Source organism: Prunus persica, chromosome G5 (genome assembly GCF_000346465.2).
Source record: "Prunus persica cultivar Lovell chromosome G5, Prunus_persica_NCBIv2, whole genome shotgun sequence".
NCBI classification, from domain to species: domain Eukaryota; kingdom Viridiplantae; phylum Streptophyta; class Magnoliopsida; order Rosales; family Rosaceae; genus Prunus; species Prunus persica.
The window spans coordinates 1926800-2048022 of NC_034013.1; the positions used below are offsets into that span (position 1 = coordinate 1926800).

At 38.6% G+C, this 121223-nt stretch overlaps 8 protein-coding genes and 1 long non-coding RNA gene across 11 annotated transcripts; 6 read left to right on the top strand and 3 right to left on the bottom strand.

Moving 5' to 3' along the window:
* LOC18777891 (methanol O-anthraniloyltransferase) lies at positions 9984-11230 on the top strand. The gene has a single exon (XM_020563505.1). It carries the CDS (start codon positions 10129-10131, stop codon positions 10927-10929), a length of 801 nt encoding a protein of 266 aa, XP_020419094.1. The 5' UTR covers positions 9984-10128; the 3' UTR covers positions 10930-11230.
* Positions 24855-28265, top strand: LOC18776970 (methanol O-anthraniloyltransferase). The gene is made up of 2 exons (XM_007209058.2): positions 24855-25379; positions 27118-28265. The coding sequence occupies exons 1-2, from the start codon at positions 24936-24938 to the stop codon at positions 28054-28056; spliced, it is 1383 nt and encodes a 460-aa protein (XP_007209120.1). The 5' UTR covers positions 24855-24935; the 3' UTR covers positions 28057-28265.
* LOC109949276 lies at positions 28810-30934 on the bottom strand. 2 transcript variants are annotated; one of them, XR_002271846.1, is made up of 3 exons: positions 30720-30930; positions 30439-30580; positions 28810-29484 (listed from the first exon to the last, which is right to left on the bottom strand). It is a non-coding gene; the product is annotated as an uncharacterized LOC109949276 (long non-coding RNA). The 2 variants fall into 2 exon arrangements; XR_002271845.1 differs by having other exon boundaries at positions 28810-30580; positions 30720-30934.
* LOC109949179 lies at positions 45295-47352 on the top strand. The gene has a single exon (XM_020563933.1). The coding sequence runs from the start codon at positions 45295-45297 to the stop codon at positions 47350-47352; it is 2058 nt and encodes a 685-aa protein (XP_020419522.1).
* On the top strand, positions 54771-60092 carry LOC18775995 (methanol O-anthraniloyltransferase). Its single transcript, XM_007209069.2, has 2 exons — positions 54771-55490; positions 58938-60092. The coding sequence occupies exons 1-2, from the start codon at positions 55047-55049 to the stop codon at positions 59844-59846; spliced, it is 1353 nt and encodes a 450-aa protein (XP_007209131.1). The 5' UTR covers positions 54771-55046; the 3' UTR covers positions 59847-60092.
* On the top strand, positions 62234-64953 carry LOC18776006 (ankyrin-1). Its single transcript, XM_007209652.2, has 3 exons — positions 62234-63002; positions 64019-64190; positions 64315-64953. Exons 1-3 carry the CDS (start codon positions 62886-62888, stop codon positions 64527-64529), a joined length of 504 nt encoding a protein of 167 aa, XP_007209714.1. The 5' UTR covers positions 62234-62885; the 3' UTR covers positions 64530-64953.
* On the bottom strand, positions 71245-72955 carry LOC18776552 (F-box/kelch-repeat protein SKIP25). The gene has a single exon (XM_007210959.2). It carries the CDS (start codon positions 72577-72579, stop codon positions 71449-71451), a length of 1131 nt encoding a protein of 376 aa, XP_007211021.1. The 5' UTR covers positions 72580-72955; the 3' UTR covers positions 71245-71448.
* On the bottom strand, positions 76653-101083 carry LOC18777829 (mediator of RNA polymerase II transcription subunit 34). Of its 2 annotated transcripts, XM_007208808.2 has the most exons (21): positions 100838-101083; positions 99934-100151; positions 98245-98391; positions 97945-98160; positions 96645-96749; positions 89905-90009; positions 89713-89835; positions 89154-89242; positions 86736-86772; positions 86611-86644; positions 83049-83101; positions 82900-82977; positions 82754-82819; positions 82133-82199; positions 81948-82001; positions 80531-80638; positions 80216-80280; positions 79058-79136; positions 77711-77928; positions 77305-77516; positions 76653-76876 (listed from the first exon to the last, which is right to left on the bottom strand). In XM_007208808.2, the coding sequence occupies exons 1-20, from the start codon at positions 100902-100904 to the stop codon at positions 77325-77327; spliced, it is 2121 nt and encodes a 706-aa protein (XP_007208870.2). In that variant the 5' UTR covers positions 100905-101083; the 3' UTR covers positions 76653-76876; positions 77305-77324. The 2 variants fall into 2 exon arrangements, with proteins under 2 accessions (XP_007208870.2, XP_020419745.1); XM_020564156.1 differs by lacking the exon at positions 76653-76876 and having other exon boundaries at positions 77099-77516.
* LOC18777958 (ubiquinol oxidase 2, mitochondrial) lies at positions 113897-116250 on the top strand. The gene is made up of 4 exons (XM_007209791.2): positions 113897-114609; positions 114826-114954; positions 115251-115739; positions 115831-116250. Exons 1-4 carry the CDS (start codon positions 114187-114189, stop codon positions 115888-115890), a joined length of 1101 nt encoding a protein of 366 aa, XP_007209853.2. The 5' UTR covers positions 113897-114186; the 3' UTR covers positions 115891-116250.

Here is a 121223-nt window from a genome sequence, read left to right on the forward strand (position 1 = left end):
CCGACTTACATATTAAAATGACGTCGTTTAAAGCGTAAACCATGTCGTATGATTTTCTGTACGACGTTAAAATATGTATTCCACGACAGCATCCGCCGTCGTTAAAAATTAATACCCTAAACCCATAAAACTAAATTATACAATTTAAAAAAGTAAGTTTATAAAAGGTTTTATAGTTTTAAAGCCTAACATATACCCTAGGACTACCCAAAAATTATACTTTAAAAATAAACCCCAATAAATAACAACCCTAATCTCTAAACCCTAGACTCTAAACCCTAAACCATAAAACTAGAAGTGATTTTATGACTCATCAAAACAATTTTGTTTTGGATGGTCATTTTAAATTTTTGTTATTCAAAATGAATTTTTTCAAGGTTTATGTGGAAGAAAATATATCAATGACTTCATAGGAGATGACTTTTCAATTTTCTGATTTATTTTAAATTTATTTTGAATATTTTGATATAAAAATAATAAAATATTCTTACCACAACAACAAACCACGTCGGTGTTAATAAATTGTAGACGTTGTAAATTGTAATAGACTACTAAGTCGTTAAAATGAGAAACCATGGCGGCTATTTAACTATACGACGTAAAATATATATTCCACGACTTAACCGCTGTCGTTACATAAACGTCGTCGATGATACCCTGAACCCTTAAGAAATTGAAGATGTTGTAAACCATAAACGACTCAATTGTTCAAAGAACGTCGTCTAACTATATTTTTACGTCGTATTTGTTTAAAACACGAAACAACAAAATACGACGGTTTTTGACTTTATTAGGTCGTTGGAAAAGTATTACACGTCGGTTAAGCAATTTGTATGTTTGTTTTTTTTTTAATTTAAGAAAACCTCAACAAATTTTTACATTACATATTATAGAGAAAATTTGTACATTATACATAAATATCAAGTGTTCAATAATTGCCCTGTTTAATAATTTGGAAAACAAACTCTGCCCATTCATTCCGGACTTCATCAATGGCTTCTTGGGGGTATGAAGCTTCCTGGTTTCCCTTGGCATACTGCATAAACAATGACTATTAGGGTTTATAAATAAAAAGAAATTCAATCACAGACGACGATATTTTTCATAACCGACGTAGTATATCCATTCAACGACGTTAATTTTACATGACCGTCGTTGATAATACAAAAAACGACGTGAAATGTATGAAGGTAATTTCTTCTTACCTTATTCTCAAACCCCAAGGAAGGATCCATGATGATGTCCCTCATGAAGCGCATCACATAATACCCGCATTCGACATTGCTGGGTTGCTTTGGTGTGCCTGAGAGAGTTTTCCAAATTACATTTTTACGTCCTGCTCGGGCTATGTGGGTATTATATATTTTTAAAGCACTGTTCACGATATTTTTCGCCTCTTCGTCGACCACACGATGACCTGGCAGAGGATCCAGAAAATAGACGGTCTCCTTCTTTGCTCTTACAATCAACAAGATCCAATGACGGCTGCACAAAATTAATATAAAAACGACGGTTATTTACAAAAACGACGTATTATAGTATTTCACACGACGAAATAAAGTAGATAACGACGACATTATATATTTATCACGACGATAAATAAATACCGACATGGTTAGTAGTTTCAAACGACTAAATAAAATAAAACACCGACGTGGTTAGTTTATAAGCTGTCATTTATTGAAAATCATAAAAACAAAATCCTAAGGAGACTAACCCTGGATTGTAAGGCATCATGAAAATCTGTTCACCGTCTGTCTTCTGAAGTCGAGCTGCTACCAGTTGTGATCTTTCAGTTATTGTGCCAGAGTTGGCACTAACTGTAGCAGGGTCGATAAAGCCAACCATGCTGCACATATTGGCTTGTTTCAAAACATCGTGTAAGTACCTAAATACATAAAATAATATAAACAAGTCAGCACAAACAAACACGACGGTTATGTATAAAAAAACGACGTATTATAATATTTCACACGAGGTACTGAAATAGATGAGGACGTTATAATATATTTATCACGACGGTAGTTAGTTAAGACGACGTGGTTAGTTAGTTAAGACGACGCAATATATAAACCAACGAGGTATTATTTTAGAAGTACAAACCTCATATATACAGCCAATACAGTAGCTCCAATTTCTTCCATGCCTGCAAATTGTGTAATATCTTCTGGCAGGAGGAAGGTATCGCGCTCACCACCAAACACCTCTTTATCAATTGTAAATTGGAGTGTCTTATCCTCAGGCAGGAGTGTCGTTTCCACAAAACGACAAAGGGTTTTTAAAGAAGATGGCGCCTCCATATTTGAATAAGCACCAACTTCAAAAATCTGTTTAAAGAAATAAAAAAAATGACGTGGTAATTCAATAAAGACGACGGTTTAAGGAATAAAACGTCGTCTTAAAAGTATTTAAACGACGGTAAAAAAACTGTCGTGGTAATTCAATAAAGACGACGGTTTTATGAATAAAGCGTCGTCTGAAACCATTTAAACGACGGTGCAAAAACCGTCGTTTAAATATTTTATTACGTCTTAAAAAAAGTCCGCCGTCTAAGTTTTAAACAAACGACGGATTAAATAAAAATATCGACGTCTGAAATTTTGAAAAACAAATAAAAAAGGCAAAGTTATGTAAACATACCTTGTCGTCATGCTTTTCTTCATCTTCTTTCTCCTTTTCTTCTTCCTTCTCTTCATCTTTTTTTTCTTCTTCCTTCTCTTCATCTGGCTGATGTTTCCCCATTTTGGCAGTATCATCCTCCAAATGTAGGGATCTCACATCACCTCCAGAGCAGCTAGCTTTGTCAGACATTGGATTTTTGGGGCTTTGGCTAATTCTTGGTTTAAGCATGCTTGGATCAAAATTGGGAATTAATTGGGAAAGCTGACTCAGGAAATGCTCCCTCTCAGCCTCTACCAATTGTTTTGTCCTAGCCTCCATCCTTAAGGCCTCTTCCCTTGCCTTAGCCTCCATCTTTTTAGTCTCTTCTTGAAGGAGAACTCTTAAACTGTCCTTCAAACGGTCGTCAAAGCTCACCCTCTGTGGTTTGGGCAAATTGAAATATTGCCTTGGGGAAACACCAGCACCAACTCCCCTCACTCTGCCAGGATGCTCGGGGCCCAAAGCCATGGTCAGCACATCATTGCTGCCATCTACTCTGACTTTGCCTTCCGAGATTGTTTCTGCAATTCATCCTAAAAAAAAATAAACAAAAAAACACACGACGGTTATTTATGTACAAACGACGTATTATATAATTTCACACGACGCAATAACGTATAAACCGACGTTATTATAACTTATCACGACGGTAGTTATACCGACGTGGTTATTTATTTAAAACGACGAAATGAATAAACAACCGACGTCTTATGCTATAATTAAAGAAAACAGAGTAGTGATTCCTATTTAGACCGTTAACGACGTTTTTAAAAAAGTTTCGACGTGGTAATATCATTCAAACGACGCCAAAATGAACCACCGACGTCTTATGCTATAATTACAGAAAACATAGTAGTGATTCCTATTTAGACCTTTAACGACGTTTTTAAAAACTTCTCGACGTGGTAATATCATTCACACGACGGAAAATATAACATACGACGTAATAAGAATAATTCACAGTTTAATAAAAATTTAAAACAGAGTGATAGTAGGCTTACAATTAATTTTGCTTTCTCTGCCACCTTTGGATCAGGGATGTTACCATGTTTGTCCTGTCTAGCTCTCTTCCATAAGGTAGATCGATCAATTTCTACCCCAGGCATGGTTTCCTCCAATTGATCCTCCAATCCAGCATATCCTTTTCGAGACAATCGATGATTGTACTCGAGTTTCTCCCTAATCTGTGCATGTTGAGAATGCACAGACTCAAAATCTTTGGATAGCCTTGAAGCTACAAAGGCATCCCATTGTGCTTTCTCTATGAATTTATATGTTTCAGGGGGTTGGCTTAATTTCTCCCTGTCATTGGTGTATGGAAGGATATAACGCCTCGTTAGTGTAGACTTGAAATCCTTCCATTTCTTGGAAGCAGAAGCTAAAACAGAGGTCTTGCCCCCTTGGCCTACGACAAAAGCCATGTCAACTGCTTCCCAAATCTGCTCCTTTATATCCTTGGGGATTTGGGACCATTTCTTGTCCACAAGTGGGATCCTGGAGCGTGCCAACACACCAATATACGACTGCATCTCAATATGTGCTTGGCCAACACCTTTCCCCCTTTTATTGTACTCAACAATTGGCCTCAGTTTCTGAAGCTTTCTCTTCACAACACAAGGCATTGTGCTCATACCTCGACCAGTCTTTGAATCATCAGAGATTGTTGTCTGGCTGGTTGGTTCTGTCTCAGCAGATGATGAAGCAAACTTCATCTTCTTCGAAGACTTCATCTCCTTCGAAGACTTGTCTTGAGGAGCTACCATTCCAAGCTTCTTGGAGCCAGAATCCTTAGTTTGTTGTTGAGAAACCATTTTAACAGACAAAACTGCAAGTGAAAATATTTCAGGAAAACATTAAGAACACAAACGACGGTATTAAAAAAATACGACGTATGATATGATTTTAGACGACGCAATGAAATAATCTCAGACGTAATAAATGTTTAAAACCATTATTTATATAACGTCGTGGTATATATGTTCACACGACGTCAATAGTAATACACCGTCGTGGTAAAACTATTATTTATATAACGTCGTGGTATTTATGTTCATACGACGTCAATAGTAATACACCGTCGTGGTATTAACATTCACACGACGTAAAACAATAAGATATTTTGTCGTCTATATTAGATACCAACCCTAGTTTCTTTTTCTTTATATTTTATCAAATAAGGGAAAAACAAAAACCATTGTTCAGAGAAATCAAACCTGCAATTAAACAAGCATATAAAAAAAGACTATTATTTTAAAAACAACTTTGTCAATTTTCAGACGACGCTAGAACAACTGACGAACCGTCGTGGTCTACCGTCGTCTTATTTAGTTGAGGTAGTTGTCTTCAAAGTTGGAAACTTTCCCTCTTTGTCTGTATATTTTATCAAACTTGGAAAGAAGTAAAATGATTTTGGCCAGAAAAAAGGTAAAAAGATTTTTCAAACAAAAAACGTATGAGCATGCAAAACAGTAACCAAAATAGTGAAAATGAAAGCTTACCTTTTGCGTGCAATGAAAGCAAGAGGAAGATGATCGATGTTTAAGTTCAGAGACGACGAAGAAGACGAGAGGAAGACGATGAGAAACTCTGACAATGCTCTGACAAGGAAAAAAGACGAAAAGGTTTCTCTAGGAGATTGAAATTTTTAATCGGGTTTGGAAACAGTGCATGTGTAAGTCGAAAAGTTGCTTACATATAAAACCATTTCAAAAAAAATAATACGGCGGTTACATTTAACTACGTCGTTTTTAACTAACACGACGCAATATTTTTCGTTCGACGTGGAATCATTTCATTTAACGTCGTTAGGTTTAATATAACCGACGTGGATTTTAATTTTTAAATTATGAATAGAATTTTTTTTCCCGTGACCTTTCAGTTTATTTTTCAATTACAGTGCGTTATAAATAGAGTTTTTTTTCCGGAGGAAATTTAAAACGAAGGAAATTAATATTCTTCAATATGTAAAATTTCTTTTTTGGATGACAGATTTAAATAAAATAAGAATATAAAAACAACTAATGTGTAAGTCAAGTAGACGAAAAGTTGCTTACATATAAAACCATTTCAAAAAAATAATACGGCGGTTACATATAACTACGACGTATAAATTACAAAATACGACGGTACATTTAACTTCGGACGTGGTAAATAAATACGACAGTAGTTTGTAGGTACCGTCGTAGTAAACTCAAAAATTAAAGTACATAAGTAATAACTCGCGTCATGGTAGATTATTTAACACGTCGTTTTTATTAATTTACCGACGTGGATTTCTGTAATATACGTCGATAATACCGACGCTGATTTTACAATTTAAACGGCGGTTTTTTTGTAAGGACCGCCGTTGGTTTTAAAAATTTATTCTATAAATTTGTCGCTTTCATTCATTTTCGGTTTACATTTAAGGTTCCAAGTTCTTCCTCTCTCAGTCTCTCATGTCTCAAAGACAATAATTTGGATGTTTTCTCAAAGAGAAATTGAGCTTACTCGCATCAAATATATGTCCACAAGAAGAAGCTTGTCAACTAGCCTTCTCACTTCCTTGATCAAGCCTGATAGGACACTTAGTGCTTCTGAATACTCCTTGCTTTCCATCAAAAGAGATGCAAGCCTGGCCTCCACTCGCTGTCGAAGGAAAGTTCGCTTCTCAGGGAAATCTGAAGATCAGATGTGCCTGATCCTCTGCTTGATTTTCTTGCCTAAGAAGATCCGTCGGATTTGTGATAGCCTCTTCCTTTATCCGTAGAGCTTCAGAAGAAGAAGATGGGTTTCAAGAATGCGATAAAGAATAGAAATGGCTTCAGATGGCCTCTAAAGCATGAGCAATTGAATCAGTAGTTTCTGGGAGATATGATGAAGACATTGTCAATGCTTTGAACTATACAAGTCCTGCAGAAAGATATGTTAAAGAAACTGAAACAACGGCGGTTTTCTGTTCTACCGTCGTCTTTTCTCGTCGTCTATATTAAGTTAAGATGGCGGTAGATTTATAATTACCGACGTAGATTATTTTGTTAAACGTCGTTAAGTGTACTACAACCGACGTGGATTTTATTTTTAAATTATAAATAGAGTTTTTTTTCCCGTATTCTTTCAGTTTTAGTTTTCAATTCCAAAGCGTGATAAATAGATTTTTCTTTCCCGAGGAAATTTAAAATCAGGGAAATTAATGTTCTAAAATTTGTAAACTAACACGACGCAATATTTGCAAATCTGTGTCATCTGTTAAGATTATGATGTGGAACAGAGTTCCATCTGGTAAGATTTCGTAACCCTTGGGATCTCAGACAAATCTGATTATGTCGGCGGTGTTCTATATAAACCGTCGTGGTTATTTCAATTCTTGTCATTAAGTAGATCTACCGCCGTAGGATAAGAAAATCAAAGAAAAAAATTGTTAACAAAAATTCTTATTAAGACGACCGTTAAAATTAAAGGTACGACGTATAAAATGAATAAATACGACGTTAAATTTTATTGTACGATTTAAAGATAACGTCGTAGAACTATACGAGAATGACGTCGATATATTTATATTTTCCGTCGTTGTAAATTAATTTAATACGGCGATATTTTGTATTTTAAAGCCGTGGATTTGTTTGTAATTATACGGCGTCTTATACGAAAACCTCGTCGTGTTATTTTATGAGTAAAAACGGCCGTTTTTATTGAAATCGTCGTCTTTACTTTCTACGTCGGTCGATTCATAACTTCTGCCGTTCTTTGTTGGCATTGATTTTACACTGCGGAAATCTGTTTCAAATAGACGTCGGTTGTTTAATTATGTACGTCGTTGTTTTTGAACAGCCATTTGAATCTCCATTTTTTAGTTGTCTAAGGTTGTATTACACGACGGTATTTTTAGAACCGTCGTCTTTTTATAAACCACGACGGTTTTCACTTAGACCGTCGTTGTTTTCTGGTCGTCTTTTTCACTTTTTGTAGTAGTGTTGTGAAGTGAAATAAGATCACTAATATGACATAAGGTTTTCTGGGAGAGACATGTGGTTTTAGTCTCCAATCTCATCGTAAATGCATCCACATTTCTATAAGTGCGGTTGTTACTTTAACGCAAAACTTATAGTATGTGTTAAATGCATATTTATTAAGACTATATGGTACATGGAAATCCTCAAAGCTCATGAAATATTTGAGATATATCGGATGAAGCAACCTCTTGAAAGATATAAAGTACCACACTATTCTTAATTAAGAGTTAACACTAAGAGTTTGAGTATTTTGAATTCAAATTTGATATTGTTGTAACATATTCTAACTACTAAATTAGTTGTTGATACTCCTAAAGATTTCAATCATTTGAAAAGTGAAAAGCAGGTTGAATAGTGTGATAGATGATCATGTATGAAGACAATGTTGCTTGTATTGCTCAAATCAGAGAAGGAGAGATATTAATCAGGGGGAGATATCAATCAGGGGGAGCATCCCAATTCTACTACATTCAAGGCAGATGCGCGTTGTACTCTTTTTCCCTTCGACTAGGTTTTTGTCCCACTAGGTTTTTCCTAGCAAGGTTTTAACGAGGCAATATAAGCTCATCCATCACCATATCAATGATTCAGAAGAAAGTTTCACTCTTTTTCCCTTCGCTTTGGTTTTGTCCCACTGGGTTTTCCAAGCAAGGTTTTTAATGAGGAAACAATGTCATTGTATGGTGGACATCCAAAGGGGAGTGTTGTAAATGCATGAGTTGGTGGATGACCACCATACCTCTTAATATTCCACCGTTGGATTTTATGTAACCTATGCACTAAGTATTTGTAATTAATGCTTGTAACCTATAGGTATATTGTAAATGATGGTATTCAATCTCCTATCTTGTAAGCCTATAAATAGGTGGTTTTACTAAAGATTTAGTGGGAATAAACATGATGAAACTTTGTCTTTAGCATATCACTTCTCTCTACATTTTCTCCCTCTAGTTTTATAACAAAAAAGTATATATTGATAATTTCTCATTTAATTAATAATTTTAAGTCTTAATATTTATAGTAACTAAGGGTATTTTCTGGTATTTTGACTGTTTCACCGTTATATATATAGATGACATACCCATTTTTTTATCTGAATAATAGCAGTGCATTAGGTAAAAATTCACGAACAGAGAGGCTTGTATACTTTGAATTAATTAACATTTGGATTGAGCCTATTATCATGGAAACAAAGTATAAAATCCTACAACTGTGGAAACAAATTCCAGTCTACTTTATTAACTCAAGTGGAAATTTGTAGGTCGTATATTAAATAATTTAGAGATTTTTTATTGATGGAAATTTTAGGGATTGAAAACGAACATTAAAGGGAGTGCCCAAATAAAAAGAGACGAGGAGCTATTGATATGCTAGAAATAGGGAGTATTAATTACAAATTAGGGAGAGTTAATGACACACTTAAAAATAATTATAATAAAATATGCAGATACATGGCATATGTTGTAATTAATTTATAATACTCGGACATATTTGTCATATAATATAGGTTTTGCAATATGTATTTAAGTTAAGGATTGGTTACATATTTCTTAGTTCGGCCGTTGGATTGCATTCATGATGTAGAACAGATGGCAGATTTTATCGCGGTTGAGCTAGAAAAAGGACGTAGTGGGAATATACAGTTTTGTCGTCCAAGCTCCGATTAGGACGCAAAATACCATTTTGGAAAGGGAACGACGCCACGAGTGTAACACACAGCTTGGCTGTGACATATGATGGATTTTGGCATTCTGAGGTCGTTTGGCCTTCCAAAACTGCAGTTAAAGTTTGGTAGTTAATTTTCCAATAAATTCTATTTTGGACAGTTTAGGAGTTACGTTATTAAGACTCCAAATTAATCCTGTTTTTCAGTTTTATGTAATAACTCCCCTAGTAGTTGAAGGGTTGAGGGTTGTTGAGAATTGTGTATTTAGACAGGTTTGTCTAACGTTTCTAGCAACTCAGTTTTTAATAACATTATTCCAAGAGAGCTTCTCTTAATTTTCTGGTGGAATCCAGTTTTTATTGTTACTCAAGGTTTCGCTTGAAACCTTTGTTGCTTGTGCTGCGTCAATTCATTAGATGTATTAGTAGATTAAATATGTAACATACATGCAATATTATCCAAATATATAATCAATCCTTCACATAAAATACTTATTCGAGAATCTCCCCTATCTTACATTGCAACATATTTTAAATTTGGGTTTTAAGTAAAATTTTAAAAATAGATGAGTTAATATCTAGGATCCAGGAGTTGCAAGGTCCTATATCTGAGGAACCCTTTTTTGTTTCTTCACAGAATGATTATATTCATTCTTGATGAAGATAGAATTAACTAAAAAAGTAGTTGCAATTATTAATGTAGGTAACGCGCCTAACATGTGGAGGCTTCATCCTTGGATTGCGGGTAAACCACACAATATGTGAATGTGACGCAGTAGGGTTGGCCCAATTCTTGAACGCAATTGGGGAGATGGCCAAAGGAGCAGATTCACCATCAATTCCACCACTGTGGGCACAAGAGCTCCTCAATGCCATAGATCCACCGACAATTACACTTCCGCATTACGAATATGAGCAATTGCTTGATTCACAAGGCTCCTTCATTATAGACCAATCAGACATGGCCCAACGATCCTTTTATTTCGGTCCACAGCAGATTACAGCCCTCAGGAAACATCTTCCACCCCACCTTTCCACTTGCTCCTCATTTGAGCTCATAACAGCCTGCATCTGGAAGTGTCGAACGCTTTCACTGAGACTGAATCCAAAAGACACTGTTCGCCTTTCCTGCATCATCAACGCCCGCGGGAAGCGCATGGATGACCTATGTCTCCCCTTGGGATTCTACGGCAATGCATTGGGTGTCCCGACTATCGTTTCAACGGTAGAACTTGTGTGTGCAAGTCCACTGGGATATGGTGTGGAGTTGGTGAGGAAGAACAAAGCTCAGATGGGTAAAGAATACATGCAATCACTGGCCCATTTTTTGGTGATCAGAGGACGGCCTCCGCCTCCAATGGCTTGGAATGTGTTTATAGTTTCTGATAATAGACACACTGGTTTGGGAGAGTTTGATGTTGGGTGGGGAAGACCAGTATATGCTGGACTTGCGAGGGCAGTCCATGTGATCAGCTTCTATGTCCGAGAAAACAACCAAGAAGAGGAATTTAGAATTTTGGTGCCCATATGCTTGCCAAGAATGTGTTTGGAGAGGTTTGAGCAGGAGCTCAAGAGGATGATATTGGAGCACGTCGATGATGTATCTAAATAAGACGCAAGGATTATGTGTGTGTGATTAAGTCTAGTTGTCTTGTGTTGTGTGGGCTATCATTTCTATGGTAGAGTGGGTTTGTTTTCCTCTATATGCCTCTTTGCATTTGGAGTCAGTTTTTTGTTTTTTTGTTTTTTTTGTTTTAAGAAAATTTCGCATCAGTCCAATTCTAATAAAAGACCAGCATCCTTTGTAACCTGTTGGCTTGGAATTACATTCAAAGCTCAACAGGTCTTGGGTTCGACTGGTATCGGATCGATGTCAAAATAAGAGATGTTGGGTGCAACCCACGCATAAGTTGTTGATCTAAGTCCTTTGACCACATGCCTTTTTTTATTTATGGATATTCAAATTTAATTTTTTTTAATTTTTTAAAAATCATTTTGTTGTTCCAATTATGCATTAAGAAGGTAAATTATGAATTTGTAGAACTGGTAAGTTATTGATTTGTAGGACATTAATTATTAGATTTGATTTAAATTTTATTGGATATGAGATTTAGAACATATCCTTTGAATAGAAATGTAATATACACCAGACACATCCCTTAAATCACATCTCCGCTTACAAATAACACAACACTATGCCAAAAATCATAAAGATGTCTCTTTCCCAAGTATACCAACCTAATTTTTTTAATCGGAGTTCATGGAAACTTCATACCTTAACAATAGGTAAGGTACCTATGCATACACCTCTTGTGCAGGTAACTAAACCCATAAACCAACTTTAGTCTAGGTCTAGTGTAGGTAATTAAACCGAAAAGCCAGCTCTTGTCCAAATAATTATACGCGTAAACTGCCTTTAGTCTAGGCAATTAAACTAATATAATACCTTTGGTATGCATCTTTAAACTCATACTTAAAGTAAAAAGTACCTATCTAAAAGGTTACAGAAAAAGGGAAAAGAAACTCACATCTCCACAACAAGTATACTCACACCTAAGTATATTGAAACTCCATAAAAATTGCTTTGGAAAACCCAAGAAAAAAAAAAACCTGGAAGACATCTATGCGTGTGTATTATATATAGAGAGAGAGAGAGAGATTCAATTAAAATCACTTGAATCCTATATGATTTGACCATTCAATTAAATTATTGAAATTTGAGGATTTCTTGAAGCATCGTGTTCATTGATTTTGTTGGTCTCAATCAGATGCCTTAATGATTTTCAAATTATCTGAATTTTTGCAAGAATGATCTATGAATTTTTTTTTCTTGCATTGTAGGTTTTTCATGGAGTAATCTTGTTCGTTTATGTCAGTCTTGAAGTTGGATCATCTGCTGTACTTTGGATTTAACATCTTTGGTGGTGTTCGTTTTGCAGTCATGGAACTTCACATTCAAGTGATCATGTTTGTAGTACTCCAACTTCTCATTCAATAACATCAGAGCGTTCTAGTATTCTCTTGAAATGTATTTTGAAATGTATAGGATAGCAGGTGGGGTTAAATTTGAAGAGTACTAAGAGCATCTCCAACAGAGTTGCTATACTCTGATTCTTAACCATTTTGGCTAGAATGAGGGAAAAACGCAACTTCAGTAGATTTGCTATTAAGCTCTCTATTGTGGACAACTCTCTATTTGAGTTTGGTGGCTCTCTACATATAGAGAGGAGGAGAGAGAAATTGAGGGTCCATAGAAGTAATTTTACAAAGGCATTAATTTGTATTTAAAATTTTAAAAATAAAATGAGTAGGAAAATAGGATAGGAAATGGAAATAATAGCACTTAATGAAAAAGGAATGAAGAACGTGAATCATTCAAAATGCATGAGAAATTGAAGAATAATTTGAATCACTAATCGAAACCACATTCACACGCGGTGGCATCCGTAAGACCAATAATTTTATGGTGTCTGTTGGTCCCAAATAAGACCAATAATTGTAGCATGTCTGTTTCTAGAGGTGGCATCCTTAAAATGGACCACATGTGGGTCTGCCTTCTTGAAAAGATTGTACAAATTAATTAGTGATGAGAAAAATCGGGTGAAATGTATACTTTTCTCTTCAGCAATGTGACACAATTAAATGTTGAAGGATTACAGAATTAAAAAAATTCATTTAACAAACAAATTGAAAACTGAGGAAGAAATAGGGGACTATAGATATAATCTTGTAATAATGGAATTCATTGTCTTTGAAAATGGTGAATCTCCATATTCATGCAGGTTTTAGCTTCAAGAAGTTAGAATATATGTATTCACAGGCCTGAGTGGCTTTGGCTCTTCTTCCTTTCTCAAATACAAAGATGAAAATGGGGTATTGGTACCAATATGCTTGCCATTATCGGACATGGAGAGATTTCAGCAGGAGCTCGAGAGGATGACTCTGGAGCCTCTGAAGGATATTTATGACAATAAATCAGCTAGGATCACGTCAAGGATGTAAAAAATTCATCAAATGTCAGATCGCTTAGTGTATGGTGTCAATGAATTTTGGAATGTAACATAAGAACTAGATGCAAGGTTTGTGTCAACATAAAAATAAATTGCAATCTAATTGGCAATGTGCTGTAATTCGGGGAAAAATAAAACATAATTTGGTGTTTGTGAACCATAATTGAAATCCACGCGTACAAATGAGTTCATATTATATGGGTAGACACTTACCTTCCTCAAACTAAACATAGAAGGATTGAATAATTGTGAATGATATTATACTTCTCTAAGAGGAGGATATATATACAAGTACAAGTTGACTTTTCTTACAAGGAAAAGTAATTAGCTAATTACAAGGAATCCTAACTAGGTAACTATTCGAATTATACAGGTAACATGAATTACTCCAAGAAATCAGGGATCACGGAATTCCTGAATTATGGCTCACGCCAATATTACCCCTCAAGTTGGTGCATGGATATCTCCTATGCCCAACTTGTCAAGTGATTTATGAAAAACCTTTGCTAACACCACGTGCGTAAAGACATCTGCCATCTACTCTTCTGACATTACAATGGTATATTGATTAGCTTATCTACCAGTTTCTCCTTGATATAATGCCTATCGACTTCAACATGCTTAGTTCTATCATGTTGAACTGGATTATTTGCTATCTCTCTCGCAGCTTGGTTGTCACAGTAAAGCTCAATGACTTTCTTTGGTGGAAAACAAATTTTGGACATGAGTATCCTTAGCCAATAAAGCTCGAAAACTCCATGTCCTATGCCCCTGTATTTTGCCTCAGTTGAAGATCGAGCCACTACATTCTGCTTTTTACTTCGCCATGTAACCATATTACCCCCAATGAAAGTGAAGTAACCTGATGTAGAACGTTTATCTGTTATATTACTTGCCCAATCTGCATTTGTATAACCCTTGACATCCAAATGTCCTAGTTTTCTGAATATCAAACCTCGGCCTGGTGCTTTCTTCAAATAACTGAAAATCCTCATAATTGCTGCTAAGTGATCCTCACTAGCAGAATGCATGAACTGGCTAGCAACACTAACTGCATATGTGATATCTGATATAGTGTGTGAAAGATAAATTAGTCTTCCCACTAACCTCTGGTATCTCTCCTTGTTGGTTGGCACTTTGATCATGATAGATTGCTAGTTGATGATTCCGCACAATAGGGGTTTCGGCTGATGCACATCCTAACATACCAGTTTCTGTTAATAGGTTTAGAACATACTTCCTTTGAAAGAGACAAATACTAGTAGTAGAGCGAGTTACTTCGATTCCCAAAATACTTCAAAGCCCCCAAGTCCTTCATCTCAAACTCTAAGGCTAAGTACTTCTGTAATTTACCTATTTCAACAATATCATCATCAGTAACTACTATATCATTGAATATGTTATCAACAAACTAATCTTACCATCCCTACGTTTGATCAATAAGGTATGATTTGAGTTACCTTGATGATATCCATACTTCTTCATTGCTTCAGTGAACCACCCAAACCATGCTCGCGGAAACTGCTTCAATCCATAAAGGGCCTTTTAAAGCCTACACACCTTCCAACTATTATTAGACAACCTATAGCTAGGTGGCATGTCTATGTACACTTCTTCTTCTAGATGTCCATGAAGAAAGGCATTCTTCACATTGAATTACTTGAGAGGCCAATCTAAATTAGCTGCTAAGGACAATAGAACTCGCACCATATTTATTTTTACCACCGGTGCAAACGTATCCTGATAATCGACTCTATATGTATGCGTAAACCCTTTGGCCATAAGTCTTGTTTTATATCTATCTATCGTGTCATCAGCTTCGTGTTTAACTGTATACACCCATCGACATCTAACAAGTTTCTTTCCTTCAGGTTGCAGAACTATCTCGCGTGTTCTATTCTTCTGTAAGGCCTCCATCTCCATATTCATTACTTCCACCTATTTTGGGTCTTGCAAAGCTTCTTCCATTCTATTAGGAATTTGAATTCCTTCCATCTGATTGAAAATTGTTTTAGCGTGAGGAGACAATCTGTGTGTGGAGACATAATCAACAATGGCATATTTCACCTTGCCTTCTGGTGAGAACTTGTGTGGTGGTATTCCTTTGTTTGCTCATGAAGGTAATTTTTCACAATTTGAACAGTATTTTAAGAAGCATTGGGATATGAAGGACTTACCTCATGGATGTTCAATGGAGCATGTGCAAGTATGTTAGAGAGAGGGGGGTTGTTGTTGTCCAATTCGAGATCGCTGATATCCAGTTTGGCTCGGCTGTTTAGCTTGGCTCGGCTGGACTGGTCAGTAGCCTGATTCTAGTAGCTGCTTGGCTAGACTTATGTGCTTTCCGTATTATATTATCCCCTTGAAAGACATGATTGGGCATGTCTGACACAAAAAACATACTTATTAAAACAAAAAGAGAGAATCCATACTTAAAAGCAAGTACAAAATAAGTGATGGAAAACAAGGAAATATATATATACACACACACAGACGATCCACATTTTGTAAACCTACGGTTGTCCACTTTGTAACTTATTTTTTTGTAGAAGAGGTGGATTTGATTCGTGCAATTCCAATTAGCACTAGAAAGCTATTGGATTCATTGATTAAAAATGGCAGTTTAGTACAAAGTGCTTAACACGTTGCAAGAGCGTTGAGAGCAACCAATGGTACTGCTTCTTCTTCTGCATCTCCATATTCCCATATTTGGGATACTTTTTGGGGGGCCCACACCTCTGCCAAGGTGAAAGTAATCTAGCAGCATGTAAGCTTTTACTTGCATATACATATATATTGGCAAATTTGTGGATAACCGTAGTTTAACAAAAGAACAGAGAGAGAAGGAGGAGAAATCACGCAGAAGAGAAGAGAAAGAAGATCAGGATCGAGTCTAGGCGACTGATACCATGTTAACAGTATAAGGAAGAAGAATTGAGGCTAAAGGAAGAAGATGAATATTGAAGAAGAACTCTTTTATTTTCAATCGTATGAACAATTACAGAGAGATTGTGTTTTATATCAGATCTTTAGCCTATAACTAATGCTTAACAGACTAACTAATTACAGCTGTGACATGTGAGCCACACGTGCCAACACTAACAAACTCTTAGCTAACTATTACTGTTATCACACATCAGCATTTTTAACAGGATTTTTGACGGACTTGACAGTACTGGGAATAGTGAAACACAAAACATCGGTTAAGGGAGTAAAGTAGGTCACTTTAAGTTTTATGGTGTAATGCGAGATTTTATCATAGTTTCAGCTTCAGGGATACTGTAATAATTAAGAAAAAGGAATGAAGAACGTGAACCATTTAAAACGCATTAGAAATTGAAGAATAATAAGATTCATGAATGGGAAGAATTATTAACTCAAGCCCACCATGTCAAGACAGAACGAACCTTTTACATGCGTTGTCCTCCTCATGTTGTGTATGTGTTGTACCTGTTGCTAATTGAACTGTGAAGTGTTCATCTTATCCACATATACGTTAACAAATATGAACCCGCAAATTTTGAACCGTCAGTAATAATCAGAGCTTATAATATAAACCAAGTATTTGTAGTGTAGGACCTTATATATTTGGTGTAAAATATAACCTGTAGTGTAGGACATGATCCAACGGCCTCAGAGCCTTGAGGTGTGGCTGGGAGGTGGAGGTTGACAAGGTGGTGGGTGGTTGTTGGAGAGAGAGCAGATAGAATGGTGGTGGCGGCTGGGATTGGATTGGATGGTGTTGTCTTGTTTTTTTTAATTTCTTTTTATTTTGAGGATCTCATTTTTATTTATGTAGTTTTTATATATTTATTTTTAAAATTGAATTCAATTATTTATATATTAGTTTTTTGAATTTTTTTAACCATAAATTAACGGATTGGACCACATTGCCTAACAGTACTAAACACAATGACTAATAAATTGGCCAAATTGTAAACATGGAGACTAAATTGGCCAACACTTTAAGACACAGAGACCATCTTGACATTTAAGTCTAAAATATATCTGACTCTTCATTATAACCATTAATAAAGAACATAAGAGGGTTTAGAACACCCAACTTTTAATGCTTTTGAAATTGATTTTGGATTTTTTTTTATAAAAATAAGCGATAGTTTAGTAGAATGGAAACAATGTTACAAAGAAATGAATTTGTCTTTAAAATTTTGAAGATAAGGTGGGTGAGAAACTAGAGTGTACATAGCAACACTCAATGAAAAAGGAATGAAGAACGTGATGCTAAAATATGAAAACTATGAGAGAATATTTGTTTCTGAGAATTTTCTGTGTATTCTTCTCCTTGTAAGAGGTCATATTTATAATACAACGAAACCTGAATGGGCAAGTAAATAATAAATTCCTAAATCTATTTACAGTAGGAAATCAGGAATTAAAGTAAATCAATTACAATTATAATAGGAATTCTTGGTGTGTAAGGAAAGTAAGTCAATATCCACAAGTCACGCCAACACTCCCCCTCACGTTGGTGCATAGATGTCGCCAATGCCCAACTGATCTAGTGAATTGTGAAATGCTTTACTGGAAATTGCCTTTGTCAAAATATCCGCTAATTGATCCTCGGATTTCACAAAAGGAAACTAAAACACTTTAGCCTCAAGATTCTGTTTGATGAAGTGTCGATCCACCTCAACATGTTTAGTACGATCATGTTGAACCGGATTCTGTGTAATGGCTATAGCAACCTTGTTGTCACAAAAGAGATTCATTGTAGATGTAGGTTTATACCCAAGTTCAGTAAGCAACTTTCTTAACCAAAGAAGTTCACAAATCCCTTTAGTCATGCCTCTGAACTCGGCTTCTGCACTGGATAAAGCTACTACATTCTGTTTCTTGCTTCTCCTTGTCACCAAATTACCTCCCACGAATGTGAAGTAACCTGATGTGAATTTTCTATCTGTTACATTACCTGCCCAATCTGCATCTGAATAACCATCGATATTTAGATGACCATGCTTTGAGAACATAAGTCCTTTTCTAGGTGCAGACTTCAAATATCTAAGTATCCGAAGAACTGCATTCATGTGGTCTTCGCTTGGAGAGTGCATAAATTGACTAACAAAGCTCACTGCATAAGCAATGTCTGGTCGAGTATGTGACAAATAGATCAATCTTCCCACTAACCTTTGGTATCTTTCTTTGTTAGTTGGAACTTGATCCGGATATTCTCCAAGATGATGATTCTGAACAATAAGAGTGTCCGCAGGTTTACAATCTAGCATTCTTGTGTCTGTCAACAAGTCTAAGACATATTTCCTTTGAGAGAGAAATATGCTTTGCTGCAATCGAGCCACCTCAATTCTCAAGAAATACTTGAGTCCACCTAGATCCTTCATCTCAAACTCCGTAGCCAAATAGTCTTGTAGCTGTGATATTTCTTGTTTATCATTCCCAGTAATAATCATATCATCAACATAGATTATTAATATTGTTACCTTCCCTTTTCGATGTTTCAAGAACAGAGTATGATCTGAGTTGCACTGTTTGAAACCATTGTTCTTCATTGCCATGGTGAACCGTCCAAACCATGCACGTGGTGACTGTTTCAATCCATACAATGCTTTTCGTAACCTGCAAACTATTCCAGTCTGAGTAGTATTATATCCACGAGGAATGTCCATGTACACCTCCTCCGTGAGTTCGCCATGTAGAAAAGCTTTCTTTACATCAAATTGGTGTAGTGGCCAATCCAAATTAGCTGCAAGGGACAATAAGACTCTGACGGTGTTTAACTTTTCAACTGGAGCAAAGGTTTCTTCATAGTCTATACCATAGGTCTGTGTGTACACTTTTGCCACAAGTCTTGCCTTGTATCACTCGATAAATCCATCTGCATTGTGTTTTATAGTAAACACCCATCTATACCCGATAGTCTTTTTTCCTCAGGGTATAGTCTTCAATGTCCAAGTCTGATTTTTCTCAAGGGCTTTCATCTCCTCTTTTATAGTTTGGACCCACTTAGGATCTTTCAATGCTTCAGAGACCTTGGTTGGAATATGGATAGCAGACAACTGATGCACAAAAGCCTTGAGTGGTTCAGACAGCTTCTTAGTGGATACATGATTTGCAATTGGATACTTGGATGTCTTGCCAATATCAGGTGAATAACGGTTTCCTGGCTTCCCACGATTTTGCCTGAAAGGTAATTGATATCCAATAGTTTTATCATCTAAATGCACAAGTCTAGTAGAAGTAGTTACCTCAAGGATATTCTCAGGAGATTGGTCTGTTGGTACTGTTGAGTTAGAGGAGGGGTATTCATCTTGTTGTTCTGTATTGTATGTAGGTGTGAGACTCGGATCAGAAATATCTTCGCATGGATCAGGTGGGTCAGGCAATTGATCTCTATGAGTGGGCAATTGGTCGCTTTTCGACAGAGAGTAATCTCGTGCTCCAGACTCAGGATGATCAATCATTTCCGTACAGAGGAGAATTTCTTTATTTTCCAAGTTGCTCCAATTCTGCTCGTCACTTCGTATCTCCCCCTGAAGCGTAGAATTGGATGATGGGTCATGGAAGAACAGCTCAGATTCCAGAAAGTTCACATCCAAAGTGAAATAGGTTTGTTGGGTATAAGGGTGATAACAGCGGTAGCCTTTCTAATGAGTAGCATAACCCACAAAAACACAACGAAGCTCACATGGATCAAGTTTGCTACGTTGATTTTTGTGGAGATGAACGAAAGCCACACATCCAAAGATTCGGGGTGTGAGTACCAAAACAGAAGGCAGAGGTCTGTGTTGTGCAAGCACCTGTAAGGGAGTTTTAAAAGTCAGTACACCAGAAGGCATGCGGTTGATCAGATGAGCTGCGTTGACAATAGCATCATCCCAATGATGGCGAGGAACATAAGCGCCAATCAGAAGTGCTTGGGCGGTTTCAAGAAGATGTCGATTCTTTCGTTCAGCAACACCATTTTATTGCAGTGTCTGAGGACAAGTCGTCTCATGGATAATTCCATGTTGTTGGAAGTAAGTCTGAAAGTCATGATTGACAAATTCTCCACCATTGTCTGAGCGAAGAATCTGGATTTGAGCATTAAACTGAATTTTCATATATTTGTAGAAGGACTGAAAACAGGAAAACACTTCATTTTTATTCTTCAGTAAATAAAGCCATGTCATCCGTGTACAATCATCGATGAATGTGACAAACCATCGAACACCAGAATGAGCAGTGATAGGAGAAGGTCCCCAGACATCAGAGTGAATTAAAGTAAATGGAGTAGTACACTTGTTCGTACTCAACGGGTAGGGCACACGGTGACTCTTGGCCAAAATACAAGTATCACATGTGAAGTCGGAGTCATTGAAACCTGAGAATAAATCTGGTATAAGATGCTTCATATAACTAAAAGACGGATGTCCCAATCGACTGTGCCACAACCAGATTTACTTTTGTTTGCTATTAAAGGGATGTGTCGCACTGTTAGCCACGCCGGGACTGAAGTCATCGACATAATATAGCCCCCCTCTCTTAATACCACGACCAAGAATCTCCTTAGTGCGAATATCCTGAAGTAAACAAAAACCCGGGTAAATAAGTACACAACAATTCAATTGTTCAGTAAGCTGACTAACTGACAACAATTTAGTGGATAAAGATGGAACAAGTAAAGTATTAGACAGTGTGAGAGAGGATGAGAGTGTAACAATGCCAGCCCCTATCACAGGATAAGTAACACCATTGGCATTTGCAATACAGGTTCGTCGAGGTTGTGTAGTATTCAAAAAAATCATCAAGATCAAACGTCATATGATCAGTTGCACCAGAATCAATTATCCAGCTCCTGGAATCAATCTTATCAGAAGTATAGAATCCATAACCAGTACCATTACTGGTCATATTGCATTGTCCTCAATCTGTAATAGTAGCCCACCAATTGGGGTAGCCATGCGATTTAAAACAAGTCTCACAAGTGTGTCTCGGATTACCACAATATGCGTAATCTGGTCCATGTGTCGGGGTCGTTAGTCTAGAAGTCATAATCTGGGCAGCGGAAGATGTATAGGATACATGTTGAGTAGGAATTTGGATCGGAATCTGAGCCTGAGTCGGGGCCGGAGTCGGAGTCGAAATCGGGATCAGGGTCTGAATCAGAGACAAATTCGGGGTTGGGGTCATCATCGGAGTGGGGGTCGGGGTCGGGGTCGGGGTAGTCAAAAGAGGATCCTGATTCTGGATCGAGTTCGGGGTCAAAGTCTGCATCTGTAGGAGCGAAGCTATCTGGACACTAAACTGAACGATGGTTGGTTGAGAATGAGAGAAGGAGTCGGTGGTGCTACCTCCATCAGGGTTGAAAAAATCAGCAACCCCCATAGCAGCGGCGGGGGTTTGAAACTAGAGTCAGCAATTCCAAGATCGCCGCTCTGATACCATGCTAAAATATGAAAACTATGAGAGAATATTTGTTTGTGGGAATTTTTTGTGTATTCTTCTCCTTGTAGGAGGCCATATTTATAATACAACGAAACCTGAATAGGCAAGTAAATAATAAATTCCTAAATCTATTTACAGTAGGAAATCATGAATTAAAGTAAATCAATTACAATTATAATAGGAATTCTTGGTGTGTAAGGGAAGTAAGTCAATATCTACAAGTCACGCCAACACGTGAATCATTCAAAACGCATGAGAAATTGAAGAATAATTTGAATCACTAATAATCCAAATCTTTTCCATGCGTGGTCCTTATGCTTTATATCCGTGGCACCGTCTATCAATTTGACTGGATTGTGTGAAATGGAAAAGAAAAGTGGCACAAGTAACCTTTTGTGGCACCGTCTATCAATTGATGTCAAGCCCCAGAAGCTCAAACACGTCTATAAATATATACCTGTCTATCATAAGTGTAGTACTTGTGCTTTTATTTTAAAGTTTACAAAATTTTCTTTGGTAGGTTTTCAAGCCCACTCACTTGTGCAATGATTTCCCCATCCGCCCTCCTATTTCAGGTGAACCGTTTGAAGCCAGAACTTATAACACCGGCGAAGCCAACACCTCATGAAACAAAGCCAGAACTGAATTTACCACTTATTTGTATCTTTAAAAATAAAAATAAAAATATTAAAAAAACATAAAAAGGAAAAAGGAAAATTAATTTCCCAGCAACCAGCAGGTTGAACGACGAAGGCCCTTCCACCACCTTACTGCTATGGAAATCTGTCACTGCCAAGTTCCTCAAAGACTTATTGGCTTATTGGCCTCCGTATGAAGCCTATATTGCCATAGAGGATTCAGTGTATTCATCAATACCATAAACCCACCTCCTTTTAGATCCTCAATCTATTTCATTGAAACCTACATTGATGGAGAGAGAAGATCAACCATGGCAATTATTATGTCTACGAGATGATGACTCTGAAGCCTCCTTTTAATGTTCAAGGTTGTGTTGCGAAGGTGTGGGGAAGGGCAGAGCGAATTAGGGGCTAATAGATGGGGAGTTGGGGTTAGGAGATACCATGTAAGGGCTGAGAACAATGTGCAGAGAGAGGGAGACAAGAAAAACAATTTAAACATTAAAATTTTTTAAAGAAAATATTTCATTTATTATTTTTTCACATCTGGCCCTTGCGTGGCATATATTTCAGCAAAGAAATGGGTCGCATTGATGCCACATCAGCATTTTTAACTGGATTTTTGACGGACTTGACAGTGCTGAGAAAAGTGAAATACAAAACATTGGTTAAAGGAGTAAAGTAGGTCCCTTTAAATTTCATGGTGTAATGCGAGATTTTATCATAGTTTCAGCTTCAGGGACACTATAGTAATTAAGAAAAATGAATGAAGAACATGAACCATTTAAAACGCATGAGAAATTGAAGAATAATAAGATTCATGAATGGGAATAATTATTAACTCGAGCCCACCATGTCAAGACAGAACGAACATTTTACATGCGCTGTCCTCCTCATGTTTTGTATGTGTTGTACCTGTTGCTAATTGAACTGTGAAGTGTTCATCTTATACACATATACGTTAACAAATATGAGGACGACATATACCCGCAAATTTTGAACTGTCAGCAATGTGGTCCAACCCGTTAAATTCACGGTTTAACAAACATTATCCACTTTTTTTTGTCTTTTAAAAACATAAAAACTTTTATTAAAATTAATAAAAATATTTGAATTAATTTAAAAATATTAACTTACTCTTAGGGCCAGTTTGGCATTGCTGTGCTGTGAAAATAATCGCTGTCAGATTTGCTGTGAGAGAAATCAGCTGTGAGAAAAAGCAGTTTGGCGTTTGGTAAAATTTTGTTAAAAGTATTGTTGGTATTGATTTTATGCATAATCAAAAAATGATTGCCGCATAATCATTAAACCCAGCGCCTCTTCAAAACTGATTCCTGCATAATCAAAAAATGAAAGCAGCTAATTAGCTGCTTTCCCTTATAGCTTTCTCTCACAGCAATTTTTAACAATAAGTGATTTTCTCACAGTTTACCAAATGGGTTGGGCTTCTCAAAATTTTTAAAAAAATCACTTATTACCCCAAATAAGCAATGCCAAACGGGCACTTAATTTCGGGCTGATTGATGAAGTCCTTCTATAACTACAAATATTTTAAAAGATTACATAATTTTCAGTTCAAAAAACGAACTTAACATTGTTTCTCTTTGACAAATTGGAAGCTTTAGCACAGAGCTATTTCTGGTTCACAATGACAGAACATGATCCAACGGCTTCGGAGCCTTGAGGTGTGGCTGGGAGGTGGAGTTTGACAGGGTGGTGGGTGGTTGTTGGAGAGAGAGAGAGAAGATAGAATGGTGGCGGCGGCTGGGATTGGATGGTGTTGTCTTGTTTTTTTATTTCTTTTTATTTTGTGGATCTCATTTTTATTTATGTAGTTCTTAGTTTTTATTTTTAAAATTGAATTCAATTATTTATATTAGTTTTTTGAAAGTTTTTTAACCGTAGATTAACAGATTGGACTACATTGCCTAACAGTTTTAAACACAATAACTAATAAATTGGCCAAATTGAAAACACAGAGACTAAATTGGCCAACACTGTAAGACACAGGGACCATCTTGACATTTAAGCCTAAAATATATCTAACTCTTCATTATAACCATTAATAAAGAACATAAGAGGGTTTAGAACACCCAACTTTTAATGCTTTTGAGAAGAAAATTGATTTTGGATTTTTTTTTAAAAAAGCAATCTTTAAAATTCTCAAGATAAGGTGACTGAGGAAATGAATTACGAGTGTAAATAGCAGCACTCAATTAATGAAAAAGGAATGAAGAACGTGAATCATTCAAAACGCATGAGAAATTGAAGAATAATTTGAATCACTAATAATCCAAATCTTTTCCATGCGTGGTCCTTATTTTTTATATTTGTGGCATGGAAAAGAATTTGAATCACTATCAATTTGACTGGATTGTGTGAAATGGAAAAGAAAAGTGGCACTAGTATAGTAACCTTTTGTGGCACCGTCTATCAATTGATGTCAAGCCACAGAACCACAAACACGTCTATAAATACTTACCGGTCTATCATAAGTGTAGTACTTGTGCTTTTATTTTAAAGTTTTCAAAATTTTCTTTGGTAGGTTTTCAAGCCCACTCACTTGTGCAATGATTTCCCCATCCGCCCTCCTATTTCAGGTGAACCGTTTGAAGGCAGAACTTATAACACCGGCGAAGCCAACACCTCATGAGACAAAGCTACTCTCTAATATTGATGACCAGGAAAGCCTTAGGTTTCAGGTTTCAGTCATAATGTCTTACAAGAACAATCCTTCAATGAAAGGAAACGATGCCGTTGAGGTGATCAGGGAAGCATTGAGTCGGGCACTCGTGTATTACTACCCTTTGGCTGGCAGGCTCAGGGAAGGACCTAATAGGAAGCTTATGGTGGAGTGCAATGGAGAAGGTGTCTTGTTCATAGAGGCTAATGCTGACGTCACGCTTGCGCAACTTGGGGACACCATTGCACCCCCTTCTCCATTCTTAGAGGAGTTTCTTTATAATGTTCCAGGCTCTGATGGGATTCTTGGTTGCCCTCTGTTGCTGATTCAGGTGAGTATTTGTTAGTTAACTGCATGTTAATTAGTATCTGTTTTTGAATTTCTTGGTGGATCTTGGCCCTTCTATACAATGAAAGTTTCTGATTGCTGGAATTTACTTCCATGGAATCTTTGCCTGTCCACTACTGTTAATTTGTACCATATTGGTCCCAAATAAAACCATCTACTGACTTCTAAGATTGTACAAATGGTGAGAAATATCAGGTGAGTTAAAACAAAGTTTGATATACAAAAAACTAATAAAAAATATCTAGCCTCATAGTTCTCAAGTACTATATGTTGCTCTGAGTTGTTGTCTCTTCCAACGGGAAAAAAGATAGTTGGATCTAGGTGGATATCTTTACCATAAAAAAAGAGCAATAGCAACCTTTTGTCACTAACTAATTGGTATTGGTTACAATTGAATGGTTGGTCAATGCTTTTGTTTACTTATCACTATTATTTGTGATTAATTTCTCACATTTGAATACTTTGGTGACAGTTGACTTAAATATAATAAATATAAAACTAATTATTGTGATTAACACCGAAACAGTAATTTTTCATGATTAATATTTGATTAGAGCCTTTGCTAATAATTGTAATCCAATAAAATATTCGGGGGATTACCCAACCTCTCGTTCTCTCTCCTCAACCTCTCGTCTCCTACTCCTCAAACAAATCGAAACTTACTCCTTTTCTTTTGTAAGCTCTTCTCTCCCAAAACAATCCCTTTCTCGTCTGATTAGTCGTACCAAATTTTATAACATTTGAATTAGCAAAAGTATTTTCTTGAATATGAGTTAGTCGTACCAAATTTTTAAGCTAGTGGCTTCCCATCGAGAAAGCTCTACCTTCATGATTCTATTACTTCCTAAGTTTTAATGAATAATTGATTTTCTATAATAAAAGAAACAAACAAAAAGAAAAAAAAAACTCAACTCTCATATACAAATTTGAACTCAAACGTATCTTTAAACTAGAAATTGAGTACCAATAGAAGTCAAACGTATATACAAGTAAAAATGTTAGGACACCAAAATTATACACCAAAATTGAATTCCGAATGAGAGGTGGCATTAGCCACATCATCAGATTTTCAATTAAATTTGACACATGGTTAATCTATTTTATCACTAAAATTTAAAAACTAATTTGTGATTTAACCTAAAAATTCACCACTACAAAACGCCCATGTTTTATTAACACTCCTCCGTTGTTCCGCCGGCTGAACTGCCCTTTACTAATTTTATTTTCTTATTCTAACCCCAAGTATAATCAACAAAATAAACTTCAATATGTACACCCATCAAATACGGGATTTATAGAAAGGATTTCATTGAAACTCAATGTCATTATTCGAGGTTTTGGGATCCTGCCTTTGAAACTGGAAAGCCCACATGTTCGCCCATAAAAGAAGGGACATTTTTGCTACGAGGATTATATGATCCAAGGTCGGCCTCGTATTTATTTCATGATTAATTTGGATACCTGGTGGTCTAGAGTGGTGAGGAGCAACGCAGTAGGCGGCAGGCACGACGGAGGGAGGATTGGTGGTTGTAAGTAAAACACGAGTATTCTGAAGTGGTGGCTTTTCAGTTAACTCATAAATTAGTTTTTAAATTTTTTTGTCTAAATAAATAAATTAATGATTAGCACATGTCTCAATTTTAATTAAAATCTGATGATGTATAAATTTGGTGTCCCTAGCAGTACTCATATACAAGACCCTTGCTGAATTTATTATACAGGTAACCCGTCTTTCATGTGGAGGTTTTATACTTGCATTGCGCCTAAATCACACAATGTGTGACGCAGCTGGGCTTCTCCAGTTCTTGAACGCCGTTGGGGAGATGGCACAAGGCGCACAAGCGCCATCTACTACACCAGTGTGGGAGCGAGAGCTCTTGGGTGCTCGAGATCCGCCACGAATTACCTGTGCGCATCATGAATATGAAGAAGGGATTGATGCTCAAGGCTCATTTCCAAGCACTAACAAGCCAAACATGGTCCAACGATCTTTCTATTTTGGGTCCAAGGAGATAAAGGCCATTCGGAATCATATTCCACCGCAGTTATCAACCTGCACTACATTTGATTTGATAACAGCTTGTTTGTGGAAATGCCGCACACTTGCACTTAGAATGAATCCAAAACAAGTTGTTCGCCTTTCATGCTTAGTCAGTGCACGCGGTAAGCGCCACAATGTACGTCTTCCCTTGGGATATTATGGCAATGCGGTTGCATTTCCTGCTGCAGTTTCAGAGGCTAAAGATGTATGTACAAATCCATTGGGATATGCTTTGGAGTTGGTAATGAAGGCAAAAGCTACAGTGAATGAAGAGTACATGAGATCAGTCGCAGATCTTATGGAAATAAGAGGACGACTACCAAAATATCCATTGACAGGAAACTTCATAGTTTCCGATACATCGCGTGCAGGTTTTGGAGAGGTCAGTTTTGGTTGGGGCAAGCCGGTATTTGGTGGACCTGCGAAGGCCTTGGATTTGATTAGCTTCTATGTTCAACACAAATGCAACAATGAGGAGGGGGTATTGGTACCAATATGCTTGCCATTATCGGACATGGAGAGATTTCAGCAGGAGCTCGAGAGGATGACTGTGGAGACTGTGCAGACTATGGAGGATATATATGACACAAAATCAGCTAAGATCGTGTCAAGGATGTAACAAATTTTCTCAAATTTTACATTTCTAGTGTGATGTCAATTGATTTCGGAATGTACCATAAACATTAGATGCAAAGGCTTATGTGTGTGTATATGCATAGCCGCTTCTCTTTTATGTGCTATCTCATGTCAGGTTATTGTTATTTTCGTGCATATGTATGCTTGACTTTTTCTATGAGCTTTATTCCAACAAAAACTATTGGGGTTGTAGTTGGATGACCATTTTTGGAGTGAAGTTAGCGAGATCAAACTTTCTCCACCGCTGGTCGCGGCTGCATGGCCAACCCCTCTCCGGTCAGCCCCATCACTACCACTAGCAACCAGCAGGCTAAACGACGAAGGCCCTTCCCCCAACTTACTGCCATGGAAATCTATCACTGCCAAATTCCTAAAGACTTATTTGCTTATTGGCATTCGTATGAAGCCTATACTGCCATAGAGGATTCAGTTTATTCTTCAATACCATAAACCCACCTCCTGTTAGATCCTCAATCTATGTCATTGAACCCTACATTGAGAGAGAGAGAGAGAGAGAGAGAGAGAGAGAGAGAGAGAGAGAGAGAGAGAGAGAGAGAGAAGATCAACCATGGCAATTATTAGGTATACTAGATGATGATTCTCAAGCCTCCTTTTAATGTTCAAGGTTGTGTTGAGAAATTGTAAGGTAAAGAGATATGAAAGATGGGGAAAAAAGGAAGATGAGCCACAACCATGACTGGCCGTTGGGGTGGGGGGACTTGTCGGCGAGGAAGGGTTGGGGCTGCTATTTTTTTTCTTTAAGTTTTGTATTTTTATTTTTTTAAGTTGACAATGTAAAAATAAACTTTCAAATCCAGCTGGATAAAGAGTTTTAATTTTTTTTTTTTTAATAAGACACATGGCAAAAATTGAGTTGGAGTATCACCAACTGACATGGTTATACGATACCATTCTATAATTTTTCGTTCGAGTGGTATAGAATCACAACATCAGTAGGTTATACTTCCACTCAAAAGTTCCCACATGGCATTTTTAAACCAAAGTAATACTTTTCTTTTCCGAGTTGGATTTCCAACTCCAATTTTACCCTTCAACTTTGATGACCTTCCTCGTCCCCATTTATCTATTCCCTCCCCCACCGTCTTCCCTCCTTTTTTTCATTCTCCTCCCCCTCTTGTTCAGCTATGCCATGCAGTTTTCGCACAATGGTTTTTGTATTAAACCCGTAGTTAAGCAAGTTGACCAATGACAGTTTCTTACAATTAATCAGAACTTTTTCCTTTAAATTTGTACAACAGTTTTAAGCATTTACCTTGTACATGAGGACGATAGAATAAGACATTCGTGTCACATGAAATGGACGTCAGTGACGTTAACTCACATCTAACTACACGAGACAGAAACGTGGCCCTTGTATGAACAGAATTGTGCAAACGATTTCTCTCTCCATCTAAAATGCGTAAGGGTTATAATCAGTATTTACAACGATCATCAATCGTCTTCATTTTCTGTCAAAGAAATTCATGCACCAGTACACATTGAATTTACAGTTGTAGCTTTCACTAAATTAGTCACGTCTAATCGATAGTTGTAGCTATAGCATATGACAAGTCCCCCGTCCTTTAATTGCAAGGATTGTCCAATATTCATACAAAAGGATTTAACATGCGTAAGTGGTCCTTGTTTTCTAAAAATATCTTACTTGTGTGTATCTGTTGTATATGTATGTAAGCCTTCAAGTGTTCATCTTATCTTATCTAAGGTCCACATATTTCTTAACAAAATGTGGATGACATGAACCCAGAAATTACGAACAGTCATTACAAGCTCAACTTATAATATAAACCAAGGATTTGTACCGTCCAGGTTACGTCTTGATATACATTTTACCAAAAAGAAAAAAAAGAGGTCCTGATATATATTTGACTTCATCGTAATAATTAAAGAAACCGACAAAGCTTTGAAAGGCCCAATTTTCTATATGAAAAAAAAACAAACGAGTCCTAATTTTTTATTTTTTTTTAAAAGAAGGAAATTAACTTTTGATCTATAGATGGTGGAAACTTGAACATATGATAGTACCTATGAGAATCACATGCCTGATAGATTAATATCTTGCATATATAATCTATCTATATTTGCTTTGTTTTTGTATGAAATTGGTTAGTTTAATGTGTTTAGTGAGGATTTTATAGGCAATTGTTCCTAACAAAAGTTTGGAGCTAAAACTATGATTTTGGAAGCTTAAGGGATCGAAATGGGTGAAATTATCAAACCAATGAAATCTCAAGAACTCACTTTGTCATTGCATCATACACCTGGAGTGCATCTGTGCTAGTGTCAGTGTATACCCACAACTAGTCTCAGTGACCAGCGCCAGAAAGATAGAGTTAGAGAAACTTACCATCCTTTTTTGGAGCTGAAATGTATTAAATTGATGGAGGTGCTAGGTTATGCCCTGTGCATCTGTCGAGATTTGGTGTCAAGACCCATTTGCATTTGCTGAAGGTTGATGTCTCTGTAAGCACCAATGAGCAATTTGGAATCTACAAGAATTATTTGTTTAGCCAGAGAAGAAAAAAAAAGAAATGACAGAGAGTTGATGGGCCGTGAAGAAGAATTCCTTGATTAATTTGTTGAAGCACACAAACTTTGCCTACATGTATATTAGTGATGAAGACTTACCCGGAATTGGACCAATGGTTTAAACAGATTTCAACAAACCCAATGGACAAAAACTTCTTGTGAATTTATTTACAAGCGCACAATCCGCACAAGTAATATAGAAATAAGTAAAGTGTCGTTCCCACGAAGAGTGATTTAATTTATTAAGTACCGATTGTGACTAACCCAAGACTTTATTTGAATAATTGAATGATGAGATTTCGATTGATTAATTAACTAAAAACAATGAATAAAAGTAAGCGTAGAAAAATAAGGTTGTGAGATTCAAGTTATGAGAGCATTAGAGCTTTTGATTTCACTATAGTCAATTCTACCCAATTCTTTTAGCATGTTAATTCTAATTATTCTCCATGTTGACAGTCGATTTTCCCTACTTTATTCGATACTCCATCCCTGGTTATACTAAAAGTATTCTTATTACCAACCCACTCTATCTCTAGTAATGAAATTAAGATAATAAGAACCTATTAATTTTTTTGGAAAGCCTGCAAAACAACCACATAAGTCATGACAAACATCCCTATCTAATCATGTAACCCATGACAACTATTACAAGAAGCAAACTCCAAATTGGATATCCATGTCGTCAACTTAGCATCAAATCAATTAAATATTGGCCAACCATTCGAACATGAAAAAATACTTGGAATTAACATTGACTAAAGTAATTGAGTATTCATGGCTAGGCTACATCGTAGCCCTAGCAAAAAGGAATTAGTTCATCACAACTTTAATAAAAACCATGATAAACAATGTCATAGGAAATAAAAAACCTATTGAAGATTTTATCTCTGCGCTAGGGGTGGGCATCGGGACCGGAAAACTGGAACACCGAACCAAACCGGTGAAAAAAAACAGGAAAAAAAATCGGTTGACCAAAAAAGTCAACAAACCGCAGTTCGGTTCCGATTCCAGTTTTACACCCCACCGCACTGCACCGGACCGAACCGGACCGGTCATATATTTTTTTTTTATTTTTACAAATTTTTAAAATCTAATGCCATATTTTAAATTTTATAATCACTATTTTTCCAAGTTCAACTTCAAAAAATTTCTAAATGTATGAATTGGATTATTTGTTAATTTTTAAGCCAAAAAATAAGTTATTTATTATAATTTAAAAAAAAAAAATATTATTTTTTTCTAAAAAATTTAAAAATTTTAAAAAATAATAATCCGGTTCAAAACCAGAACTGATCAGAACCGAACCGGCCGGTTTTTGAAATTTTTTTTGCTTAAACCGGACCAGTTAAATAGTACCAGTTCCGGTTTGAAGTAAGAACCGGACCGCGCCCACCCCTACTCTGCACAACAGCAACTCTAGCTCTAAGTCGTCTTCCCTATCTCTCCAAAACTCTCTCTCGTGCCTTTTTGGTCCGTGGTCTCCAAAAAATAACATAATAGAACCCCCCATAGCCTTATGTTAAGGCTTAGTATTTATAAGCCAAAGGGAATTGTCCAAAAATAAAGAAAATAATAATTATTTAGGAAATAGAGGAATAATAGGAAGGCCAAAAGGCAAAACCCAAACTGAGGAGGCAAAATAAAATAGAGTGCAGCTGAGGAAGACTTGGGAATTATACAAGTTTTGGACGGTTTTGGCCCGAGTTTTTGACAAGTTCCGTTCACTTTTTCTCCATGGTCCAAGAACAAAAGTGTCTCCACTCGTTGTCCTGATCACGTAGGTATAGGTATTGATGGGTGTTTTGAGAATTTTTCGGTCGCCGGAATTTCTCAAGACACCCAGGCACTGTCGGGGCATGTGGCGGCACGTGGGCCATGTCTGACTGGCCCATTTGGTCCTAAAATGATCCCCATGTAGTTCCGAGCACGAGGTATGCTCGGATTTGAATTTGGTTATCGTTTGGTGATCGATCGGATTTACATATATTAGGCGTTATCCGGGTTAGATATGTTCAGACCACTTGATCGACTCCATTTTCAAATATGTCGATCTAGGTATCTCTAGGATTGTGTAGGAATTCACGAATCAAGAAAGGAATCCCGGATGCCCCGATTCAATGACTTAAAGTTTGCGTTTGATTGTCGTTTGATGTTGAATTCTTAATCACTGTTCTTAATAACTTGGTTGATTATCTTGATGCTTGATCACCATCAAGCTTACTTCTTGTGATTAGCATTTGTAATTCGTCTAGGGTGAATACCATACTTCTAGGGTTTACATGCTTGTTGGAGGTTTTCACTGATCTTAATGAGCTTGTATGTGTTGATATTTCACCTAAATACCATAGGTGAATTGCATGTAAGAATATACTAGTTAGTCTAAATACTATACGTAATTCATGAAAAAGGAAAACTAAGCGGCGACATCAAATAGTCAAATTTTCATATAAAATTCAGACCAAATGTCATCATGATCAGACAATTCTAGGAGTTATTCCGAGTCTGTTGACATTCCAAGAAACAAGTTATGGGTGTTTGAGTTCGTCGCACTATCTATCCTCGCTCACTTCGACATATTCTATGCTTTGCTCATCCACACCTACACAAACCCAGAAATTCTCACACCCTCTCCCTTTAATTGATTTTGCATGAATTAGTTTTCTTTATTTTAAACATTGAGGAAAATGTTTGTTTTAAGTTGTAGGTGATTGAGTTCTTTGGTTTCATAATATACGCAGTAGTCCTCTATCTTTGTTTAAATTATGCTTCAGTATGGCGAACATAGTTGACAGGTTAGGGATTTGCTGATCGGCGGTGCAACTTTTGACTAACATATCGTCAACGTACACCTTCACGGTGTGGCCGATTAATGGGGTGAACAGGTTGTTCACCAGGCATTGCAAAGTAGCTGCCTAAAGGCATCACCTTGTAACAATATAGTCCTCGGTCAGTAATGAAGGATATGTGGGCCCGATCGTCAGGGCGCATGAAGATCTGGTTATAATCGGAGTATGCATCCATGACGCTAAGAAGGGCATGGCCTGCCGTGGATTCAATAAGCTGGTCGATGTGAGGGAGAAGGAAGCTATCCTTGGGACATGCTCAATTGAGGTTGGTGTAGTATACACACATGCACCATCCCTTCTTCAGTTTGTTGACCATTAGCACATTTGCCAGCCATGTGGGATAGTCCACCTCCTTGATGAGACCGATGCTTCGTAGTTTCTCCACCTCTATCTTCATGGCTTCATACCTCTCTGGGTCGTAGGCACGATGCTTCTATCGAACAGGTCGTACGGCCGGGTTAATGCTTAATCTATGGGAGATGATGTCGGGTGATATGCCGAGCATATCATTATGGGACCAAGCGAAAACCTCCGAGTTCTAGCGGAGGAAGCTGATGAGTGCGGAGCGAAGATAGGGTAGAAGGGAAGCGCTAATTTTTACCTGCCGATCCGAGATATCATCATGGAGGCAAACAAGTTCAAGATCTTCCACTGGTTTGGCCTAAGGAGTGACAGATTCTTCCCTAGGATACTCAAGTCGCTCAATGCCAGTGAAGGGAAGTGGTGGACTATGGTCACTGAAAGAGCTTCAAGCCGTAGAGGGCAATTAATAGATTTAACCACCGAAGCATAGTAGCTTAGCGCCAAGTTGGTCATCTCGCACCATGCCTGTGCCGTGAAGAGTGGGGAACTTTAGCATCAACATATGTGTGGAATGAAGACCCTTATTTGTGCCAAGGTTGGGCATCCAAGGATGATGTTGTAGGCTGTGAGGCAATCAACGATTAGAAAGGGACTAGTAACTGTGGCCCATTGGAGCCGAACCGATTGAAATGGGGAGGTGGATGCTTCGATTGGGTTGGACCACATTGCCAGAGAAACTCACAAGAAGCTTGATGGTTTGATCAAGCAGGAGGTCAGAGACATGAAGTTCGTTGAATGATTCTGCAAACATAACGCCATCAAAGTTAGAAATGTCTGCCTGAATAATCAGCGGATCATCGTGGGGAAAACCATGATCTTCCTCTTCGCTAAAGATAATGGGGTCCCAACCTGTTCTGAACATTTTCAGCATGCATCCATGCTCAGTGCTAAGGACTTGATGCACATAGAAGGACCGGACATAATGCTTAATGAAGTTGTGGGATGTGCCAGCTAGAGTAAGGCCACCGCTGATGGTGGTGATCATTTTGATCTGGCGATAGTGAGGGTTTGAGGGAGGTGGAAGGTTGTGGACATACTTGTCTAATCTGCCTTCATGAATAAGGCCTTCAATGATGTTCCGCATAGGGATGCAAGATTCTGTATCATGGTCGTTGAATTGGTGAAAACGACAGAAGACATCGATGTTCGGCGTAGGGTTGTTAGTAGGTCCTCGAGGAGGGGGTTTAGGTATAATGGGTGCCTCATTGACCAGAACATGCACATAAGTGGTGTTCAGTGTGGTGAACACTTCAAACTGGGGCTTAGGCTTATATGGGAGCGGGGCACGACCATTTGTCTTTGGGGGTTTGTTGCCACCAGATTGATGATGGTTAGAGTGTCTACTGCATTTCCCATTGTTGAAGGAGCGCTGGTAGCCGTCCTTCCTTTTAGGGTTCTGGCATCCTGAGTGTCAGGGGTAGGAGCATAACGGTTGGATTTGGCGAGGGTGGGTGCCGAAGCTTGTGGCGGGTTGCCGAAGGTGGTCCGGGAGTGGTTGACAGGGTTGCGCTTGGAGTTAAAGTATTTGGCCTTAGCATGGATGCCTGCTTGCTTCATTAATTCAGCATAGGTGTTCAATAGGTTGCTTGATAAGTCCATAAATTTACACATTTATGTACTCTTTATACTTACTTTTTGTAGGAGAATTTGATTTAAAAAGGACTTATTACTTTATTTTCTCAACGGAAATATGACTTTTTGGTGGAGTTTTAGCACAAGACCAATTGGAGATGAAAGCTTAGACCTTGAAGATGATTGTGGAATTTTTCTAGAATTTTCGGAGTAGCCAATGAGAGTAGTCTTTGAAGTTAAGTCAGCATAAGGTGCAATCCCGTCAAAACTGTGCTGCTGTGGAATAATGACTATTTGAAGACTTTCCTGATTTTTCCTCAAGATGTGTGATATATGGATGGAAAGATAAGACAAAAATCTACAAATTACATATTTTTGCCGAATTGTTTTGAAGGAGGAACAACCCCAAACGTGCCTGAAAAGCAACTGATGTGTTATCTCAATCCAAGTAGGAAGAGGAGTCAATTACTTACCCATTTTGGATTTATGTTTTAATTAGGTTTTTCTTTATTTTTGGGCTGCTATAAAAGCTCAGCTAGGGTAGGAATAGACGTGGGGTGTTTTATTTAAGCATGAGAAACAACTCCCTTGGGGACACGCAAAGACTAGGAGAAATTGAAGATGCTGGAAGAGTACCGCAATTGGCTAAGTTTGATTGTTTCTTCCTTATGTTTTTGTTTATGTCGAATTCTATGATTATGTGTAACTAATTTTCTCTTGCTAGGGCATGATGTAGCCCTAGTTTGATAATCTAGTGTTCTTATTTTACCTATCTATTGATTGCCGTTTGATGTTGGATTTTTAATCACTGTGCTTAATAACTTGGTTTCTTATCTTGATGCTTGATTACCATCTAGAATTTTAATTGAGTTAATCGGATGCAAATTAGAGTAAATACCATACTTAATTTGAGGGTTGCTTCTTGTGATTAGGATTTGTAATTTGCCTAGAGTAAATACCATACTCCTAGGGTTTATATGCTTATTCGAGGTTTTCACTGATCTTAACAACTTTCTATGTGTTGATATTTGACCTAAATACCATAGGCGAATTGCATGTAGGAATATACGAGTTAGCCTAAATACCATAAGTAATTCATGAAAAAGGAAAACTAAGCGGCGACATCAAATGGTTAGTAAATGGGTAGGTGAATAAGAGGCTAGATCGGATTACTAGTGGTGAATTCATTGTCCTGGTGCTTTTATCAATTTGAATTTCTCATCTTGTGTTTTGTGACCTTCTACTTATTTTGTCTTTTAATTTCGTTGTTAATTAAATCTTTCTTTCAAAAACCCCTTTTGTGTTTACATGAGTATGCTACGTGTTTAATTTCTTATTTATATAATTAGAGTAGTTAAAGTATTTTGTGAAGTAAATTAGGTTAGACTAATTGGTAGTTGAACTCAATCCTCATGGGAATGACCTCGTATTTACCATACTATAGTACGATTGACCTTGTGCACTTGCGAGTATAATTTGTGTTTAGACTAATCTTTATAATCTCCATTTTTCAGGTTATCTAAAATTCACAACATTGCTGTGAACCAAGTATCAAAAGTTGGATTCACGAAGGCCACTCTTGAAGGCACCGAAGGCAGCACGATCATCTGTTTTTGGGTAGCCAGAATACTCGTGGCTAAAGCGGGAGGCGTACTCCTGCAAGGGCTCATCTTCACCATGCCAAAGCATATATAGGTCATCCGCAGAGTACAGACTATCATTCTGAATCATGAAATGGACAAGAAAAGTCTGCTTCAGGAGGTTGAAGAAGTTGATAGTGTAGGGTTTAGCTGGTACAACCATTTCAAAGAGGCACCATTGAGGGTGGAGGGAAAAAGAAGGCACATGCCTTCATCACTAAAACCCTTGCACCCTAGGGCAGACTGAAAAGAATGGAGTGGGTCAGCGGGTCCTCCTTACCCATGTAGAACGTGATGTCAAGTGACTGAACATTCTTTTTTTGACGATAGTTGGGGATACACTCAGTGAAGGGGCCAGGGCGTGGCTTAGTCCAAAGGGACTGGTGGCTGCAGTGCTGCTCGTCCTCGAGACGTCGAACCTTCTCGAAAATGAGTCTTATGGCAAATCGGTATGAGGGAGGGTAGGGCGCCAAAGACTTGTGTTGTTAGGTGGGCGGAGGCGAATAAGTTTCCCATCCCTCGAAAGCTTCAGCATGGTAAGGCTCCCAGTCCTCATGATAGTAACTTTCCCAATCATTCAAGTCTCCAACCCCCTCTTGGGTAGGTAAGAGGGTGGGCTTCTGCAAGGGTCCAAGGTGAGCGACCCGGGGGTTGTCAAGGTCTACAGGAATAGGGATGGGCTTTGACCAAAGCTTCAAGATGCGATCCTTGCAGTCCCTGTAAATCTTGGTCGGGCATGAAGCCTATCAATTGGTTGGGAGATTTGGAGAAGTCGCGACTTGGTCATTTTAGGATGAAGATGGCCTTTGCCTTCGTCAGGCCTAGGCTGGGTTAGGGCTCTGTGATGGGAGACGGCTTGTGGGTTTGATTGGGTGCGTTCAACATCTTGGGTGAGGTCATGCTGGGTGAATTAGTGGTGAGCGCTCTCCCAGTTACGCTTCAAGGTTCGAATATCGTGTTCCAATTCGGCATTCTTGGTACGAATGTGGTTTTAGCTCTCTGTCATTTTGGTGACGTCAACATGAAGGCCCTCTACTTCCGCTTGGAGATGCACATCGACCTAAGGTTTCCTTCGAGAGGACTCCCTATGAGAGGTATGGTACTAGGTGCAAAGGCTAGCTTCGCTAGGCATTGCGGAATGTGAAGGGCAGAAGAGACGATGGGGTCGAATAGGAGAGGGAGCCAGCAGAGCTGGTAGAGAAGTGGGATTCAGAAGTTGTTTCCCACATATGGCACCAAACTATTGATGCTCCTTTTTGGAAGGTCAACTTAGGTGAAAGTGTGATGGATCTTCAGCGGGGTGAGAGGGTTCATGAATCTTCGAGCACAGAAGGATCCTACATAAGAAAAAGAGGAAGAAGCAATCATGAAGATTCGGGCACCGGTGCGGTACCTGCTGAAGGTTCTCCGATGCTTAAGTCAGCAGATATAGGATATATGGTAATTTTGGCAGAGTAACCGTGAAAGTAAAAAGTCATTACCTCATTTTGGGGACTTGTGCCTCTTTTTGTAGAGAGGTGGAAGTGGGATTTTGCACAGAGTTTCAATGTGGGACTTTGTGCAAGTTGATATAGTGGCGACACGTGTTCGCAGATTAGGTTCTTTAGTTGAGAGCTTCGGCAACTACCTTCGATAGGCAGTTGCCACATCGGAGGGGGCATTATGTCATCATTGATGTCATCTTCAGTAGGCATGTGAGTCTGTCTGTGCTCCAGTTCCAAGTGTCGAATGTACTCGGTTGAATATGGTGTAACCAGTTCTCACACCCTCTCTCTCTCTTTAATTGATTTTGCATGAATTAGTTTTCTTTGTTTTAAACATTGAGGACAATGTTTGTTTTACCTTGTGTGTGATTGAGTTCTTTGGTTTCATAATGTATGCAGCAGTCTTTTATCTTTGTTTCCAATTCTGTTCTTGTCCACCATTGTTTTTGTATTTTGGCTCGCGTGGTGTTCTTTGTTTTTTCATTTTGAATCCAACCATATAAAGAACATGAACTTTGGCCAAGTATTTTGTGAGATACATATAATTCTTTGTGCCTGGGTCAAAACTGCAATTTTGTTTATTGGTTTTCAATTCATTTCAACTTTTGGTTTTTATTTAATTAGTTTTTATTTTAATGTTTGTTTTATTTCTTTTTTTTTCCATTTGAAAAAATAATTTAAAAAATTTGAAAAATTTCATAAAACCCAAAAGTTTTTTTTTTCTTTTTTTTATTTTTTACATTGAGTCTTGTTTTTATTTGTTTGTGGTAGTCCCTTCCCAATTCTATGATGAGATTGAATTTTATTTACAATTAACTTTCAAGAGGTTTTGAGCATGACACTAAGTATTTACATTATCTCTGTGTTAGCCTTATTTTTGTGATTAGACTTGGGAAATCCTTATTCACATAGCCATATTAATATGAGTTTTTATTAGAGATTTCACAAGATTTAAATGGCTAAATAAGCTAGTGTAAAATTATATAACCCTCATTATGTGAACTTTTGAGCCTGTGCCTTCCTTTCTTGAGTGTTATATGATATTCTATAATTTTCTTGTCTACATCGTTGTGATCTCATTATTCTTTGTTTTGGTCAAGTAATTGAGGATGTTTAAATTGTTTGCAAGAACTACTTTCATTATCTATTTGAGGCATACTTCGTGAACCACATGGATTCAAGAAAGTGATATAGGCATTGTTTCTTTCGTTTGAGCACTTCTAGCCAACCCGTATCACTTTTATGCCTAGTAACCCCTTTGTGCCTTTTATGTAAGCCTTTTTATTTCGTTCTTTACCCAATTCTCCTCACCTTAATCTATCATATGTTTATCCTATACCCCTCTAAGGAGTTTTGTAGAGTATTTTCGTTGTTATGGAATAATTGCACAAATTGTTCAAACATGTGGAAAGTAAAGGATACTATTTCAAAACAAAAACAAACAAAAAAAAAAGAAGCTAATTTCAAAGCCTTTTCAACTCGAGTTATTAAGCTCTAGGAGTGTTTTAAATTTAATGCCCTAAAGCTATCTAGCTTGGGAATCATTGGGCTAACACTCACTACATGGGTTGATTAGAAAGCTAATGGTGTGAGGAAAAAAAAAATTGTGAAAAAAAAAAATTTCTGAAAAGAAAATTGAAGACAGTATCAATATGAAGTTTCGTGCTCAAAGTGCAAGATGTTATCATTTTCATGGAAAGCTCTATGAATTCCTTAGAATTTGTTCATCCGTATCTTTTTCTTGTTTCACCCATCACTCTAAGCCCCATTACAACCTTAAGTCCTACTTGATCCAAGGAGAAGTGTGGTTCCTCATGTGGAGAATAGGTGTGGAAGGACTATGGTCAGATGGTTTGAATGTTTTCAAGTATGCGATATCTTTTCATGAGATCTTTTATATTTTTCATGTGCCTTTATTTCACTTATGTGAGTACATCCTATTGCTTTGATTCCTCTCACATATTTATGAGTGATAGTAACTAGTCAAATTTCGAGTGTTTTTATTGGAGTGAACATCCTTGATGAGATTTGAAGTTGAAGCTTGTTCTTATTTAGTTATTTAACTCGTGTGAAGCTTAAGTCGTGGGTTATATTAATGTTGGCTATTTCACACACTACATCTAAGTTGTTCAATTAAAGTTTGGTTAACCCTTTGATAATGTCTTGAGTTATTGTTGCTTATTTCTTGGAAGTTAACTAACGGTTGGTGATTATCTCTGAGATCAATATTGGGAAGTTAGTCGATCGCTTGTTTGCGTTGAGTCTTTGTTCTTTTGTTTTTAATTTTCGTTTTCTTTCACTTAAGGACTAGCAAAATATAAGTTGTGTGTATTTTTTAAGTCCATAAATTTACACATTTATGTACTCTTTATACTTAGTTTTTGTAGGAGAATTTGATTTAAAAAGGACTTATTACTTTATTTTCTCAATTTTCAGCTTTTCATAGCAAGTAATGGTTTTCAATGGAAATACGACTTTTTGGTGGAGTTTTAGTACAAGACTAGTTGGAGATGAAATCTAAGATCTTGAAGATGATTGTGGAATTTTTCTAGAATTTTTGGAGCAGCCAATGAGAGTAGTCTTTGAAGTTGAGTCAGCATAAGGTGCAATCCTGTCAAAACTGTGTTGCTGTGGAAGAATGACTATTTGAAGACTTTCTCCTCAAGGCGTGCGATATATGGCTGGAAAGATAAGCCAAAGACCTACAATTTACATATTTTTGCCGAATTTTCTTGAAGGACGAATGACCCAAACGTGTATGCAAAGTAACTGATGTGTTATCCCAGTCCAAGTAGGAGGATGAGTCAACTACTTACCCATTTTGGATTTATATTTTAATTATGTTTTTCTTTATTTTTGGGCTGTTGTAAAAGCCCCGCTACAGTAGGAACAGACGTGTGGTGTTTTATTTAAGCATGAGAAACAACTCCTTTGAGGGTTACACACTCAAAGACTATGAGAAATTGGAGACGCCGGAAGAGTACCGCAATTGGCTAAGTTTTATTGTTTCTTCCTTGTGTTTTTGCTTATTATGTGTAACTAATTTTCTTTTGCTAGGGCATGATGTAAGCCTAGTATGATAATCTAGTTTTCTTATTTTACATATCTATTGATTGCCGTTTGATGTTGGATTCTTAATCACTGTACTTAATAACTTGGTTGATTATCTTGATGCTTGATCACCATCTAGACTCTTAATTGAGTTAATCGAATGCAAATTAGAGTCAATACCATACTTAATTTGAGGCTTGCTTCTTGTGATTATTAGGATTTGTAATTCTTCTAGGGTAAATACCATACTCTTAGGGTTTACATGCGTGTTGAAGGTTTTCACTGATCTTAATGAGTTTCTATGTGTTGATATTTCACCTAAATACCATAGGCGAATTGCATGTAGGAATATACGAGTTAGCCTAAATACCATAGGTAATTCATGAAAAAAGAAAACTAAGCGGCGACATCAATGGTTAGTTAATAGGTAGGTGAATGAGAGGGTAGATCGGATTACTAGTGGTGAATTCATTGTCCTAGTGCTTCTATCAATTTGAATTTCTCATTCTTGTGTTTCGTGACTTTCTACTTGTTTTGTCTTTTAATTTCGTTGGTAATTAAATCATTCTTTCACAAAACCATTTTCTGTTTACATGAGTATGCTACGTGTTTAATTTCTTGTTTATATAATTAGAGTAGTTAAAGTATTTTATGAAGTAAATTAGGTTAGACTAATTGGACGTTGAACTCAATCCTCGTGGGAATGACCTCGTATTTGCCATACTATATTTACGATGGACCTTGTGCACTTGCGAGAGTATAATTTGTGTTTGGACTAATCTTTATAATCTCCATTTTTCAGGTTGTCTAAAATTCACAACACCTTCATAATATATTGGTTGCCCTCAGAATATATCGGTTGCCTTCAGTAGAGTCTGTGCACATGACTAGCTTTGCATGTACATGTGTTTAATATACAATTGTCTTACCAGGATTACCTATACTTGTGTTTATTGCGTCGGTGTCGGGCCAGTGATTTGCCTGTACCTGCAGTTTGATTACTCTATAGGTGTCCGACTAGTGTATTGCATGTACCTCTCTTGTAGGTATCTAGCCAATGAATTGCCTATACTCATATCACAAATACGAGTGTCTAGCTAGGATTTTCCCTTGTCACCATGTTGATTGTCTACACAAGGTTGGTTAATTTCCCCATAGATATACTTGGGTGGAGAGTTTTTATATGGATTGGTTTGAGACTTGAATTCTATTAAGTTACTTGTTGAATCGCTTAATTTGTTGATTTTAAGCTTATGGTATGAGATTTCAATTGTGTTACTTGAATTTGCTTAAGTATATATGTAAAGATCACAACTCATTCATGTATGAGTACTTATAAAGTGTTTAGTATGTTTGGTATATCTATTTTTGAGGAAAACTTTCTTTTCGTTCACTTACATTTTTACTATTTTGCCCTCCCATGATATAGATAACTGAGGTCTACCACTCCACGTCAAGGCATCATCATTGTCGTTCGCTCTGCAACCTTCTGCCATAGGATTTCTTTTTATCATTCCTGCTTTTTTATTCCTCAGGTTGTAAAAAGTTATAAATTGCTCTGTTATGCCCATTTAGGATTTGTGTAACAGCTTGAGACAAATAAATTGTTTATTAGACTGGGTGTGATGATAGTATTGCGCGTGCTAAAGTTTGGGAGTTATTGTTGGACTATTTGTTGGTGGATTTATTTGAGAAATGTCCAAGGTAATAAGGTGGACTCTGCCGAAATTTAGGCAGGAGTCGTAGACTCAACCGAGGTGAATTTGTTTTCAAAGGCATGTTTACTAATTGGGGTCCGACATGTGTTTGATGTCAAACAGGAACAGGGTTCATGGATTCCAAAGGGGAATTCAGGGCGAACCCTGTCATGCAAGCCAAGTCTTTTAAATTACCTAGGATCTGATCCAAGCCCGCTCTTCATACCGCCACAAATCAGCAAATGGGCTATCAAAGAGAGTCCGACTTTGCCAAAAATACGGGCCCAAACAGGAGGGTGGGGGGTGTTCGTTATTTTTTTTACTTTCTGTTTAATAATTTCCAATCTCCATTTCCAAATGTCAAGATTTGATTGTTGGGTTGAACTTAGAGGTGTCAACACGAGCACAACCCACTTAAATAAGGCCTGGTACAGCATGATTTGTATCTTTAGGTCGTGTCGGGATAAGGTAATTAGGCCCAATGGGCCGGCCCGTATAAAACCATTTATTAAATTATATTTATTTTAGAGAAAAATAATATAATATATTTATATTTAATTTAAGTCTATTTCTTTTCTCTAATAATATGTATTAAAATTTAATGTTTTCTTTATATATAAAATAATAATTTTGTTTTTCAAATTTCAATTTGTAAAATCTAAACAATAATATAGTTATTTTCTATTTAAATGTACTTTAAAAAAAGTTATTAGTCACTTTTTTCAATAAATAATAAATCTTGTTCGTATATATACAATTGTAAAAAAATATTTAAATGAAGTTATAAAAATATATACATATATATATATATATATATATACATTAGTCAAATTTGGTGTGGATTCATCTCGACCCGATTAGTGGTCCGCCCTGAGCACGGCCCGAACCCATGTAAATTTGGCCGTGAACTCGAGTCGGAATTGATGATTTTTATAAATGAAAGAGTCCAGCATGACCTATTTATTAAATTGACGAACTCTAAACAGACGGGATTGACATTGTTTATACCGAAATAAACGGCCTATGACCACTGAACACGTGGACAGGATCGATATTGATCACAGAACTCCTTCGGCATGCTTCCTACCGAAGCCATCTATCTTGGCCCTTTTACCATCGGACACGTGTCATGCTCACAATCCGTGTCCACAGTCCCACATCGAAAATATGAGCACAGTGCACACCTCCCAAGGCCTATATAAGGAGACCCATATCCCCAAAAGGAGAGGATCAGAACTAACGGTACGCTATCGATTGATCTGTTAGTTAACATTACTAAAACCGTATTTACTAAAGCATCGGAGAGCCTTCGGCCGGTACCACACCGGTACCCCAAGGACTTACCGAACGTGACCTTTTGCAGGTACTTACCCTTCCGAAGTAGAACATCTTCCAAAGACAGTCACCTACCGAAGACATAATATCACTAAGTTGACGAAATACGTGATGAACCACTTTTTCGCATCAACAGTTGGCGCCGTCTGTGGGAATCCAGAAAAATCATCAGCCCATTATCTCCAAAACACATGGGGACCACTTCAGTACCTACGTTCCTATCGGAAGAAGGGCTACCGTTCGGTAGGCAAGGCGGAGCTAGCCCAGCGCTACCCCCATGCACTCCCTTCGGAAACGCCCCCGCTACCCAAACAACCGCCGAAGCCGAGCTGGTAGCCCAAATCGCGTCCCTACGAAAGGACATGGCAAGGCTTCAGGAACACAACAACCTTCTTTCATCCAAAGTGGACGAAACCCAGCAGCTGCTCCACCAGCAGCACACGCAGAACATTCAGACAACCCACTCTTCCGAGAGCTTGCAGACCCCTCATAGGAAGAAGAGACACGATAAGGTAGCGAAGGCAACGCCCGCACCTTCCAAACAGTTGGTGGTCCCTGCACCCAGGGATCAGCCGCACATCCCCAAGAAAGTCTACTCCGATTGTCGACATCGGATTAACGATTGAGAGGCAGAGAGACAGAGGTCTCCGATCAGGATTAGCGCTCGACAAAGGGACTCACGGATGAAAATCCTAGGAGACAAGTCGCCTATTCGGAAGGTCAGAGGGCTGGACCCCGCAGAAAAGTCAGAATCTGAATATATCCCTTCCAGGACGCAAACTGCCACCTACCGTTCGGCAACGCCTTCCCGGTACTCGGGGGTTGATCCACCAAACCTACAAAGACGATCGGAAGATTATGATTCCGAGGAAATCCCTAGCCGAGACCCTGTTGTCCGACTCCTTTTTCAGAAAGTCCAGAAAATGGAAAACGACAAAGCTCGCTCCCAAGAACCGGAATGGGGAAAGCTTCGGCCCGGACCATTCACCAGGCGCATCCGGGACTCTCGGCAGGATAGGGAAGGGCAGCAACTGCGCATACCGTTCTATACGGGAACGGAAAACCGCTTAACACACCTCCACTCATTTCAGTCCGCCATTGGATGCAAGGGCCTGAGCGATGAAGGGCAGTGCCTGCTATTCTCGTCCTCCCTTACTGGGGCAGCCCTGAACTGGTTCTACCGGTTGGAGCCGGAAACAGTAGACTCCTTCGACGAGCTGAAGCAGATTTTCCTCAATCACTTCATGATCCAAACGGACCGTCTTTACTCTGCCGATGATCTGTACACGATTCGGCAAAGTGAGGACGAACCGTTGAGAGAATACGCGGCGCGCTTCAGTCACGAGTACTCAAGGTGTCCGGAAACAGACGATAGGGCAGCCTACGGCACCTTCAAGAGTGGCATTCGGTCCCCGCATTTTCGATACCTAGTACACAGCAGCAACTGGCGCACGTACGACGAACTGATGAAGCAGGCGGCAATCCAAGCCAAAGCCGAATACTTCAACTCGAAACCTGCGGTTTCGGCACCGCGAGGAGATGCCGAACCAAGTGCTTATCCGGCAAAGGCGATACCCTACGAGAGAGTCGACACATACTCGGTAGGTCATAAGAGGAAAGACGACCGTGCCGATCGAAGAGAACACTCGAAGAAGGGAAAAGGGACTTATGGTCGCAACGACCACCGAGCGCCGTTGCCGAATCGTGACCACGGCAATGAAGTCTTCACCCTATTGAACACTACCTACGAGGCCGTCCTGATGAACGAACAAGAAATAATACCAAAGCCGAATCTACGAAGACCCAATCGGCAAGACAACCGGGATACCGGTAAATTCTGTCGATACCATCAGCACAACAGCCATAATACGGAAGACTGTATAAGCCTGAGAAAAATTGTCGAACGGTTGATCAGAGAGGGGAAGCTAGACCAGTATATCGCCCGGCAGCCACCGGCGCCGGTGCCGAACACAACTCGGCAGATAAACATGATAAGCACTATCAGCGGTGGCCCCACCATCGCAGGAATGAGCAACCGTTCAATGAAGCAATACGTGCGTGCCGCACAATTTCCTCAGGTATTCGGCATAGAGGTGAATCGGCACCATAAAACACCGAAAGTTCATTGGGAACCAATCACATTTTGTGAAGAGGAGGAAGAGGGCATCCTCTATCCCCACGACGACCCGATGATCATCCGAGCAGAAATTGCCGACTACGATGTAGGACGGGTGCTGATCGATACCGGAAGCTCGGTGAACGTAATTTTTGCCGAAGCTTTTCGAGAAATGGGAATAGAAGACAGCCAGGTCAACCAGCAGTTGACACCTTTGTTAAGTTTCTCTGGGGACCTGGTCCAACCGGTCGGTAGTGTAAAACTGCTAATTACCTTCGGCACTGCGCCAAGAAAAACGGCGGTATACGATCAGTTCCTCATCGTTGACTGCCCGACGGCGTACAACGTCATAGTTGGACGAACGGCACTCACCAAGGTCAAGGCGCATCTTTCCCCCCACATGCTACTGATGAAGTTCCCGACCCCCAACGGCACAGGGGCTGTCCGAGGAAATCAGTTAAGCGCGCAGACTTGCTACGCCACGGCCCTCAAGTCAACCTCTTTCCAAATCCCCGACGAGACCATGTCTGTACAGGGGATACCGAACGGTACGGGACTCGTTGACGACCTAGGGATGAGTCCCCGACTCCTCACACACAACCTGCCGAAGAACTGGAAACGATAACCCTGAGCGACGAGCAGCCCGATCATCGGGTTAAAATCGACACCAGACTCACCCCTACCCTCCGAGCGCAGTTCATAGACTTCTTACGGCACCATTCGGAAGTGTTCGCGTGGTCCTACGAAGATATGCCCGGCATAGACCCTGAGATCATCAGCCATAAACTCAGCATTTCCCCCGCTTATAAGCCTATAAGACAGAAGCGTCGTTCGTATGATGCCGAACGATACAAAGCGATGCGCACAGAGGTTGACAAACTTCAAACCATCGGCTTCATCAGGGAGGCTACGTATCCGGTATGGCTGGCAAACTCGGTGATGGTCCGGAAGGGTACAGGCGGGTGGCGAATGTGCCAAGACTATACCGATTTGAACAAGGCCTGCCCGAAGGACAGCTTTCCGTTGCCACGGATAGACCAGCTCGTGGACGCCACCGCCGGACACGAACTGTTCAGCTTCATGGACGTCTATTCGGGATACAATCAGATATTCATGCACCCTTCCGACAGCGAACACACCGCCTTCATAACGGACAGGGGGTTGTATTGTTACAATGTCATGCCGTTCGGCCTGAAGAACGCGGGGGCAACATATCAAATGCTCGTCAACAGAATTTTGGCCAAACACATCGGCAGCATCATGGAAGTTTACGTTGACGACATGTTAGTAAAAAGCAGAACTGCCGAAGAACACCTGCACAATTTGTCAATCATGTTCGGCATACTGAAAGACTACCGGATGAGGCTGAACTCGATGAAATGCGCCTTCGGTGTATCTTCCGGGAAATTGTTCGGGTTCATGATTAGTCACAGGGGTATCGAAGCGAATCCCGAAAAAATAAAGGCAATCATCGATATGGAAAGGCCGAAGACGACGAAGGACATTCAAAGCCTTACCGGACGCATGGCGGCCTTGACTCGCTTCATATCCAAGGCTACCGACAAATATGTACCGTTCTTTAAAGCCTTGAAATGGGGCAAACGGAATATCATATGGACTGCCCAATGTGACAAAGCGTTTCAAGACTTAAAGGACTACATGGGCAAAGCCCCCCTTTTATCAAAACCGCAACCCGGAGAGATTCTCTGCCTATACCTTTCGGTATCTAGCACTGTCGTCAGCTCGGTATTGATTCGAAAACCAGAAAAAGCAGAGCTACCGATTTTCTATGTCAGTAAGGCACTCCAAAGTGCTGAACTTCGGTATCCCCCATTAGAGCAGCTTGCACTAGCCCTTGTGGTCTCGGCACGAAGACTTCGGCCATACTTTCAAGCGCACGGAATCAAAGTCCTGACTAACCAACCGCTTCGGCAAGTGCTCCAAAAACCAGAGACTTCTGGCCGATTGATCAAGTGGGCGATCGAACTCGGAGAGTTCGATATACAATTCATGCCAAAGCCCGCCGAAAATGGTCAAGCCGTTGCCGATTTTATCTCCGAGCTCACCCCATCAACAGCACAGACAACACCCGAGCCGGTGACCGAGACCGGATTGCCGGAGGAACTAGACACCGAACGCTTTGACGTCTCAACTCCAGTATGGATTCTACACGTCGACAGCTCGGCAAACCAACAAGGGTGCGGAGCAGGCTTGGTACTAACAACATCGAAGGGACTCAAGATCGAGTACGCCCTCCGATTCGACTTCCGAACCTCCAACAATGAAGCGGAATATGAGGCTCTCTTGGCCGGCCTTCGGTTAGCCAAGAGCATGAATGCAAAACAAATCAGAATTCACAGCGACTCCCAGCTCATTGTGAACCAGGTAACGGCAGACTTCGCGGCCAGAGACGCCTCCATGCACGCCTACCATTCGTCCACCCATCAACTGCTCCAAAGCTTCCGAGCCTACGAGATCAAGCAGATCCCCAGAAGCGAAAATAGCCATGCCGATGCATTGGCACGACTGGCTTCGGCAATCAATGATAAAGTCGGAAGAAAGGTACCGGTAGAGATTCTTGCCCAACCGAGCACGGTAACCTCCGAAACATGCACCGTGCGGTACGAAGATACATGAATGTCTCCTATCTACTCGTACCTGACCAACGGCACCCTTCCAGAAGACGAGGCCCAGGCCCGAAAGCTTAGGTACCGATCGGCAAGGTACACCGTCATCAACGACGTCCTTTACAAACGTAGCTACACAACTCCATATCTCAAATGCCTTACAGCAGAACAGGGGGACTACGTCCTTCGGGAGATCCATAATGGTGTGTGCGGCGACCATTCCGGGTCCCGGTCACTCGCCCACAAAACCTTTCGGCAGGGGTACTTTTGGCCGACCATGCACCAGGACGCTCACTCACTAGTGAAAAAGTGTGATAAATGCCAGCGCTTCGGCAACATACAGCATATCCCTGCCGAACCCCTTACACCGATCGTGAGTCCTTGGCCTTTCGCACAATGGGGACTAGACCTGATCGGTCCGATGCCGCAAGGTAAAGGCCAGGTAAAATACGCCGTGGTTGCCGTCGACTACTTCACCAAATGGGTAGAGGCCGAACCTTTGGCAACCATAACGGCAGCAAAGATGGAGGACTTCGTCTGGACTCACATTTGTTGCAGATTCGGTATCCCATATGCTATCATTACCGATAACGGCAAGCAGTTCGATTCGGAACTCTTCAGGCAATTCTGCACCCGCCTGAAAATCAATTTGTTTTTCGCATTACCAGCTCATCCCCAATCGAACGGTCAGGTCGAAGCAATAAACAAAATCATCAAGAAACTACTGAAACGGCAGCTGGACAAGGCCAAAGGAGCCTGGCCAGAAAAGCTTCCCAAAGCACTCTGGGCCATTCGGACATCTTACCGAACGTCCACGGGAGAGACCCCTTTTTCTTTGGCTTTCGGTTCGGAAGCCGTGGTGCCTGTGGAAATTGGCGAACCCTCCTATCGAACGGAAGACTTCGCACCGAAGCCAAACGAAGAAGCCGTTTCTCTAAGCCTCGACTTACTTGAAGAACACCGAGCGCATGCCAACCTTCGGAACGAAGCCTACAAACAGCGTGTCTCTCGGTATTACGACTCTAGGGTCAGGCACCGCTCCTTCCGAATCGGAGACTGGGTCATGCGGAAGGTATCCCTAGCAACCAAAGATGCCACGGAAGGAACCCTCGGACCTTCTTGGGAAGGACCCTATGAGATCATCGGTATCCTTCGATCGGGAACCTACCGCCTAAGAGACTCCAACGGCAAGACCCTCGGTCATCCTTGGAACGTGGAACATCTCAAATACTATTTCAAGTAACCTACCCTACGGTAGGACAAAGTTGTAACCGATTGAAATGTATTTGCCATTCGGCGGAAATTAATAGAAAGCCTTCGGCACTATTACTTCAGAACCTCTTTTTAAAATTACTCTACTAAGCCCACGGCTGCCGATAGTGGCAAGTTAACGTTCTGCGGCATCTTTATTAGCCCACGGCAATAAATGCTTTTCGAAATTGTTACCCTACAGATTCCATCCGAACTTGCCAATTTCGAAATGTCCCTTTAACGTTATAAATCCTATATGGAACCTTTCGGCAATAAGTACGATCAGCAATTGAAACAAACTCAGATTGTTCAAACAACAGTAAATAAAAACATGCATTTGAATTAAAGATGCCCTCAGCATCAATATGTTCGGTACATGAAATTAAGATAAAAAAACTAATACAACTATTACAAAAACACGGCAGGGAGCCTCAAGATTTCTCGGCGGCGGCAGCCTCGGCAGAACCAGAGCCTTCGGCAGTGTCCTCCCCCTCGTACTCCTCGATCATTTCCTCGGTTATTCCTTCCGGTAGGGGGGGAGGGTCGGCGATGAAGTTCAGGTTCAACTTTTGCCCAGGGTTGTACCGTTTGAATCGGTACAACAAGTCCGCCATCTCCGAGCCCACTTCCTTATCCAGGAGAACAGTGAACTCTTCGGACGAGCGGTACCCCGGGATAGCTGACTGAACAGCAGCCTCGATCTCCGCGGCCTTAGCCCGCTCCGACTCTTCCAAGGCCACCTGCACTACCTCTTTGGCGGCCTCGGCATCCCTCGCTGTCGCTAGCGCTGCCTCCAGGAGACCCCTCATCTCCTCCACCTTCTCCTCCGAAGTGAGAACCTGCCGTTCGGCAGACTCTTTCTCCTTCAGCAGGTGGGCATGCTCCTGGAGCGCTTTGCCAGCCTCGGCGACCTTGGCCCTGCCGTCTTCGTACGCTTTCTTGGCGCACTCGGCAGCAGCAATGGCCCGCTTGATGCAGAGCCACATGTCCATGGACGCCTGCACAAAACAAACAAAGTCAGAAGCGTGCCACACTTATTAAAAAAAAAAAGGGGGGGACGAAGGAAGAAAGAAAATCTTACCGAGGCCTGAAGCCGGAAGGCGCGTCCAGCCTCCTCCCGAAGAAACTTCTTTGGTAGTTCGTCGATCTCCGGCAGCTCCATCTGAGAACCGAGGATCATATGGTTGACGAACTAGACCATCTTCGCGGGGGAGGCGATGGTGACGGCTTCGGAAGGACCGTCCTCGTCCTCAACCGCAAGGACTGCCCTGGGGACCTCCGATTGACGAGGGCGTTTGGGGACTGGCTCAGCTTCCAGATCTACCGTCTCCGGCCGCTTGCCGGCAGCCTTGGCAGCGGCGGCCTCGGCATCCCGATTTTCATCACCGACCCGCCTTAACACAGGCTCGGCACCCAGCTGCCGCATACGATCAGCGAGAGTCTGATCCTCGGGATCCGCCGCTGCCTGCCGAGCGGAAGTCTCTTCGGGCTGCCTCTTTTTCCTCTTGCCCTCCAGGCCCATCATCAGGCGCCTCCTGGAGGACTCGTTCATCTTCCTCGCCTCGGCAGCCTTCCTGGCGTCCGTCACTGGTCAAAAGCGTTTGTCAGTCGGCAAGCAAAAGCAATACACGAAAATTAAAAAAAAAAGAGAAGGAAAGATACACTTACTCTCGGCAGGGTCAACGAGGCCGGCTCTGACGAGGTTGTCGGTGAAGAGGAAGCGTGGGTAAACTCGCTCGGCAGCGAGTACTCTGAGCCTCACTCTGTCGAGCTGCTGGATCTCACTCTGCTTGGGGCTCGACTGCTTGAGTTTACCTGTCAGAAGAAGGAAAATTAGTAAAATGAAGCAAGGAAAAAGCAGAGAGAAGAGAAGCCGTCCTATCAATCAGTATCTCAGGAACCTACCGGCAATCTGAAATGTCGTGGGTACCGAGAAGTGGGGGGGTGTTCCCGATGGCGATTCCCAATTGCCGGAGAGCAGCACCCGCCGATTCCTCCACGACTTTTGGGAAGTCGGCACCGAGCTGATGAAGTGCCCCCGCTCGGAAGCCTTCAAGCAGTTCGCCTGAACCCAGCCGCCGTGATCGGTGCTCTTGGACTTGGTAATGCTGTATAAGTACAAGAACTGCTCGTAGGAAGGCTCCCCCTCCTCGGCAATCCCGAACACAGCAATTACCCCCATCAAGGCCACCCAGAAGTTGGGGTTGTACTGGCCGGGAGCGTACCCGATCTGAGCGAGGATCTTCTGCACGGCAGGTTGCAACGGTAACCGAACCCCTTGCAGAAGAACATCGGTGAAGAAGGTCACCTCGCCGTTCGCAGGGTCGCTGAGGGACTCGACCGGGCTCGGTATCCTCATCTTCATCGAATCAGGAATGAGGTACTCGACCCTAATCCTCTCCAGCTCTCGCTCGGTGATCTTGTTGGGCTCTAAGTAGTCGACCCCGAACAGAGTCTTCTTGGGCACACCCACCAGTATCCTAGGCTGCTCTCGGTGGATGATTGTCACCCTTGGCCGAGAGGGACCGGTAATGCCCTCACCACGACCGGAGGTGGAGGCCTCAGGCTGATGCTCTAACGGCCCGACGCGGGTACCGTCCTTGTACACCGCTGCCAAGAGTAGCGGTTGCCCCGTCATAAGCCCCTTGCCGATTCCATGGGTGGGAACGGAGCTCACCTCCTCACCGAATAACTCAACATCGGTATCTTCTCCACCCTCGGCGTCGAGGCTCACAGCCTCGCTGGACGTATCCCAGCCTGATGACAACTCCCCATCGAACGCGTTGGGCTCACTGCCGAACGGCGATTCGCTATCGGACATCTACAAAACAAAGAAAGGGAAGTTAAGGCCCATGCCACAAACTACTCTACCGATACCTACATCGCTACCTATGGCCACTAGACTACCGAAGGAAAATCCTAATTAACGTTCGGCTAGCCTACGCCATGGAAAGACGTATAATTAAATAAAAAGAGAGTATTCTGAGGGTGCGGAACGGTATCTTACCTTGAGTAGTGTGGGATGATTTGATCGCCGATCAGAGACTTCAGAAATCGCCCTTTATGCCGAAGAACCACTGTAAAAATCGCCTTGATTGCCGTTCACTCTCTTCAGAAATCGCCCGCACAGAGCTCTCGCATCAACTCACAATTGCAAAGTGAGCCTTGCGTCTGGAGAAACTCCTATTTATAGGGAGAGAGCCACAACGGTACTCCTCGGGAGACTAAACGGCTCATTAATGCGCCGTCAGGCGTGCTTTTACTGACCACGCGTCACCCGACGAATGGCGCCGCTGACTGCACGCCAGGCACGGAAGACGAAGCGTCTCTCTGCCCTCTCGCCTCTCAGCATCGACGACCCCTCGGGTCCCAGGTCAATCTCTCCCGAACGATATCTTCCGAAAGGATCGACACGCATCCTTTCCTCCCCCCAAACGATATCTACCGAACGGCAGGATAACCTCCGAACCGACATAGAGAACTAAATTCCCTTCCGAAGGATCTTCGGAAGAGAACTTGGGGGACTACTGTTTATACCGAAATAAACGGCCTATGACCACCGAACACGTGGACAGGATCGATATTGATCACAGAACTCCTTCGGCATGCTTCCTACCGAAGCCATCTATCTTGGCCCTTTTACCATCGGACACGTGTCATGCTCACAATCCGTGTCCACAGTCCCACATCGAAAATATGAGCACAGTGCACACCTCCCAAGGCCTATATAAGGAGACCCATATCCCCAAAAGGAGAGGATCAGAACTAACGGTACGCTATCGATTGATCTGTCAGTTAACATTACTAAAACCGTACTTACTAAAGCATCGGAGAGCCTTCGGCCGGTACTACACCGGTACCCCAAGGACTTACCGAACGTGACCTTTTGCAGGTACTTACCCTTTCGAAGTAGAACATCTTCTGAAGACAGTCACCTACCGAAGACATAATATCACTAAGTTGACGAAATACGTGCTGAACCACTTTTTCGCATCAACAGACATCTCTAATGAACATGTCAATAGTTAATGAACTTGAAAGGACATTTTTGTTCGTGCATGCCAGCTTCACATGCGACTTCTGGACGTAACTGGTTCGCCTGAGTACATAATTAAAGGGTTCCCACTACGGATGGTCATCTTCAGATAGCGAGCCACAGGGTGACAACATCCATGGAATTTGGCCTTTCTATTATTTGCTAATCACCGTAGCCAACTTCTCCACCGCACACAGTTTTGCATTATTTCTCATATATTCACAAGAAAACATAAAATAAAATAATAACGTTCACGCGGATGTTGGATCCAAATTCCAATCCCCATAGAAGTAAACACGTTTTAAGGCAGTAGGGTCAACGTGGTCCTATGCATAAATACCAATTCGATGACTCATACTATGTAGTCATTTTGTTGCAATAATACAGGCCCTCGCAGTGTGTGAGATGGGTTCATTGTGCCCTCTACTGTTTCCGGTGAACCGTTTCGAGCCGGAACTTATAACACCGGCGAAGCCAACGCCTATTGAAACCAAGCAGCTGTCGGATATAGACGACCAGGACGGCCTTCGGTTTCATTTTCCAGTCATCATATCTTATAAAAACAATCCTTCAATGAAAGGAAACGACGCCGTTATGGTGATCAGGGAAGCACTGAGTAGGGCACTAGTGTATTACTACCCTTTGGCTGGTAGACTCAGGGAGGGGCCCAACAGAAAGCTTATGGTGGAATGCAATGGAGAAGGTGTCTTGTTCATAGAGGCTAATGCTGACGTCACGCTTGAGCAACTTGGGGACAGAATTCTACCCCCGTGTCCTGTCTTAGAGGAGTTCCTGTCTAATCCCCCTGGTTCTGATGGTATTCTTGGTTGCCCTTTGCTGTTAGTTCAGGTATCCATATAAATTTTGCTTGTTAATTTCAATTGTTTTTTTTTTTTTTTGGCTTTCTATTTCTTTTTTCATTTTTATATATATATATATAGGGGGCGGATCCGTAGCACTACGTTTTTGACACAATTTTTGGGCCATTAAATTACTCTAGTTTCAATAAATGAGATTAGATCTGACATGAATTTTTGACAGAAAAAATAAATTAAAATGTTTTTCTCTTTCTTCTCTCTATTTTTTCTCGGGCTGATAAATTTCTCTCACCAAAGTTTTTTTTTTTCTCTCTCCTCTTTCTCTTCCTCATCACATTCTCTGCTAACTCTTTCTTTTATCAGGCAAAAAAAACCTTGTTAATCTTTCTCCTTTTTTTTTCATTCTCTTTAACTGCAAGAAGAGTTACCTCTCTAGAAATGAAGTTATTCATATCAATGGGTTTCAAATTGTTTGTTAATGTTTCTGAATCTTTGGATTTAGGATTTATGGATTTTATTCTTCACTTTCAACTTTGAACCAAGCCATTAAAAGTCTTAACACATAATATCTTGTAAATTGAAGTTATGCGAATCAATTTTACCACAATTTCTCAAAGTCTTATAAATAGTAACAGTAAGGGAGTTTGTGCGAATTCAAAATATTATTTGGGTATCATTCTTCTTCACCATGATATTCGAGCTTGTTGACAGGTAATCCCACTTGGCTTTCTTTTCTTTTCTTTTTTTTTTTTAAAACAATAAAAATTGGGACTTTTCACCTAATATGTAGGATTTCATTAGAACATTAAGACACAAGGGTTTGAGCAGCTAAAGTAAAAAAATTGAAGAGATAAACGAAAATAAAGAAATAGCAAAGAGTAAGAAGGTTTATTATTATTATTTTTTTGGGTTTGATGAGAGAGAGGTAGTAGAGAACGTGTTGGGAAGAGGAAGAGGAAAGAAAAAAAAATTTTGATTTATTGAGAGAAATTTATCTTTCCAAGAAAATAGGGAGACGAGAAAGAAAATTACTTTTATTTTTTTTTTATGACAAAAAATCATGTCTGGTATAATCTCACATTGAAAGTAAAGTAATATAATGGCTCAAAAATTATGTCAAAACTTGTGTCAAAAATATAGTGTGGGCTAAATTTACCTTACATACAAGCCTATAGAAAACTCGACGGTATGATTGAATTTCATTGATAACAAAAAAAATACACAAAAGAGATGGAGAAGAACCTGAAGGCATGCTAGTTGATGATTCACCATTGTTTTCTCTTTAAAAAATCTCTAAGAGTATTTGATCTCTTAACATTTCGATGTTGTTCCGACATTATAAAGTATAACCTATTGAATAATATACATAATCTAAATATATAGACCAACAAAATCCCTAATTGATAATTCATAATCCCAATTATAGATCTCTAATTGATACTTAATAAACCCTAAATCTCCAAGAAAAAAATTCAACATCAACAAATTTAGAGAAGAAAATTAAAGAAGATGAAGAACTGAAAATTACCTCCTTTAATTAAGTCTTCAAGAATGATGTGGAGGGATGATTTGACTTCTTTTTTTATAAATTAAAAATAAATAAATATATTTAAAAAAGAAAAAAAGAAAAAAAGAAAAAGAAAAGAGGGGTTGTGTGGAGTTAATTTGTATTTTTTATTGGTCAGACGTGGTGTAGTGTAGGTTTGTTAATGGGATTTTATTTGTATGTGGGGTTAGTTTTAATTTTTTATTGTTATGAACTTATTGATTGGTCAGACATGTGGGGTAAATTTATTAATGGAATTTTAATTGGTTGGGATGAGGAAGTCACGTGATCTAAACAATGAAAGACAAGCCACTAAATTTTATAATTGTTTTTTCCTTGTACATTTGCAATGGGGTGGGGTAAGTAATTAACCAATTCCCCAACAAAGAGGTCCCAGGAAAAGGATTTAATGAGCGTGGGTATGAATATTCATTATCTGCTCATCTGGAGTTGAATATAGATAGATGATAAATACTTAATTCGTTTCCATTTTCAGATCCAAACACATGACTTGAGTGTGTCTTTCCAACCTTGAAGGCTATCACCAATTTTGAGTCAAAACCTTCTCCTTAACAATTTGACACAAGAAACATACCCCAAATTGTCCTACACAATTCATGCTCCGATCATTTTATCCAATTGTAGTACTCTTTCCTCTTAATTTTGTTTTTTTTTTATGATAATTTATTAGACAAAACAAGCAAGAAAACATAAAAATTAAGGCAAACATACATTTATAAGGGTATATACAATCAAAGATATCAACAAAATACCTAAAATATCAATCTCAAGAGGGCAACAAACTAAAGTGCTAAAAGCAAAACTAACGCAGACAAAAGTTACACTAAAACTATTAGCCCACATCACCACAATTAATCATAAGTGCAAACAAAGCCCACAAACACAACATAACCAAAACCTTAAAACAACCCATGAACCTATACGAACCCTACCACCACCACCTGAAGAACCGTTGTCGTGGCCATACCCACCACCCATCCATAACATATCTAGGGAAAATATGATTTTCAGCAATCTACATGCGCATAAGAGTGAACAAATAAACAAAAACAACCTTACCAAAAAATAAGTGAGTGATTTGCAGCAACCTCCGTCAAAGATGATGTAGAATCAAATTTATAGAACATGAGCAGCGCTAGGGAGTGGGATTTGGGAGCACGATTTGATTGAGAACATGGACTAAAAGGGTTTATGGGGAACTTCAATCTAACCATGATTAATAAGAAACCACCACAAGAGGCTTTTCATGCAAAACGCTCTAGTAGACTTATTCACTAACCTAAAAGGAAAATACGAGAAGAGAAGAGGGGGAGGAGGGGCAGTGATGCTTCTTCCTCCGCCCCCCTCTATGGAGTTTTCCTTTAGGACTTATAGAGAGAGAGAGCAGCTAGAGTTTCTTCGGGTATATAAAGTTATACAAGTGTGCTACTTTGCCCACAATGAGCAAGTATATATATTTGACAGAAAAAGAAAAAAGAAAAGAGAGCAAGTATACACAGTTTATCTATCTAGCAAACATTTTTATGTAGTTATGTGTTGTAAACTAGAAATACAATTTTTCTTCACATAATGATATACTAGCCCCTTGGTGAGCATGTGCCAATTGGTTTTATTATTTATTTATTATTTTATTTTTAGAATTAAGAAAATATAATATGGGTAGTTATGTTCCATAAATAGGACCTATTATTTGATTTTGTTTATTATTTTAATTTTTTTAATATGAAAAAATATGAATTTACCATATTATCCTCATTTAATTAATAATTTCAATTCGTAATGTTTGAATTAACCAAAATACTTTCTGGTATTTTGAATGTTTTGAATGTTTCATCATTCTCTTCATTTATATATATATATATATGGAACGTGTAATAATTAATTCAAAAGTACTTGCAATTATTAATCTAGGTAACTCGCCTGACATGTGGAGGCTTCATCTTTGGATTGCGCATAAACCACGCAATGTGTGATGCAGTGGGGTTGGCTAAATTCTTGAATGCAATTGGGGAGATGGCCCAAGGAGCAGATTCACTATCAGTGCCTCCAGTGTGGGCACGAGAGCTCCTCAATGCCAGAGATCCACCAACAGTTACACGTTGGCATTACGAATATGACCAATTGCTTGATTCACAAGGCTCCTTCATTGCAGCAATTGACCAATCAAACATGGCCCAACGATCCTTCTATTTCGGTCCACAGCAGATCAGAGCCCTCAGGAAACATCTTCCACCCCACCTTTCCACTTGCTCCTCATTTGAGCTCATAACAGCCTGCGTCTGGAGATGCCGGACACTTTCACTGAGACTGAATCCAAAAGACACTGTTCGCATTTCCTGCGCGGTCAACGCTCGCGGGAAGAGCATAAATGATCTTTGTCTTCCCTCGGGATTCTACGGCAATGCGTTTAGTATCCCAACTGCCGTTTCAACGGTGGAACTTCTGTGTGCAAGTCCACTGGGATATGGTGTGGAGTTGGTGAGGAAGTCCAAGGCTCAGATGGATAAAGAGTACATGCAATCACTGGCTGATTTTTTCGTGATCAGAGGACGGCCTCCGCTTCCAATGGGATGGAATGTGTTTATAGTTTCTGATAATAGACATACCGGTTTTGGAGAGTTTGATGTTGGGTGGGGAAGACCATTATTTGCTGGACTTGCGAGAGCGTTCAGTATGATCAGCTTCTATGTCCGAGACAACAACCAAGAAGAGGAATTTGGAACTTTGGTGCCCATATGCTTGCCAAGTACGAGTTTGGAGAGGTTTGAGGAGGAGCTCAAGAAGATGACATTGGAGCATGTCGAGGAGATATCTAAATAAGATGTAAAGGCTTATGTGTCTGATTAATTAACTCTAGTTGTCTTGTGTTGTGTGGGCTATCATTTCTATGGTGGGGTGTGGGTTTGTTTTCCCCTATGCCTCTTTGCATTTGGTGTTAGCTTTTTTATTTTTTTTATTTTTTTTATTTTTGTCTCTTCGTAGTTAGAAGAGGTTAGGTTTGTGGTTTGTTTGTACACAAAGATTGTTGAGAAATATGAGAGTTTGCATTATTTGATTATTATGTAACATGCATGAACAATTGTCATTGTATTATTATATGTTTGATAACGTTTAAATGCTGCAAATTTCAACTTCTTTTTCGTGTAAATGTAGGAAAATGTTGTGTTAAATTGCTACAAATAATAAATAAATAAAATAACTGCAAACAAAACAGATTTCTACGAAATTGAAGATTGGATTTTAGAAAAGCCTTAATTGAGTTGAGTCAAGTTGAAAAGACATGTATGAAGACTAAGGCCTCTTTTGGGATTGCATTTTTTCTCCAAAAATCAACTTCATTTTAAAGTTAACCAGTTTAAGGTGTAGCTGTGGGAAAAATGTGATTCTTTCTCATACACAACGAGGGACAAGTGTCGTTGACTTAGGGTTAGGGTTTAGCATCAAGTTTGGCTTTTGTTGATAGCTCATACTATCATTGTGGGCCGAGCCCCTCAAAAGACAGCTCGCATACCAAAGCCGACCAATGTAAACTGATAAAGAACTGCTTAAAGAGAATATGACAGATCAGAATGAAACGGGTGATCAGGTGTTTGAGAACTGACCCGACCACTATGACACCATGAAAGATGCATTTAAGTGAAAAAGCCTAGTTGAGTACGAAGAGTTGTTAAATGCACATCCCATCCCCAAACAGGTGTCACCATATCCATTAAAACCAGAGTGAACAGACAAGTGATGGGAAGAGATCATTTAATTCATCTCCCATCCTTGGTTACTTGTCACTTCATCATCTGACCTCCGTTTAGCTATAAGGTGACCAGAGGCAGAACATTCAATGCAACTAGACCAGGGAAAATAAATATCTTCTCTACAAAATATCTTGATCTCCCTCTCTCTATAAATACCTTTCACCTACATCAGGACAAAGGTAATAACTCTTCATAAGATAAAAACCCTACATCCATTCTCTCTGGAATCTTGAGTTAAGGTCTGACTTAACCATCGAAGAGGGTTAGGCTGGAATCAACCCTAAGCTGCCCCAGTTCTGATATTGTTCAAAGTGTGCAGATCATCTTGCGGAGGTCATCCATACTCTAAGGCCCAGCACGGGCCTTGGATAAGGCCCAAGTCATCTATACGGGAAGGATACACAGTTCAACAGCTTTCGTCTCCACAGTTCACTGCCGCCATCGAGACTGATCTCCTCTCTTCTGCCCACCATCATCGTCTTCGCCCTAGTCTCGTCAATGTTCTCGCGATTATTCCCCTTGGGCCTGGTGCGCTCACCTTGGACTCGATTCTCTCTCGTACGCATCGTTGTTGCTCTTGTGAGATCACCCAATCCTGTTTGATGTCATCTTTAGACGGAGGCGGGTTTGGTTTTTGGCTATTGTCTTCAACGGGTTTTTGGCTTTTTGATTCACTCTCACGATTTAGGGATGACTGCTAAGGTTCCTCGTATCTCTGCATGGATGTAGGGGTGGTTTGATGCGCCGTTGTTTCCTTCTAGGGGTGGAGAAGGCTTTTATTGCGAGCTGGTGGTGGTGCAAACGGTGGTTTCAGAGGTGTTTGGAGTCTTGGGTACGTGGTTTATCTTCCTCATGTCGAGTTTGGTTAAGGTTTTCGACTGCTAGGGTTGTTGGGTACCACCCTTCTAATAATTTCTACGGGCTTGTTTGGTTCTTTTCTGATGGGTATTGCGGATTCGGGTGGTGTTGCACTAACCAAATAAGTCATGTTGTTCCATTTGTTTTTATATAGGTCGTGTGGTACTTGTTTTTTACTTTTAAAGTCTATGAAAAAAAAAAATGTTGTTGTCCTTGTTTTTATTTTAAAGTGAAATTATAAAATATTTTGAATTTGGATTTTTTTTTTTAAGGTTAAAATGTTAAGAAAATTGAATCACGAATTTTAAAACAAAAATAATGTTAAGAAAAATTAACGACAAAAAAAATTTAAGAGTTAATTATTCTTAAATAATTTAATAAAATTATAAACTCAAATTATGAGTGTGCATAGTTAAAGGAAAAAATAGTTTAAATTCGAGTATATATGACTAGTAGCATTTTGTAATTTGGAAATTTGAGTTTAATGGCAACATGCTTAACATCTTGAGTTTGACCCTTTTGTATACGAAAATAAGGCAAGTTAAATCCAAGTCCGACTAACGCTTTGAAGCCCCAACAAAGAAAAACACAAACACTTTTCTTTCCCTTATAAAAATAGGGAAACTGATCTGAAATAATCTTGGCCACGCGTGTGAACCTTTGACAAACTCTCTCTCGACACAAGCATCTATCTCTATTCATCATCCCATATCATCCATATTTTTTCTTAGGGTTTGGTTTTCTTCAGCCTTCCACCGCCAAGCCCTCTCCCAATCGAATCAGGAATCCGTCTTCTCTGGCCACAAAATCAATTGGGAAACCCAGTACATAGAGACCTCGTCTGTCTCCCTTTCAAATACATTACAAAATTGTAGGATTTTGCATCAATTATGAATATAATTTCATCGCCTTCGGTCATCTCTGTCGTCGTCATCTTTGAGATTGAGAATCTTCGCGTCTTGGGTCCTGGCTTGAATCCTTTGGCACCAAACTACTGCATGGCCAATTATTCTCGCTAAGTCTTTGCCCCCTTTTCTTTACTGTCTTTCGATATATTTTGCTTTTCTTTTACTGTGATTTCCCCCAAAAATCATGTAAATTTTGAGTCTTAAGTCTTGATCTTTACGGTGAGATTTGTTGTAGTTGTTGCATAGAACTCTTCCTCAACAACTGGTTTTTGTTGTTATCACTTTTTGGAAATTTGGATAATACAATTAATACAAAAAGCTTACCCCAAAAAGAAAAAGAACGAATGGGTTCGCTTAGGCGGAGCTTGTCGAGAAGGCGGTCGTTTAGGTCTGGGGTGGATATGGATGATAGGGGATGGACTCTGCTCCATATTGGTTGTCGCAAGGGTGATCTGAAACAGGTAAATTCTTGATCCCATTCTACTTATTTGTAATTGTTGAGTATATTGTTGGAAAAATTATTGAGCGAATTGGTTGAAATTTGGTGTTTTGTTATATCTTGTTGAAACTCAAATTTGGCATTGGCATTTGCCTTGAGAATCGAAGTCTAATGCTTTGTTGATATGGCTCATGGGTAAGTGTATCGATCACTTGCTATATATGATTTGCACAACTATTCTTCTTTACAAGGATAATGATAAAGTGCCATGTTGAGGTTATTTTGCATCGTCTTCTGTTCCAAGTTCCAACTCATAAGGGAATAAAATGTCAAGTAAGATTAGGACTTTTTCAGGATGCATGCTTCAAAATTCTTATTCGAATTGACGATAGATTTATTTAATTTTGACAAGTATGATATGTTAGGTAAAGAACAAACGTCTTGTATTTTCAGACAGTATTTGTAGTTTATTTGTGAAGGGTCGATTTTGATAGAGTATTTGAAATGAGGTTTTAGCTTTTAGGGCACATTGCTTTTATCAGGCTTTAGAAATATTAAATTACAACATAAATTAAATTCCCAATTTTCATAAGGTCAAATTTAGATGTGGATTTTATTGATGTAAGAAATCCTGATTAAGCAATTCAGATAATCAGAACTGTTTTTGTTAGCGTTTGACAGGAATAGATAAAAGTGCATTTTCTTGAAGCTCCCACAACCTACATCCTTTTCACTTCTTGTTTTGGATTATAAAATTAGCAAAGTTATTTGCGTTCCAGATAACAGCTGTAAGTGCGGGTCCCTTTTGGGGACATTGTTGAGTAAACATATGACTCAAATGATCACTTAAGTAGCCAGCAGGAAATGAGAATTAGGCCCCTTGTCAAAAGTAAACTATTTTTTTTAATAACTTAAAATGTGAACTTTTATTTTCCTTCAACTTTTTGTTATCTGCTTTGAGGCCCCAAACAATTTGTTATTTTTGACAATTAATCACAAATTATTTAAAATTTTCTGTGGATTCAATTCCTTGTGCAGGTGAAGCGACTTCTTAACGAGGGAATGGATGTGAATGTTGCTGCTTGGGGTCCAAAATCAAAAGGGATTACCCCTCTTCACCTAGCTGCTGAGGGTGGCCATCTGGAGGTTATGGATGAATTGCTTGAGCGTGGTGCTAATATTGATGCCAGAACTAAGGGTGCTTGTGGCTGTAAGTAGTGTTACTCTCCCTTTTCCTTTTGGCTTGTTTTTCTTTTTTAATTGAGAAGATGGAAAACAAAAAAAGTTAAGATATGTATGCTGATGTTTTCTTCTTCCTATACATGTTTAAACAGGGACTCCGCTTCACAGTGCAGCCAAAGAGAGGAGGAGGGAAGCCGTGAAGTTTCTGGTAGAGAATGGGGCATTCTTGCCAGACGATATGTATGACTGTAGGTTTAATCCTCCACTCCATTACTGCCCTGGACTTGAGTGGGCTTATGAGGAGATGAAGCGTCTTCAGCTAGAAAGTGCATCGTCAGGGGAGAGCTCTGAAAGCTCTGAAAGCTAAAGTGTTGCTGTGATCTTTTTGCAGTTGGTTTGGCTATATATGCAGAATTGCACATAGACAAATAACATGTCTCTTTGTCACCATCTTGTGTTTCTTTGGTTGCTGCTGTCGTGCATCAGGGATGCTGTGCATTATGTTAGTGAGGGGAGAGCTCTGAAAGCCTAGTGTTCTCGCACTCTGTTTGGAGATTGGTCTTGTTATATCTATATATATGTAGCATTGCTCATAGACAAATACCATGTCTCTGTTTTTCGGTTGCCTACGTTTTGCATCAGAAATGTTTGAGGACTTTGTGTAATGGAATGTGTTCAGAAATGTTAGAGTACTTTGTGTTATCGAATATGTTCCGAACATTGTTCTTAATCCGTTGTTTCTTGATGTTTGATGATAATAAAATAATTATTATTGATATTATTATGACCTACAAGTAGCTTTCGTTGTGTCTTTGAAAGTTTGATGAAATCTTTGGGGCGTGCAAATTTGATTTAGTTCTATGTTCTACTGTTAACCTGAAATTGAGTTCGCCAACTTTAAATGTCAATCTTTGAGGCGTGGATGGGGAAGGTTGTTTTTGCAGTCATGTTCTTCTGGACTCTTGGGTGCAAGGAATTAGTGGTCAATGGTCACTCATCCTTGGGAGGGTTGTTTAAAAATTATTTTATATCATTTTCAATTAAACAAAACACATTTTCTGGAAAAAAAATAAAAATAAATACATTCTCTTTTTTCCTGTTGTCGACAAAAGAGGGGCTTGCAGCCGCTGCAGAGAACCCATAGATTCTGGCATCGGCGATTCTGGTTCTTTTGCTTTGATTTTGATGCTTAGTTTTTCATCTCTTGTCATATCAAAGATAATAGAACTAACTTGGTTGTGATGAGTTTTCTTGTTCTTCACTTTTAGTTTGCAATTTTCTGATTTGAAATCCTAACCTAGATTTGGGGAAATTAAAAAGAAATTAAAATTTACCCAAATCTGGATTCTACATTCATGATACATCAATATAGATAACCAATATATCCAAAAACCATTGAGTTCTTACCTCTAACATACCAACGCACCATTGAGTTATCAACCAACCAATCAACCACTGAACAATATGCCAACTTGATTTGTACAAGGATTTCTCTCTTATTATCCAGAAAAGAGAGAGAGAAACAATGGTAGAAACCAAAAAAGTAAGGAGCCCAAATTTGTAATAAAAAATAAAACTGAAGTTTTCTCAAAATCATGGCTATGATCTATTCTCTGTTTTTGTGGCTCTGTCATGAGCATATTAGCTAGCACCTTTTTAGTTGGTTTTTTGTTGGAGCCTGTTTGCTGGCTCCTTATCTGTTTTTCTTTTGCTTGCTGCTCTGTCTGTTTTGGTTCCCTTTTTCTGGCGGGTTCCTAATAGAATTATTCAGTTACCAAAAACAAAAACAAAAATCATGGTTCTTGGTTCTTTGCAGTTCACAAGAGATGAAAAACTAAGCGGATAAACATGGCAAAAGAATCAAAATTGAGGATGCCATAAGCGTTGGAGGCTGCAGGCAGCAGTTGCAAGGTTCCTGAGAAAAGAACGTGTTCTGTTTTGTTGACAACAAGAAGAAGAGAACGTCTTGTGCTTTTTTTTTTTTTTTTTTTTCTTCTTCAGGAAATGAGTTTTGTTTACTTAAAAATAATATAAAATAATTTTTAAATCTGCTTTTGTGGGTGACCACTAATTCCTTGCCCTAGAGTGCAGGAGAAAGGGACTGGTTGTTTTTGTGGTTGATTTTGGATTCTAAGTTCCTGTCTCAAAGCCCCCCGATTGCTGCAGCCCGAATGAAATTATACTTCTTTTCTTGGGTTCTTATCACAAATGGTGCCATCTTGCAATTTTGTCAATGTTGCCTTTGTTTTGCTGTTCGATTGTGGAGAAAGTTATGTTAGTTTGCTTACACACGCGTAGCGCCCGACAAAAGCTGACATATTGACAACCACCACTAAAACTACGCCGCATGGACATCATAGTGGTGCGTACAATTTAGTTCGGTCTAGGTTTCCGGCCTTCTCTAACCCATTTGAACTTAAATCCAAATTTTCTCTCTAAAAAAAAGTAACTATTTGAGTTTTGCCAGGATTAAAACCATTTTTTTCCCTAACCTTTCATACTCAAATTTTAAGTCCACAATTTTATTAAATTGTTTAAGTCTAAATTTTTTTCATTTAATCTTTTTAATTAATTTCATAATTTAATATTTTGAACAATTTAACCTAAAAAATTGAAATTCCATCAATATAATTTTATTTGAGAAATATGTGGTTATTTATAGAGTTTGGAGTGAGTTTCGGAGTTGGATATGATTTAGATTGATTTAAAATATTATTTTAGCCATTTGATTTAAATTTCAGCTGTTGGAATATATATATATATATTTTACCATTAAAATAGCTTCGATTTAGTATGAATCGTTGATGTGGATTACTATTGGAAATTTTTTTTTTTTTTAAAGAACAAAACTGCTGCAAACCAGCGTGCGACACCTAGAATGACAGATTCTGCAACATAGTAGCGCGGGCCCCGTTCTTTCCTCCTTGCACATGGGCTACATCATGGTTGTGTGCTATATTGCACGGACACTTCAAACTGCTGGAGTGTCACAGTGTCGGACACGCCGACACGCATTGGACACAGTCAACGGTTGGGACAAGGTCAAGACACAGCTCCGACACAGTCAAGACAGCTCCGACACGGTCAAGACATGGCAGGGACCAGTTAGAAAATTTTAAAATAAAATTTGGGGTCTAAACGTGATTTTTGAAACTTTGGTGGACTGATTTGTAATAGTTTTAAAACTAGGGGCTAAAAGTGGAAAAAGACTTTTTTAAACCTAAATCTCACTTTTTCTGTTGCCCAAGTTCATTTCCTCCGTCACAACTCTTCTCCTCCCCTTCTTCTGGTTTTGCACAAAGTAAGTCTTTTTGCAATTTTTTTTTTCTCTGTTTTCAAATGCATTTATTTATGTTTTCTATTTTCTTTTCTTATCTCCCTCCATAGTAGTAGAAGAGTTGGATTTGGTGGTGAGGTGACAATTCTTTCTTATGCTTTTTTTTAAGAGAAACACAACAAATAATAACAACAACAATGAAGACATAGATGCTTGAAGAAGATTGAGAGTTAGATCATTTATGTTTTATTTTGTGGTCTATTAATTATTATGTATGGATGATAAACATGAGTTATTTGTTTTGTTTTATGGAATTATGTGACATTGAAGTATTGAGAATAAATTATTATTTTAATTGCCGTGTCCTAGCCGTACCCGTGTCCTAATTTTTTGAGATTTTTCGTGTCGCTGTGTCCCCGTGTCTCGTTCCTGTGTCCCCGTACCCGTGTCCGTGCAACATAGGTTGTGTGGGCTCCACACACAAAAATTCCAGTGGAGGCAATAGCTGGACTGGTATTTGGCCAAAAAGTTTGGGTTTCCCCAAATTTTGGCATCTTACTTTTATTGGGTTGGGCGAGATATTGGGCTATAATTTGGGGATTCTTTGAGTTTGGCCTCATAAGTTGGAGATGGCCTTAAAATCGAAATGAAATCATGTGAAAAAAAAATTTGAGTTTTTTTAGAGCAATCAGACAGCTAAAATCAGATTTTATCTTTAAGTTTGAATTAATTTATCCAACCAAAGGCACAATTATGCCATCAATTCAACATGTTATCCTAGCTATGTCTAAACATTCAATCTTAACAACAGCCACTAGGTACAGTTCAGTTAATTAAGTTCTTCCACCTCCACTCATGTGAGCAGAGATTTCAAAACCCCCAGAGACCCAATAAATATTTGAGTACACCCACCCCCCTCCCTCCCTCCCCAAATTGCTTGTACTAAAAAAAAAAAAAAACATTCAAATCTTAACAGACGTCATATGCATCGCATTACCTCAAAACTCAAACAAGATATGTAAAATTCACGAAGTCGTATGACTATAAAATTCTTGTTACTACCTAGCTCTCTTCTCCAAGATGAGGGTCATAAGATCAAGGTAGTTGTATGACTATAAAATTCTTTAAAGAGTAGAAACTTTCTCTACTTTTCTAATGTTGAACTCAAGTTCATGAGTTTCATTCAATCTCCAACAATATTCTACATGTGAATCGAAATTCATACCCCCCTCCCCCCCCATTTGTAATGTGAATTCTAAGTGAAATGAAGGCATAGAGAGAGCATAAATGTTATGTATAGGGAGAAGTGTCTTTTGGATTTGAATTTACCTTAATGAAAACATATCGAATTTACTTGGTGACATAGTGGATAAAATTGATCTTTAACTATTCACCGTTGTAGTAAACCAAGACAATATGTCTCACATATAACATATCTTAATAGACGTTAGTTCATACTTTTTTGTTCATTTTGGTCTTGAACAAATCCCTAGTTATTGATATTTGAATTGTAACTATATTAGTTATTGAGAAAAATATGTAGCAAGTTGTGGATTTTTATTTTTTATTTTGTTGTAATTGGGCTAACAATGTTTAAAAATTACAAAAGAAAAAAGAATTGGATTTAGGCCCAAAACAGCTGAATCAAACCGTACGTCTTAAATTGGTTTGGTTTGGTTAAGTTTCTTCGTAACTTTTGTCAAAATCGAATTGAACCAATATGTATTATTGCAATTGGTTTCGCTATGAGTGAAATCAATCCAATCCGAATAGTGCCCACCCCTAAATTATGGTTCTCTAGTTATAAAAAGGCTTATTTTTAAGTAAACCAAGTCATTTGCAGCATTTGTCCAGTTGGGCTTAAGTTAGTTTCCAAAATATCAGAGCAGTAGCAGAACCAAATCAAAGCTGTTATTTTAAAGAAAATAAATAAATAAATAAAACCGAAGCAATGGTCACTCGTTTTCCTATCTGTTGATTTGGCATTCGTATTTCAATAGTATACAAAAAGGCCACCTTCACCAGTTGCATTGATATCTCTGAACGCCCTCCACGTGACATTAGAGTCCAGGAGAACGGGACTGGTTGTTTTTGTGGTTGATTTTGGATTCCAAGTTCCTGTCTCAAAGCCCCCCGATTACTGCAGCCCAAATGAAATTATACTTCTTTTCTTGGGTTCTTATCACAAATGGTGCCACCTTGCAATTTTGCTTCAAACATCAATGTTCATCAATGTTGCCTTTGCTGTTCGATTATGGACAAAGTTATGTTAGTTTGCTTACACACACGTAGCGCCCAACAAAAGCTGACATATTGACAACCACCACTAAAACTACGCCACATGGACATCATAGTGGTTCGTACGGTCTAGGTTCCGGCCTTCTCCAACCCATTTGGACTTAAACTCAAATTTTCCCTTTCAAAAAAGTAACTATTTGAGTTTTGCCAAGACTCAAACTGTTTTTTTCCCTAACCCTTCATACTCAAATTTTAAGTCTGCAACTTTATTAAATTATTTAAGAATTGTTTAAGTCTAAATTTTCATTTAATCTTTTTTAAATAACTTCATGATTTAATATTTTGAACAATTTGACCTAAAAAATTGAAATTCTATAAATATAATTTTATTTGAGAAATATGTGGGTATTTATAGAGTTTGGAGTGAGTTTTGGAGTTGGATATAATTTAGATTAATTTAAAATATTATTTTAGCCATTAGATTTAAATTTCAGCTATTGAAATATATATATATTTTTTACCATTAAAATAGCTTAGATTTAGCATGGATCGTTGATGTGGATGACTATTGAAATTTTTTTTTTTATTTTTAAGAAGAACAAAACTTCTGCAAACCATAGCGCAACACCTAGAATGACAGATTCTGCAACACAACAGTGCGGGCCCCGTTCTTTCATCCTTGCACATGGGCTACACTATGGTTGTGTGGGCTCCACACAAAAAAATTCTAATCCAGGCAATAGCTGGACTGGTATTTGGCCCTAAGTTTGGGGTTTCCCAAATTTTGGCCTCTTACTTTTATTGGGTTGGGAGAGATATTGGGCTATAATTTGGGGATTTTTTTGGGTTTGGCCTCATAGGTTGGAGATGGCCTTGCAGTCGAAATCGAAATCAAATAATGTGAAATTTTTTTGGGTTTTTCGAGAGCAATCGGGCAGCTAAAATCAAATTTCACCTTTAAGTTTGAATTAATTTATCCAACCAAAGGCACAATTATGCCATCAATTCAACATGTTATCCTAGCTTTGTCTAAACATTCAATCTTAACAACAACTACTAGGTATAGTTTAGTTGGTTGAGTTTTTCCACCTCCACTTATGTGAACAGAGATTTCGAAACCCCCATATACCCAATAAATATTTGAGTACACCCGTCTTCCCTAAATCGCTTGTACTAACAAAAAAAAAAAATTCAAATCTTAACAGACGTCATATGCATCACATCACCTCAAAACTCAAACAAGATATGTAAAATTCACGGAGTCGTATGACTATAAAATTCTTGTTACTACCTAGCTCTCTTCTCTAAGATGAGTGAAACCAATCCAATCCGGATAATGCCCACCCCTAAATTATTATGGTTCTCTAGTTAAAAAAAGGCTTATTTTTAAGTAAACCAAGTCATTTGCAGCATTTGTCCAGTTGGGCTTAAGTTAGTTTCCAAAATATCAAAGCAGTAGCAGAACCAAATCAAAGCTGTTATTTTAAAGAAAATAAATAAATAAATAAAACCGAAGCAATGGTCACTCGTTTTCCTATCTGTTGATTTGGCATTCGTATTTCAATAGTATACAAAAAGGCCACCTTCACCAGTTGCATTGATATCTCTGAACACCCTCCACGTGACATTATCAAAGATTGGAGGGCTCATAATAATGACAATTCAACGACCGAATCAGTTGTATCACAACCACTTGTTTTTTCAAAAGTAGACAAATTTTCACTTTCAGCTTTAAATGGTCAAATGAATTGATACAAAAATAATTAAAAAATCAAACAGCGTGGCTCATTCTGGGCAAGATATGAATCGCCACCGCTTCCAGTCCCAACGGCGTTTTCACATCCCGAAAGCTCGGCGGCGCTGCCGTAACATCCACCACTAAAATCTTGCCACGACAAACAACGCACACTCTTCCACCTCCGCCGGCGATCTGATCGGCCCCTATCAGCCTCTCCGACTCCAAAATCTCCACCCACACATCCTTCTCAGGATTGTATCTTCTCAAGGCACCCTTGGCCTCATCCACCACGTACATAACTTCCTCATCCATGGCTGCCACCGGCCCCTTCCACCCTCCAATCATCCCTTCCGGCATGTCTTGCCACGTGTCCTTCTCCACATCGTACATAAGTCCCTCTTTCACGGCGTCCCCTTTGAGATTCACCATGCAGAGCTTCCCTCTCCATCCCACTGCCTCGATCGCGTCTCTGCTGAATCTCCCATCTCTAAGCCCTCTAGCTTTCTCCCACTCCCATCCCAAGTGATCATTCGGATGCTTTTTGTTTTTGGTTAAGTCCCACTTCTCCACAGAACGCGCAACGTCGATGGAGAAGTGGGACCCAATCCCACTGGCCACATAGACTGCGCCGCCTAGCGCTCCAGCCGAGCACCAGCGACGCGGCGTGGCGAGTGGTGGACCAAAAGCCCATTTTTTAGCAACTGGGTCGAAAACCAGAGGGCGAGGGAGAGCCGGGAGAAGATTGCTAGTGGTGGCGGCGACGAGGACGAGGTTGCCGGAGACGGAGACGGATTGGATGGGGAGGTTGCGGGAGATGAAAGAAGGGTGGCGGAGGAAGAGGCGGAGAGGTGGATCCGGGGGAGTGGCGGGAAGGGCGTGCCAGTTGGATGAGAGCGGGTCAAAGCTGTAGAATTGGATGGAATTGGGGGAAGATGAGGAGGTCAAGAGAGCATACAAAGAGAGGAAAGGAGGGAAGGAGGAGGAGTAAATAAGGCGACGCCATGAGGTGCAAACGGAGAACAAAACGGAAGGGTGGACAAGGGAGAGGCAAACTTGGGCTATGTCGTCGGGCAGCCCAGGAAGGAGGGGCTGATGGCCGTGACCGACGACGTCGTTTTGACTCAGTCTTGGGCGTTTTGTGGGAGATCTGGAGCTGTCTGCCATAAGCAGAGTAATTTAGAGGGTTTGCGGTGGGCTTCGAGGCTTTAGATTCGGAAAGGAGGAAACTTGAAAATGCAATAAAAAAGCAAAGTGCGAAAGGGTCCGTTATGCTTTTTGGCTTTACTTTATTTGAAAGATAAAAAAGTTTACGAAGAGAGAGAGAAAAAGAGTTTTGAAGTTCTGGTTGGTGCAGAACAGAAAAGGCAAGTCATAATGTCAAGCACAACACCCATAATAAAAGACAAAAGCTGACCTTTCTGTCTTTGACAACGCGCTGCTTTTTATGTGTTGTGTACGTTCACCAAACGACCAAAAGCCTATAAATGCCTACTTGTATTTTACTTTACACCCAAACGTCGGGCATTGCAATTTGCATCAAAAAATTTCAATCTTTAATTTCTACTTTTCTCTGTTTCTCTCGTTCGATCATCTCCAACCATAATGGACTAAACCCAAAATTTCATCATTCAAAATAAAACTATTCATGTATTCTTAAAACTCAATCAGTTTTTCTCCCTAACTCTATTGCAAACTCAAAATTTGAGTCTTCAGCTTTATTAAATTTTTTAAAATTGGTTTAATTCAATTGTTTTAGTTAATTTTTCTTGAATTAATTTTTGTTTATAACTTTGTGATTTATTATTCTGAACAATTTAACCTAAAACAAATTGATATTCCACAAACATAATTTGGGGTTGATTTTGGTGTATTATTTAACAAATATATGGGCATTAGGGTTCGTCATCAAACCGGGCCAAAATTTAAGGCTTTTTTAATTTTTTAAGTCGGGTCTAGATTTCAAAGGGCTTGGCCTGAGCTCGCCCATCGAGTCTGGCTCGTAGGGCCGGGCTAGGACACCATGGGCCTAAACTGGCCGGACTTTTTTTTAAAAAGAAAATTCTAAGTCTTTTAAATCTTTTTGTTACATCTTTTTTGTCAAACGTGATGGATAAAGAGTCTTAAGAAAACAAATATCAAACTCTTTTATTAAATTTAGACCAATAACCAATATATTTAAAAAATATTATACCTAAAAATAAATCTTATGAAAATGTGTTACTTCTATTCCAAACTAGGATTGACATCATGAAAATTAAAGCAATTTGTGCCATTATAATTAATAAAACCAAAATAAGCTTTCAAATTCTTCATATAACCACTAAATTTGAACTTGATTAAAAAATAAAAGAAAAGGGGGGGGGGGGGGGGGACCAAAAGATATAGTGTATATATTGCTTGTTTGTTACAAAATTTTAGACAACATTAAATAAATAAATAAAAACTTAATTTATAACATGTGTAAACAAAATACGAAGTTTACTAGTTTATCATACGTATTACATTATTTTGACTAAGTACAAAATGAAGTTATGGAGTGCATCAATTAAATCTTAAAAAGATAAGGGCATAGACGAACGCCCTAGGCGGACAGGTCGAGGGTTTCAAATCCTAAGCCCAAGTCCTACCTAACCTTAGAAGGGCTAGGCTAAGCAGGGCAAACCATCGAGTTGGGCAGGATTTTGGCCCGTCTGGCTACCTACTTCGGCCCACAGGCCAAATCATCATCCCTAATGCGTATATATAGATTTTGGGATAAGTTTTAGGGCTGGATTTGATTTAGAATAAATTTTTAAATTTTTTACCATTGAATTTTATTTTGGACCAACATTCAGCCCGTTAGGACAATTTTTTTTTTTTTAAAATAAAAAAAACTGGCATTCAAAAAGTACTTTTGTATCTCAGGGGCTCCATCCATATCTTGCACAACTCGTCGCTTGGGTTCAGCAAAAGTGTCCGACAAATGCTACAATTGGGCTCCACTCGCATTAGGTGTTGCACATGGATTCAAGTGGGCTGGCTGTTCGGCTCCACAAATTTTAGCCCGAATTAGAAACCTAGGTTATATTTTGGCCATATTTCTGCTTAAGGGATAATTTAGCCCTAACATATACCTAGGTTGGATGAGTTTTTTTGGGCTAAAAGTGAATTTTTAGGTTTTAGGCCTATGGGTTTCAAACTTAAAATTGGACAATTTAGCCCAAGAAGCTCCTCCAACGCTTGTATTTAGACAAGTGGAAATTTAGCCCATGCAGAGTTTCAAGCATAATTCCCTTCAGGATTTGCCCCCGACTGGAAAATTTGTGTGGCTCATATGAAAGGGACATTGAAATCGGATGACCCCTTTAAACAAATTTTTTATTTTTTTATAATAAGAATAAATTCCCAATGGCTACATCTTCATCAACAATGATGATTAAATCTAAGAAATTGCAATGAGAAAAAAATCCCAGATCCAACGGTTGGAATTAAAATCCAACGGTCAAATTATTATTTTTAATTAATTTAAATCAGATCAAACGCCAAAATCATCCCAACTCTATAAATACCCATCCATTTGTTAAATAATCCACCACAATCATTTTTTCCTTTCTCATCCTCCTTTTATTCTTGTTGGAAATGACCCCAAAACCCCAAAGATGTATGAATGGGAAACCACAAGAAGATGAACCATTATGCAGAGGTTGTTTTTCTATCACTTTTTTTTTTTTGGGAGGATTTTTCCTATTGAAAGGGGCGATAGCATATTAAACTCACACACACAACACGGATGCTAGAACTCGAACCCAGGACCTGGCCTGAGGGAGTAAATACACCAAACCACTACACTAGTGGGTCCTTTGCGTGTTCCTATCACTTAAGATGGGGTTGTTGGCACCAATCAAGCAAACGACACACATTTTGGTTTCTTGTGTAACAAAAGTTTTTGGAAACTAATCGGGCATGGTTGGACCCAAACTGCAAACAATGCAAGCCATTGCTTCTCAATTTAAGATCATCAACCAACAATGTTCTTTTTGAAGACATGTCACTAAGGACAATCCAAGGCCTGCAAGTGGCTCCAACTCCAATCTTGAAGATGTGGTGAGTATCCATTTTATTTGAGGCCTAAATTTGAAATTATAATTTTTTTTTTCCAATTATTAATTTACTTTTTCTATTAAATGGTGCCTAGGAAATGCACGTAAAAATATTTTTCACGAAGGTTTAAACAAAAATAATGTTAAGAAAAATTAACGACAAAATAGATTCGGGTTAATTATTCTTAAACAATTTAATAAAGCGGACTCAAATTTTGAGTCTGTAGGGTTGAAGGAAAAAACTGTTTGAGTCATGACAATACGTGAATAGTTGTATTTTGGAGGAGAAAAATTTAGCTTTAGCTCTAAATAGTGTAAAACTAGAATTACTACAATCCCCATTATGGTTTGAAATGACCGTAAATTTAAACTTAAGTTTGGTGTTGTTATTTCTCAGGAAATATTAGTTTTAGTCAATGAAATATTTCACTCTGCTCTTCAAAATAAATCTACACCAGCATTCACATTAGTAAAGCACTCTTTAGAGTAAAAGATAAAGCAAGGTCATTTTTTATTAGTCAGTCTAAGTCATCCCAATTCAATGTTTCAAAACCCATCAGTTCAAGCTAACTCACCAAACGAGGCCTTATATTCCCACAAGATTACATATATTTTAAGTAAGCAAGTGCATGGCAGCTATCTTTCTGGAAAGCAATATTCTTCATTTTAATTTTGTCCTTTGCATAGGCAGAATAATAATGCTGCAAAGTGAAAATTTGGCAATTTTGCCAATGTCGGTTGATTGTCTTAAGGATAATTTGTGTAGTTTTTTTTGGTCAATAGATAATTTGCGTAGTTTTCACTCTTCAAGTGTATATAGGAGAGCGATTGTAGTTTTGTAGGCATGGCTGAGAAGGAAAACTATCACTGCACCGTGCAAGTAATATATAGTTTATCTCCCATATCTCCTTGAACTTATTGACTAGGGACAACTTTTGTTGCATCCATATATTTTAATAATTCAGTCCCCTTCTATTGAAGGATTATTAAAATAATTTTATTTGAGAGACACTGTTTAGAGTTCCATACGAATTTTTTCTCAACGATCCAAACCATCTATTTTTTAAGTCTACATTCATAGATCATTTTTGCAAAAAAATTAGATAAATCGGAAACTGTTTCGATATCCAATTGTGTCCTACAAAATCAATGAACATGGTACTTCAAGAAAGTACTAAAATTTCGATGACTGTCAAATGATATTAGTGAAATATACTGTGAAGTGTGCCCTGCAAAGATATCCCTCAAATAAGAGATCCCTTAATAAAATTATTACATTTTGCATGTCACACACTTGAAGAATTGACAAAACTACAGGCCTCCTTTTACCCGAATGGCAAACCCAACCCCGACCACCTCCGCTGCCATCCCGCAATTAGCTTCTGTATACAAATATTTGTAGAATTCTTTTTAGCTGTTAGATCTATTTACATCCAAAGGGTTCAAAATAAAAGTTAATAGTACTATGTTAGTTTCTTTTTTTTCCTCACGATATTACTCTGTTAGTTTGATAGGGCATTTGTGTGTGTTCGTGGCCACGTTGATAGTATTTTGATATCAGAACTCCATATGAAAATAAACCCAAAAATAAAAATAAATAAATAAGAGAAAATTGACTTCTTCACCCTTTTACCATTGATTGAAGAAATCAACACCTTTTCAGCAGTTCTCAATATTGGCAAGAAATATAATTTTTTATTCCTATTTCCATCTACGCCACAAAATTGACAAGGGTGCCTCGGAACTCAAGTATGAGCCCCATACTTAATACAAGAGCTATGTTGTGGGAAGACACAGAAAAAATACTTACAAGAATCAGAACTGTTTCTGTCAGGATTCATCATCACTGCTCTCAACAAGAACTAGATGCTTTTTGCTCTTTAGCCTTTTTGAGGCTCTATTTTCAATATCTTGATCTTCTTTGGCATCCTCCGGCTGTGTTGAATTTGCATACGTATTTACTTGCTCAAGTATTCTACTTCCGTATTTCTCTGCCTTGAGTTTTCCAATTATATTCTCCAACTGCAAAGGAATGAAATACGTTTTTACTAGATGGCACAAATTGCACAAAATTTTGAAAAGGCAGTTAAGACATATATATAGTAGGTTTTGTTCCAGAGACAACTATACCAGGCACAAGCTCCCACTAACTTAACACGTTGATGTAATATGGCTAAGAATATATTGAATGGAAGAGTAATGTTTACGAAACGAACCAGTTCCATAGAATTTGGCTTCTGGGCACTTATCATATTGATTTGTTGAGTCGAGAGAACAGAATGCGGGAATATTCCTCCATGAACTGAGGAGAGTTCCTTTCTCAGCTCATCTAGCTTCAATTCCAAACCAGAGGAAGCACAACTGCGTTTAACTGATTTTATACCAGCTACTTTATTTTGTCCGCTAGAAATTTCAAGTTTAACACTGCACTTCCCTAAATGTGAAAAGACGAGGGAATGATGCCAATTAGAGCATAACCAGAAAATAAACCAAAAAGGAGTCAACAGTATTAAAACACTTTTCTTTCTTAATGGATACACATATGGGCTAGTCTTGAGAACAGAAGTAGAAACTCAGTGCAAAAGGGATGGAAAACAAAAAATGGCTCAATACTTGTAATGCTCACTGTTAGAATCCTTCATCCATAGAAGGGTACAGGTAAAGGCTGTTTTGCCAACTTCATCAACAGAACTAGTACGTAAAAGCAAACTATATTGACCGAAAAAATCAAAAAATTTGAAGCAAACTATTAACTGTAGTATTACTTCAAACTAAGAGTAACAGAAAAGGCTACTCTTGATTGTCATTGTCAGTATCTTAAAGGAAGCATGAAGAGCACAGCAAAGTTTGTGGCCCTCTTAGAAGTGCGTATTTCTAGAAATGCCAAGAATAATTATAATAAAATGAATAAATAACAAACCAAAACAAATAACAAGAAAAGCAGTAATCAACCAACTTATTGTATCAGCCTAGAAGTTCCAAACCTAACTCTTCCAGGTAGGCAGTATTGGTTCCTGATTGTTACAATCTTATTTTACTTCACAATTCAGTATTCTATGGTAAGAGAACCCTTTTTTTCTTGGTTATATATATATATATATATATATATATATACACACACATACAATTTTAAATTTTCTGGAAAATTTCTTGTAATATTAACTAAGCATAATGTCATTGGGATAAATCATCAATCTCTTCCTTTTACTAGACTGATCTTTTCTTTAAGGTTCAACATTGAGTAGGACGTTAGCATGGTATATCATGACAATGTTAAACTAGTTAAGATTTTTCAACAGAACCAATTCAGATAGGGGTTTCGACAGTGCTGTCCAGACAAAGGCACCAGTGACGCTACAAAAATGTTATTATTCTCAATATTAAATTCCTCAAAACTGAAACTTTCAGAACGTAGCAATTTCGATAATAATGGAGTTAACATAAAACTAATATCTGTGTCAGAATATGGAAATACAAAGAGAAACACTGGAAAATCAAACATAGATTTTCAGTACACAATGGTTATATGGTACATCTTTCGAGGGAAAAAAAATCATTCTTACCATGCAATACTTGATTTGCCAAGGGTCCTATTGTTACATATGCATTTGTGGAATAAGCTGTATGCTGAAATTCTTCTTTCTGCATCGAGAACAGAACATACTTGAAACAACCACATCATGCATAGTTACAAAGGGTCAACTAAATTAATAATATGCCTACATCAGATTTAACAGATTGCATACTTTATAGAGAGAAAAATTAGGAGACAATCTTTTTGCCTTTAAAAATTTCAATCACTTATAGGTTGTTATACAAGAGCATTGCCTACTGTTTTGAGTTGTTCAATGAGAAAAAAAAAGAGTAAATAACATACATCAAGCAAACAAATTTCTGGGCAAAAACAGACAAATGCACAAGTGAAATTGCCAATGCTTTGGGTTGGGCAGAGTCAAAGTTAACACAATTTAATTTAATTTAATTTGTTCAGGTAAGATACACATGTTTTCTAGGAATAATTCAGAAACTTCAAGAAAATACCAGTATTATAAGGGACCAAGGAATTGATGCATTCAAAAGTTTTGTATCAACAATAAAGGACTAGCTCATTGAATATTTTTATACAAGTTACAACCAGTAGATCCAAGAAGCTTTAGTTGTTTATGTGTTATTTAATATAGGAGATAATAATCTTTACAGTCGTGTGAGTTTAAAGTATTTTGGCGGGCCAGGATTAGAGTAATTAAGGGCTAGGATGCTATGGTTGCTGTAACTGTTGTTTAAATACTCTTTTAAAAAGATATAGTACACAGCTTCTTTATACAATTTTATCAAAACTTCCAGATTTTAGAGATTTACATCTATCTTTTATTTTTTTTTATCTTCCCTTGAGAATTCAAGGTCCTAGAGAGGATTTCTCTATTTTTTCTTTAAAGTGCATCTGCTAAATCACCCACTCTGCACCTTTCAAAACAACAAAGAAGTGGGCAATGGGGATTGGAGATTTAACTTAGGACCTCCTACAACCAGAGCTCTGATACCATGTGGGGCAATCACCAGACCCAAAATCTTAAGGGATTAGGGAATGGGCCAAAATGCATATCAAACTAACAAATATTAGTTAAAACTTAAAACTCAAAATTTTCCATATTTTCATAAAACCAGCTAGTAAAATTTGGGAACAATCAACTTTTAAAAGGTCCAAAAGTTAGGCTACTTACCAAACTTCTGTCTAATATGAGCTTTATGACAAGCTGCTCTATTTCCTCCCTCTTTAGCTCAGAACCTGAGTATTTCATACACCAAAAATAAGTTTCCATTCTATGAATAATACAATATTATAGCGGGGAAGGTTGATCAACACATTGAACTAGCAAGTGATCCACATTAAAATTAAAATGAAATAATGTACCAAGACTTACTGGTATTAGAAACATTTTATTGATATGTGGTGTCTCTGAGCTAATATGGTATATTTCCATCGGTACCAAAAATCTAAGTTAAAACTAATTAAATTATCAAGCAATAAAACATACCTAGTTCCTTGTGCTTTGCTTTAATTTTATCAACTAATTGCAACACTGTCAATCTCTGATCATTTTCTTGTGTATCTTGCAGCAAAGAAATAATAAGCTTCGCATGACCTGCAAAGCACACCAATGTTATGCATCAAAGATAACCGTTCCAAGTGAAGAATATGCGCGCACATTATTTTCATGAAAGACTAAAAACTAAAAGAAAAGAAGAAGAAAAAAGCCAGCTGATGATATAAGCATTTAAGATGGGTGACCACAAATAGTTTTACCGAATGAATGAAAATTGATAGTTTAATCAAACAAGACTCTAAGAATTCTACATAAGAAATTGCAGTATTAATGTTATATGGCAATGCTTATCCCTCACCTCTGAAAACAGAAGGTTGAAGGGTATTATCAAAAGGTTCAACTGAATCAACACGTACCACAACTAAAAACAAGGACATGACATTTCCATGATGTTCCAAAATGAGCGAAATTTTAAAAAGTATTTTTCTCACTACTCAAAACAAACACATTTCAAATTTCATCAGGTTGTTTGGCATACCACCATACTAAGGAAATCCTGGAAGATAAAAGAAAAAATCCCAGGCATTTAAGCAATGAAATTCAGTAATTTGACGATTCAAATTTCATCAGGTTGTTCTGCATACCACCATTCTAATGGAAGCCTACAACTTTTGATTTGTCATTTGGGAAGAGGAGTCCGACTAATCTAGATTTTGTTAATCTCTCCCAAAGGTTAATCTAGTTTGCCTTTTCAGAATAAGATTGTTACCCTTTTTATCCTCGAGCTTATAAACCTTAGTCTTCCTCCTTTTTTGGTGCTTACATCATTTTCACAACTAAGGGGCTTACATCATTTTCACAACTAAGAATCCATAATCTTTCCTTGTTGGCAACAAAATGCAGTCATGCATTATACACGGCATTGCTAAAATGAGGAATCTGACCATTCTTACTCAGCTATTTGGATAGAGTCGTTGAAGAATTTTTAGGTTGTCCTGCGGCGGGAGGAGCTGGACTACTTGTCGGAGAGGGTTTGCGTTTGGGCTTTTTTTCTTTTCCTTCAATATTTTCTGACTGGAACACGGCTGTGATTTTTAGTTTTATCGTTCTGTATTTAAGACTAGCGGATATCTTGTCCGCTTTATTGTCATGACATAATGGAAGACTAGCAGAAAACATAATTAGTGATGACAGTAATTTGAGTACAAAGTGAAAATAACTAGACACACAAAGTGTAAATTCTCATAGACAAAATGTAATAGGCTACGTGGAAGGAACAGACTGAAATTGCATAGGTAGAAACCACAAAAAGAAATGAAGCTACACCAATGTCATTAATGCATAATATAAAATAACAGACAATTAATAAAGGATTGTACTCTTTTGGAGAGAATTCAGAAAAACATACGAGAGGCATCCACTTCTTTAACCTCATTTGAAAATGCACAGTTGTCACACATCCCTGAGATAGCATTGATTGCATTTATATTAGAGATAGGCAGTTGTAATACCAAACTAACTAACTGTGTCCCCATGAGTGCATATGCATGTGCTTGTGAACACACGGACTAACTACCAATAAAACAATGGTACCATTGCAGTCCTGTAATGGCTCAGCAAAATGGCGGAAAAACGAACTACGGCGACATTGTCTTTTTGACTGCAAGAGTAAAGAGAAATCGATAAGACTACATCTTATGCTAGATTAAGCACAAGTATTGCAGAAATTTAAATGTATCCGGCCCAAGGCTAGAAATGTTAGGAAACTAAAGGAGGTATGACTCTCTCATCATGATGCAATGAGTGTAATTGTTATTCAGTCCTCATAAGTATGTAAACTCAAAAATAAATTCAAATCAAGAGAGAATATGTTTTTTTGTGTGGAAAGGATCACATGTTCAACATCAGAAGAACAGATCCATAAATTAAGGTGCTTGTTCAAGCAAGACAAAGGGTAAAATAAGTATTTTTTGTCTTCTACGTACTTTTAGAAAGGGTAAAATTATAATTACTTGTTTTTAAGGGAAGATGGAATGAGTATTTTGGTTGGTGGCAAGCACCACCTGTATTTTTATTTCCTTTTTATTTTTTGTGGATAGTTCAGATTCGTTTCAATATTGACAATAATCAGGCACTTCTATGACGCATCAGTTTAAAGCTGAGTTGAAGCTTGTGGCCTGCAGAAAATGTGATGCTTAAAATGGAGGACACTACCTGACAATATCGTACTATGTCATAAAGGTTCTGCAATCCGGAATTTTCATAGAAGACCATTGAACTCTGCTCAGAGAAATGTCAAATTCAAAGATTACATAATCTTCTAGGAAATTGTACAGTTATGCAGTGGTGGAAAATAATACCTGCCTAGGAACATCACCAGGTCTAAAGTAAAGTAGGCATTGAGAAGGGAGTCCATCTCGTCCAGCTCGGCCACTTTCCTGGAGCAATGAAGGTTACAGAAGGGATAAAATTAAAGAAATATTTAAGTGTAGCTGGAAAGGCACAAAACCTGGTAGTATGTTTCCATCGATTTACTTAGGCTGTGATGGATGACAAACCTGACTACAAGCAGTTACCAAGTATTAAATATAACAGCAAAATAAGACTTAAAGTGTCCATGTATGACAGACAATGCACAGGGACATAACATAAAAGAAGAAAGCATCAATTGCATAAGTTTTTCTGTCTGGGATCTTTAGAAAGCATCAATTGCATAGGTTTTTCTGTCTGGGATCTTTAGACTTTGAACATTAGACCGACCTGACCCCCATCCACCCATATGTGAGCTGCACCATGGCTTAAGATACGTGGCTTGCAGAAGTTGCACGACATATGACGGTTTTCTAACATATAAAATGGTTCTCATACTGAACAATTTGAAATTCTGAATTATTTTTATTTATTGTATTCAAAACTATCCTTTCTTTATCTTTTTTTTTTTTTTTTTTTGAAGAACAAAGTATTTCCATTGAAAACAAAAGAAAATTACAACATAGGGGACAAGGCAGTTCCCTAAACTACAGCAAGGATGAAAAATCAGCCATTCATATAGTATCGGGCCTCCAATTTACTATACACATCAATATTGTTCTACGTGCGTGTTCATGAAAAGCATGAATTAAAATAGTTTGTTTGAAAACTGGACTACAGGTTAGATGAGACATCTGCATAAACCAAAATCACACACCAAGTACCCTATAAACAAATTTTTGCGAAGAAATGAAATTTATTAAGCAAAAGAACACGGAGGTGGATAAGGCAACCACAACCGAAGAACACAAACAACACAGAAAGAAACAAACAACACCTACCCCTCCCAAACTAACAGGGAGGAACAAAACCGAAAAACCACAGAACAACACACCCCCCAACCCTCAAATAACCGCAGCTGCCATATCCCTCCTAATAGTGAAATAAGAGTAGTCTTTAAAATCGTTTGTAACAGAAGCCCACAAAGCTGCCCAGTACTTAACTCTATCCCACAAATCACTCACTCCAACTCCCTTATAGTCTTCAAAAATTCCCCTATTACGCTCCATCCAAATGTTCCAGAAAACAGAGTGGACCAAACAGCCCCATAAGGTAGAAGCGCACTTCCCCGATCCCCAAACCACAAAGTCAGAACAAAGGAAATCAGAGCACCCTTTTGGAATCATCCAAACAGTCACCCTTTTGGAATCATCCAAACAGTCCCAACCTCCCTCCACAAAAGGCCCCAAAGACTTGAGGAAAAAGGGCAATGTAAGAAAAGGTGGTCCACACTCTCCTCACAATGCTTACATAACACACACCAATGAGGAGACAGATACATAAATGGTATTTTCCTTTGGACAAGATCCGAAGTGTTAACAAAATAAAATCCATTATCAACCCAACCCATAACACACCAAAAATAAAATTCATTGATTGAACAAATTAAAGCATGATAAAGTTTTAGCCCTACGGTCTAAAAGTAGTGTAAATTATAAATCAAATTGAAAAAAAAAATCTTTATAAATTCTTTATAGATTATGTCTCTTTTCAAAAAATTAAAATTAAAATTGAAGCTTCTAGCTAAAAGCTCTTTTGTCTTTGGTTTAAGATATGACATCAGAAAATTAGATACCTGTTTGGGATAGAGAAATTTTTAAGTGAAATAAGCATTCAATAATCTATTAAGTTTCTCTCAATTCAGTGAATATTTTTGCACATTCATAGCTTTATGTACAGTACAGAGATTGTAGATGTGTGCGCACGCGAATGTGTATATTGCGGTAGTTTGGAATATCTTGGCCTGTAAGCATGATGGTTTTGAGAAGGGATTTTTGTAGAAATGTCACCTGAACTTATACCTCAGTTTCAATTTGTCACCTTAAAGAAAAATTTAAGAGAAATGTCACTTTAATTTTTCAAAATCCATGATTTGTCATCTGACTTTAACATCATCCAATTTTCCATCCATTTTTAAGGGTATTTTAGTCTTTCCATTTTCAAGGGTATTTTAAAAATGGAAAAATCATTGTAAAAGAATTGTATATCTTTTAAACAAGAAAGGGGTTGGATTTTGAGTGGGAAGCTTAAGTAGTTTTAAATCAGGTATCTGAAAATTTTAGACATGCTCAATGAACACCATAAAAAAATTTATACATGCTTAGAGAGAGAGATAGATATAGAGAGAAGAGGAGGGGAGGAGTCTAGTGCAATGTGTTTTGGGGGTGAGTGGGGGCTGGGGTGGGGGAGAAGGGGGGGAGAGAGGTCTCTTTTTTCTTCTTTTTTTTTTTCCTTAAAAATAGAAAGACTAAAATACCCTTTAAAATGGATGGAAAATTGGATGGTGTTGGTCAGATGACAAATCATGAATTTTGAAAAATTAAGGTGACATTTCTCTTAAAGTTTTCTTTAAGGTGACAAATTGACACTGATGTATAAGTTCACGTGACATTTCTACAAAAATCCCTTTTGAGAAACATCATGCTTAATCGATGACTCCCAATGAATGTTTTCAAACGTTAACACGTAAAGCGAGGCATTTTATCGAGAGCCTCGCTGCGAAGCCTCTTATGCTTAGAAATTTTATAATGGAACATATATATATATACAATGAGCTTCGATTGAGGAATCCCTAAAATAACTTATTTGAGGGACACCCTTGTAGGGCCCACCATACATTGTAATTCATTAATCCAAACCGTCTATTTTGTAGATATTCATTCGAAGATCATCTCTACAAAAAATCACTTGAATCCAATATCATTTGACCCCTCAATTAAATTATTGAAATTTGAGTACTTTCTTGAAGCACCGAGTTCATTTATTTTGTTGGACACCATTAGATGTCTAAATGGTTTCCAATTTATCTAATTTTTTGTAGGGATGATCTATGAAAGAAGACTTAAAAAATAGATGGTTTCGATTGTTGGAAAAAAAATTTGTAGGATACTCTAAAGGGTGTCCCTCAAATAAAATTATTTGAGGGATCTTTAAATATATATATTGCAAACATATTGTCCAAAGCCTAGGTTCTGAAATTCCCAGCTTCCCTTGAACCCTAGATGTCGAAAATGGATAGGAATCACATTTTGTATGCCGAATTCAATAAATATTATATGGGTTGTTTAATTTTTTAGTGTTTAGGAGGTTGAATGTGGGGAAATATTGCCCTCCAAGAGAGAAGAAGTCATGCACAGCTGCTGGGAGAAAATGGATAGCTAGCTATCAGGTCTGTCTAACTGAGATACGGGTTTAAAGTTTTTTTATGAAAGGGCCAAAACTACTTAGTTTGGGCCCTGGGTGCTTTGAAAAGAAAAACAAGACGCCTAGATCTATTGCTTTTGCGCCTTAATTGCACATTCACACCTCCAGCACCTTGTGTAAGCCTCAATTACGCCTACATGGTATTGCCCCGTTGAAGCACGTGCCTATGAAATCACTGCTCCTAAATAGGTGTCAAGTTCCAATATGATGACTAGAAAACCACCAAATTAATCAAGTCCCCGCATACTGTTAAACTAGTATGCAAAGTAGGATATTTTAAATTTCTATAGCAGAAGCCATATACCCCAAAACAAAACAGTTCATTATGAAATACTAACCATCTGGTTTGTTGATTCCCATGCCAAATGCTACCTGGAACACATATGCAAGCTAAGGTGTAAGGAATATCAATTGGCAAAAAAGAAGATTCTAAAATGAATAAGGGAACTGAAAACAAGCATACCGTGCCAACGATGACTTGTAGTTTTCCATTACTCCACCTGTATCATCAACATACAAAAGGGGATCCAGAAAGTGACTAAACAAAAGAATATATGTCGACACATGACAATGAATAAGCATTCAACAAACTAAATAAATAACTTCAAAGAAAGGCAGAGTAATCTCAACATCCATAACGGTAATACTAGTTGCTGAGAATAGACAATAAAGGGTGACAATTGAGTTTAAATAGGCTTTCTGGAGGAGGTGAGATTATTTCCATATAGAGAGGATGCAAGAACATGGTGTTTAGAGACTTTTGTAATCGGCTGAGACCCATACCAGGTGGTTCTCTGTTTCTTCCTTTCAGCCTGATTTAGAAATCTAAGGTCCCACCCAAGGTTAAGGTTTTGGCTTGGTTGGTGGTACACGGGAATGTTAACACCTGTGATTTACTCCAAAGATGCAGACCAAGATTGTTGTTATGCCACATTAGTGTATTTTATTCATGAGTGCGGGGGAGAGTGTGGATCATGCTTCTTTGTCTTGCCAGTTTAGCTGGAAATTATGGTGCTTTTATTTAATGAGATCACTGTTAGTTGGGTGGCACCAAAAGACTGTTTTTCTTTGCTGGGTGACAAACTTTATTGGGTGGGGGAAAAAAGACTAAAGTAATATGGGGCTGTATGATGATGGCTATGAATTAGGCTATTTGGTCGGAAAGAAAGCAACGGATCTTTGATGATGCTTGAGGGTTGGAAGTGGAGGAGGTGTGGGATAAGGTCAAGTATTGGGTAGTGCTTTGGGCATCTGTTTCTCCTTTTTTTTCATTTTCTTTTTAAATATAAGACACATAATTTTACTAACGTAAAAAAGCTAATTATAAAGAATGAAACAGGAATCCACAATCTGGGAAAGAACAAGTAAAAACAAGAAAGTACAACTCAAAAGGAAGTACAATAGAACATGCTCACTAAACAAAAAATTATACTCTCACTTCAAAGCTGCTAACAATCCAACATTATAGAAGAATCAGCATAATCCTTAAAATCAGCCAAAGACCGATGCCCATAAAGCTGCCCAGAACCTCACTCTATCTCAAATTTCTCTACCCCCACGCCCTTATAATCCTCAAAGATTCTTCTATTGTGCTCCAACTAAATGTTCCAGAAAACTGCGAACAGCAAACAACCCCATAATGTTTTAGCTTTCTTCCCCCTTCCCAAATCCTCAACCAAATGATTTAGCTCTCCTGAATTTAGGAACACTTCTCTTTCTGACATTATTCTAGACTTCAAAGCTGTAGTGTCATCCATATTTTTTGGTTTGATAAACTAGATGTAGCTTGAATTCACTTCTTCAGTGTACAACCTCTCAAAGAAACCAATCACTTCATCCTCACTCTCAATTATATCACTCTCCATCATCAACTTATTCACTCTTATGCCACTACCTGTTCTCTATGAAGCACAAATACTTAAAATGTTGTGGATATGGAGTAATACTCTTCTGATACAGCCAAATAGATGTCTGATACTTCATTCGGGGTATTGTCCGACTATGGCACTAATACTTTATTTATTTATAAAAGAAACATAATTTTATTAAAGACTGAAAGTTAATTACAAAGAGCGGATAAGGAATCCACAATCTGGGAAAGAAACCAGAATTTCATATTTGTGACACTTGGGGGTGATGTAGGATATGGGTGAATTGAGTGTTTATGTATTTAGCGGAAGCCAAAACAATGGAAAACAGAAAATAGAACGAACAAGGAGGTCTGGAATCACTCCAGGGGTTTGGCTTCACACCAAGAAGTCTCCAATCTCTGGAAAATAAACTTTAATTAATATCTCAAAAACTCAACTCCATAATGAATTACATGAGAGGGGTATTTATAGCAAACTAAAACCTAGAGACAATAGGATAAAAAAATCTCTTGCTAAAACAGAAATTCTAACCTAAATAAAATAGGAAACTTAGAAATCCCACTGAAATCTGGAAAACTTAAAAATCTTACTAAAATCTGGAAAACTTAGAGAACAAGTTAGAAACTAATCGCAGGAACAAAAAATTGTCAGATTTAAAGACCAATTTAAATGACTTCCTCTTCCATCTCTTTCTTTTGTAAACCCTAATGGGTTTGACAAAGATGTCCTCATCAGGGGGATAGAGAGAAGACATCCAGAGTTTCAAGAAATGTAACTAATAAGAGGTTAAATCCAAGGTAAGCTTTAGTCAGCAGCACAAATAGCCCAGTAAGATTTTGTTCCCAAAAATAGCATACTTTGATGAGAATTAACAATAGTGATGCAATTTCCTCAACAAAAAACAAAAAACAAAAAACAACAGTGATGCAATTTCACTGTACAGTCACCCAGTAATCATATTATGAAAACAAATTTACTGCAAAGTATCTACAATGAGTGAACAACATTACCGCATATGAACATTTTCACGAGCATTTACATCCATGTCTGCATGATAATGAAGAGCTGATATTCCTCTCTCTCGCAACTCCTTTGCAACCTAAGATCATAAATGTAAAGTAATAAATACCAACCAAATTCGGGCATTATACTTCAAAACTTGCTTATCCTACAATCATTTCTGGATTTTTTTTCTTTAACTATATCTATCATGTTTTTGACAATTTTGGAAGGGTCAACATTGCCAACTCCCCAGCTTAAATGCAATCTGACCGAAACGAGACTGCCAATTCCATGAATGTATAGCCGTGCTAGGTAATACCAGCTTCATTTATTTTTACCTTTTTGTATGAGGGGCAAGGGTTTTCGAGGTGTGGATAAGGAAATAGTTTAATGGATTTGTGACATTTGATTGAAAAGTACAAGAATGGTTATAGAAGATTGTAGAGGGGAGAGGGAGCCGTTAAGGAATATAGTCTGCTTTTGGTCCTCTATTATTAGGGCCTCAAAGTCTTCAGCTATAAACTAGAAACAAATTATGTGACAGGAAAATAAACTAGAAGCACAAACCTGCTCACATTCCTTTCTAGAAAAGCAATAAACTATGCCAGAATCATTATGTGAACAAGAGTCTCGGATGAATTCTGCGATTTCATCAACCACCACCTTGCCAACTGAAGACTTCTCTCGTACCTAATGAATAAGGAATTATGTCTGCACTCTTCAAATTCAAAGCGAGCAACTATGAACAAATAAACAAACCATGTAAAAGAGATTTGGTCTGTTGACTGTGCTGACAAACTTTACACATCTTGGAATGTGGAGCATCTCCATCAGATCACTTTGGACTTTCTGGGTAGCAGTTGCCTGCAAAATAGACGACAAGAACATCAACTCACCCAAAATTTTGAGATTAAAACAAACAAATGGATACTTTATTCTTTTCGTTTCTCTTTATAATTAAGAAATGGAGATGATATCCTAAACTGCTTCTTGCACTCCCATTACTGTCATATGAATTGATAGAAATGCCCCAATAGTTGAAGGACTTTATTATCAGAGTTCTAAACACTCAATAGCATCATTGTGCCAGATTGAAAGCCAAAACAACACCCCTTTTATCATGCTTTCCTTTGCTTCTGACCAGTATTCAACAAATTTTTACCACAATTTTTATTATGAAAGAAACTAATACAATTGGGATGAATGAGATGTCCATCAAAACCAAAATAGCTCCCTTAGCACAACGGGAAAACATCAAATCAAAGCCTGAACTGCCGCATCGCTTGCTCCCTCAAAAATCTTTATGTTCCTCTGATGCAGAATGCATATTATTAGTTTTCCTCTTATTAGTTTTCCTATTATTAGTTTTCCCGATTCTTAAAGATTCCTTCTTGTTAAAGGATCTCTTATTAGTTAATTTGCTTTCCTATTTCTTAAAGTTTACTTTTCCTTTTCCTAGACTAAAAAGGGTTTTGCCTCTATAAATAGAGTTGTTTGTAATCTTTTAAGGCATACTTGATTAATGATAAATTTCCTTGCTTTAAACTCTCTGATTCCTTCCCTTTCCCTTCGTCTCTTCGATCTCTAATTCTTCTCCTTGATACCTTATTTCTTCTCTGTTCTATTGCTCAAGCGTGTACTCTAAACTTACGGGCTGTTTACTCTAAACCTACGGGCTGTTCTACATCAATTGGTACTCAGAGCCTTCCCTCGCTTTCGTTTCCGTTTGCTCTCTCCCATGGCGCCCCAAACCGTGGCCAGCCTTTCAGAACGATTTCATGCCTTCCAAGACAAAGTTTCTGACGATATCGCTGGCATGGAAACCCAACTCTCCAACCTCAGCATTGACCTCAAAGCCGAGTTGGTACAGGCTCCCACACATCGTGCAAAGACGGACCTGGCCATCACCAAACTCCAACACTCCGTTCAGTTGCTTATCAATCACTTTCGGGCTGGACATGCTGAACCTTCTTCTACCTCCGCCTTGCTCTTGAGTTCCTCTACGCCACCACCAAAGAGTGGCCTTCTGCCCAATCCACCGGTGGATCAAAAACTCAAGGCCGTGCCATACGGCATGCCTCATAGCTCCACTGGGCTCTCGCTTGATGATCCCAAGGCTCAATTGGAGCCCCCCTTTTCTTTTGGGTCTCTGGCACCGCCCCATTATACCCAACACACAACGGGCCCTTCAACAGTTCCACATGATCACGGCACTCATCCCCCTCGCCATTTTGACAACGATGTCATTCGCCACATCAAGCCTACCGCTCCTACTTTTGATGGTCTTGGGGATCCCACGATGTTTCTTGATTGGGTTCAAGCCATGGAAGATTATTTCGCCTGGTACGATTTGACGGATGCTCATAAGCTTCGCATTGGTAAGATGACGCTACAAGGAGCCGCTCGACAATATTGGAATTTCGTGGAAGCGCAACTATACCAATTTGGACAGCCGCCTGTGACTCTGGGACGAGATGAAATTAAAGCTTCGCGAACAATATCTTCCCACCTTTTATCGCCATCAATTGTATGACCAATTATGGACCCTTTCACAAGGAAGTTTACCCGTTACTGAATTCCATGCTCGTTTTATCGAACACAAGATACGTGCAGGGATTCGTGAAGAACCCGACATCCCCATGTCCCGCTTTATCCATGGTCTTCGTGACGATGTCAAACGTGAAGTTCGGAGGTTCCGTCCGCATACTTTGGAAGATGCATATTGCCACGCATTGGAAGCTGAAACTTTTTTGCGTCCACAACGTCGATACACAGGGCATTCTGGGCACTCTTCCACTCTTACTCCAAACCGTAGTGCTCCTAGCTCTAAATATGGCGTTGCCGGTCCACTTGCTCCTACAATACCTGCAACAGAAAAAGGACCAGCCTCATCCACGGCTTCTCATATCGAATGCTATCGTTGCCACGCTAAGGGCCACATCGCCTCCCGTTGTCCCCATAAAACTTTAACCCTTGGCTCCCTCCATGAAGACTCTTGTGTGGACGAGTATGTGGAGCCCCTTGAACCTGTTTATGATCCAGAACTTGATAATTGCTGTGAGGAGGAGGCGTTTCACCAACTGAGTGTTATGCGTTGTATTTATTCAACACCTACATCTCCACCTCCTGATTCATGGAAGCATACAAGTATCTTTCAAACCTATGTCCCTTGCGGTACCAATAGATGCCAACTAGTTATTGATGGGGGAAGTACGCTGAATGTTATCTCTAAAACTGCTGTTGATCGCCTTCACCTTCAGGCTGAGCCACACCCTCATCCTTTTCATGTTGGTTGGGTTGATAAAACCAGATTACCTGTTACCGAAAGATGTCTTGTTCCTCTTCAATTGGGTCCCTGTCACGAGCAACTTTATTGTGATATCTTACCTATGAGTGTCGCACATGTGCTCCTAGGCCGGCCTTGGCTTTATGATCGTCATGTGAAAAGTTGCGGCCGGGAGAACACCTATACTTTTCAACATGAAGGAAAGAACATAACGTTAAAGCCTTCCAATCCAGCCATCAAACCAACTAAGAATGTTCCAACAAACCTGTCAATTAAAGAGAAGACTTTGGAGCATCGATTGAGTATTTTTATCACCTGTAGACTTTGCACATGAATTGCGAGAAACTGGTGTGGTCTTTGCCCTCTTGCTTAAATCGGCAACTGACTACACCACTCCTCTTGCCGAACCCATACAACAGCTCCTCACTGAATTCTCTGATGTCATACTTGATGACTTACCCGATGACCTACCTCCAGCGAGAGAGATTCAACATGCCATTGACCTTGTTCCTGGTTCGCAAATTCCTAATCTCCTCCATTATCGTATGAATCCACCTGAGCGAGCGGAATTGAATCGACAAACTCAGGGATTGATGGCTAAGGGCTTTATTCGTCATAGCTTAAGTCCTTGTGCTGTTCCAGTTCTCCTTACCCCAAAACAAGGATGGCTCCTTGCGAATGTGTGTAGATAGTCGCGCCGTAAATAAAATTACAGTTAAATATCGTTTCCCCATACCGCGACTTGAGGATATGTTAGATGATTTGGCGAGTTCCCAATGGTTTTCAAAGATAGATCTTCGCAGTGGCTATCATCAAATCCGTATTCGTGAAGGAGATGAGTGGAAAACCGCATTTAAAACCCCTGATGGCTTATATGAGTGGCTTGTGATGCCCTTTGGCATGTCCAATGCACCCAGCACGTTCATGAGGGTGATGACTCGTGTGTTACGACCTTATATTGGTAAATTTCTGGTAGTCTATTTTGATGACATACTGATATACAGCCGCTCTCGGGAGGAACATCTCGAACATCTTAGGACGATATTCTCTACTTTACAAAAGGAAAAACTATATGCCAACTTAAAAAAATGTTCGTTTCTTCAACCTGAAGTTTTATTCTTGGGGTTCAATATTTCTGCAGCTGGGGTTAGCACAGATCCTGCCAAGGTAGAGGCTATTATTGATTGGCCAACACCCACGACTTTAACAAAGGCACGCAGCTTTCATGGTCTCACCTTTTTTTATCGACGATTTATTCCAAGGTTCAGTACTATTATGGCACCAATAACTGATTGTATGAAACAAGGAGCTTTTCTTTCGACCCATGCGGCTGCTAAGGCCTTTAAAATTGTGAAACAGAAGATGACTCAAGCGCCTATTCTTCGACATCCTGATTTGACCAAAGTCTTTGAAGTCGCATGTGACGCTTCCGGAGTTGGGATTGGTGGTGTGCTTAGCCAAGAAGGACATCTCGTAGCACACTTTAGTGAGAAACTTAATGAAGCAAAGCAACGTTATTCTACTTATGATAAGGAGTTTTATGCTGTGGTACAAGCACTTCGGTATTGGCAATATTTCCTACTGCCAAACGAATTTGTGTTGTATTCAGATCATCAAGCTTTGAAATATCTCCACTCTCAACGAACCATTAGCAGTTGACATGTTAAGTGGTCCGAATATCTCCAGATCTTTACATTTGTTTTACGACACCATCCAGGCATTGACAATAAGGTAGCTGATGCCCTTAGTCGCGTGGCTACTATTTTGCACACAATGACAATTCAGGTAACTGGGTTTGATCGTATTAAGACTGAGTATTCATCTTGTCCAGATTTTGGAATTATTTTTCATGAAGTTTCCAATGGTAACCGTCACGAGTATGTAGACTTTATTACGAGGGATGGGTTCTTATTTCGAGGAACACAATTATGTATTCCCCGTACTTCTCTCCATGAATTCCTTGTTTGGGAACTACATGGTGGCGGCCTCGCAGGACATTTTGGCAAAGATAAGACTATTGCCTTGGTGGAAGATCGTTTCTATTGGCTGTCATTAAAACGTGATGTTGCTCATCTCATCTCCCAATGCCGCACATGCCAGCTAGCTAAAGCTCGCAAACGTAACACAGGTTTATATACCCTTCTACCAATACCTCATAAACCATGGAAGGATCTTAGTATGGATTTCGTGCTTGGTTTACCTAAGACGAGTCGCGGCTATGACTCTATCTTTGTCATAGTTGATCGTTTTTCTAAAATGGCACATTTTCTGCCTTGTGCCAAAAATACTGATGCTTCTTATGTGGCCAAGTTATTTTTTAAGGAAGTAGTCCGTTTGCATGGCCTCCCTGTCTCCATTGTTTCTGATCGTGACGTCAAATTTGTTAGTTATTTTGGAAGACTTTGTGGAAGCTTTTCGGTACTACTTCGAAGTTTTCTTCTGCTTTCCATCCCCAAACAGATGGTCAAACTGAAGTGGTTAATCGCAGCCTTGGTGATTTACTCCGCTGTTTAGTTGGGGATAAACCTGGCAATTGGGATCTCTTGTTGCCTGTGGCTAAGTTTGCTTATAACAACTCAGTTAATCGAAGTACCGGTAAGAGTCCTTTTGAGGTGGTTCATGGATTTTCTCCCCGATCACCTGTTGATTTAGTTGCTCTTCCTGTGGCTGCCCGCGCCTCAGATTCTGCTACGTCGTTTGCTGAACATATTAGGCAATTGCATGATGACGTCCGTAGGCAGATATCCATGCACACAGACACTTATAAACTGGCAGCCAATGCTCATCGTCGTGAACAAGAGTTTCAGGAAGGGGATTTTGTTATGGTGCGGGTTTGTCCTGAACGTTTTCCTAAGCACTCTTTTAAGAAGCTTTATGCTCGTTCGATGGGTCCTTATCGTATCATTAAGAAGCTTGGGTCCAATGCTTATTTGATTGAGTTGCCTGCAAATATGCATATCAGCCCCATTTTCAATGTTTCTGATTTATCTCGGGGCACCTTTTCTCCACCTATTTCTATAGATGTTGCTCAAGGTTCCAATCCTCCTATGTTGCCGCGTATTCCTTCTACTAGTTCTGTCCCTACAGATCAGATTGAGGACGTCTTGGATCATGAAGTTGTGGCCTCGTCTACTGGAGGTTCTACCCGTTATCTGGTTCGTTTGGTTGGAAGGCCTGCTATTGAGGATACTTGGATTACAGAAGCTGAATTTTGCCAGTTGGATTCTACTCTTCTGCAAAGTTATCAGGATGCTCTTCATGATCTGGATTTGGCTGCATCCTGTCCTCCCATCATCCGTACTTACAAACGACGTCGTCATCCATAATCTTGGTTTACTCGTCAGTGTCGAGTTCTTTTTCAATGGGGGAGAATGATGCAGAATGCATATTATTAGTTTTCCTACTTCTAGTTGGATTAGTTTTCCTTTTATTAGTTTTCCTATTATTAGTTTTCCCGATTCTTAAAGATTCCTTCTTGTTAAAGGATCTCTTATTAGTTAATTTGCTTTCCTATTTCTTAAAGTTTACTTTTCCTTTTCCTAGACTAAAAAGGGTTTTGCCTCTCTAAATAGAGTTGTTTATAATCTTTTAAGGCATACTTGATTAATGATAAATTTCCTTGCTTTAAACTCTCTGATTCCTTTCCTTTCCCTTCGTCTCTTCGATCTCTAATTCTTCTCCTCGATACCTTATTTCTTCTCTGTTCTATTGCTCAAGCGTGTACTCTAAACTTACGGGCTGTTTACTCTAAACCTACGGGCTGTTCTACATCATCCTCTCCATCCACACCACCCAAAAATTTGCTATTACAACATATTTCCCTAATACCTAAATCCACCAACAAAATAGTTAGTCCATATGTTGATTAAGAGCATAAGGACTAACTGAGTTAATGTTCACAAAAGGTATCTTTGATCATATTCTTATTAAAAAAAACATACATCTGTGATCATACACTCACTATGTCACTTCATTCATACTCAGAGTAGTTAGTTATAATCAGCAGTACAACATGCCCACAACTTGCAATATCTAACCTGTTTATAAGGAACAAAGGGTAGTTTAAGTTCTATTAAATTTTGTGGGAATTTTAAATTGGGCCTGTTTGCCTGTCCATGTTCTAAAATAGCAGGAGTAGAAGCAGCTTTTCGGGAACTGCGATAATCCCTCCCCTAAAAAAAATATAAGAATTAAGGATAGATAAATAACTTACAGTCAAAGCAATCACAGGAACATTGGGAAACTGAGTCTTGAGGATACCAAGACTTTTGTAGTCAGGTCGAAAATCATGACCCCACTGGCTGCAGCAATGTGCCTCCTGTAAAATAAGCCTAAAGATTAGACACTAGAGAGATATGCAACCAACTTAGTAAACAATTGTATTAAATAAAAAATAAAAAAACCATTTAGGAGGATGATATCCTAAAAGCTTTGATGGGCAAAATGAACATATGTTACATATGACACACTCAAAATATAACACATTAATACAAACAAACAATTAACAGTCAAAAAGGTGGGAGACATGCCTAATAAAAGTAAGTCACATCCTACTCAGCCCATGAAACTGGCACAGTAAACAAATTGGTACAAAACCCCACGATATCAAATACAGAGAACAAGCTGAGCTACTAAGCTACATGAAGTGTGGAGGGCACCAATTACAAATCGAAGTTTGTGCCTTTCAGAACAGAATATTTGTGCAAATCACGAAGAAACCATCAGTTAACATCATGAACCTGCCCTCAAAATTAAAATTAACAACCAACATACAAGTGCATAAATATTCAATACAGCATTCTAACATTTGTTCCAAGTATTCAATAGCATACACGTAAAACTTACTAAATAAGCATATGACATGAACTTAGACGATCAAAGTGCAAGATCAAGAGATTTTTTTTTCTTGGCCAGAAGAAGAAGCTACTGTGTATCTTTGGTGTTCCCTGTAAGACAAAACTTCGTCCTGGTTTTACTCTAAAACATCTTTCAGTATTGATCCCCATTTTGGAGGTTCTTTGCACTAAGAGACACCACTAGACTTAACAGTACCAGTAAGCTACCAACGATGCTAAATTAGCTAGCCAATTATAAGTTTATAATCCATTATGGAGCCTTCATGTCAAAATTTAAACAACTCTGTCCATAATATTATTCATCCACCATCTTCTAGAGTGGAACTCTAAGAAAAGCTCTCACCAAGCTGAACATATAGGTAGGGAATGATGTAGAAAATTGCTGACTTGTAACTAAAGAATGAACTTCAGTTTCTATAATTCTTTTCCATTTGTATCGGAGGATACCCTAATTCTAATACTAATTTTTCAAACATAGTAGCACGTCTAATCTACACATGGTCATGCCAATAATTGAAAATGCTGAGGAAGGATAGGTATCCGTATACCAGATAAAGATCAACACGTATTGACCACAAAAAGGAAGATAAAACCAATATTCAAATATGCCTAGTTTGACATTAAGGTATAATGAAAAATTGAAGGTGGCATACTCACATCAATAGAAATGAGAGATAGACGACCAGCATGATGGCACTTTTCAAGTTTTGACATAAACCTCTTACTCTTTGATATCTTTTCTGGAGTCACATACAATATTTTCAAATCTCCTTCCCCCTTTTCAAGGGCCTTGTATATTAACTTCTCCTCCTCCTTACTAGTAGTTGATGTCAACATATGAGCTGGAATGCCTAAGGCTGCCAAACCCATCACCTGAAGCAATGGTAATTGTGAATAATCTGATTAAAATATTAAGGAGACAGTTCGAGTAAAGTGAAGAATAGAATTTAAGAGAACCTGGTCCTGAATCAAAGAAAGCAAAGGACTAACAACAAGAGCAACTCCATCACGAAGAATTGCTGGAAGCTGGTAACAGAGGCTTTTGCCGCCACCTGCAGCCATAATCACTAGAACATCTTTTCCACTCATGACAGCATTGATAATCTGACACCAATTAGCCACTATCAGTAAATCTACTAACAGAGATGGGAATGAGAAAAATAAATTGTACTTACAGAAACTAAAGGCAAGCCAATATAATGCTACAACTACTCAAGAGCAATCAGCAATACCATCAAAAGAATCACACCTCGTAAGGGATAAAGATAAACCATTGACAGCTCCAACTACCATATTCGTCCACCACTTGAGCCAAAGCCAACATGGTTGATCCCAATGGAACTCTCACTATGGATACTAAAAACCAATACTTGTATTGGAATACAAAATTAAATCATACATCAAACTACAGTTCAGTGAATCAGCAATTGGCTCATACATAAGATTCTTAATTTCCAAGGATTAGGAATCTTTGGGAAATTTTATCATTCAGTTGTACTCTTTGCTTTCAATAAGACAAGTATTCTACAAAGCATCTACGGCAAACCAACTGTTGGTCTGAGTGTAGGGGATTGACTTTTAGAATTACAAAAGTACTGATAGGGTAATTAGTTGTAATTACGTGTAGTTTTTGTACTTGCCTTCTTTTTATTTTTCGAGTAACCGTTTTATCCACCCTTTTGAAGGAGAAGTACATACAGAATTTATCTCAAAATATTCTCTACATGTATCACAGCATCAGAGCCTACAACAAAAATATCTAGGATTTTTACTTCTTACCCACCCGTCAGTCCCTGCCCAAACCCTGGCTTTCGGTATCTTAGTTTTTGCTACCCTATTTCTCTGTGACTTTTCCAGCAATTAGTATTCTACCCATTGCAATGGTCACATCAACCTATTCTGAGGAGAATACAGCAGCCGACACTGCTGGTTGCCACCATTGCCCCTATTTTTCTTTCTTTTTCCTGCCATTACTACTGTTTCTTCTCTTCCTGCATTTTCCGCAGCTCCTCCAATTTTCTTACCGATTGATTACTACTCTAGTTTTTTCCTACTAAATTTGAGAAGATGAGTGATGATCGAGTTATCAACTCTACTTCTGATTCTTTCTCCTCTAGCCTGTCAATCTTCATGTCTTCAACTGTGACAGTGCAAAGCACCAATATGTCCATTCAGATCACAATTAAGCTAGATGGTCCAGTTATTCTGTGTTGTCTGAAGTTGTAGAGATATACATCACCAGGAGAGGGAAATTGGTCTACTTAACTGAAAAATTACAGAACCAACTGAAACTGATGAGGGGTTTTACTATAGATTTGTAAAATTATTGTGCACTTATGTTCAATGTTTCACTAAAGCTCAAACATGATGTACTCAGAACATCTTACTTACAAACAGAGCTCATGCTTATTGACCACTTGCACAGGAATTTCCGCCTTAAGTGAATTTTGAAGCACAGTCTCCCCAACTAACCTGACTTAAATCATGAATTTATTCAACATCTTACAAATAAGAAGGTGATATCCTAGGGCAGTGTGTAATAACATCCTTCTTATTTTGAATTTTTTTACTAGAGAGCTTACAATTTAATAATATCAAACAAAGTAGCTGAAAATTTGAAAAAGAAAATCCATAGGCCGAAGTCACCTCTCGCTGATTTGCACGATATGCGGATATGCCAAATATATTGAACCTAGTATCATCAGCTTGAGAATCCCACTCAAATGGCCCAGACCAGTCTTCCACAGTAGTTGAAGCGCCATTAACAGGATAACCTGATTCTTTACATGCTTCAAGTATAGCCTTCAATTCAGATTGCCTTTCATATAACCTCTCCTGTTGGTCAAGCAATATCTTGATTTGGTCTGGGAAACGAGACATATGCATAAATCACACTGTGCTCTGAATATGAAAGAAAAAAGTGAAAGAGCTTCTGTAACTCATTCATGGCGGATTCTATCAGAATACTCATATCTTTCTTACTGATTTTAAATCAGAAAATACTATCTCCATTGATTACCAAAACATAAAAGTCAAATGCATTAAAAGCCTAAGATACAAATTAGACTCGACGAAACGAATGCCAATAGTAAGAAACTTGAAGCATGAGTTGAACCTAATACAACTATAAATAAAGGGCAGCCTGGTGCACGAGGTACCTAGCAGCAATAAAATGACTGAATTTCATACTCTCCTAGATTCCTCTGGAATTAATCCATCAATATTTTCAGAAAACAGCGGCTACACTAACAATTATATGAACAAACTTAACATTTTGCACTCAAATGTCCTCCAGCATTAAAAAAAAAAAATGATTGAATTTTACCCAACTTCAAATAATGCCAATATACTTTCCCATTAGTCAACATTCTTCATGAACAATTATTCCACTTAAATACTTTTTTTCTGATTTATCAGAATCCTCAGTGATTAGGTTTCAAATTAAAGCTAAGAAAATTGATATCACGCCCAAAAAAAAAATAAACGAGAGAGAGAGAGAGAGAGAGAGAGAGAGAGAGAGAGAGAGAGAGAGAGGGCTTAGGATAAGCACCTTGGACGCCTTGAATTTCAACCTCAACGTTTAGCAGCTCTTCTGCTAATATCTCTTCAGTTTCCATTTCAAGTCCTTATGCGAGAGAGAGAGAGAGAGACTGGGAACAGCGAGTGTAATGTACAGTTTCAGCAGGCGAATTGTGGCAATTATAATTTACAAATTATAATGGAGAGTTTCTTCTGGGAAACAAGGGAGAAGTGAAGTGCTGCTTCAACTATGTTTAGAGCAACTCAAGCAAGCGACTGCAAGCATTTTAATGTTTTTTATTTCCATTTTTCCCAGGGCTTTGTTGTAGGCGCTACCAGCCCAGTGGCTTGTTCCACATGCGCCCAGCCCAACTTACATATCTAGCTAGTTGCACAAGCCCGGCCAACGAAGAAACTATCTTCCAATTTCCAATTGTAATTATTTATTTATTATGGACTCGTGTGGTCTTCTCCTTTATATATGAGAATATATAATTAGGGTAAATTCCAATTTGGTATCCTGTGGTCTCACTCGTAAGGCCTCTCTAGCTATAGGGTTAAATGCTAAAAATTTAGCTTTCTAAAATATTAATGTTTTAAAGAATAGTGCATGGTTAAATTTTTCCATCTCCAGCCATGCATGGCTATATTTTAGGGTCCTTCATATTTTATTATTTTGAAAAAAACTATGGTACAATACTATACATTCCACAACTATATATTGTTTAACTTAATTAAACTACTATTTTTCGGGCTATGATTTTCGAGTAACACGTGTCGGTCCGTGAACAACTATCCAGATTTCAGATTAGATTTTTGTTGACGTGGCACCTCTTATCTTTATCTTCAAATGTCAATAAATGGAGTGTTTTCGATTCAATATCTCACAACTTCATCTCATTCCTTTGTAATTCCTATATTCTTCTACACTTTTTCAACCAATTCTACAATGGATTCCAACTTGGATTCTGAATGGGAGGAGCGCAGACGCCAAATGATTGAAGAAGATGATGCTCGAATGCGCACAAATACACAACGTGCGGCTACTGCAGCAACATTATGGACTCATGAGCAAATACAACAACAAGCCCCGTGGGGTGGCTTCATTGTTGGTCACAGTAACAAACTTAGGGGACGAGCTCTTGGGCATAAAAAATTGATGATGGACTACTTTGTCCAAAATCACGTCTACACTCCTAAGGACTTCAGACTTCGATTCCAGATGAGGCTTCATGTCTTCCTTGGTTTGGTAAATGATATCTCAAATGTCAACCCCTACTTCAGACATACAACTGATGCCACAGGTAATCTCAGTTTCTCACCCCACCAAAAGCTTACAAGTGCACTCCAAATGTTGGCATATGCAAGCTCAACAAATCAAATCGATGAATCCATGAGGATATCTGAGTCAACACCATTGAGAACCTCAGGGAATTTTGTCGTGCAACTGTTCACACATACAAGGATGAGTACCTCCGACAACCACCACATGAGGACCTAAATATGTCTTTCTTCTTCAGCCATCTGTCTTTCTTCCTAAACCCATAAGTACAGTACAGTTGAAAGGACCCGCCCCGAATTTTCTCAAAATCCGAGACGAACCCTTTGGAATTCCTGACATCACCCCGATGTCAGGCCCACTCACTAAAAACCGAGACTTCCTGCCGAAATTTCGGCAGAGTCTCCCCTATAATTTGGACATTTCCCCAAAATTTCAACCTGCATAAAAAACACATTTAATATTCCCAACTGGCAGCATGCACAATATAATTTCATGCAAATTCTCATATATGGCCTTCGGCCTTCCAAAATTCTCAAACAACTACCAAACAATTCAAATCCCAATTATGATTAATATTTAGTCTGCGGCTGCACCTAATAACCTTAGGCTGCCTACATACCCTCCTTGAGGGATCAAGCCACACGTAGTTTTTCCCTAAACCCAGTTCCACACTTGGGCGATACCTTATTTCATTTTTCTGTATTTCACATATTCTCCCCATACGCCGGTACAACCAACGCCACGTATGGGGCCTGTCAACACGCCGGATAACCTACGCCACGTGCGACCATGCCATACTATCATATCACATAACTCCCCATATGCCGGTACAACCAACGCCACGTATGGGGCCTGTCTCAACGCCGGATAACCTACGCCACGTGAGACCTGCACATCATATCACATAACTCCCCATACGACGGTACAACCAACGCCACGTATGGGGCCTGTCTCAACGCCGGATAACCTACGCCACGTGAGACCTGCACATCATATCACATAACTCCCCATACGCCGGTACAACCAACGCCACGTATGGGGCCTGTCCCAACGCCGGATAACCTACGCCACGCGGGACCTCAACATCATATCACAAATCTCCCCATACGCCGATACAACCAACGCCACGTATGGGGTCTGTCAACACGCCGGATAACCTACGCCACGTGCGACCTCAACACAATATCATATAGCTCCCCATACGTCGGTACAACCAACGCCACGTATGGGGCCTGTCTCAACGCCGGATAACCTACGCCACGTGAGACCTGATCATCATATTGCACATCTCCCCATACGCCGGTACAACTGATAGATTCATATTTTGCATGTATAATCTATCTTTATTTGCATTGTTTTCATGTGAAATTGGTTAGTTTAATGCGTTTGGTGAAGATTTTGTAGGAAATCATACCTAGCAAGGCTTTGGAGCAAATTGTGGGTATCGGCTGGACCCTTGAGAATACTTTCCTATTTTCCCTTTAAAACCCCAAAGCAAATTCCCTCTTTGACTAAGCCGCATGTTACTTCCTTTTGAGAATATGTCTTAGTTTTTCTAATATTCATATTTTTCTTTTCGTTCCTAAATAAATATTATCTTCCTTATTTTTGGAGGAGTCCCTTGGCCTATAAATACAAAGCGTTAACCTAATAGCCAGGGCATCTTTTTCCACCATCGTCTTCTCTACCATATTTTTCCACCAACTTTCATTCAACCAGAGAAATATCAGAGGAAGCCAAGAATTTGCTGCTGCATTATTTGAGGAGCTTTTGAAGGTGTTCCTGTGAAGATTCTGAAGATCAAGTCCATCGGCCAAATTGGTTTTATGACAATAATTCTCTTGTTTATATTTTCTTCTGTCGTGAACTAATTTCCCTTGCTAGGGCTACGATGTAGCCTAACCTTGAATACTTAATTTCTATCGTTATATTAATTTCTGATTATTATCTCATGTTGAGTATTTGTTACTGTTCTTAATGATTTAAATATCTAGCTAGTATTTAATTGATGATCCAAGCGGAGACCGAGAGGAGATGTTTGGTGTTTGCTTCTTGTAACAAATACCATGACTTGAATGAGTGCCCGAGAGGGACTAACATGACTCATGCAGTTTTCTTGTAGGTTCTCATAGAACTTAATGGGTTCTTGGTTTTCTAAATCCGTTGCTCGAGAGAGAATGGGTTGTTAATTGAGAATACTTTTGGTTGAGCCCGAGAGGGGATATCGAATGAATTAGGAGAAACCAACTGTCAACATGGATAGTAATTAGGGTTAATTGGCTATAAGAATTAAGTAGAATTGGTTATGGTGAAGTCGGATGCTCTAGTGTCTCATCATCTTAATTTTCTATTGTTAATTAAATTGTTATTTTTCATAATTATTTTAGTTTTCTTAAAATTAATCAATCTTCTTAATCAACTGTTCAAATAAACTTATGCATTAATCATAAATTGGTAGTTAATAGGAAATTACGGTCTTCGTGGGAACGACACTCTACTTATTTCTATATTACTTGTATGGATTGTGCGCTTGCAATAATTTCACAACAAGTTTTTGGCGCCGCTGCCGGGGACTGTTTTATTTTCTATTAATATCAATATAGTTTAATTCTGAGTTTAATTTGAATTTCCTTTTTTGTTTTTTGTTTTTTGTTTTTTTTGTTTCAGGTACTTTGATCCGTGTATGCACCGTTCTCGTACCCTAGAACTCATACCACGTGACCCAGAAATCGAACGTACGTTTCATAAGCGGAACAAAGCAAACAAAAAGCACACTTTGGTGGAACCACCATCCACACCTATGGCAGAGGAAGCAGAAAGAGCAGTGGGGGAATTTGGGCCCCCAGTGGCAACTCCCTCAGCGATCCGACGTCCTGCTATTGCAGCCAACAATTTTGAGATCAAACCAGCCATGATCACTATGCTGCAGAATTCATCCGTATTTTGTGGTCTATCGAATGAAGATCCCAACATCCATCTTGCAATATTTTTGGAGATTTGTGATACTTCCAAGTTCAATGGGGTAACTGACGACGCGATCCGTTTAAGGCTATTCCCCTTCTCCTTGAAGGATAAAGCCAAGCTTTGGTTACTGTCACAGCCACAAGACTCCATCCGTACTTGGGATGATTTATCTAAGAAATTCCTTGCTAAATTTTTCCCACCAGCAAAAACTGCAAAATTTCGACAAGATATTATGTCATTCGCTCAATATGATAAGGAACCTCTATATGAAGCCTGGGAACGATTCAAAGATTTATTGCGCAAGTGTCCTCACCATGAGCTACCAACCTGGATTCAAGTTCAGACTTTCTACAATGGGTTGAGTCAAACAAGCAGGACACTAGTTGATGCAGCTGCTGGAGGGGCTTTAATGACAAAAACGGCTACCGAAGCATTTGAATTATTGGAGACCATGGCATCCAACAACTACCAATGGCCGAGTGAGAGAATGAATTTGAAACCAGCTGGGGTCTTGGAAGTCGATGCTATGGCTTTGCTAACAGCACAAATTTCTAACCTTACTAAAAAAGTTGATTCTTTAAGTGTTAATGCTATAAACACTAGTACTAATTTTGGTTGTGAACTTTGTGCAGGCCCTCATCCAAGTTCAGAGTGTACCAAAGGGAACCCATTTGCGTCCGCTGAGCAAGTCAATCAGGTTGGAGAATTTAATCGACAAAGGAATAATCCTTATTCCAATACATACAACCCCGGTTGGCGAAACCATCCAAATTTTTCATGGAGCAACACTCAGAATGTGCAGAGACCACCACCTGGTTTTCCGGCTCAAGAGAAGAAAATAAATTTGGAAGATGCGCTTACTCAGTTGACTATATCTACCACCCAATTCATGACTGAAACAAAAACCCAATTTCAGAATCAGCAAGCTTCTATTTAGAATTTGGAAGTGCAAGTTGGCCAATTAGCTAATGTTATAAGTGGAAGAAACCAAGGAGTATTTCCAAGCCAACCTGAAGTTAACCCGAAAAATCAAGAACAAGCAAAAGCAATCACTCTTCGTAAAGGGAAGCAAGTAAATACAGCAGTCGACTTGGAACAAGAAGCATTAGAGAAAGAAAAAGAAGCTAAGAAGTCTGCAGCGAAAATGGGGCATGCATCTTCACCACCAATCACCACCACAGAAAAATCCCAAGAAGAAGAAAATTCTATACCAATTCCTTCTCCTCAACTGAAGCCATATGTCCCACAAATCCCTTTTCCGCAGAGGTTGAGAAAAAATAAAGTTGATGGGCAGTTTGCAAAATTCTTGGAGATGTTCAGAAAGTTACAGATCAACATTCCTTTTGCTGAAGCTTTGGAACAAATGCCAAGTTATGCAAAATTCATGAAAGACATTCTCTCCAAGAAGAGGAAATTTGGAGAGCACGAGAAAATCCAACTGACAGAAGAGTGCAGCGCCATCCTACAACGGAAGCTTCCACCAAAACAAAAAGATAGAGGGAGTTTTAAAATTCCATGCACTATTGGAAATAATTTCTTTGAAAGAGCTTTATGTGATTTGGGTTCTAGCATTAACTTACTACCTTTATCTGTTGCTAAAAAGATTGGTATTGGTGAAATTAAACCCACTACTGTTTCTTTGCAGATGGCGGACAGGTCAATCACATACCCAGATGGAATTATAGAAGATGTTCTAGTAAAGGTTGATACACTCATATTTCCGGCGGATTTTCTGGTTTTGGATATGGAAGAAGATTCTGACACGCAGCTAATTTTGGGCCGCCCATTCTTGATTACTTCACGCACTCTGATTGACGTAGAAGAAGGGTTACTAACTTTGAGAGTTGGGAATGAAAAAGCAACATTCAAAGTTTTTGAAGCAATTAAATTTCCAAGAGAAGCGGAGGATTGTTTTCACATGGAATTAATTGATGAAATTGCTTCAGACACATTTAAAAAGGAGAATCCGAGCCATCCATTGGAATCTACATTGGTCCATGCTGCTACCTCCCAAGATGACAACCCCATGGTTGCTGAATATGCCTTATATTTGGATGCATCACAACCATACCATCCAAGGCAAAGGAATCAGTTCGAACCGCTAGGAGCAGCACCTCCTAAGGCTGCCCCTTCTGTGATTGCTGCACCCACACTTACTCTGAAGCCATTGCCAACACATTTGAGGTATGCTTATTTGGAAAATTCTGAAACTTTACCAGTTATAATTGCTGCCAATTTGAGTGAAACTGAAGAAGAAAAAGTATTACGGGTTTTGAGAAAATATAAAATTGCAATTGGGTGGACAATCGCTGACATCAAGGGTATTAGCCCTTCTATGTGTATGCATCGAATACTAATGGAAGAGGAGCATAAGCCATCCGTGGAGCATCAACGTCGATTGAATCCCAACATGAAGGAAGTGGTTCGTGCAGAGGTATTAAAATTGCTTGATGCAGGTATTATTTACCCTATATCTGACAGCAGTTGGGTGAGTCCTACACAGGTTGTGCCAAAGAAAGGAGGGATGATTGTAGTAAAAAAATGAAAATAATGAGTTAGTTCCAACAAGAACTGTTATAGGATGGAGAGTCTGCATAGATTACAGGAAATTGAATTCTGCAACCAGAAAAGATCACTTCCCGCTGCCTTTTATTGATCAGATGCTAGAAAGACTTGCTGGGCATGCCTATTACTGTTTCCTAGACGGATACTCAGGATATAATCAAATTCCTATCGCGCCTGAAGACCAAGATAAAACGACCTTCACATGTCCATTTGGAACTTTTGCCTATCGCCGTATGCCTTTTGGGTTATGTAATGCTCCTGCCACTTTTCAACGTTGCATGATGAGCATTTTCTCGGACATGGTGGAGCGATTTATTGAGTTGAAATCAAGGATGATCGTGACGGTACAACTTTCAAAGTTAATGGCCATCGACTCAAACCTTATGTGGCAGCTGCATTTCTTGAGGAGGAAACCACTGTCCTCCTCGATGACCCCAAGTAAACGCATCCTAAGGTCGGGCTATTGACTCTAAACTAAGCGCTTGTTGGGAGGCAACCCAACTAAGTACCTTCATTCCTTATCTTTTTAATTTTTATTTGTGTGTTTCCCTCATTCATTTCTTTTACTATTCTTTGTCCTTGCTTTTATTTCCTTTTTAAAACATTGAGGACAATGTTTCGTTTAGGTTTGAGGTGGGTAACATTCGTTTTTAATTTTAACATTTTTTTTTTAGTCGAGTCATGCAAAACATTGGTGTTTATGTTTCGGTAATACTGTTTTAATCTGTGATAGAATTGAAGATTTGGCCCATGCTGCCTTCTTCAGTTTTTTGTGCTGAATCCAGCCATATAAGGCTCGTAATTTTCTGACTTTTCGTTTGGAAGTTATAGCTGTTTTTCTGAACAAGGGTCTGGAACTGGAATATTTCTGCGATTATGTACTGTGATCTGTATTTAACGTCAGTTTTCATGAAGTTCTAATCTGTTTTTCTGGTATTTGTCACAATTGTTGAAAACTGATCTGAGGTCGAAATTGAAAAGAAGCAGTTTTTCTGATGAAATGTAAATTCTAGTTAAAGCTATTACTTTTTCTTGCTAATAGAGATGCATATGCCATGTTTTGATCATGAATGCTTTACTAACGTGTTGCCATGAAGGGTTATTGCATTATAATCTTTGCACTTCACAATACCACATTCGTAATGTTTTGGTGGACAAGGTTGCTATGCTCGAATGACTATGGAATATTAGTGGAGACTGCATTTGTGAGATAATTGAGCCAAAAGCCATTCTTTGAGAGGGGTTTTATTGTTTCTACTCTTAAACACTCTTCAATTTTTATTTTATTTCTTAATTAGATTGCTCTCATTAGGTTTGTATTGGATACTAAAGAATTTTCTTATTTTTGTAGGTACGTCGCTTCCAAGTTGGATGGACCATAAGAGATGATGTTAGGCTATGCATGTTTTCACTCTCTAAAAGACTTTTCATCCTACCCTTTTGTGTGCATCATTAACTCCTTTGTAACCAAACACTTAGCCCTTCCTTCATCACCCATACTATCTTTTAACCTATATAACCCGTTTCTAAGCCATACCTTACAGCTTAGGATGTGCCAAAGTGATGAAAATAAGAAGGTTGAGCTCTACACCAAAGAATTGGCGTGTACCGAGGTGTTTGTGCAACATTGCAAGAAGAAAAAAAAAAGTATAAGAAAAGATAAGAAAAGAAAATATTTTGCAAATCCAAAGAATAAAAGTTCAAAATCACTCCAAATGGAGTAGAAAATATGCACAATCCCTGGACGCTGAGTGGTATAAAAAGTTCAAAAAGAGCTGGCCGTATATGTGATCGTGAATAATGCTTTGGTATGTCCTAAGTTTTTGTTATTCCTTTCCTTTCTTTCTTAACCCGAACCGAGCCTTTCATTACAACCAAAGTAAAAGACCTAACTGATCTTTTGGGAAATCTTTCTTGGAGGTGAGGTATGTACTCTAATTCTTAGTATTCGATTCTTTTCATGAGACATTATTTTCAAAAATTGCCATTCTTCAAGCTAAGCATATGTGTTAATATTTGATTTCCATTACATAACTTCATACACATATGTGACATTTGAGTGTAAGCCTAGGACTCTGAGAGAAAAATTATAGAGTGATATCCGGTGAGGATTAGAGTCAAGGCGAAATAATTCCATGGCGTTTGAGTGTGGCTGTCTTTAAGCTTTGATGTTATGAGTTTTGGTATTACACATTACACTATGATGCAATTTACTCAAGGTGGCATATCTTTAGTGATGCAAATGTGATTGGCATGCATTGGTTTTTATTAGCCTGTTTAAAGTGGTGTCTTTAGCTCTTTTGTTTTGTAGTAAAACGTTTGTGGGTATCGTGACTGGTAAACCCTCAGGAGACACAACTCCTCCGACTAGGGACACCTAGAGGTTTAACGGCTTGTGGCACATGCTAAGTGCCATCGAGTTTACCTGCGAAAGTGGTTCAGTTAGTTTTTGTTTTGTGTTTGTTTTAATTTCTAATTTTGCTCGAGGACTAGCAAAAGATAGGTTTGAGGTAGTTTGATAGATTCATATTTTGCATATATAATCTATCTTTATTTGCATTGTTTTCATGTGAAATTGGTTAGTTTAATGCGTTTGGTGAAGATTTTGTAGGAAATCATACCTAGCAAGGCTTTGGAGCAAATTGTGGGTATCGGCTGGACCCTTGAGAATACTTTCCTATTTTCCCTTTAAAGCCCCAAAGCAAATTCCCTCTTTGACTAAGCCGCATGTTACTTCCTTTTGAGAATAGGTCTTAGTTTTTCTAATATTCCTATTTTTCCTTTCCTTCCTAAATAAATATTATCTTCCTTATTTTTGGAGGAGTCCCTTGGCCTATAAATACAAAGCGTTAACCTAATAGCCAGGGCATCTTTTTCCACCATCGTCTTCTCTACCATATTTTTCCACCAACTTTCATTCAACCAGAGAAATATCAAAGGAAGCCAAGAATTTGCTGCTGCATTATTTGAGGAGTTTTTGAAGGTGTTCCTGTGAAGATTCTGAAGATCAAGTCCATCGGCAAAATTGGTTTTATGACAATAATTCTCTTGTTTATATTTTCTTCTGTCATGAACTAATTTCCCTTGCTAGGGCTACGATGTAGCCTAACCTTGAATACTTAATTTCTATCGTTATATTAATTTCTGATTATTATCTCATGTTGAGTATTTGTTACTGTTCTTAATGATTTAAATATCTAGCTAGTATTTAATTGATGATCCAAGCGGAGACCGAGATGAGATGTTTGGTGTTTGCTTCTTGTAACAAATACCATGACTTGAATGAGTGCCCGAGAGGGACTAACATGACTCATGCAGTTTTCTTGCAGGTTCTCATAGAACTTAATGGGTTCTTGGTTTTCTAAATCCGTTGCTCGAGAGAGAATGGGTTGTTAATTGAGAATACTTTTGGTTGAGCCCGAGAGGGGATATCGAATGAATTAGGAGAAACCAACTGTCAACATGGATAGTAATTAGGGTTAATTGGCTATAAGAATTAAGTAGAATTGGTTATGGTGAAGTCGGATGCTCTAGTGTCTCATCATCTTAATTTTCTATTGTTAATTAAATTGTTATTTTTCATAATTATTTTAGTTTTCTTAAAATTAATCAATCTTCTTAATCAACTGTTCAAATAAACTTATGCATTAATCATAAATTGGTAGTTAATAGGAAATTACAGTCTTCGTGGGAACGACACTCTACTTATTTCTATATTACTTGTATGGATTGTGCGCTTGCAATAATTTCACAACAACAACCAACGCCACGTATGGGGTCTGTCCCAACGCCGGATAACCTACGCCACGTGGGACCTAACTTTCACTTGGTGGTACTTGTAGAAATTCCAAAATCTGGGGAGGTACCTAAAGTAGTGCGTATAGCACTCCAAACTGACATTCTAGACTCTGTTGTACCCTTGTACAACCATATATAATTATAGTTATATAATTTAATTTTAATATTGTGTAACCCTCAACAATCATCTAGCACCCGATAATCCCCCCTAGAAAGGTGAGATTACTCCGGGAGACTCACGGTCAACCAAGGGTCAAACTACTCTAACCCTGGTCAACCGGACCTGCAAAATCCACGACCTCCAATTTCTGATCCGGAAGTCCCTATGGGTTCTACCAGGTATAGGACATTTGTCCTGCAAGTTTGGTTCAGATCGGACGGTCGGATTGCTCACGATCGCACGATCTGACGGTTAATATAAAATATCAATTTAAAATTATTATTCGAAACATCCAGGGCTCCGATTCACGATCCGTGAATTCCTACACGATCCTAGAAATACCTAGATTAACATATATTAAATTTGGGACCATCCGACGGTCCCAACCTATCGAACCCGGATAATGCATAATATGCGATTATCCGTTCGATAGTCAAACGACGTCCGAATTGAGATCCGCGAAATCCTACGCACTCGTGACAGCACGAGGATCTCAAAACTGCCCAGAGTCACTCCACCACCCTCGCCCACGCGCTGCCACACGCGCGGGCAGATCGGGTGTCCAAAGCGATTATGGTTCGTCAAAAAATCTCGGAACCAAGACTCCAAACTCCTATCCTAGGTAAAACACCTCATTTGGAGTCACTTTTGTTCTTGGACCTACCCCAAAAAGTGGCCGGAAATGCCCGATCACGGCGGCCGAAGTTCGGCCGATTTTCAATTTGAAAATCGAATTGCCTACGCTACAAATCGATCTAATCCTACCCAACAGGCAGCTAGAGCATGAAAAATAGGTGAGAAACCATACCTTGTTGGTCGGATTTGGTGGCCGGAGGAGGGAGATCGACGGCGGCGAAGATCGGACGACGCCGGCCGCTTCTCCTCCATTTTCCGGCGAAACCACGGCGGCTGGAGGCGGGAGACGGCTGGGGCTGGAAGAGGACGACGCCCCGGTCATTTTGGTACCGGCCCCGTCCACAGCCGTGGCCGGTGGCCGGAGTTGCGAGGAGAGAGAGAGGGAGAGCTGACGGGAGAGAGGGAGAGGTCGCGGGGGAGAGAGAGAGAGAGAGAGAGAGAGAGAGAGAGAGAGAGAGAGAGAAATCTGATTTTATAAAAAATCCCATTTCGAAATATTTACGGTTGTGCCACTGGGTTTCTTTTGACTATATCTCTCTCGTTACAACTCCAATTCGAGCCCACTACGTGTCTATGAACTCGTCTCAGTACGACCTATCCAAAAATATAAGTCGCGGTCCCAAACTCTCTCCAGTTAAAAATATGATTAAAATACCCTTAAATAATTAAATAATTAAATAAGGGTAAAATTTGGAAAAATTCGGGGTCGGGGTGTTACAACAGTGTTGATCACTTTAATATTACCAATATATACATTTAAAAGCTTCTAACACAATTGCATTAAAACCCGAAATTTAGAGATAATTAATATAAGATCTTCCTCTTCCATTATGCTTATGAAATTAGGATTCGGATTCTCTGTTTAGATTTTATCTGCGAGCATCTACTTGACTAATATAAAACTGCCACATCAATTATAATACAATTCAACGGTGAAAAGAGCTGCCACACCGCATATGGTAGTAAATCAAAAAATATATATACATGGATACATTTTTGCCAAACAGACAAAAAGCTCAGTTTTATTTTTGTCGGTCAAAATAATTAAAGTTTATTTTACTAACATATAGATCATGAGTGAGGGTTTAAAGTATCAATTACCATTTATCATTGGATTAATCCAATAACCTTTATTAAAAATTTAAAATGCTCATATATTCTCATTTTTATGTCCTTAAGTGAGCGGGAGTGTTCTTACAGTATATTCATATAAATGTGCATATAGATACTCCCTAACATTACTGGTGAGACCTCTCCATCATAAACGACACCGGATGTGATGATGTATTTTTCGTGAGCAATAAGAAGTTGCCGCTAAATAAAAAGAAGGATTTGGTTGCTTGCTTTGTCTCCACGACATCCTACTAGCCAATGCCATTCATCTGTGAATGCGATGAAGCGAATATATGGACAGTATAAAAAGCCAATTTGGCAACTATATATAATTGATACCAAACTCACGTGTCCTCATTTTTATGTGGATCATCGCCGTTACCTTGAATCCCACGCAACCTCACCGTACTTGCTGCCCAAGAAAATTCTAGAATACCAAAAAGGCCGTAACGTATATTGTAATCCACTTGGAGAGCTTAATTACAAAAAGACTCATCATGTCAACTGTCACACATTGTAATTGTATATAGAAAAAAAGAAGGGTAAAAGTGGAAGGATGTTTTTCTGTTTCTGAGATGGAACGTGTCAAAATCAGAGCCATACGTTCAGTGTCACCAAACTCACATGATTTGAGTTTGAGTAGGCGAATTGCAATCTGTCTTTCCCAAACCTTCATTAAATAAATAAGTTGGTATTTAAAAGCCCACGCCGACTCTTTAAACCCCTCCTCATACACCGACTTCACCTCGTCCTGAAAAACCCTAAACCCTAAAAAAGTCCAGACACAACAGAAAACAATCAAACAAACCAACCCTCTCTCTCTCTCTCTCTCTCTCTCTCTCTCTCTCTCCCTATACAGATCATGAGCATGATGCTGGTGAGTCGAAGACACCTGGCGAAATCCATGGTGGGCGTCGCAGGTGGCACAATACGCCTCTTCTCCAGCGCAACAACTACTGCTTGTAGTGGCACCGGAGCAGCAGCAGCAGCAGCAGCCGCCGCCAAACAGTCTACGAGGATGGGTGTTCCTACGTGGACGAAGAGCGGCGCCGTTTACTGGGTTCAGATGGATTGTGGGGCCCGGAGTGCCGGCACCGTGGCGCTGGGTGGCAAGGACGACTACGAGGAAGAGAAGAAACAGCATGCAGCAGATCATGGCTCCAAGCCTTCCGTTGATAACGGTTCTGGCAATAAGGATGAGAAAGGGATCGCCAGTTATTGGGGCGTGGGGCCCACCAAGCTTACCAAGGAAGATGGCACCCAATGGAAATGGACTTGCTTTAGAGTATGTACCTTTTTCTTTATTTTTCTCCCAAACTGAAACCGTGTTTTTGTCTTTTTTCAATAAATAAAATTTGGCCGATAAAGTTTAAAATTTGCAGGGATCAAATTGAATTTTTCGTATAAAATTCAATGACCAAAAAAGTTTTTCCCCCTTTTTTAAAATTATTTTTTATGTGAATTTTGCTGAAATTTGGTTTTGTGAAATATGAATTTGAAGCCATGGGAGACGTACAAAGCCGACGTCTCGATAGATCTGAATAAGCATCACGTGCCAACGACTTTCTTGGACAAAATGGCTTACTGGACCGTCAAGTCTCTCCGATGGCCTACTGACCTTTTCTTCCAGGTATATATATCACGTAATTAATTAAATTTTATTTATTCGACTATATTAATATATTTTACTAAAATTTTCATTGTTGAGAATCACTATATTTATATATGATAAGCCTCACAATGCGCTCATATTTGAATCAATAATCAAACATATTTACTAAAACACTCTTTTCACTTTGGAAAAATCCTATCATTTTTACTTTTTTTTTTTTTTTTTTGAAATTAATAAATGATAATAATAATAATAGTTAATGTAATTTCTTGAAAAAAAGAAATTGTTGTAACATGAAAGTTGGTGGTGATCAGAGACGGTATGGGTGCCGAGCAATGATGCTAGAAACTGTGGCAGCAGTGCCTGGGATGGTAGGAGGGATGCTGCTGCACTGCAAGTCCTTGAGGCGGTTCGAGCACAGCGGAGGGTGGATCAAAGCCCTGCTGGAAGAAGCAGAGAACGAGCGAATGCACCTCATGACCTTCATGGAAGTAGCTAAGCCCAAGTGGTACGAGCGTGCCTTAGTTGTCACAGTTCAAGGTGTCTTCTTCAATGCTTACTTGTTGGGGTATCTGCTCTCCCCTAAATTCGCTCATCGAATGGTCGGGTACCTTGAGGAGGAAGCAATCCACTCCTACACTGAGTTCCTCAAGGAGTTAGATAAAGGGAACATAGAGAATGTGCCAGCTCCAGCCATTGCTATTGATTATTGGCAGCTCCCACCTAACTCTACGTTGAGAGATGTTGTCACGGTTGTTAGGGCAGATGAGGCACATCATCGAGATGTCAATCACTTTGCATCGGTAGCAAGCTACTATCAATTAATTTACTGCTTATTAAAACTCAATTAGGCCCTATATGTTATTAATTAATTAGTTAATTTCAATTTTGCAGGACATACACTATCATGGCCGCCAACTGAAAGAATCTCCGGCTCCAATTGGTTACCACTAGGGCTGGACAACCGACCCAACCCGCACCGATTGCCAGAAACCGCCTGACAACAAGTGATCATGATACCTTCTTTTTAAATTTTTGGGTCAAGTGATACTATTAGAGATCAGATGGGTAATACTACTGCAGGTGCTAAATAAACCTGCGCTTTGTCTACTATCAACTTCATTGTACACACTATGGAAATCGATTTCTTGGTTTTGTTACTTTTTTTTTTCTTCTAAAAAGTACAGTTTTTACAAAAAGTTTCCACTTCTAATCTACCAGGGTTTGATTTGGGTTCGCTATATATAGATGGTGACAGCCAAATCCAATTGCTTTGAGCCTTGGACAAGCATGGCACAAGAGAAAGGAGGTTTTTATTTACTTGACAAAATTTTGTATTGGGGTCATATCTTAAAGTTTTGTAGACCATCAATACCTGCACGTAGGAAGACTACAAAGACTTTAAGACAGCGTCTTTGACGTGCTTCACCACACCATGCTTGTTTTCATAATTTTAATTTATTTTACCTTTGAAAAACTATAATTTTTATAACAGTTTGAAATGCAGAGAATAATGCTCTGTTTCTTGACATTATTGTTGGTGAGTACAGTGCTCTATATAAATACAACTTCAAATGGACCAATTGAATATTTACAACAATGTAAGCATTAGAGGTTGTCCAGCGTGCTTTCTATCTATCTCAGGCAAATATAGATTCAACTTCTTTGAACAAACGTATTTCACAGTACAAGGATACTGCAGTTTTCCTCTCTTATATATATCTGAAAAACAAAGCTTACAAATTAAAAATCTCCACAATAACCACTAACACAACAAGTGCAGATTTTGAGGAGTTCAACTACCTTAAGCAACGGAAGCAAATTTGAACGTGGTGAACAGATTAAACCACAACTTCTACATTTTAGGACTCCAGCTTGACTTGGTCTCTACATGGCCATGTCAGCATTATTTAATTAAAAACTAATTAAACTTAACTAAAAAACTTTTAACAAATGTCACAATGCAACAAACGAGAGATGTAAGAAATTTATACCTCTTCTTACCAATTCCACCCATTCCAACTTTCTGCTAACCCACAATACCATGCCCTTTTTTTTCTTTTTCTTTTTCATGGCCTTCATCTGCAAAATACGACATCAATATTCCTTTTAGTAGCAAGAAATGTCAAAAATGAAAGAAAAAAAATTCATGTATTGAAACGTATAAATTATGTACCTCAAGTTGATCGTTAGGCATGATGGTTGAGAGTTTTGAGGTGTTGTGTGGAATTTGCTAACTAAGGGGTAGGGAGGAGGAGACTTGGTTTCAGTTTCGTGCCTACTGAAGAGAGAGAGAGAGAGAGAGAGAGAGAGAGAGAGAGAGTGAGTTTTGATCTGGAAGCGGTGGGGGAAGTCGAGGTGAGGGGTGTGAGTGAAGCCGGTAGGTTGGGGAGTTTATATAGGGTACTAAAAGGCTGTGTCTTCTCAATGAGAACTAGAAGGCTTTGTCTTATCAACGGCCTCAACAGGTACTATAAGGCCCTGTCTTCTCATCGACTTCTATTATGCATACATGATAAAGAAACCTAGAAAGCCACTCACGTGAAGGCTGTGGTCATGAAAGAGAGTCCACCAGAGCCCTAGAAAGCCACTCACGGTTGAGTTAAATCTGAGGACCCTACAGAGGTTCTGTCTCCTCAACAGGCACCATAGAGGCTCTGTCTGTGGTTAGTAGGTAATATATATGTATGAATATATGTATACAACGGCTTGTATTATTACTTACCTTCATTATTTACCAAAATAAAAAATATTCTGGGTCATAGATGAGAGTTCAACAACACATGCCTACTAACCACACAATATAACATGCAATTGCATGCATACTTGACCAAGATACAAAATATTGGTTCAGTCTACCATTTCAAACCATCCGGAAATGGAAACATAGGGCAGATGGTTCATAACATATGGCGAGAGATGACATTTTATGCAAACATTTGAAATATTTTCCCGTGCAGACATTTATATATATATATATATATATGAGTGTCTGCGCAAGCGCGTATAGAAAAAAATTAGGAGGGGGGTATTGGAGCAAACCTTGAAAATCCACAAGAACCAGCACCAACTTTGCACGTTATAATGCTAGAGTCAATTCGGAAAACCTTGGGATCATTCTTTGGAATATATATATATATATATATATATATCTGTCGTTGAAGAACCAAACCACCCCCAATATCACCTTCTAATAAGAGACTTCTCCTAGCCAGCATGCTCAAGATTCCTTCTGCACGGACATTTCAGAGAATAAATGGAAGGTACAAGAAATACCATTAAAAATACTCCGGATCCACTGGCATCACATTCAATAATAAAGTTCTTTGAGAAATCTAGCAGAGCAAGCACGGGAGCTCTAGTCATCACTTCCTTCAACTGAACTTTATCCACCACCATGTCTATCCTTTGTGCTTAAAATTTCCTCGTCTTTTCGGGCTGACTGAGGGTCAAAATTGTAGGTTGGCTAATTGGCAGAGGTTCATGCAGGTTAAGTAAATTGGAATGTTCTTTCGAAGAATTTACATGAACAAGAGATTGAGGAGTTTGCTGCACTTATGGTAGTTTTGGAGAATATTCGGGTTTCAGAACATAGTCGACAGGAGGAAATGGAAACTGGATTCATCAGCGGTTTTCTCTTTTTAATATTTTTTTAAATTTTTCTATGTGATAATTAATCCCTTTCAGTGTTCCAGCCTGCTAAAATGATTTGGAAGTCTACTATTCCTCCTAAGAAAAAATTTGCCATTTGTTTAAAAAAAGAAAATCAAATCTGTCTGCCTCCTCATTGGTGTATCTTGTGCAAAATATGTTTATAAAAAATTAAAAAAAGAGGCACAATATGGAAACATTAGTTAGATATATTTATACATTTCTACAAAGATTCAACCATATTAGTGCTTCAAAATAAAATCCCAAACAATATTGTATTAGGTTGAGCAACATAAAATGAAACTAGAATGTTTTAAATTTTACTCACGGTACAGCCACACTGAGGCAATTTATCAGCGGCACCACGTGCCCAGATAAATTTTGAAATCTGAAAAGTACAATAAATGAGAAAGCTTTTGTCTCCTCAACAAAGATTTGTCTTTTCTATGGGTACCATAGAAGCGTCTTCTCAACGAGTACCATAGAGCCACTCGAGTGAAGGCTGTGGTCATGAAAGAGACTCTACCAGAGAAGTATTTTCAATTATGACGACTATTTTCAATTCTTCCCCCTTTCCTTTAGAAATTTTTTTAATTTTTGGGTACTATTCCTCCAAAGAAAAAATTTTGAGATTTGGTACAAAGAAGAAAATCAAATGTGTATGCCTCCTCATTGGTGTATCTTGTGCAAAATATGTTTATAAAAAATTAAAAAAAGAGGCACAATATGGAGACATTAGTTAGATATATTTATACATTTCTGCAAGGATTCAGTCATGTTAGTGCTTCAAAATAAAATCCCAAAATAATATTGCATCAGGTTGAGTAACATAAAATGAAACTAGAATGTTTTAAATTTTACTCATGCACTACTACAAAAAGTGAAAAAGACGACCAGAAAACAACGACGGTCTCAGTGAAAACCGTCGTGGTTTTTAAAACGACGACGGTTCTAAAAACACCGTCGTTTAATACCACCTTAGACAACTAACAAGGGAGATTCAAATGGCTGTTCAAAAACAACGACGTACTTAATTAAACAACCGACGTCTATTTGAAACAGATTTCCGCAGTGTAAAATCAAAGCGAACAAAGAACGGCAGAAGTTATGAATCGACCGACGTAGAAAGTAAAGACGACGATTTCAATAAAAGCCGCCGTTTTTACTTATAAAATAACACGACGAGGTTTTCGTATAAGACGCTGTCTAATTACAAACAAATCCACGGCTGTAAAATACAAAATATCGCCGTATTAAATTAATTTACAACGACGACAAATATAAATATATCGACGTCATTATTGTATAGTTCTACGACGTTCTCTTTAAATCGTACTATAAAATCTAACGTCGTATTTATGCATTTTATACGTCGTACCTTTAATTTAAACCGTCGTCTTAATAAGAATTTTTGTTAACAATTTTTTTCTTTGATTTTCTTATCCTACGTCGGTAGATATACTTAATGACAAGAATTGAAATAACCACGACGGTTTATATAAAAAACCGCCGACATAATCAGATTTTTCTGAGATCCCAAGGGTTACGAAATCTTACCAGATGGAACTCTGTTCCACATCATAATCTTAACAGATGACACAGATTTGAAATCAGAGAGACAATTTTTTGGAAGTTGATGATGTGTGTGCGTTTGTTTATCTACAAATATTATACCTAACGTCGTTGCAAATTTGCAATCAGAGAAACAATTTCCAACGACGGTTATATTATACCTAACGACGTTTAAAACAAAAATCAACGTCCCTAAACAAATATATTACGTCGTCTTAGTCTTACTTAAGACGACGAAAAACGACGACAGTAATACAAAAACAGTCGTTGTTTTTATATTCTTATTTTATTTAAATTCCAGAACATTAATTTCCTTCATTTTAAATTTCCTCCGGAAAAAAAACTCTATTTATAACGCACTGTAATTGAAAAATAAACTGAAAGTTCAAGGGAAAAAAAATTCTATTCATAATTTAAAAATTAAAATCCACGTCGGTTATATTAAATATAACGACGTTAAATGAAATGAGTCCACGTCGAACTAAAAATATTGCGTCGTGTTAGTTAAAAACGACGTAGTTAAATGTCACCGCCGTATTTTTTTTTTGAAATGGTTTTATATGTAAGCAACTTTTCGACTTACACATGCACTGTTTCCAAACCCGATTAAAAATCTCAATCTCCCAGAGAAACCTTTTCGTCTTTTTTCCTTGTCAGAGCATTGTCAGAGTTTCTCATCGTCTTCCTCTCGTCTTCTTCGTCGTCTCTGAATTTAAACATCGATCATCTTCCTCTTGCTTTCATTGCACGCAAAAGGTAAGCTTTCATTTTCACTATTTTGGTTACTGTTTTGCATGCTCATACGTTTTTTGTTTGAAAAATCTTTTTACCTTTTTTCTGACCAAAATCATTTTACTTCTTTCCAAGTTTGATAAAATATACAGACAAAGAGGGAAAGTTTCCAACTTTGAAGACAACTACCTCAACTAAATAAGACGACGGTAGACCACGACGGTTCGTCAGTTGTTCTAGCGTCGTCTGAAAATTGACAAAGTTGTTTTTAATATAATAGTCTTTTTTTATATGCTTGTTTAATTGCAGGTTTGATTTCTCTGAACAATGGT

Coding starts and splice junctions, on each gene's coding strand:
- LOC18777891 (XM_020563505.1), top strand. CDS start 10,129: ATGGCCAAAGGAGCAGATTCACCATCAATTCCACCACTGTGGGCACAA.
- LOC18776970 (XM_007209058.2), top strand. CDS start 24,936: ATGATTTCCCCATCCGCCCTCCTATTTCAGGTGAACCGTTTGAAGGCA. Junction 25,380..27,117: donor GCCCTCTGTTGCTGATTCAG/GTGAGTATTTGT, acceptor TTTATTATACAG/GTAACCCGTCTTTCATGTGG.
- LOC109949179 (XM_020563933.1), top strand. CDS start 45,295: ATGAAAATCCTAGGAGACAAGTCGCCTATTCGGAAGGTCAGAGGGCTG.
- LOC18775995 (XM_007209069.2), top strand. CDS start 55,047: ATGGGTTCATTGTGCCCTCTACTGTTTCCGGTGAACCGTTTCGAGCCG. Junction 55,491..58,937: donor GCCCTTTGCTGTTAGTTCAG/GTATCCATATAA, acceptor TTATTAATCTAG/GTAACTCGCCTGACATGTGG.
- LOC18776006 (XM_007209652.2), top strand. CDS start 62,886: ATGGGTTCGCTTAGGCGGAGCTTGTCGAGAAGGCGGTCGTTTAGGTCT. Junction 63,003..64,018: donor GCAAGGGTGATCTGAAACAG/GTAAATTCTTGA, acceptor TTCCTTGTGCAG/GTGAAGCGACTTCTTAACGA. Junction 64,191..64,314: donor AACTAAGGGTGCTTGTGGCT/GTAAGTAGTGTT, acceptor ATGTTTAAACAG/GGACTCCGCTTCACAGTGCA.
- LOC18776552 (XM_007210959.2), bottom strand. CDS start 72,579: ATGGCAGACAGCTCCAGATCTCCCACAAAACGCCCAAGACTGAGTCAA.
- LOC18777829 (XM_007208808.2), bottom strand. CDS start 100,904: ATGGAAACTGAAGAGATATTAGCAGAAGAGCTGCTAAACGTTGAGGTT. Junction 96,750..97,944: donor TATCTCTCATTTCTATTGAT/GTGAGTATGCCA, acceptor CTTATTTTACAG/GAGGCACATTGCTGCAGCCA. Junction 90,010..96,644: donor TTCCTGTGATTGCTTTGACT/GTAAGTTATTTA, acceptor TCTATTTTGCAG/GCAACTGCTACCCAGAAAGT.
- LOC18777958 (XM_007209791.2), top strand. CDS start 114,187: ATGAGCATGATGCTGGTGAGTCGAAGACACCTGGCGAAATCCATGGTG. Junction 114,955..115,250: donor CTACTGACCTTTTCTTCCAG/GTATATATATCA, acceptor GGTGGTGATCAG/AGACGGTATGGGTGCCGAGC. Junction 115,740..115,830: donor ATGTCAATCACTTTGCATCG/GTAGCAAGCTAC, acceptor TCAATTTTGCAG/GACATACACTATCATGGCCG.